Source organism: Equus quagga, chromosome 18, assembly GCF_021613505.1.
Source record: "Equus quagga isolate Etosha38 chromosome 18, UCLA_HA_Equagga_1.0, whole genome shotgun sequence".
In the NCBI taxonomy this organism is placed as follows: Eukaryota; Metazoa; Chordata; class Mammalia; order Perissodactyla; family Equidae; genus Equus; species Equus quagga.
Window position 1 is genome coordinate 40,708,094 of NC_060284.1, and position 141,631 is coordinate 40,849,724.

Below are 141,631 nucleotides of genomic sequence, written 5' to 3' on the forward strand. Positions count from 1 at the left end.
GTTGTGGCAGGTAGGCCTCCTCCCTGGCTGGCGCTGCCCACTGAATGTTGCTTAAGCCGATTTGGAGTGGGATAGTGGGTAACTAAACTCTAGACTGACCTAGAGGGCGAAAGGAACATGCCTTGTCCTTTCTAGCCACCAGGTGGCAATAGCACATGAGTCTGCTGCTCGTTTTGCCTCTAATGACCCACCCAGGCCACAGGGAAGTGTGTACCTAAGCGTGCAGACCTTCCAGGGCTTCCATCAGAGCGGATGGTCACCAGCAGGCCCTGCTCCCTAGATACCAGTGCAGGACACAGCTGGGAAACACACCTGAGGCTGTATTGCCTCTGCCAAGTTTCTCCAGGGCCAAATATGCAGTGTCTGTCTCCACACCCCCTCCCCACTCAATTCTTGGAATCCCAGAGGCTGCAGGAGTTTCTGCAGGAGGCTCAGGAAAAGGTGAAAGTCTAGGCAACTGTCACCGTGATATAGATGAAGGTGTTAAATGAACCTTAAGATCAGCCATAAAAAGAAGAAAGCAGTGGAGGGCCCCTGGCCCCGGGAACTGGGGAAGGGCATTTCAGTGCCTAAGGAGGGTTCTTATGGCCATTATAGGTGTGGGGGCGGGGACACCAGCGGCCACTCCACTCCCTTTGCCTAGTTGTCTGCTGACTTCCTTAAGTTATGGCCTGACCTCCAAGGAGGGAATTTCTCTCAAAACTCATAAGGAATTGAGTTGGTTCTGGTTGCAAGAGTTAAATGAGTCTTTGTCATTCATTCAATACCCACCACCTTGCACTCAAATATTTTTTTCAATAAATGAATGAAATTCTCTGCCACATACAAGTCACAACACTAGGCACTGAGAGGTTTATAAACCCTCGTGCCAGCTCTCAAATCTAGGAGAGGAGATATGAGAACACCAATGTGTTCTCTAAGGCTGTAAGGTAGAAGGTGATGGGGCATTCTGGCATCTTCTCCCTGAGGCAGTGAAGCCGAGTACCAGGCCACCCACCAAAGGGCCCCCTCATCCCAAAAGTGCAGCAGACAAGAAGTTGAGGAGTTCCCAGGAGGTTCCATTTTCTTGCCAGGAAAGGACACCCAAGTTTAGGATATAAGTAATAATTTATAATAATAATAATCCTGGCTTGACAGCCTCACATACCATAAATTAAGCTATACTTAACTTGATCTGGACCTTCTAATAACGCATGACTCCTGGACAAGGGCAGCCTGTGCCCAGTAATGCCGACAAGGGGGGTAATCACAACCTGATGAGCTGGGATCTCAAGGCCCCAGGGGCCATTCAGGCCCCTGCCTGGGCAGCCCATCCCATCCTGGCTCCCTCATTGGAATTACACGGGAGTTTACTCCAAATTTGTTAGAAATTAGAGCAGGATCTACTTTCACACATACAGAAAATATAAAAATACATTCATTTTATTTTAGAAAAATGCAGACTGTTGGGGTAAGCTTACCATAAACTGGCCTGTTAGGAGTCACAGAATTCACAGGAAACAAGTTCTGGAGACCAGGTGCCTGCCTCTCGGTCTCTCCAAACAGGCCCGAGTCCAGTAGGGGACGTGACACAGGATGAGCCCTCCTCAGAGAGCAGGGAGGTTAGCTACAGAGGCCATTCACATGTAAATGTCCAGTGAAGCAGTGCCTGGGAAGAAGATCAAACTCCCTGGGGCTGAACACAGGAGTGGGTGTGGATGAGGACCAACCACTCTCCTGCATTTCTCATTTTTGGTTTGTTCATTTCACTACTGGGAGGCGACCTCTTTTCCCTCCTCTTCTTTCAACTCAGAGAGTTCGATTCTCCTCCAGCTCAACCCTAATCTACCCCATCTCCCACGGTCTCTACTCCTGGGCACCAGCCCTGATGGCATCTCTTCCTCCTGCCTCTGGGCCAGAATCTGCTGGAGTCAGGGCCTGCCTCCAACCGGACGGCTGGGAGGCCGAGAAGAGGCGAGTCCAGGCAGTGACTGTAGTGTTTTGCTACTGAATTCTTGCTGCTTGTCCTGCTCTCTTTACCTAAAGAGACGGAAGAAGGAACTGCCTGAAATTGCGCTTCTCCCTCACCCAGCTGAGTTCGAGTTCCTCAGGGTAGAAAGAAACAGGCCTCCCCACCCCTCCAGACTCCCCTCCTCACCCGCATCTTGCCACACAGAGTTCAGGGCTGATGTGCATAACGGCTCAGAAGCCCAGATGGCAGGGGAGAGACAGCATCTCAACCAGTCTTACCTGGTGGGTCCTGGGACTGCAGCTTTCCTGGGAGGCTGCAGATTGCTGCGAGGGGCACCAGTGACGGGAAGATTTGGTCGCTGGGAAATAGGAACTTGATGAGGGTTAACAAAGGAAATGAGTTAGCAGAAAGTACAAATGACCTTCTCAAAAAGAAACACTGGAAGAAGGCACAGTGAGTTTGTTATTAGTGCCTTTCCTCCCACCCAAAGTAAAAAACAGAAAGTATTTGAAATGCAAGGCTCAAACTCTTTGCCCAAGCCCACATCCTCTCCTACACTCAGTCCCCCCATCTCCCACAGGGCTGTAATGGAGATGGAGAAAGTTGTCACTGTTACCAGCTCTGGGAGGGTGCGGACAAGCTGGGCGACAGGAGGTCTTCTTCCTCCTGATTTCTTACTTATGTCCATTCTCCGTCACCTCTCTGCCCTGCATCCTCACCTCTCTGCCCTGCAGCACTTGGTCTTGGAAGTCCTTTCCGAGTTGACTGAGAATCTGGAGGTAGGGCACCTTTGCTGGGTGGTACACTCCGGCTGGCGAGTGGCATTCGGCTGGCAGGCCTGGGGATGGCAGAGGGAACAGGCAGCCGACTGGAAGGTTTAACAGCTGCTCCCTGTGGCCGAGACAGGCGCTGAGAGTTGCTGGTAGAAGGCTGTGGGGCCAAGGCTGGTCTGACAGGGGTAGGTGGGCCTGGTGGAGAGGAGTACAGGAATTTTAGGGTAAGCTCCACATCCTCCCTACTCCCATTCACCCACAGCCTTGCTGCCCAGCTTCTCACTTGCTATCGCTCTCCCACTGGGCCCAGCTTTTCCCCGGACTGGAGGAGTTGATCGGGCAAGAGGAGAAGATGCTGGGCTTTTGGCTGTGGGGAACAGATTGCAAGTAGGCGACTCCTGAAACACAAAGAGAGGAAAAACGGACTAGAATGGAAAAAGAATCTGTTCTGCTGGCTGATTAAGGGATCGAGGTGGAGAGCTGCCTAAATCCCAGCAAGGAAGGGCAGAAGTTAGCTGCCAACATCATCGCCACCACCAGTACCATTTATTGACAGCTTATTTTAGGCATTCTAGAGCTGTGCACAGACGCCGCAGTTAAGTGGTTTGCTTGTGGTGTCTCATTTAATTCCAGCAATTCTATGAGGTAGAATTTACCATCTCCATTTTACCCACGAGGAAAACACTCTATGTCTGTACCAAGTCATGCACTGTGTCAGGGGTCACACATCCAACCCAGACCCTCTCAACTCACCTTCTTCACACTGGAGGGCCTCTTTCCAGATGCTGCCCGAAGAGCCCTGACTGACCCCTTCCTGTCACTGCTCCGGAGTCGAGGTGTCAGGCTGCTTGGGGAAGGGGTGCTCCGAGCCAAAGAGCTCACAGTGGGCAGGAGGTCTCGGACAGGACTGTCCTTCAGCACAAAGGTCTCCCGCCGAGGGCTGGGCTTCACCCTGCGAGGCCCAGGGCCCTCGCCCGTGATCTCCCGCTCCTGCAAGGCACACTGCTCCAGCTGAGCTGCCAGCCGGTTGGCTTCATCCAGGATCTCCTCCAGCTTCTCTGGGCTGAGGGGGCCTAAGCTGAGCCTCAGACCCTGGGGGGCGGGGGCCACTGCATTTGGGTCACTTCGGTGGGAGAGGCCTCGTCGGAGGGGTTTCTCCGGAGTCATCAACACTGCTATGTCTTCCTCTTCACGACTGAGAAAGCAAACCAGGCCCCATACCCACACATTAGAGAGCAGGAGGCTGTGCAAGGGAGAGTGGGAAAACCCCCACATCAGAGCCAGGGACACAACCCCAAACCCTGATGCCCATGCTGGCTGTGAGAGCCGGCCTCTAGCTGATGAGATGCCTGGTTCTATGAGACCGAACAGGCCTGCAGCATTTACTGACATTGGAAATTATGCCAGGAGGAAGAGGCAAATCCACTTACCCTTCTCCCTAACACCCTGGAATCTCACTTCAGCTTATCCCTTCTCGCTCCCCCAGTAGTGTCACAGAGACCCAAGTCAACCCCAGTCAACCCCAGCAGCCCCTGTGCACCCAACCTTGCTAAATTACCAACCCAGGCCCCAGAGGCCAGTAATTCAGCAGTAAGGGGTTAGAGACAAAGCGGCCTTGCTGGAGGACAGTAGGTGGGATAAAGAGGCTGGTACCTGTCAGATGGTGACAGCCCTCCCAAGTCCAAGGTCTCATCCACTATAAACTTCACATCTGTAGAGGAGGAAAGAATGAATGCCAGCCTCGGCTCTCTAACACGGCTCTAAACCTCAGGGCCTCATCATTCCGCCCTCCAGGGTTTCCTTACCTTCCTCCAAATCTCCCATGTTCCAGCCAGCAGGAGCAAGAGGTAGCTTAGACCTGAGCGGGAGAGAAAACACACCTCTCCTCAGGTCTCCATCCTGCCCAAGGCTCCCAGCTAGACTCAGGGTGCAAGCCAGGGGTTTAGGGTCATGCTGGAGGTAAAGCAAGCGTCCCAGGAGTAGCCCGTGCCCCTATAACTACCCGTTAGCTCCGGGGGAGGTGGGGGGAGCCCCTCCTGCACCCCCATCGTCCTCCGCAGACTGCCCTCCCGGCTCTCTGCGACCCGGCCTCTCCTCACTGGGGGCGTTCTGCGCGCCCCACCTTCCTCCCGCCACCATCCTCCGGGTTCTTCCTCCACGCAATCCACCTTTCCACTCCCCAAGGCACCACACTCACAGACCACCCCCTCCGGCCCACCCTCAGTTTTCACTTTTGGCGCGGCCTCACCTCCCGCGAAAGGTGCTTTCCTTCCACAGCCTAGTCCCGGGAATCAGCTCCTGGGGGCGGGGCTCCTTTCGAATCTCTCAGGCCCCACCCACTCCTACCACAGACGCTCAGCGATTGGCGGATCCAGCAACCCCCTCCTTGGGGGCGGGGCGGAGGCGGGCAGCCGGCCGGAAGTCTGCAGGTGGGGGCCGCGTGGAGAGCGGTTCCAAGAAAGACTATCCGGAAGGCCGCAGCCCCGGGGCCGCGAGCGCGCGCGCCCGGGAGACCTGCCTTCGTCCGGGACGGGAGCCGAGCGAAGCCGGGCCTGGGAGGGGCGGGGCCTCCAGGCGGTGGGCCAGGGAACGGGCCAATGAGCGTGGGTTTCGCGCCCTGCCATCCCGTCTTTCCGCCCCCTCCTGCTTCTCCCGGGTTTGCGGGCCTCCAGCCGCCCTGGGGACTGGCTTGGGGGTACCTAACCCTCCTTGCGGCCGTCGGCTCCAAAACTAACCCTCTGCCTGAAGAAGTTTGTTTCCTTGGGCTCCCTGCATATGCAAGCGCCGCATTTGCCACAGTTGCCCAGTTGTGATTTTACCAACTTACGGAAGCACCAAAACATTTATGTTTTCAGTATATCGAGATTCTCTAAGAAGTACGTCTTCCGTCAGCTCTTTAAGGAAGAACATTTGGAACGTGAGGCACCAAGGTGTAAAGAAAACAACGGACTCTTCACACAGGGAGATCTGGGTTCAAATTGAAACCGCGACTCCTCCGTTTGCAGGCTAGGCGGACTGGAGGATCGTTGACCTCTCGGCGCCTCTAGTTGACCCCTCGCTCATCTATGAAGCGAGGATCGTGCCCGGCACAGTTACAAGGTTAGGAGGCTACGTATGAACAAGAGGTTTTGCACCATGTGTGTTAGGGGCTTTTCAGGGGCTGTTTGTAACTTGCTACCTCTAAACCAAAAGCTATGCTTGTAGAACGCGTAAGCCTACTTATTAGGGATTTCTCTCTTTGTTGTTTCCAAGTGTTGCCAGTGAATAGGCTGGGCCATCAGTTAACAGAAATGTTCTAAAAATGTTAAAAGGCCCTAAAAGCATGGCGGAAGAGCTTCTTGTAAACGAAGAGCCTGAGCTTTAGTCTCTAGAGTTTATGACCATTATTTTGGCCTCTTAGAGGCTTTTTCATTTACTTCCCAGTGTTTTGCTGTGAAGTGGAGGTGGTGAGGTTTGCAGGAGTGAGATGTTATTGTAATGCCACAGGAAGCAAAGGAGTCTTGGAATTTGGTGGGGTGATAGGGAAAGGATGGGAGACCCAGAACTTGTGAGTTTATGTGAGGAAGAGCAGAGAGAAGAGAATTTCCTCTTTTTCCGTGGGCTTGCTGGTTAAAGTGGAATTTTAGTTGCTTATAGGATTCAGGTTCCATGCAGCGGGGAAACCACCCTGGTAGCTTCCCTGTCTCCAGGCAGCTAGCGGGCAAAGGGAGATCAGAGGGAAAAAAGCTGCTCGTTAACTGCATTCCTTCTTCCCCAGGAGCAGCAGGAGGAGGGAAACTATGCATTTACTTCTTCACCCTCCTTCAAGGGAGTAGGGGAGGCAGTTTTAGCCAATTGAAAGCTAGTTTCCCCTAAGGAAACTCATCTCCCATTTTCCAATACCAAATTATGATTTTGAAAGCTGTTGCAGTAGCAGAAAAAAGGCAATGAAACTGCTTTCTCCTCCATCAAAATGACAACAAGGCCAGAAAATGTAGACTTCAGGCATAAGAATTCTTCACTCAGCATAAAGCCACGAATTGGGGAAATATTTTTCCCCCTCAGCTCAACCCCAAAATGGTACATGTGAACAGGTGGTTAAGATTTTGGATAAATAATGACTAAGTGAATTAATGAAGAAATTACTCCCCCTCCCAGGCACATGGTAGGCCTTAGTTCAGAAGGTACTCCATAGTGATGAATGCATAAATGAAAAAATTAAGGATTCCAGTGCACTTCTCCTTGAATGCAGAAAGATTAACTGTGACTTGAGGTCTTGTTCAGTCTGAAGATGATTTTACTCCTTCACCATGAAGGTTGAGAATATATGAACTTTAAGGGATGGCCCTTGAATACTTCAATAAACAGCAGAGGCATGGGGCTGTGGGCTGAGGCCCGAGGTCTAACTGATCCTTAGGGCATCATAGTCCTAAGGGAGTATTTCATTCCTTCCTGACCTAGGTCTTGCTTCAGCTGGAGGGAGGGCTCCTGGCCAGTGTGTACATGACCAGCTGGCTCTGGACTCTGCCCACCTCCAACATTCTCATCAGGCGTTCCACAAGTGCGTTAGACCCTACAAATGATTTGTGTGACTATTTTCTCAGTTTTCCCAAGGATGGTACATAACTAGTAACATTCTAGATGCATGGGAAGAAGTGCATTTATGACATACAATGGATGCCTTGGGACACTGGGGTTTAATTCCCTTAGAACACCAGTTGAGAAAGGCTGGAATAGATGCTTTGCCTCAACTGAAAATAGACCTTTGGTCTGAACACTCTTCTCAGCCAAAACACATCCCCTTCCTCCTCCAAACCTTGCCTAATACTCACTGCCTCCTACAAATCTTTTCTTTCTGAGACTCCTGATTCCAGCTCAGACCCACTGCAGTAAGGGTCACTGGGTAAAAGAGATGAGAGGAAATAGAGGAGGCTTGAAGTCAAACAGACTAGTTCAAATCCTAGCTCTGCTACTTACCAGCTGCATGACCTGGAGCAATTTATAAGCTTCAACTTCCTCATTTGTAAAATGAAGATTGAAAGAGATAAAGTCTGAGGGTCTGTGCCTGATGCATAGAAGGCTGTTTCAGATATCTATTACAGTGTAACAAACCACCCCAATATTTAGTGGCTTGAAACAGCAGCAACCACTCATGTGCTCATGCAGGGCTATGCAAGGATAACCTGTCTCCACTTTACAAGGAGTAGATTGGGTTTGACTAGGGCTGGAGGGTCCAAGATGGCCACACACATCTAGGGTCATGGTGCTGGCTGTCAGCTGGGATGCTTGGTTGTGCTCCATGTGGCCTCTCATAATTCTACTGAATTCTTTACATGGGAGCTGACTTCCAAAAGCAAAAGTAGAAACTACTTAAAACTCTTAAAGTCTAGGCCCAGAACTGGCACAGCATCACCTCCACTACATTCTTTTGGTTAAAGCAGGTCCCATGGTCAGCCCAGATTCAAGGAGAGGAGAAACAGAGTCTCAATCTTGATGGGAAGAACACCATGCCCATACTAGGATGGGAGGAATTGTTTCTATCTTGTGCAGATTCTGTTACAGAATATCTCCAATATCGTATTTGTTATAAGAATGAAAACATATAAGCAAGGGCACCTGACCTTTGTTGTGTCCCCAGGGCTTAATGAGACTCTGCTCCAATTTCTTCAGTATCTCCCAGCCCTCAAGTCTTAGTACTCTGTCTTTAATTAGCTATGTTCATATTTATGTGTCCTGCTGTCTGCATCTCTATGATAGATGTGCATCCTGTTTTCCAGCTTATACTGGAAAGAGCACAGAGGAAGAGAGCAAGTGATCTTCAACATCTTTTAGCACCTAGTCCTGTACAGAGTTGAAGTCGGCTCTGTCGGAGACTGTCTAGAGAAAAGGACAGTGTTAGAAACCTCTGTGGAAGAGAATGTGGATATGGGAAGAGAAAGAGGAGTCTGAGGGTCCACAGACTTCATACAGTCTGGCTAAAGGTTCCGACTTTCTAAATGGTTTTCCCAGGTAGAAGGGCTCAAACAGATGGACACTTATGCACTGAGGATGCACACATTTATTTAGATTAGTCCAAACCAGACACTGGACTGGAGCTCCTCAAGAACACAATCTCAGCACAATCAGGCTTCCTAGAAGCACAGAAAAGAGAAGGTCTGTTGTGGCCATAACAGCAAACAGCCAGAGCACATCCAGGACGCTGAGGCAATCCCTCTTTATGGTCCCTGGATCCTGTGCTATGAATTCTCTACTTACTCTGCTTCATTGCTGGGCACTGGCTGGGAGAGAGGTAGGAGGGCAACTAACACTAACAAGGCCAACACCAACACAACACGACATTAACATTAACACAGAGGGAACGGAAGGATGGCGAGAGAGCTGGCTTTGAGGGCCAGCTGGCAGACAGAGCTCTCCTGAGAAGTCTATGCTTTTAATGCATCCCGTAGGGTTTTCATTTGCTGTATATCAATGATAGGCTTAAATAATGGCTTCTGGAATGGAATTCATTCTCAATTTTCATCAGCTGGGAGCTCCAGGGCAGAGGAGACATTGGGAACCAGTTCTCCTTAATTCTCTCCTGAGCTTCTTTTTCACCTCACTCACCAGTTTGTACACAACATTTCTGCTGTGAATGATTTAGAATATGAAGGAACTGTCAAATTCTAAATGATGAACTGAGTTGCCCTTTGCCAATGATGTGCTGCTTGGGACCACATAGCAACATGTTCAATTATTATTGACATGCAATGATGATGGTGGTTTTCTTCTCTTGGAAGGGAAAGAATCCATAAACTTCAAAGTGAAAAACAAGCAAACTAATTTGTTTCTCACCATGCTTATGATGCTGAGGTAGAAACACTTAATTGACAGGAGCAGCTTCCTCTCTCCTCTTCCATGCTGCCGCCATGAGGTAAAGGTAACCTCATCCATCCTCCACTCCTGATTGTTCCCTTGACACCTTTTCTTCTAGCACCTGCCCACCTCCCTCCCACAGAATCCCCTTGCAATTAGGTAGATGCTGTCACTCTTCTTCAGAGGACCATTAGGTTTAATTCCTATCATCACCTTGAGGAGTACAGATAGAAGATGCGACAAAAGTAGACATCATCTGTGGTAAATTCCCTCCACAGGGAAGGTCGTACTAGCTTACTAAGAAAAGTGGTCACCAGCGAGTGCATGGTTGAAAGACTCAGGGATGCATAGCTATCTCAGACTCAACAACACTAGCCCCAAACATGAAATATCTCACTCAGACCCCTGTCCCTCTCTCCTTACCTTCCTCAGAGTTGCCATGTCCTCTTAGGGAGCTTCAATGAGGAGCTGCAAGAATTCAGACATTTCTCAATGTTAACATCTTGGAAATCTCTGGGAAACCTTCTTTCGGAGCATTGGGAAGGGATATACTCCTCAGGTTTTTCGAGAGTCCATGGTGCTAATTAGGAGTCCATGCACAGGGAAGAGCAGGACATGGAAAGGCCCATTCACTCCTGATTCATGCTACACACACTTAGACAGTGCCCACTGTGTGTCAGAAACGGGGCTCAACCCTGGGGAGACAAAGGCAAATGAGACTGTCCCTGCCCTCACAGTGCCCATAATCTAATGAGGAAACCGATCAGGAAATAGACAATTATAAAACAATATGCTAAATGCAACGATGGAGCTCTGAACAAGGTGACAGGAATGGATAAATGAATGAGTACTTTATAAGAGATAGAGAGGAGGTACAATATTCCCTTTTAACAAACCAGAGGGGAAAGTCCCCCAGAGGGAATCGATTCAGAAGATTGCATATTTTAAAGAAAAACAATCTGGGTGAGGCCCAGGAGACATGGGCTCTTTCCACCATAATGCCAGCTCCTCAACCAACACTGGAAATCTTGGGTAAACCAGTCACCTCCCTGTGCCTCAGGTTTCTCCTTTGCAAAATGGAAATAGCGATTCTTCCGTATTACAGAATTGATGGAGAGAAATGAAATAGTGGATCATCAAAGCAGCTCCTCAAGTACATCCCGATGATGACAGTGATGAGGGGACCTGAAGGGTGAAGCAAACCAGGCCCTTCCCCGTGGAGGCTGGGTCTCTGCAACGACTTTTCCAGCTGGGGAGAGAGGAGATGCTTGCACCCTAAGGCACGAGCGCTGCCCTTACCTTTCACGTCCACCCGACAGTCCACAGACGCCTCCCCCAGGGGGTTAACCGCCTTGCAGGTGTAGATGCCCCCGTCAAAGGGACCAGGCTTGCGAATTTCTAGGGAGCAGATTCCCAGGTGAGTGAGGGCTCTGTACTTGGGGTTGCCCTGGATGTCAATCTTGTTCTTCAGCCAGATGATCTTTGGCTGGAAGATAAAGATGAGGGGGCAGCAGGAGGTGTAAGAGCAATTGTTCTTTTGGGGCTCCGTCTCTGGGACTCTTTGCCTACAAGGCTGAGGGACACACCATCCGGAAGAGCGGGGGAATAGGGTGCTTAATGAACGGGTGGTACAGGGATGTAGAAAAGATAACAGCCTTCTGGATAGCTCCTCATCCCTTACATTTGGGAAGACATTCCCCTTCCAGGACCCTCAAGAGCCTCCCACCCTCCTTCTTTTGGTTGGAAAGAGCACCTCAAACCTCGCCTTGTTCATCAAGAGTTCCTGACGAGAAGAAAGGTGATGACTTCTGTTCTGTGCTGCTCCCTCCGTGGATCATAAGCACCTAGTGTCAGGATCTCCTCTTTTTTGTATATACACTGTTGAATCATTTATGTTCTATTCCCACTGTTGCCTTAGGAGTCGCTCCTGTCCCCTCTGGTTAGAAAGTAGTTTCTAGAGTGGGCTTATTGTTATTTTCTTTCTGAGATGTTATCCCCGGATGGTCTGGCCCAGGGCTGATACACAGAAGGCACTTGGTAAAGGTTGTTGGTGGTATTTTATGCCATGTGTGGCATACAGTGACTAGACTGTGAATAGACAGAAATCCTTGCTCAGGTTTGTGGCCAAAAGCTCAACTCTAGGCAGCTCACATGTGCATGGCCCCGATCAGAGGAGGCGTGAGGGTGAGTCAGGAGAATCCAACAGGACTCTACCACCCCTGCCAGAGAGACAACTTTGAAGCTCATCCCCAGTTGCCAGCAGGTCAGAAAGTGACATCTTCAGATGAACAAACACTAAAAGGAAAGCTGGGAACATTATCCACATCAGCCTGTCTTGGACTCCAAGTGCCCTGACGGCTCCTCCATAACCTACTGTGGAGGAGGCAGATGACGGTGACGTGAACAAATGTTTTGGTTAGAATGCTCTTCAGTGTAGCTAAGGTTGGCGTGGGAGCAGGAAGCAGCACAGCACAGCCACCCCATAGAACTCCCCACTCACCTTGGGAGAGGCGCGGACACAGCAGAAGAGCTGGGTGTCATAGCCAGTGACTGTAGTGCAGTCTGCCAGAGGCTGGGTGAACTTTGGGGCTTCAGAGAAATCTCGCTGGGCAAACCCCTCTGTCTTGTAAACAGTAGCTGAGGGGACCAAGAAGGGCAATGCTGTAGAGCCTGGGATCCCCATCCCTCTGCAACTCTTTATCCTTAACTCTTCCCAGCTCAGGGTCTCTGTACCTTACCTGCTTTCTGGATGTGGGCAAGGTCGGCAGTGATGGGGGCTGTCTCACTGAGTCCACACTGGTTCTCAGCAAAGACTCGAAATGTGTAGGAGTTGCCGACAATGAGGTTGGAGACAGTGCAGCTGGTGCGATGATAACGTTCCAGTACTGTGAACCATAGCTTTCGGGTCCCAAGAAGATGCCATGAAAGAGACACCTGTTTTGTGAACTCACTCCTCCTCAGTCCACCACATGGAGCTACCAGAGCCCTATTCCAGAATGTGCTAGTCCTCCCTCCCTCCCTCCCTCCCAGCCAGGCCTCACCCCAGATTTTGTGTCAGCCTTCTGCACCGTGTATCCCAGGAGTGCCACATTGCCTGTGTCTTGGGGAGGTGTCCACTCCAGGATAGCGTTGGAGCCCCAAACATCCACCAACTTGACACTCTGAGGAGGGCCTGGCCTCTCTGAAAGGGCCAAGCATGGCAGTGGGCATGTACAACTCACATGCATGGAAATCACTTCAGAAGTGCCCCTTCCCCTGCTCTGCTTAGTTACCCCTGCCTTCACCCCAGACTGTGTCCCACACTCAGGGTGAAGGAGTCACCTCAGCTTCCCCAGCTCTCTGCGATGGCTCCTCTTCAGCCTGGAGAGGGAGACTCTGAGGACCACCCCATCTCCCACTCCCCTCACCATACCAATCACCAGGATGTCAATGGTGGCGGTGGCCTCCAGCTCGCCCAGCTGCACACTGAGCTGGTAGCGACCGGAGTCTGCACGTTGGGCTTCTCGGATGAAGAGGATGGAGTCCCGCTCCCCATTCCGCACACTCACACGACTGGCGTCCAAGGCACAGCCATCACATGTCCACGTGGCTCGAGGTTTGGGTTTGCCCTGAGAAATGGGGATAAGGCTGTGAGTATCCTCAAGAGGCCTCTTAACCCTCCCTACTGCGGTAGAGGTCAGATCCACCACAGGTCCACACGGTGACTTGACTCGCAGCTGCAAATTCCTTGAGTTAGAGGTTGGTGAACTCTCCCAGGGGACTTCCGTCTTTCAGCAACAGCCTTAGGATCATGGGAAAGGGGGATGGCTTTGAGTCTCTTGCCCTCTGAAAGTCTAGGTCATGGACACCCAGGGCAGCTGGGACTAATAATAGCTGCCCAAACTCCCAAGGGCCCTCCAAAGTGAGAGCTCACAGATCTCTCCTGACTGAAGGGCGTGGCTTAGCCTCACCGCATCACATGGGCATGCCTGACCCGAGCAGACCCAAACCCACCCTCAGGAGTGCAGATGGAAGGGTCATTTGGCCCCAGACTCCTAGTGACACAGCCCCCTCCATTCAAGGCCAGGACGACTGCCCCACTGCTACCAGGACTCTTGGTATCTGTTTCCAAATCAAAACCCTGGCCTGGTCGCAGTAGTGGACCCAGCGTGGGGCTGGCATGATCACCTGAAACGGGATTAGTAGGTTCACGGTGTCTCCAACCTTGCGGATGTAGGTCTGCCTCAGGGCCCGAGGTAGCCAGATCTTGGGGTGCTCTGAGTGATGGAGGGAGAGAACAGGGAGTGGTGAGTCTCCTGTGGTAGGAAGAGTAGAGCTCAGGGGAGTCCTGCGTCCAGCTGTGCTCCGTGGGCAGGTGATCCAGGCATCGCTCAGTAAATCAAGTCCTCTCCTAGGGAATGGGAAGATTGCCCGCATCATCTTGCTGGGACTTAGGGATGAGCAATTGGCTGAAGGATGCTCTAGGGCGTGTTAAAACTCTTGGCAGAAAGAGCCCTGGAGTGCGAGCCTCATGCTTACTTCTTTTAATTTATACCTCAACTACTGACTTTCATCATTGAGGTTTCTTTTTTTCTGTTGGTACACAGACCAGTCCAATCTGTGTGATTTGTCTTTCCATCCCTTTTCTATATTTGTCCTTAACAACACTCCTTTTATCAAGGCCACTTTCAATGCTAGTCCTGACCTCCAAGTGTCAGCCCTGCTCTCCAGTTTGGTGCCAGGCTCGAGGAGAAAGCTTTCCATTCTGCAGGCAGAGTCAACACCCTGGACCCATTAGGCCAGCACTGACGTCATTGCAGAGGGAGCTGGCCTCTGGGTTCCTTCCTCCGCATGGCAGCCCTGCTTGGGCGCCTGCATAGCGTTCTTCCAGCTTGTGGAGGATCACTTTGTACAAACAGAATGTGGGAAAGATTAGGTCCACTGCTCACTTCCCCTTGATCTCCCGGGCTTGTTCCAGTGAGAAGAGAGATTAGATTATGTTTATTGGGTTCCAGGATGAAGACAGGGATGCGCAGGAAAGTGCTGAGTGTAAGGTTTGGAGAATGACCATGTGTAATTCTCTCCTCTCTGGGATGCCTCTGGCTGCCTTGGCTGAGAAAGTGCAAACATTCCACCTGGGTTCTCTTGGGGCCTGGCTGAGACCAACACAGTTTTCTGGCCTTCTTGGGGCTCCTGTCTCCTCCTTTCTCAGACAGAGACAGTCCCCTGCTGCTGTTGACTTAAGTGGAGTGTGACAGCACCTCAGTTCCCACCAGCTGCCTGGTCTCCCCACTACAATTCATTCCTAGCAGTTGGAAAAACTCCACCCCAGTACACAACTGAGCAAACAGCACAACTGCTCAATAGTGGATTCCAAACATTTTGATAACATACATTTCCCCGTAAATACATTCCTGAGCCTTCACCCCAACGTATGTATGTTACTTATAAATTGAACTGTTTAAACATGTACATTACACAATGCGAGATTTTGAATGGTGAAATTTAAAATAAAATAAATGGAGGTTCTACTATGTTCTGCCTACACCTGAATCTGTAGACCGCTGTTTAGAGACCAGGAACTTCGCTCCCATAGTCGGCCCCCACTACGATCTTGAGGTCACTTGGCCTTTGTAAATGATTATACCACAAGTATGCAACGTGCGCTATCCACTTGATCTGGTTTCCTTTTCCGCTGTGTGGCTTATGTTGTCACCTGGGTTGTGCTGTCTTAGACCACACCTTGCCCCTGACAAAGCAGGAACTGAGTGATCCGAGGCCTCGGGTGCTCTGAGCGCCCATCCTGCTCAGGGCCAGTCCACCTCAGCAAGAACACGACAGCGACAGGCCCCAGGCAGCTAAATGACCCTGCTCCAGTTGCCCTCTGTTCGACTTTGGCAGTTTGGGAGGGGGCGGGGCGTGAAGAACAGAAGAAGTGTTTGTGTGATGTGTTCCTCTCCTGTGGCCATCTTGGCAAGCGACCAAGGAGTTGAGAACAGGCGGATATGACTTAAGGGTTTTCTGAGAAAAAAGGCGGTGATTGAAAAGGAGGGTTAAAACCTCATCTTGTTGGGCTTGGTTCCCCACTGTTGGGTGGGGAAATAACCCTTCACACTTGCTGGGGAGAGGGCTGGAGAGAAGCCGACTCTGCTCTTCCTTGCTCTGCCTATAGAATGTATGACTTACGAAGGACCTTGATGAGCACCCAGAACAGGGAGAAGACGAGAAGGAAAGGGCTCAGACAGAGAAAACAGGTTTGCCGAAGATTGAGGGCTGGTTGTGAAGTTGTGCTGGCGCCAGGACTCCGGCCTCCCTGTCCAGGAACATATGTCTGAAGGACCATTCTCTGAGTGTGGCGTATCGGTCCACTTACCTGGGACTGGGCACCATAGTCGGGGCTCTGACAGCGATCTCCCCTCTGGAGGGAGGAGGCAAAGAAGGGGAGGCAGAAGGACACATTCAAGGGTTGAAAAGGTTGAAGTGAGCAAAGGAGCCCAGGCCGTCATACCTGGAAGCTGTGCCAAGTGAGCCCTGCTCTGCTTAGACCTCAGGTAGGAAATGGGCTTCTGTAGATAGGTGCCTGTGATGCTTATATTTGTTCCCACTTAGTGTTTCTTTTGTTTCTCAGAGAAACACCTTGGAAAACTGTTAGCATGGTTTCACCTGAACTGAAGATAAAAATTAAAGAAATAGGTTTATGTGGAACATAAGCTAAGATGGGTGAATTAGAAGGAGAATGGGATCCAGCCGGGACCCCAGTGTGGGCAGAGAGACAGAGAAGAAAGGCCAAAGCTAGGATGGTGGTCTCTCCCTCCCTGGAGGGCTTCTGTGCCCGTTCTTCACTTATAAGTGAGATTCCCTGACAAGACAATGAATCGATAGGGGACAGACTTAAGTTACTAGAATGTTCTGACTCTGAGGGTTAGTAGGCGAGGATTCTGCTCTCAGCAGGCTCTGAGGCCCCAGAGGGAGGGCAGAGGATGGGTCTGAGGCTAAAGCAGCTGACAGTGTGGGAGGTGACAGAAGATGACAGAAGAGTGTTTGACAGCTCCAGGTGTCTGGGCAGCAGCAAGCTCTTTCCCAGCTCAACCCAGGCCTTCTTTTCAGCCCCGGCAAATACGAGCAATCTGACCCTTTGGGAAGAATGTTAATAGGTGGGCTCATTTGGGGCATCTCTTTTCACACTTCCACAGTCAAGTAAGGTGTTAATTGTACTGACCTTGGGGAAACATGGCTTTCCCTGATGCCCAAGGTCGTTCTCCTCCTCAGGAGGGTTGTGAACCAAAGACTGGAGCCCTGAAGCAGAGCCCAGGGTTTCTAAGCCCAGGTTGACGACAGCCACAGTTCGGTTTCCTCCCTTTGTAGAGTCTTGGGGAAAAGGCATTTTGAAAAGTCCTTTGAGAGCCGTTGGCTTCTGAGCTGCGTTGCTCTCAGCCCTGTATTTCTCTCAGACAGAATGCTGTCAAATTCTTTCTAAAAATTAGTAGAGAGGGAGATTACTTAAAGTCCAAAGATCTCGACTCCTCTTGATTAAAAAATGCCTTCTAATTCTACCTTAATTTTCTTCTGCTGAAGCTCATGCCCATTTTCTTATTCTGTGCTCGCAGGAAGTAACTGTTCATATCCTCTCCTTATTTCCTTTCAGGTGGTTAAAGACTCTCCTCCAGTAGCTCCCTGAGGCCTGTGTAGTGTGGAGTGAGGTTATTAATTATGGCTCGGAGAGTGAAGGAACAAGACAGATGCATTGAAGAGTGGAGGGGTGTGTGTGTGTGAGTGTATGTGTGAGTGTGTAATGTATGTGTGTGTGAGAATATGTGTGCCTGTGTGTGAGGGGTGTGTGTGCACATGCCTGCATGAGTGAATGGTTACCAAAAGAGGGCGAATGCACAAGGCCAGCTATGGCTTTGAGACACAGCCAGAGATTTCCAGGGATCCAAAAAGTACCAGCATTTCTTAGAGAAACGTTAGCAGATGCCTAGGATGTGGCCTTGGCCTTACCAGAAATCTGTCTGGAGGAGTGTGGTGGGAAAGGAGTGTGGTAACTGCAGAAGCACTTTGTGAAGGAAAAGAGTGTCACCTCCCTAAAGACCATGAAACTGAGGTCAGAAAGAATAAAAGGACATGGAAATAGGCCACGCTTCTCTGAGGAGATTGTCACACCCCCTGCCCCAACCCGTGATAGTCTTCCCCTCGTGCTGCTGGCTTTAGCCCCGAGCTCACTGTCGCTCTCTCAACACTTCTCCATGCACGATTCCTGCTGATTTCAACACCTCTCCTTCTGACTCCTGTCTGCCCACCCCTCCTCTGGTGGCTCTGTCCTCCCGGCAGCCCCTGGTGCCTTTGGTCATTCTGTAGGCCGATAACTACAACTCCTCTATAATCTGAATTTCTATCATCCCACTCTCTCATCACCACATGTATGACAGAGATGGCTAATAGCCCACCAAAACTGACATGATCGCTTCCATAGTGTAGTTCCCTCTGAGAAGGGGCTCACCGCCTTGCTGTGTGGCTATGAGACCAGTTCTTGCCAGTGAAATGTGAGTGGACACAATGAGAATCACTTCTGAGCCAAGGTTTTTAACAAGTGAGTTCTTGATTTCCCCTTCTGCTAGCCAAATGCAGATGATCACGGGGCCCTAAAGCATGGCAGAGCCACAAGATGGAAGAGGCCTGGGTCCCTGAACCATTGCTTGGAGAACTATCTGCCGAGGAGGAACACTTCTTTTTCGTTGTTTCGCTAGTAGGAAATAAACATCTGCTGTTTTTGAGACTTAAATTCTGAGGCCTATTTGTCTCATCAACTAGCATACCATAATGAATAGTCTCTACCCCTCAGCTCACTCCCTCTAATGCTCCAATACCAGCAATCCTTCAGCACCTCTGAGACCTCTGCTCCATTGTCCTACCACCTTTCACTCTCCATCACCCTCTCATGTTATCACTTCATCGTTATACTCACGCCCTTGCATACCCACTCAAATCCCTTAATCCGCTTTCACTTCATGACATCCTTCTAGCAATACCCAACCCCAGTTAAATATTTTCCATCCACTCAGTGTCTGCATCTGCACAGCCAAACATGACTGGGGCAAAATAGAAAACTATGCTGACTTTAAGCCAATGGTCACTATCAGTGACCACTAACTCCAAAGGGACCCTGGCAATTCCACCAGACTTCCCTAGTTCACTCAATCTCCTGTTCTCCTGGGTGACTATTGCACCCCTTCCTCCTCTCAAACTTCCATATCTTCTCCCTCGTCCTCATTCTCAGCTGATGATCTTGCTAGTGTCTAAGGCCTGCCTAGAGCCTGTTCTTAACTCAGCAGCCAGAAAAAAACCTTAAAACCTACACCTGATCATGTCAGTTCTCACTCACAACCCTGCACTGGCTGCCCATCTGTTTGAGTTGAACCGGTCTTCACAATGCTCCTGCTACTGCTCTGACCGCAAGCCCACCATTCTCTCCCTCACTCTGCTACGGCTACAGCGGCCTCAGTTCATAAGGCACACTCCTGCCTCAGAGCCTTTGCACCTACTGTTCTCTCTGCGTGAAAAACATTCCCCCCAAATATCTGCATGCATTGTTCTCTCATCTCCTTTAAGTTGCTGCTCAAATATCACCTTATTAATGAGACCTTCACTGAATAGTCTTTTTAAAACAGCAAGCACGCTTCCCACCTCCAGCACTTTCTATCTTCCTCCACTTTTTTTTGGCATAGCATTATCACTATCTGATATATTATCTATTTTATCTGTATATTTATTTACTGTCTCTCCTTATACTAGAGAGCAATCTCCACAAGGGAAATTATTTTTGCCTATTTTGTTCATTTCTGTAACAGTGCCTGGCACATAATAGGCACAAAATAAACATTTATAGAAGGAAGAGAGAAGAGAGGAAGGGAGGAAGGGATGAAAGGAGAGAAGAAGAGTGGGAGGAAGGAAGAAAGGTCACTTCCAGGCATGGAATTCAACTTCGCGAGCCTGGAAGACACGGAACAGTTTGGATTGAAAGAGGATGCACAGGAAGTTGGAGTTATTATGCTGGAATCAGCAGACGGGCCCTCCCTCTGGGTCTCAGGGTCATTCCAGGTCAGCGATGCAGCCTGTCCCCAGCCCCTCGACGCTGCGGAAGCTCTCCTCCCACCCCTGCCCAGTGTGGCCTCCAGGACACAGTGCCTCCATGTAGTGCTGAGGGAGACAGAGAATTGTTTCCCAGTGGCGGCCACCTCCTTCTGCTCATTTAGCCCAGTAGCTGGCTTTTTTGACTAAAAGCTCAATGTTGACCTGTTTCAGTTTATTTCGATGTCACCAATTAATTCTGCTTCTGAGGCCTGCTCTATTTCGCATGTTCTCGCATGCTTGCCACAGGGCCCCTTGCTCCACATAAGAAAGAGGAGGAGTTAAGAGGAAGAAGAAGTCCTTGGAGCTCACAGGGAATGTAGGGGCCGTCTAGTCCAGGTCCATGCCACTCTGACGGACTCTGGATGGACTTCAGGGGTTCTGGGAACTCCCCGAACTTTTTTGAGAAATTTGCTGGGGCAAGAGTCCACAGCTTTCGTCAGATTTTCCTAGGGGTCCATATTCATCAAAAGATTAAGAATCTTGATTTAGTTCAACCTCTCAGTTTACAGATGAGAAAACGGAAGCCCAGAGAGGTGGATTGACTTGCCCAGGGTCACGGGACAGAGCTAGGATTTGAATTAATGTCTTCTTTTTCCAAGCAGATAACAGACGCAAACACACTTTGCAAAGTGTCACAAGGAATCCTTACTGCCAGTGATCTCTGGGATGCCACTGGATTGAGCCACTGGGTGCTGGTGGCCCTGAGGTCCAGAGCTGCTGCTCACGAGGACAGGGCTCTTCAGGCTGCACCTGTGGGACCTGGCTGCCCACAGCATCCCCTCTGCAGCCAGGGGGCAGAGTGTGGGTGAGATGAGCACCCAACCCAGCATTTTATGGAGACCAGGAGAGTCGGGGGGTCAGCTCTCCTTCTCCCTCTGCCTGTGACTTGCTCCCTGGGCCTTTTCGGGGAGAAGCTGGCCCAACTTAATATGTTCACAACTTCTGCTCCCCTTACCTCTTTTTCAATGGGACGAACTCCCCCGGTTCTCTGCCTTTGACATTCAAACAGCTTCTGAAAACCCAGCGTCTCCCTCAGGATGGTAAGAGGCAGGGAACTTGCCCTGCACGGCCCTATCTGCAGGCAGAACCCTTAGTCTTCACCCAGGACCTGCAAACATTTGATTATCTGTTCACATCTTGGTTGGGCCTCTTCCAAGGCACTTTGGATTATCTCAACAATCCTTTCAACTACCCTGCTAGGTAGATACTATTAATCACCATTTTACAGAGAGAACATTGGAACTGAGCAGTTGACTGGCTTGTCCGAGGTCACAGAGCTGCTGGAGGCAGCACTGGGAACCGAATCTAGGTGGTGTCTTCTCCTTCTCCCTCTCCCCGCCCTGGGATTCCATGGGTTTCCCATTTGTGGTCTTCGCGCCCTCTGCTCTTCAGACCTCAAGGGGCTGAAAGCGGAGACTTTGTGCAGTAACTGTCTTAAACAGTTAATGCAGCCCCCATGGTTGCTTCTGCCGTGACTACGTAGGAGCAGGGAACGGCCGCTCCTGCCTTCCTCCTCTGGTCGGTCGAGCTGGCCGCAGCGGGAGACCCCCCCAGAGCTGTGAGTGCAGAGGCCTCAGCCAGGGTCAGCTGGGGGTGGGCAGCAGCGCTGCTGGCCAGGAAACCTGGGCCTGGAAGGGGCACCCAGCACCTCCTGGCTCAAAAATGCCTCTTTCCTGAGAGGCTCACAGAGGAGAAGCCAAATGCTTCTCCCAGAGGGCTCTGCTTCTGTGGGCGCCCTGGGGGTGTTGGGGTAGGTCCTGGTCCCGTGGCACTGCCGCCAGAGAGGCAGTGTCATGGGCTGTTCACCCCTTAGCCTCCCAGTTGCTATAAGCTTTTCGTTTCCCTCTTCTACCCAGACGGCCACCATCTCACCCCTCATTCCCTTCCTGACTGGCATTAATATAGCAAGTCTTCCTAGTCCCTGTCACAATATTTTTTAAAGGTAAAGTGCCACAAACACCACTCACTGGAAAGTGCCACAAAAACCCAGCAGAGACACTTGAGCAGCAGGTAAGAATCCATCAAGGAAGGAGGTGGGGGCTCCAGTGAATGCTTCTCTGTCCTAAGTACCAGTCCCTAAGTACCATGAGGCCGTTTAGCTCTGCAAAAACCTAGGGAGGTGGTCAGGGTGGTAGGAACATCCTCCCCAACTCCCGCCACCCGGCCTCTCCACCCTCCCCAACCCCCTGGAGTCACCTTCTATAGTGGACGGGAGCTGGGGAATGGGGCTGCCGGCCCCCTGTTGAGGTGAAGCCTGGGGTCGTTCAGCATCAGCTGGCCTGGCTTCTTTCACCTTCAGTGAGGATCCCGAGGCCACCTCCGGAGATGTGGCTGTCTCCATGCTGGGCCACCCTGAGGCTGGGCTCCAGCGGAAGATTTCCACTGTTGGTGGTGAGGGAGGTGCTGAGCACCTGCTCTCTGGCCTGGCTTCCCAGGGTCCCAGCCACAGGGTTATGTAACTGGGCTGGCCTTTCCCCACCCAGCTACTCCCAGCAGAAGGGTGAAGCAGGGGCTAGGGGAAGAGAGAGGGATCAGACAGCAGCCCAGAATAACCCCAGGAGGAAGGCAGAGGTGGCCTTGTTATCTTGGGAGAGAGAGACGACACCCCTCACACAGCACTAGGGAGGGAGGGGAGAGCTGAAGCCTCAAACAGCAGGCCCCCACCCCCATGCACAGACCATCCAAACGGGACTTCTGGCTTCTATCGGAGGATTGGGTGACATCTTGGCTTATGACCTCCAGCTCATCCAACAGGGGGTTCAGGTTCAAAGAAAGGGGCCCCAGGATTAGCTGATTCACAGGCACCCCTTTAACTGCCCTTTCTCTTTCTGCTCCGACATTCAGTGCGTTGTAAAGTCTTGTCCACTGGACCTTTATAGGGTCTGTCCCCACCCCCTCCGCCTCCCCACTAGTTGCCGTGGAAGGTGGAGTCTGTACGCTGGAGCCAGCTAGCCGGGCTCACCTTTCATCACCGACTAGCTGTGTGACTTGCCACACATCACAATCGCTCTTAGGTCTGTTTCCTCATCTGTAAAATGGAGATGATAATAACCAGAGGGTTGTTGTGGGGCTTAAAAGAGGTAATCTGTGTAAAGTGCTTAGCAGAGTGTAGCTGACTAAGTGCTTGATAAACGGAAGCTATTTTTAGGTCAGGCCAGCATTTGCCCCTTTGAAAGCTCCCTTGCCTCTGAGATAAAGGACAAATAAAGTGAGAGGAGCAGTGGTGGAGGAAGGAGAGCCAGGGGCATACCGTCACGGGACTTGAGTGTGCCTTTTGGCTATACTGCTAACTTATTAGCTAGGTGACCCTGGGCAGACCACCTACTCTGAACCTCAGGCCCCTGGTCTAGGAAACAAGGGATGATAACGCCATGATTGTGCTGAGGATAAAATGATACACACACAGGAAAGTGGCCAGCCCATTGCAGGTGCTAGTTACCTACTAAAGCTCCTGTATGATTTCCGGGCCATTCTACATGTGCTGCACACTCCATCCAAATGATCTGGTTTCCTACCACACTCCCACTTTCTTATCTCCAGAAGCCAGCATTCTTTCTGTATATATTTTTATATAGACTTTATTTTTCAGAGCAGTTTTATGTTCACAGCAAACCTGAGTGGAAAGCACAGAATTCCCATATGTCCTCCTCCCCCAAACCTTTATTTTTTTACTAAAAAAAAAATGAATGTGATTGAATGAACAGGTTCTTCACTCATGTTTCCCCTTTAGCCCTCAATTTGGGAGCAGAGTCAAAAAGATCCTGAGAGCCCATGTTAGGATCTCAGGGTGTGGGACAGAAGTCTGGAACTCCTCTTTGTAACTTGTATAGGGGCTGAGGGCCAGGAAAACCTGTAGACACACTTCAGGCCCAGGAACTTGTTTATCAGGAACTGGGACGACTGAAGAGGGTGAGCGTGGAGCTTGACCTCTGGGGCTGGTTGGTAAAAGGCTGCACTTGGCCACATAGGACTAGGGCGAAGGCCTTTCTGACCTATTTCTCTTGCCTGACCCAGTCAAGGCCCTTGTTAAGTATGGACAGTCCCCAAACCAGGGGACTCCAAACATCCCTTTTTACACCCGTCTTTACCCATGCCTTGGGGAGAGGATTGGCCAAGCTTTCAGTGTTAGCCCTTGGGTGCAACTGCGGTGTGAAAGAATCACATTAAAAATGCAGACTCCTAAGGTCTGTCCACTAGAAAGTCTAATTTAATGGGTCAACAGTGGGCTCCTCGAGAGCAAGTCTTTGCCTTCTCATCTTCAGATCATGATGCCAGAGCCAAGTATTCAACGGAAATATCACCCCAGGATGGCAGGCCGAGAAGCCAGCCTTCAAGTCTCGGGTAAAGGCTCAAGGGAGGCAGGCAGGAACCTTTCCTAAAAGAAATAGTTTGGAAGAGAGGACGGCTGTAACTCTTTGAAGGCCCTTAAATGAAATGGATCAGAAAGACTGTAAGAGCAGCAAGAGAAATATAAGAGGGGCAGATGGAAAGACACCAAAGTTAAACTCAGTGTTGTCGTGTGTCAAACGTGCTACATGGAACATATAATTCAGAAGTGATGGTATGCTGTGTGTCTAGAAGGACGAGTGTAGCAACTGAAACCTGGGAGGGTGTGTGGGGTGGGTCAGCTGGACTTTCTAGGGGTAAGAACAAGAAAGCTGGCCTTACAAATACCCATGGGAGGTAGATCTTTATGGCAAAGAAACTAGAAAAAAGTGAGTTGTTTTCCCCATAAATTATCTAATACCTTTCATGCTATGAAGGCACAGCCCTGGGTCTTTAATTGGCTTATTCTCCGGTTTCTAGAGTTTTATTTTTGAAGCTAGAAAACTGGGAAAGCTATCATATTAACAAACTGTAGCTTAGTCATTTCAGCAGGTCAGGTAACAAAGTCCAGTCTGTTTTATTTCTGACTCAAATATTGCAAATATACAGAAAATTACCAGTACAAAGTTAAACACATCCAGATTTATTTACACAATGCTAAAGAAATTTGAGTTTTATTTCCATTTTGTGGAATTCTATTTCGGGGTCTGGCTTTGTTGTGTAATTGACATGGGTCACTGAATCTTGATTATCCCACCTCACATGCAATTTTCTGTCCCAAAGGAACATAAAACTTGTTTTCTTAGCGCACATGCAGTAATGATCTTAATACTGCTTTACACTTTAGTAGGAAGGCAGCTGTCCCACAGCTTGGGGAGGGGAGGCAGAGAAGGTATAGAACAGGGAGGGACCACATGCTCAGAAAGGGAACAAGAGACAAGAGAGGTTTGAACAAGAGGCACATGGGGACCCTGAGCATTTCTGTGCACGAGGATAAGGAGGGTACAACCAAACCCTCCTCCCTAGACGTCCAAACACAAGAGGTGGGCAGAATCATTAGGGAACATTCTAGTCACCCGATTACCAACTGAGGGCATGCGGAGGAAGAGAACTGCATTAAACATTTGGGACAGATCAATAAATCATTAACATGTACACTATACAGTTTATACATGTATATATGTACACACATATATATAAAGGTACAGATTAGTTTATGTTACTCTATATAAACAAGGATGCTTAAGAATGTACTGGTGTGAAAAATGCATACAGTAGGAAGTTGTTGAAGACAATTTCAAATTAATGTTCTGATTCTTGTTGTTATAACGCAATGTAACCAAGAAATCAACACGTTCCTGCTATTTCAGTGATCCTCCCTAGGGCAAGACCTGGGCTCTGCTAAGCAGGACGGTGCTCTGAAAGCTGCCCGAGCTGGGCAAACCAATGGCAGATGGAAGAGAAAGTCTGGCACCTGCTGAGTGCCAGGGCTGAAAGTCTGTCCTCCCTATCACTCCATCTTGCGGCAAATCTCAAACTTTGGTTTTATTCAAAGGACACTCAAGTCCATATTTATTTTCCTGCTCAAGAGAAGGTAGTGGCAAAGGTGAAAAGCAGAATCTCTTCCCATTTTAGCAGTTCTCAGTGTCCAGGCTTCACGTGGGGCGAGGGGGCTGTACTGATAACGAGCAGGACGAGCTCTGCATACAGGGACACGAGTCTTTAGAGCTCTCCTAAAACGGGAGAGAGAGTCTCTCCACCTGGATGGTTTGCCTGGAAAATAGAGAAATGACTGAAGCCAGGACAGCCCTGCCACCTGGGGTGAGTGTGGACAGACAGCCCTGCACTCCTCTCTGTATCCTGGTATCGTGACGAAGGCCACCGGAGGGAGAACCAGCTATAGTTTATAGAGCCAGCACAGGTGCCAGAGGTGGCCAGGCACTACCAATCTGTCAGGGACGAAAGCCAGGTTGGGCATGTTGAGGCCCAGAGGCAAATCTACGAGTGAGAGAGATATACACTAGGAAGCCTGTTCGGAGGGAGATGGCAAACTCTAAGTTTCAGTTATAGCTAATAAATGGAGTCTCCCGATCCCAGACTAGAATGGCCACAACCCTCCAAACACTTGTGTTCTTCTAAGCGGCATTCCCATTCAATCACCAGCCAAGGTGTATGCATCTCTGTTCTCTGGTCTCACTGAAAACCAAACGCCCTCTTAGGTCTAAGACACCTGTCCACAGAGCAGGAAGGATGGTGAGTTCCCCACCTGGACGTATGAGCTCAGACCACTGTAGATGGTCTGATGTGTCCAACCTATGTTACAACACTGAGGTCTACTGCTGAAACCTCCAGAACTAATCTCTTCTATTCCTATCAAGGTTGGGAGTTTACACAATGATATGCTATGCGTTACTTTCAAAGATAATGCTCCTAACCTATTATTGGTAGGACAAATTAGAAACCCTTTTTCCTTAGAAGCTATCGTGGATTTAGGCTGTTTTACTCTCTGGGTGAGGGCACAGAATTGCGAGTGAGCAGGCTGACACAGAAAGCTACCGAGCCAACAAAGGGAATGAGCCAGGCTTGTTAGCAGTGCTCCAAACAACTGAGCTGGCCGGCCAGCCAGCGATGGGACAACAAGGGGAATGGGGAAGGGTGACTCGTCCACGGGGACTCCACCCCTGCACTCTCGAACAATGACCCTCAACCAGGTGAGGGGCAGGTTCTAAACACATATTCAAAATTACCATTACTTTTGTTTTCAGCCATGAAAAACAGGAGAACAAAATTTTCTGTTCACCCAGGTGGCACAACGGTGCTAAATTCTGCTCTGAAAGAAATGCCACTGATTCCTGTTGTAAAGGACAGCACATCATCTACAAGAAACAACCCCGTTCCAGCTTTTCAGCACTCGCACGCATGGGACGTTTGCATTCTGAAGGCAGCCAACCAGCACTGCTCGTCACACACAGGGACCTGGGACATTTTACGCAAGTTTTGTACCTCAGTTCCATCTCCTAAAAAAAGGGGATTAAAATCTCTGCCTCTTTTCTTTTTTAATCTTATAAGAGTGTTGGGAGGTTCAAATGACATAATGCAGGTGAAAGCGCCGTGGAAACTGCCAAGTCCTACAGAAATCCCAGTATCATTATAAGCAAAGAGCCCCAATCTTATATGGTTACAGAAAAATATTAGCTTTCTTACATCTTAAAACTATTCAGAGAATCACCGTCTATTGGCACGTCTACTCCGGCGGGGACACGCTGGGACAATCAGGTGTGGGGCGTAAGCAGGTCTTTTCTGGGCATCAAACTAACAATGGGCAGGAGGGGAGGGTGTCTGGGACAAAGGCTGACACTTTATCATTTCTGAGGTGGTTTACCTTTAGAATGTTTTTTAATTTAAAAATCATGAATGAGCTTTTCCTAAAAGACTAGTGTTCTCTGGCTCTAACAAACATTAATTCTCTTCACAAAAACCACCCTAACGTTATTTTCTAACGGAAGTTCCTGACTCATCTAATTTTACGGCAGTTTCAAAGTCTCTAAAATTCTCCTGTTCCTCCCCGCCGTCCCCTCTGCTGCTCATCCTCTTGGGGGAGGAGGGAACGCAGCCATCTGCTCACACATTCTGACAAAAGTTAATTTGGCACATTTACTTTCCACTGACTTTCTAGCCATAAAATGAACTAGCAGCAAAATGGCAGTCACCAAAGGACGTCCCAATCACAATCGTTGGGAGAACTGTGACCAGCACAGCAGGCGGGCTAAGACTCAAACATACTCTACAGTATTCCCGTCTAGTGCATATTCAAGCTGTGTTAAAACTAATCACTGCAGCTTTCCATTACTATATGGCCACCCAAAAATCCACCTCACTACATTCTATACTTTATTTAATTCGAAAAAATGTCAAATGGAAAACTTCCTTAAACTATGAACTTAATGTATCAAATGTAAACAAATCATCTATACTGGAAGTGTGTCTTCAGATGGTTCGGCCAAAAGTTTCATGCCAACAAATTACTTAGTAAAACTGGGAAAAAGTGGTAAAAGGGAGAGCCTGGTAATAAAATCCTGATTTTTTTTTTTTTTAGAAAAGCCTATAAATTTGAAAACATGTCTAGTCCTGGCTCCACATACAACAGTAACCTAAGAGGATGCAAACGAGCAGCGCTTCTAATGATTCACCAACAAGTCAACCCAACAAGTAGGAGGAGACATGGAAGCCTGGGATGTTCAGTCCTCAGGGGCTGCATCGTGCCCACCACCACCAGCTAGAGAGAAGAGGTCACTCGACCTGGGCAGACATCCAGGGCAGGCCTGAACCCGGTCCTCAAGCAAGTCCACTGGCACACACACAAAGCATGGCTTGAAAGATCTTGCAAGAGGCAAGAATTTCTCCTTTAATAGGTGGTAAATCTAGTCAATTCTCTGCTGCTCCCTTCTTCCTGCCCCAAGTTAAAAATATTGCTCTTTAAGTTTTCCTGATTTAGTGTCTTGGAAGCACATGATGAAGTTAGTTGCCAAAGGGCAATTAACAAGGGTATTGCCTAATTAAACAGGGGACAAGAAAAATCACTGTGGTCTATAGTCCCTAGGAAAAAAAACAAAAAGTGAGGATCTGTGAGGAGCTGGTGTGCAATGTCCTTGGAGCAGGGCTGTCCCCAGAAGGAAGGCTGCCCAGGCTGTGCCAGTCATCGCAGCCTCTGTATTCATCTCTGCAGCTGCTCCGTGTCACCAGCAGAGGCCAGGGACAGCACCAAGTATGTTGTGAGAGTTGATGCTGGAGTCGGCAGGTGCCCTGGGGCAGGCGCCATGCAAAACATGCAAGAGTGGGGTTAGTGAAATGTTCCCTTCAATTTCCATTTCATTTCCCTTAAAAAACAAAACCAAAAGAGCCCATACTTTGCAAAAGAACTGCACTTGAAATAAAAAGTTAAAGAATTTAAATTTTTCCCCTCTTCTCAGAGCCAACTGTTAGAGTGTTTAGGGCTCCCTGCCCCCTGTGCTTCTTTAGTATAGGTCCTTTTGGCTTTGATGGAAGCAGCAGAAACAGAGATGGGTCCCTCGCAATGGGAAATTTATTTCCCCAAGTTGGAGCCACAGGGAGTGTAGGAGGTACTGCGGTTCCGTCATCCATGCTCAGTCCCAGCTCCGCAGAGGAGCTACTCCAGGAGGTCCTGAAAAGAAGACAGAGCCCGTGTTATTTAGAGACTAAAAAGTTGCTATTTCGAAAGCAGTTACCTAGTTTCTGGGCCGGCCACGTCTTACAGTCATTAAATTGCTGCTTCCCGTTTATACCCTCCTTTGCCTGAATCGTATCTTGATCGTGAATAGGAAAAGAATCACTCTTTTTTTGTACTTCTGGGCCACCCCTCAAGAAGAGACAGTCTCACCTCATCTGAGTCATCATGATAACCACTTTTATTAGTGTGGGGGGCTGTATCCAAAGCATCCACTCCATCCACACCGTTGGCCTCTGCGTGCTGCTGTAGCACTGAGTATCGATGCACCAGGAACCTGGGGATGGACACCTCCGTTAGCCCTCGAGTGTGAGCAGGGGTGCATTTCTTACAGGACTGAGGATTTTCCGAGTTTTATATGCTCACAGAGTGAGTCACGCATATAGGAAGCACAGCCCACAGCTGGCATATGGAAAACATAAGACCTGAGAAGATCTGGGCCTGATGTTTCAGGAACATCGCTTCAACGAGCTAGTTTTTGCCAAGGGCAGACTCAACCACATGCCCTTAGCTGACTTTCTGGGTTAAATTCAGTACCTTTGACTGGCCTCCATGTCCTTACCTTCCCCCACAGACGTATTTCTTCACAATGAGCACTCCTGCTACGACTGTGACCAGCATCAATCCCACAGTGGCCAGGATAATTGGAACAGAATTTGACTTGGAATTCTTGATAAATTAAAACAAAAACAAAAAATTGTGGGCATGCATATTCCAAGACTGAATTCAAAGAGGTTGCTCATTCCCCTCATTTCTCTGTGAATGCTGTGCAGTCGCCAGGGACTTGATGATACTTTTCTAACCCCTCAAGACAAACCATCTCGATGTGACCAGGAGAATACCACAGCTGGCAGAGGCTAACCAGAACTTTAACTGCCCTGAAGCCATCAGAATGCTGCAATCTCAGGGGCTTCGATGTCAAAGGTACACTGGAAGTCTTGGCAACTCCCCAGATCAAATGGTCATTGTGACTGTCCCCACTACCACTGTTATAAGCTCTGGAGCAGGAAAGGGAGACTATGCTAATAGTGGGCTGAACGAATCAAGAACAGGGCCATTACCTGGGAAGAAGCTGTGCCAATGCTGTATCAGGCAGGCCATCATATGACACCAAGATTTATTCTTTTAACTTAATTTTTGGCATGTTTTTATAAATAAGCTTTTTCATATCACCCTCTGAGTGTGACCTACCTACCTCAGGGTGGGAGATGGGGAGTGTGTGTTTTCAGTGTATCCAAGGGATGGCGGAGCTGGGTTCTGGGACAAGTTGTGTCCCCGTGAGTGGGAGTCCTGTGCAGTTACACACACAAACACTCCAAGGACAGCCACCAGGAGCACAGGGTGGGGTGCAAAGAAGGAGGAACCTGTCCCTCGACAAGTACACACACCCACACATTCTTCTCCCACTGCCTTTTTTTTTTAAGATTTTTATTTTTCCCTTTTTCTCCCCAAAGCCCCCATGGTACATAGTTGCATATTTTAGTTGTGGGTCCTTCTGGTTGTGCTCTGTGGGACACCGCCTCAACGTGGCCTGATCAGCAGTGCCATGTCCGCGCCCAGGATCCAAACCAGCGAAACCCTGGGCTGCTGAAGCAGAGCACGTGAACTTAACCACTCGGCCATAAGGCTGGCCCCTCCCACTGCCTTCTTAATCCCATCCCCTGTCAGGCCCTCACCCCTTAGAAGGTTAGAGAGGAGAGAACTGCAGACTGTCCACCTCTCAGTCTACAGATTAGGAAGCGGGGGCCCACTGTTTACTGCCCCCAGTCCCACTGCCAGTCCAGGGCTTCTTTGTCGAGAGGTTTCTTCCTCACCAAATCCCAGCCAGAGTTCAGTTCCACACCTGTAATCAGCCCCATAACTCACTTCCAAATAAAAACCAGCCCATTATCCCCACAGCTCAGTCTTTCATTCTGAATACACTTGGCATGACGGCACAGAGACGCACCCTACCTATGGCCCAGTGCTCCTCTCTTCCACAGGTGCAAAACTCCAGCCCTTTACAGCCAAACTTCTTGAGTCTTTTTCTTAAATGACTCCAAGCCTCAGAAATTTCCTCAACTCTATGCTTCTAAGACTTGGAAGGACTTTATGGAATACCGTTTTTTCCCCAAGAAAAAAGTTTTCAGTAGATGAGCTTATCACTGGGTTACGTGACCATCCTAACAGTTTCCTGTGCAAAGGGAAGTCGACAGAAGTAGTGTGGCCACTTTGTATTCAGCAATAAAACTCCTGATGTTGTAACTTTGACTATTCCTGGCAGAACATGAAACCCCACTTGTAACTAAACCAGATCTACTTTAACATACCTGCTTTTCTTTCTTTTTTTTTTTTTAAAGATTTTATTTTTTCCTTTTTCTCCCCAAAGCCCCCCGGTACATAGTTGTATATTCTTAGTTGTGGATCCTTCTAGTTGTGGCATGTGGGATGCCGCCTCAGCATGGCTCGATGAGCAGTGCCATGTCTGTGCCCAGGATTCGAACCGACGAAACACCGGGCTGCCTGCAGCAGAAGGCTCGAACTTAGCCACTCGGCCATGGGGCCAGCCCCCATACCTGCTTTTCTGGACTCAAAAAGTTGCTTGTGCATTTCTTTTTCAAGTCTTTTACTTCTCGAACTGGATTCACTCCACCTTGGCATTTATCTCCTGGAATTTTCCGGTACCTGAAAGGCAGAGAAAATTTGTTAACAGAACACAAGGATGTACTCTCGGATTCCTGTCTATTTCCTGAAAATAAGATTTGAAAAGCTGCAGAAAAGCTTCTTGTCCTTATATTATCTTTCAGGCCTTGGGAAGATCCACAGGGATGTTTTGGCGATATTTTATGTAGTTTTGGCCTTGAACAGACAAAGCATCTCTGGCCTTGCTGCAAGACATGCCCGCTTTCCACCTTAAGAGACTGCGAGCAAGAACTGTGACCTGGGAAAAACGTTAAATGTGGTACAAAAATGGGATAGTGGCTATTTCAACTTAAAATAATTAAAATTAATTCAGTTCCTCAGTTGCACTAGTGTCAATAGCCCCACAAGGCTAGCAGCTACTGTATCAGACACAGATCACAGAACATTTCCATCATCACAGAAAGTTCTATTGGACAGTGTTTTTTTAGAGCATTCTGAAATATTGCTCAGATCTCTGTGTGGAGACAAGCAGCTTTTCACTCTGAACAGTGGCAACTCCTTTGTCAGGGTAAGGGAGAAAAACCATCTCACCCGTTGGTTGTCAGGTGCTCTTTTCTTCCATACAGACAAAACTCCAGGTCGTGGCCCTTCAGTTCTGGCTGTTCCACACAGTTGGAGTCATTTTCTGGACGGAAGTAGCCAAAATCACTGCAAGAGTCAGCCAATAAAGTACCTTTCAAAGTTGTTGAAAGACAGTAAGCAACTAGCAAGCATGTGGGGCAGTGGGTGGTTACTAGTCCAGTCTTGGGTTGCCAGAGAGCAGCTCAGGAAGGCCTGTGCTATCTAGAAAGAAGGTCCATTTAGGAAAACAGACATGGAAAGGGATTAACTAGGGGAAAACAGCTTATGGATTAAGCCTGGTGGCCTTAGTAGCTAGGGGCCCCAAGGCTGGGAGCCCTGCACAGACAGCTCAGGCTCAGGGACAGGAATGGCTGCAGCCTGCCATGGAGTGAGGACTCTTGCAACTAAGACACAGAGAAATAGTGGCAGCGGCAACAGATCTAAACTCACGGACACCCAGCAATTCTTCCATTAACCTCCAAATAACTCATTCTTATGTTGTACCCCATGGAGGTGTACCACGGGGTGTATGTAAAACCTTTCCTGCCTCCCCCATTTCTGACCCTCTCAGCTTCTTAGATGGTCCCTGCCTCCATTCTATCCCATCTCTCCACAGTGCCAGCCATCTGCTCTCCTTTCTCTGTTTTCCCCAAAGAAATAACATGCTGCCACCTCTCCAAGGCTGACCCCCGACATGAGCATCCTTGGCCCCATTCTGACTACCGCCCTGCGACCTTGCTCCATTGACAGCATGGGAGGGACCATCAGTCCCAGTTACCTGGTGGCTTCTCCTTAGCCTGCACCTAACCGTCTCCTCCATCCTCCTCTCCCTTACTGGCCAAATTTCTTAAAAGTGTGTTTTTTACTTGTTCTATTTTACACATTTACTTTTTATTTTGTGCATTTTGGCTTCACCTCCCTATGCAACCCTGAAAATGAATGTCTGAGGCTCCCGAGGGCTCACTAGTTACCCAGCCCAGGGGAGTCCTCCCTGTTCTCATTCACCTTGACCTTTGACACACCATCGTGCTCCTACCCACCTTGGCCCTGCAAGGCTGCACTCGTCTGTTTCTCTGGTCACTGCTTGCTCTTCTTTCTTCCTAACCCATAAATGCAGATGTTTTCCAAGGTCCTACAATTCAGTCTCACTTTGTATCTGCTCTCCTTTTGTAAGCTTAGCTATGTGTGGTTGCAACTAAAACTTCCAGGTTTCACCTCTCTTGAACTTTAATCCTACATTTCCAAATATCCGCTGAACATCACCACGTAAATTTGCTGACAGAACCTCAGATAAATATAACATTCAAAACCCATCAGTTCTCCTTCGTGCCAGCCTCTCCTATCATTTCCTTATGTTTGTCTGTGACGTGAATTTCCTTCCCATCATCTAGGTTGAAAATTTAGCCTGAGCACCCCCACCTGGACCCCACTTACTTCTTTATTGTGACTACTGTGACTTCCCCTCATGGCCTATCTTCCAGCCCGCCCTTCCCCATCACGCCGTTGGGTGTCTATGCTCACACCCATCCGCTGGCTTTAATGACCTGCTTCTTCCCAGATGTGCACAGTCAAGTCCTACAGCTCTCAGGGCTCAGCTTGAGTGCCACCTCCTCAACAAAGCCTTCCTGGACCCACCTCCTTGCAGCGCTCAATGGAACAGTCTCTCCTTTCTCTAAACCCTCAGCCACTTACCACCTCGTTTCACAACATAACTGTGTGCATCTTACCAGGAGAATCTATAAAGACTTCCACTACCACTTTGCACTGCCCTGTGCACAGCAAGTCTTCAAGGAATATTTGGGGAATATATAGATCCTGCTTGTACTTTAATATGTTTCTGACAAATATTTAGGGGAGAGGGTAGGAAGAGCAAAAGATGAAGACACTACCCCTCCAATAGCAGGGGGAAACTTCTGGTAAAATTTTAGGTATTCAGTCCAAAATCTCAGGGGAAGCACCCTCCCCGCTCACAAAGTACACATTTCTCAAGCACATGTGGTACCGTGTGCGGGCTCTGGAGCTGAACCACGGGTCCACATCCAGCTCTACCTCTTCCTGGCTGAGTGACCACGAGCACATTAGTCACAACTTCTCTGTACTTTCATTTCTCCCTTTGTGAATGGAAATGGCAACAGTACCTATCTCACAGGGCTGCTGTGGTTAAGTGTAAATTGCTTAGGACAGTGCCTAGTACAGAGTAAGTGCTGAGTAAACATCAGGTGCTGTCATTACTACTACACGATTACGAAATAGAATATGACCTCAAGGAGTCTAGAGTTTAACGGGGGAACCAAACCCACACGCAACAATTAAAACACTGGAAATGCTATAATAGGGGTACTGTGGGAGCCTAGATGACGGAAAACCGGGGAAGGCTTTAAAGAGGTGACATCTGAGCTCAGTATTAAAGGCCAAGTAGGAAGTCACCAGGTGTGGGGTCAAAGAGGGAATGTGGAAAGCCGTTCTAGGCAGAGGAAGCAGCATGAGCAATGGCATGGAGCTCTGAAGCAGCACAGCATGTCTGGAAAACAGGAGCAGCTCAGGGAATGAAGAGCCTCGCCTGTGTGCAGCGAAGGATGGGAGAGAGCCCTGTGGAGTTCCACAGTATCAACCAGCCCGAGCCCTCCGGTAGCACCCAAATGATCTGAGGGAAATTTTCCCTGTGGAATCAGCAGGGAGAACCCTGGCCATTCCACACACAGACATGAGCCACACAGGAGGAACCACACTGGGCCAGACTTGGGGTTCACTCATTGCAGTCTTCTCTGCCACCTGCAGTTTGAGAGAATATGGCGAGGGAGGACATGACTGCCTGCCTTCTTTTCCAAATTCTTTAGGATCCATTTTTTCCTCCTGTCAGTACCTTTTGTAGGTGACGAGTTCCAGAAGATCCTACCTGTGGTGTGAATCAGTTCCTCTTATTTGCCCTCAGTTACCTCGCTTAGGCTACCAAGGGACTCTGTGTACTTGTATAATCAACTAATCCCACGCCAGCCAGCAACTAACCCTTAAGCCTGGATTCTAGGGAGTCCACGTTGATGGCCTCTAAACCTTGATGGGACAGATGGACCATAAACACACTAACGTCACTCCGTATCTCAGGACAGAACCATACCCTCTCTGCCTTCAGTTTTGCAGACAACTCAAAACCTAGTGCACCACCTGCTGAACTCAGGCCGTCAGGCTCTTCACTAAAGTCCAATTTCCTCTTAGCTCCTGCACCCCTTTTCTTGATGTTTTTGTCCTATCATCTTTCTCTATTTTTTAATCGTCTTCCTCCTTATATGCCCCTCTCCTTCCCACAATCGCCAAGTCAGGATTTCTGGGGGCTGTTGCTGGTTCTGCCCAAAAACTGACTGTCTGATATGATAATATTACCTGTTCAATTATTAACAACTTGGCTTCCCTTTCTCTGTGCTTCAATTTTGTTAATAAGAAGCAGCAGTTCTCCACTCTTGGAGAAGAAAAGGATTTAAATATTTTTAGTCCTATAAGACAACTGTCTTTCCCCTCGTCCAGCAGGGGAGGGGCTGACGGGGATGTGAGGGATGCTGATACCAGAGGAAGTCCTCCAGGGAGCAGGCACAGACGGAGGGCTGCTTGGTCACTACGTAGTCCCGACCGTTCTGACAGACGGATGACTTGCGCAGCCGGAGATACTGTTCTTTATAGCCTAGAATGCAGCCATTTCCATAATCTCCAGGGTCTGTGGAGTGAGCCAGCCATATGGTATAGTCCTTCTCTTCACCTAAAGGAAAGACAGGCTGTTCAGGAAACTGCACAGCACAGAACCCACGCACATGCGGCAGCTGCCAGGCTATAGGAAGAACAAGGAGAGGGAAAGCGGGGATGTCTGACTCAACCTTTTGCCTCATTTTAGAATTTCGAACACAAGTTACCCTAGTTGGAGCCCACCGGTAACTGGCATTCCCTCATGCCAAAGGAGGATTCTTTGCATCTCACCACTCATCTGAGTACTAGGAAAATCCTTATTTGTTTCAAAGTGGGAAACTGGATAGAGGACCTCTAGGGTTCCTTCCAATCTGAGAGGCTGCCATCTACGTGTCTTGTACACCTGTGTCCTCAGCAGGAGCTGGCCGAGGTAAGAAATCAGATGTTTTCCTTTAGGACACGATACCAATCAGTCAAACACATGGGTTCAATTTCACTATGAGTTAGTTTGCTTCAAATAGAAGGGAAAACATTCTCTTTCTAGACTTTTCACTCTAGTCGACTGGCTCTCAAATGAAGACTGGTGATGACAGTCAACCTGGCTTAGTATATTCTATCACCCGCTCCTGGAAAAATGACTCATGGCCTAAAGACTGTGGATTAGGGTTTCATCCTTCAGGATATGGAGAGCAGCACAGAGCTTGTTAAACAGCAGGTGCTTAAACCTTTTAATGACGTTAGACGTTAGGGATAACTGCAGAGCTGCCTGCCGAGGGGAAAACTCGTAAGCTGGATCCTTTACAGCCTATTCAATGAATTGAGATAATAATGACTCTCCAGTATCAAATCATATTTAAACATCTTGTAAAAAAGTAAGGTCCAAACCGAGTGCTTTGGCTTCTTCCAGGAGTCACTGAATTAACATTCTAAGGAAATGATCCATCATAGAGTGTAACAGAAGTCACGATTGAAGCTCAGCCAAAGCATCTTAAAACCTTAGGTTTTTTGTCATATTACGCCAACAAGTAACTACAGGTCACAGGGTGGTCACTTTTTCTCCAGTTTTTTCTTTTCTTCTCAATATTTTCAGTACAATGTCAACATCTTCGGTACTCGGGCCTGGGTTTGCTTGTGATTCTTTAGGAACACCTTGCAACCAACATTTTAACTCCTTTTCTGAAGCCATTTTCTGGGTCTTTAACACGGCTTCTAGTCTGAAGCCACAGAAGGCTGAAATGGCCAGTGTGGGCTTCACGCCTGCCCAGCAGCTCTTCCAGAGCCTCACCTGTGACTGACATTCAAGCCAAAACTCTTGTCATGAAAACTTCCTCACTTCAACATTTTGTAAGTGACACAATCAGATGCTCTTTGCAACACACTTTCCTCTTTACAGTTCTGCTGTAATCAAGGGTGAAAAACCCTGAAATGTTATGAAATAATTTTAGACTACCACAGGCATGCATTATCCTCACAATCAGAAAAAGTCTCATAGGATGTAACTTAGCTCTAACAGTGCAAAGCTATACTGTCCTACGTGACAGCCTTCGCCACCTGTGACGGTCTGAACTGAGATTTACCATACGGGTAAGCGTAAAATAGACGCTGGATTCTGAAGACTTAGAAGAAAAAAAAAATAAAATATTTCATTAATGATTTTTTAATATAGCTTACATGCTGTAATGATAATTTTTGTATATATGGAGATAATTATTAAAATTAAGTTCACCTCTTTCATAATGTAGCTGATAGAATAATTTAAATTACATATGTGGCCCTCATTTTCTTTCTCTTGGACAGAGATAGTCCAAAGAGGGAAGCTGTTTTTCTGAAAGCATCCCATTGCCTGATTACCCACATGGAACATCCTTCAATCCTTCAAATGTATTTTCTTACTCCAGTGAAACGAAATTAAACTGAATTGGTTATTTAGGAAAATAGGCTTACAAGTTTCTGGTAGAAAAGGTCAAAGGAGACACTCACAGCTCCTTTCAAGGATATCTTTAAAATCAATGGTGTAGGAGACCCACTGGCGAGTCAGGAAAGATTCCGTGAAACCCCAAATGCTGATGTTCATGGACCTGGCGCCAGGCTCTGAAGCTAGGCCAGTAAAGTAGATGGGCTCCCTGGTGAACATGTAGGTTTGCCAGCACTGACCTTCATCTGTGGAAAACCTGAAACCAAATTAGACAAAGATCGTGACAGAGGATCAACATTTACAGGAATATCAGGAAACCACTCTGGCTGTTGGATCCCAAACCAGAGAAAGACCCTCATATATTTAGGTGATGGCTTACTAACATTAATTTTTAATGTTAACAGGGTAGGGAAAGGGGATTCATTCAGAGAGTAAGGAAGAAAATCCCTTTATAAAAATTCTTTCAAAGGAAAGGTAGGGTAGTGACCTACCATCTAAATAAAAGAACAGAAATTATTTTATAAGAACTTGTATGTCATTTCCCATCCAGGGTGCTTACATGCTTCCATAACATTCTTGTGGAGAGAAAGAATATTTTTAAAAAGTGACAAAAAGTGTTAGGTAGAGGGAGTCAGAGGAAAAAGCAAAGCCATTTATCTGAATTTCTCTAACTGCAATCCCTTCAAGAACCTTCCCCAAAGTTCTGCAGAATGCACAAACATGAATCAGGTTCAGTAACTTCCCCCAACAAACCGAAGAACAACCCCCAGCTGCCCTCTCTGCAGACACTGGGTGGAGCTGAGCTCATGCATACTTAATCACATTGATAGGATGGCTGCTGTGCTCAATGGCCACGATGATGCCTCCGGAATCCAGGATGGTGTAATAGTGGGGTCCTTCCAGCATCCTCGCCCAGGAGTAACCCCCATCATCTGAGATGTACACATCTGGGATCATCACTGAGATGGCATCCCCCACGCTCCCTGCAACACAATCCACCACCTCGTCAGTACAAATCAGCACAAATGAAACGGAGAGGATTTACTGCCAGGAGAATAGTTTTGAATGAACTTGTTCTGATTATTTCCCATCATGCTTTTATTTTTTTAAAAGATTGGCACCTGAGCTAACATCTGTTGCCAATCTTCTTCTTCTTCTTCTTTTTTCCTTCTTCTTCTTCCCCAAAGCCCCCCAGTACACAGCTGTGTATTTTTAGTTGTGGGTTCTTCTGGTTGTGCTATGTGGGATGCCGCGTCAGCATGGCCTGATGAGCAGCCATGTCCGTGCCCAGGATCTGAACCGGAAAAACCCTGGGCCGCCGAAGCAGAGCACATGAACTTAACCACTCGGCCGCGGGCACAGACCCCCATCATGCTTCTTGAAAAAGGAAAAAAAACGCCACTGAAAATTTGGGAAAGGGAGAAGGCATGTTGCTCTCTCTGATGGGAGTCTATGAAAAACTCACAGTACCATTATCATGCAAGAAATTCTACAAAGGATGGTAAAAGCCACATACGGTGGTTTTCTTATAGGTTCAAGGATATAAGTGAGTTTTCGTGTGCTAAGCTACTTCTTCCTGTGGAGGGGAGTGGAGGGTGCTTACCGTGGGCGATGACTATGCCGATGGCATTAGGCTCTGAGAGGGGGGCCATTGGAACATTTAGTTTCTGGGAGATGCTGTAGGAAGCGTGAATATGAAGGCTGCACTGTGAAAAGAAACCAAAGCTTAGATTAAAACCAAAGGTGTAATATTTCACTCATGTCACAGAGCCTTCTAATAAAGCTTTGAACTTAACCCAGACCTTAGTGGGATAACCCTTTTTTTTAAATTATGGAAAATAAACACACCACAAAATTTACCAACTTAATCATTTTTAAGTGTACAGTTCTGTAATGTTAATTACATTCACACTGTTGTGTAACCATCACCACCGTCCATCTCCAGAACTTTTTCATCATGCAAAACGGAAACTCTATACCCATTAAACAATAGCTCCCCATTCCACCCTCCCCCTAGACTCTGGCAACCACCACTCTACTTTCTGTCTCTGAGTTAGACTACTCTGGGTAACTCATATAAGTGGAACCACACAGTATTTGTCCTTTTGTGTCTTGCTTACTTCACTTCACATGATGTCCTTAATTAAGGTTCATCCACATTGTAGCATGCATCAGAATTTCCTCCCTTTTTAAGGCTGAATATTATTCCATTGTATGTATATACCATGCTTTGCCTATGCATTCATCTGTCGATGGACACTTAGCTTGCTTCCACCTTTTGGCTACTGTGAATGCTCCTGCTATGAACGTGGTGTGCAACTATCTCTTTGAGACCTCGCTTTCAATTCTTTTGCCTATATACACAGAAGTGGAATTGCTGGATCACACGGTAGTTCTATGTTTAATTTTTTTTGAGGAACCACCATCTGTTTTCCACAAAGGCTACACCATTTTTCATTCCCACCAACAGTGCAAAAGGGTTCCAATTTCTCCACAGCCTCACCAACACTTCTTATTTCGGGTTTTCTTTTTTTATAGTAGCCCTCCTAACGGGTGTCAGGTGATCTCTTGCTGTGGTTTTGATCTGCATTTCTCTAATTAGTGATGTCAAGCATCTTTTTATATGCTTATCGGCCATCTGTATATTTTCTTTAGAGAGATGTCTTCAAGTCCTTTGCCCATTTTTAATTTGGGTTATTTGTTTTTTTGTTGTTGAGTTATAGGCTCAGTGGGATAGTCTTGATTCTAAAATGCATTAGTATATTTGGAAGCAAATTATGCAATTACTTTCTCATATGTAATCTGTCAGTTTATTTTATTCCTGTACTACATCAAAGCCTCTGATCAATATTTAAAGAATGATCCCACACAAATAAACTTGATGAATGCCTGACATATTTCAGATACTATAAAAGAGGTGGTGGTGATTCAAAATAAGATTCAGTCTTGTCTTTAAGAAATATTTCCCAGAAACTAGTTAAGGTATAAATCAGACTGAAAGTTAGTTCTTTAAAAGAGGGTGAAATGTTAATTTTATGTCATGTATATTTTACCACAATAAAGAAAGAGGTTCAAGCAAACTATTAGTGAAACAAAGAGGAAAGATTAGCTCTAACTGAAGATGGCACTGAGGATGGCTAGGATTTCCACTGATCCTAATGAATGAGGCGTGGGGAGACAGGCTCCACTTCCTCAGGAACACCCCAGGAAGACCACGTGCAGGCCACAGGGGCAGAGCACTCAGGGAGCAGCAAGGGTTACGACAAGCAGTGTGTCCGTGATAGAATGGGGAACAACAATGTAAAGGCAGAAGAGAGCCCGAAAGGGGAGGAGAGGCCCTTCGTTCACCAGGTCAGAGGCACAGGCCAGTCACAGGCAAAGGGGGAGCAGGAAGAGTGTTGAGGAGGGACAGACAGGGGAGTGCGAAAGTGGGCACAAAGTCAGTAAGGAGGCCACCGTACCTGCCCAGGCTTGAGGTGAGGAGGGCAGGGGCAGGGCAAGGCCAGGGCAGAGGGCTGGGGGAGGGGGCAGGAGGGAGAGAGACTCAACAGCACTTATGAGCCGAGAGGAGGGAGACAGCACATTGGGGGTGGCGTAGGTGCACTTGATCTCACACTGTCTGAGGTTCTTAGAACAAAAAGCCCAGCCTAGAACAGCAGAGTGCAGATCCTGAGGAGAGCAAGGGAACTACCAGCACTATCAGTTTTTGAAGAAAACTCCCAGTGTTCCCCTAAGCCCCTCTCAAATTCTATAAGTGTCAGACACAAAGCTTGTTTTGCTTTTCTTTTTTTCTTGCCTGTCAACACCTGTCACTCCTGGAAGCTGGGGTCTCCTGGAGCAGCACCTGTGTTTCCAGCTCTCAGTCTCTCTTCAGAGGGGTTGGCTCACGCTTGCATGGGCACCGCCGGGTCACCACCCACACCCACCTGCCGTGCGGAGCACAGGCAGGGGGGAAGAGAAGGCCGAGTTCCCCTCCTCTTGATTCTGGCCAGCACGGCTCTGCATGGCTCAAGAACAGCTGGACGATGGCTTTTTGCAGAATTCCTAAAGTCTCAAAGCTGCCAGGCTGACTCCCAACTCACCACCGGCCCCTCTATCCATTCTGCTTTCATTCAGCAGTTTGATAAAACACACATTGTTAGCCTTCAGTTTTGTTTTTCTTTAAAAGACAAATAATTCACAGTATTTTGGTCTTTTTTAGTAGTTTCTATTTCCTACATTCTAAGTTAATTTCATTACTCTCGTTTCCAAACTTTCCACCTTTAGCTGTGGACCCTAATCAAGTACAAAAGTTCTTTATTCAAAGGCCTGGCACTGACAAGAGAACAGAATGGCTGCTTCGCTCCAAATACATATGACAACTGGCGTAAAACCAACCTCCTTCTTGTTTTTGGCTGTAGCATCGCATTCACTGTTTTCAGGCTTCCTCAGGTGCTTCCACCTTCCTCCTTGGTCAAAAGTGATCATAGTCTGGACAGAATTATCTGAATGGGACAAGAGTGATATTCAGCCTGATACATTGGAAGCACCCTATTAAATTCAGTTTATCATTGCACAACCCTCTCCTAACTGAGCTTACTTAACACCATTAGAACCCTGGAGTCCCACAAGCTTCTAACATCCAACAAAACGGCTTCGTGGGGTGAGTAACTGAGCAGCACTCCAAATATGATATTGGAGGAAGGCCTCCCACCTGAACAGGACCCAACTGATTCCAGAAATCATCTGACACTTTTGGAAAAACACACCTTTTATCTCCTTGCCAACACAGACAGGCTGACGTCCATTCTCTTCCCCTGCTTCCTGGCCTTGGAAGCAAAGTCTACCCTGGGAAGGCCTCCTAATCCTCACTGAGACAAGGCCATGGTACCGGGCTTGTTTCAGGGAATCTCAAGATTTGAATGTCTCTGCATTAGTCAATTAATAACTCCTAATTTTTGTCCTTCCACTACTCCAGATCCTATCCCTCTTATATATTTTCTTTTTTTTCTCATGTCTCTTCCCCATTCTCTGTTTTCAACGATACAAACTGTTGCAGGTTTAAATTCAGAAATAACACACTTTGAATTTTCCAAGGAAAATCTAGAAAGCAAATGATGGAAAATTCGTTTATTTAATAAATATTTACTGCATGCCCACTATGTGAAAACTGTTGTAAGCTTCTGGAAATATATGAGTGAACAAAACAGAAAAAAACTTTGTGAAGTACACATTCTACCAGGGTGAGACAGACAAACGCCAGACATTGTAAATAGGTAAATTATACAGTAGGTTAGAAAATAAGTGCTGTGGAAAAAACTTGCATGGTTACAGGGAAACTGAGTGTGTGTGTGTGAGCTAGGGAGGGCAGAGTGAAATTTAAAATATGGCAGTCAGGGCAGGACTCATTCAGAAAGCAACATATGAGCAAAGATGGAAAGGAGGAAGGTGTCAGCCTGGCAGATATCTGGGGAAACAGAGAGAACAGTCAGTGCAAATCTCCAAACCATGAGTGTGTGCACCTGGCGCGTTTATGGGCTGGCAGAGGGCTGAGTGACGAGAGCGGAGGAGAGAAGCGTTGGAGGCGAGGTTAGGGAGGAAAGAGGGGGCCAAGAGCACTTAGGACCTCGTAGACTGCAAGGTCTCTACAAAATAAAAACACACGTTCCCCAGCTCCTACCAAAAAATAAATACATAAACAAAACCTTAAGAGTCTTTGTACTTCAGAGTGACGCGTTTATCTGTGTAACTGGGCCTTAGCAAAGGTGAGCTCTGCAGAACCACTGAGAGGAACACAAGAGGAACCCTCTCCACAAGGAGGAAAGAGGAAGGGGTTCAAACCCAGCTCCTTCCTGTAGGCCTGAACCTCCCAATAGAGAAGACTTCTTCTATAAACAACACAGCACCCAAAAAATCTTTCTTTCTACCTGCTGTTGCTTTGTTCTTTCTTAGTTTTATTTGCCGTAACTTATTTAAAATAGAGAGCCAGAATTCACATGGGTTGGCCTGTTGGCCAGGAAAGCAGCATTACTGAGTGGGCAGGACCATCAGTCTCCCCAAAGGCCTCAACTCCCAGTATGTTCAGCTGAAGAACAGCTGTGCCAAGACTCACCTTCAGAGAGCACACTTGTTATATAGACCCCGCGGAGGGAGGTCACATTGGTAAAGTCCGTCTCACCACCCGTGGTGGTGTAGAGATGTCGGTCCAAGGACTTGGAATATACAATGCCTCGATCGTCTGAGGTAAAGACTGTGCCAAATCCGGTATCTGAAATAGGCAAACAAACAAAAACAGTAAGTTTTGGGGGGGAACAGAGAGAAAACAACAGTCTAACCATGCACATGACTGACTGATGGCACACATTAGCCAACTGTCTCTCTTTGTGATGTAGACACAGACCTGAGGTTTGATACTCAAGCTCTTTGTGTCCATCTTTAATTCTAATACCCAGCTTAGTGTTTGGAATATGGCAGATGCTGAGTTTGTTAAATGAATTAATCTGAAGCTACAGAAAAGCTCTTCCCTGACACATTTTGGTGGCAGAGACACTGTATTTAGATTCATATCATACGCATCTCTAAACCTTTATACACCAGAACAATGCTTCTCAAACTATCTGTGGTGAAAAATCAATGTTTATATTTCCATTATGTCACAAACCAATGCTTTTGTAAAATATAATAAAAATTAATCACTAGAAAAATAAAATACAAAAGACAAAACATAATCTTCAACTTTTCAATTAGATTTAATACAGATAAAATTACTTTGCCAAATGTCTGTAAGAGTTTCTAAACATCTGCTCTTGCTTTCTGTATTCATTTGGTAACAAATAGCTTGCAAATCAGTACCAGTCTTCAGACCATTTTTTGAGCAGCATTGCTCTAGAACACTTGAACATACACATAAACCATATTAGAATGTCAAAACAAGTGCCTTTTAAACAGAGGCTACATATTATTGCTAAGACAGAGTACGCAGTGGGACACTAATAAATTCCTAGGATAAGAGGAAAAATTGACATTTAAGAAGGAAAGCTACTCAAAGTAGGGCTTGAAGCTTGCATCTCCATGCTTAAATCTCTATGCTTAAATCTCAAGGGTGGGCCACTAAAAAGCTCTTACCTCCAGGCTCATCTACATGCATGAACACCATGTCATCATTGGCTGCTAGAATAGAATAGAATTGTTCCTGCCCCACAGAGGGGAGCTGGGCCATGCTCCATGTGTCCCCTTGATCTGTTGACACATGAATCCTTCTTGTTGTATCCTGGAACAAATGCCAATATTTACCTTTTTAATTTTCTGTCAAGATGCCATGTGCAGGGACACGAATAGGAACATTATTATTAATAATTATAAGTATCATTATCCCTTTCCTCACTGGGTACAACTGTGGTAAATGAAAAGTCCCAGTACCAATTACCAAAGCAATTTCTAACCTCTAGCAAAGTTCCAGGCAATGGAACAATCCCTTCTATTTTAAGGAAGGCTATCTTGACTTCCTCTTTGGTTTCTTCATTCTGGTATGGCCCTATAAGATATCATCCTCCCAACCTCTGACATTTCAATTTCCTTCAAGAGAGCTAAGGGTTTGATGGGACCATCATTAGTTTGGCTTTATAACCATTTGCATATGCTTGCTCAGATAATTCTTAAAATGATGACTGCTGCATAAAAGTTTGGTCCCTTTGAGATAGTCCTGGGATAATCCAAAGAATCAGATAATTAAGGGTCTAGAAAATGGAGATGATATCTGGCTTGAGAGATTACAGGGGAAGTCAGGATGGGACCCGCCTCCTCTTTAAGGAAGTCTCTCAGAACAGCCATAAGGAAGGGAACCTGCAGAGGCTGGGAAGAGGCCAAGGAGAGTCAGAAATTAATATAAGGAAGGTGATCAGGGAGTATTTAGCTGTTAAAAGGAGTCTGTTAAGCAGGCAATTAACACCTACTCTCTGATAAATAGTTTAAAACAGCTACTAGACACATTTAGCCAGGGCATAAGAATTAGTCTCAGAGCCTCCTTACATTAAATACTCTTTAAAGTTCAGTGACAAGTACATTTAACTTATTTTTCTAATTCATATCTAGATGTTTCCTTCCAATCTTACTCTGTTATAGGCAGAAACTGGAGTTCAAAAGTACACACTAGAATTTAAATTTTGTAGATGGTAGCAGCACAGTGTAGGAGGCGACAAAACAGAGGCTACCTCTGGATTAGACAGCCTGACTCCCGCCAGGGTTCCACCCCTGCATGACCCTTGGCATGTTACTCAATTTCCTCAAATAAAAACTGAGATAACAGTATTAGCTCACAGGGTTGTTGGGAGGATTATTACAAAATTGCTGAGGGAGTTATCTATAGTTACTGTGTCTACTTCCCCATCTCCAATTCTCTCTGAACTCACTCTAATCAATCTTTAACCGCAGTACTCCAAAGAAACTGCTTTTGTCAAGGTCACTAACTCCTTGGATAATTCTCAGAACTCAGCCAACTCAACTGAGATCAACTGAGTTTAAAATAGCTGATTACTTCCTCCTTCTTGCAACACTTTTTTCACTTGGCTTTCGTGACATCACACTGTCCTACTCCCCCTACCTCACTGGTCTCCCCTTCTCAGTCTTCTTTGCTGGGTTCTCCACCTCTTCCGAACCTTTAGGCATTGGGGTGCTTCAGAGCGTCCTCAGTCCTCCCACCTCTTCTCTACCTACTCATTCTTCCAGAAGATATCATCTAGTCACATGGCTTTAAAGACCAAGTAATTTTGGGAGATTCATACACCCAAATGCTTACTTGACATTTCCACTTAGATATCTGTCTAATAGGCACCTCATACCCAAAACTGAATTCTTGATTTTCCTTCCACGAACCTGCTTCTCCTGGTGCCTTTGCCATCTTAGTAAACGGCACCTCCATTCGCCCAGTTGCTCAGGCCAAAGACTCTAAAGCTATCCTTGGTTCCTCTCATTCTCTCACAACCCACATCTAATCCATCAGCCATTCCTGTTGGCAATATGTTCAAAAATCTACCCACAATCTTACCACTTCTCCCCTCATCCACTGCTAACAGCCTCGTCCAACCCACCATCTCTCTCACCACTCCAACAGCCTCCCAGCTGCTCTTGCTGCTTCCACTCCTACCCCGTCAGGCTATTCTGCACACAACTATTCTGTCAAAAGAGAAGCCAAATTATGTCATTCCCCTGTCACAACCCTTTCACAGCTTCCCAACACACCAAGAACAAAAGCCAAAGACTTAATCATGAGCTACAAAGGTGCTGTGTGACCTGGCCACTTGCTCCCTGTCTTCAGTGCTTCTCTGTGCTCCAGCCATGCTGCCCTTCTCACTTTTTTTCAATATTTCAAGCACGCTCCAGTCTGAGGGTCTCTGCACTTACCACTTCCTCAGCCGAGATGTCCAGACAGCTATGCTCTCCCTTAAGTCAGGTCCCAGAGAGCCTAGCCAAACCACCACATCTAAAACAGCTCTGCTCCAATTCCCGTCACTTTCCATTTCCTTACTCTGCTTTATATTTCTTCATAGCTTTAATCGCTACCTAATGTTACATCATATGTCTTAGTTTAGGATCTATCTCACTACTTCAATATAGGCTCTGAGAGCAGGACATTCATCTGTTTTGTTCACTGCTATATTCCTGGGACCAAGAATAGTTGTACCTAGTATAACTAGGTACTCAATTAACGTTATCTATCACTATTATTACTATTATTGGATAATGAGCAAGTGGATTGCTTTTTTCAGTTATCCACATCTGAGTAAAGCCCAAACACTGGGTCTACATATCCCAAAACAGATACCAGAATTCATGTGGTGACAACAGGCCAAAGGGCAGAGGAGTCAACCAACCTCTATAAAAGAGGCATCCTCAAATCTTACAGTGACACTAAATCTTGCAAAAAGGCAGGAAACTCTGCCAGTACAAGTAGTAAAAGGGATCTATGTGAGGCATATTTACAGAAATATCACAACCCAAAGAAAAGAGGTAAACACTCACCTTATCAGCCATCACAGAGGCAAAAAGGAAACGTCCCCCAAGGCCAAACGAGTAGATTTTCACACCAATGGTTTTGAAGCTTTTCCCAAAGTCTGAAGTTCTCCATAATTCCAGGGCCCCAAGGTCAGCTTCTTAAACAAGACAAAATATTAATTAAAATTTCCCTGACCAGAGAGCCTCTAGTTCAGAACAACTGTTTTAGAATTGTTCTTAATTTTATAGCTAAATTAGGATTTTTAATCCTATGCACATCAATCAAGTGACAGTATAAATGTGATATGGCATTAGACATAGGAAATTCACATCTAGGTTTTATTTTATCCATGTGAGGTTTTACACTGGACAGAAAGAGTTTACATATGTGAAACATAAACAAGTACCTGGACAAAGAAAACAGTTCAGTGTTTACCAGGGGAGTGGGGTGGCAGGGCACAGGGAGTGAAGGGGAGCACTTATTGGTGACAGTCAAGAAATAATGTACAACTGAAATCTCACATTGATTTTAACTATTATGAACTCAATAAAAAAAAGTAAAATGTAAGGTATACTAGAATAAAATGTACTAACAATCTCAAGAATTATTACTGAATGACTTAACTCACAAGTCCATTTTTAATAAAACAACTTCATATTTCAAAAAAAAAAAGAAAGAAAGAATTTACTTAATTCCAATACAGTGTTGCATAAAAATATCAAAGCCATAAGCATCCTGCTTTACTTTCTTTAGGACATCGTTGAAATTATCTTATTCTATTTTAAGCTGTCTTGTTTGAGTTTTGGTTTTCTTGTTGATCACCCAACATCCCCACTTGAACTGAAGACACTTGGGTGTCTTGTTCTCTCCACCCTCAGAACAGGGTTTTGCATACTATAGCCGGTGCTCAAGTGAATGAACGAATAAATGAAATGCATTTGCTGAATGAATAAACGAAAGATTTTGCTCTCTGCTTCGAGAGTGTCACTGACTGGGAAGTCAACGGCTTCCACCAACACAAACACAGTCCACGCACTTTTGCAGAAATCACTATTCACTTCAATTTGTTACTGCTTGTAGCCTAATATTTATTTTATGTAAATACATTGCTAAAATTAAATATACTGTCTCCATGTACAGCCAGCATTTTTATTTGTTCTAGGCACAATATAATAATTTGGTTGTACTTTCAAGATATGAAAAATCATTAACCACTATCTTTAGCTACTGAAATTACTGGAGAATGGAAGGATCTTTGACGTTTCTACCTCTTAGAAGCCAGAATATTCTACTATGAGTGGACAGCAGGACACTCTTTTCTGGGACTAAGACATACTTACTGCAGGAGCCGTTCACATGGGTGGTAAAGAAGATGGTGTTCTCTGATCCCCTACAATGAGGCAAAGACAGGGAGAAGATGTGGTTCAAGACTGCTAATGGATTGTGCCAAGCGTAGTGACAAAGCCCCCAGCAAGTCTGACAAGCCTCCACAGGCACTGGCTGAAACAGCCTTCTCGGATGCTATGCCTCTGCCTCTCTCACAGCCTCGCCAGGCAAGGCAGCCCCCCGCCTGGCCCCAGGCATTTTCCACAGTCCACGACTGCTTTATGCGAATGCTTCTGGCCGGTCAAACTGATCTCCTTACACTCTCCAAATCTGCCTCTTGCTTTTGCTCATACTGTTTCCTTCTTAAAATGCTTTTCCCTTATGTAAGCAAATCTTACCCTCCCAATCTTCAGGCTCCAGCTTAAAATCTGGCTCTTCCCTGAAGCTTCCCTGTCACCCCAACTGGAAAGCTTCTCTGCTGCAAACTTGTAGAGCAGTGGTTCTCAACTAGGGGTGATTCTGCTCCCCAAGGGACATGTGTTACTAGCATCTAGTGGATGGAGGCCAGGGATGCTGCTAAACACACTACAATGCACAGGGCAGCTCCACAACAAAGAATTATCTGATCCAAATGTCCTTGGTGCCGACGAGGTTGAGAAAGCCTGTTCTGGAGCAGTGCGCCACCCGGCCTCAGCCAGCTGGCACTCCCCCATCTCCTGTTTAGTTATTCTGACTGCACAATGTATGCCTTATCCCTCCTACTACACGACTGGCTCCTTCAGGGCAGGTACTAAGTTTCACATTTCCCCTCAGAACCTAGTTCAGGGCTGTGCAGAAGCTAAATAATTTAGTTCTTTCATTTGAATAGACAACTAGTTCAGAGGTTGAATTATTTAACTTGTAACTTGGAAAGGGAGTTGGCAGGGAACTAGATTCAGACCTGAGAGCACTTAGACACTAGCACCAGCAAAGGTGCTGCGTCTGAACAGGTTCTTTCAGAACTTTACGTTGTAAATTCCTAGAAATCAAAGATCTAAAAGGTGAGTAAACAGTTATCAGTCACACATTTATCTTATATTTAGACACTAAACAAAGAAATGAGTTACAAAAGGTAAAAAAACTTGTATAGGACACAAGATAAAATACTATTTTAAAATAATTTTTTAGCTTTAAAGATGGGTTTTTTGTTTGTTTCTTTTTACTCTAGTGAAGGAAAATTGACAAAATTGTACGGTATTTGAAATGTACATCGTGGTGACCTGATACACGTGTGTAAAGATGAATTTTAATAATCAAAATTACTGCAGTCTTATTTGAACACAGCTTACATAGTTTAGGTCCATCAGGAGTGAAATAACTTGTTAACTTACTTTAAAAATTCCTTCCTTCCTGAAGGGACCATATAAGGTACAAACACAATTCACTAAAATACATAAAATGACAGCAGATGTGGCATGTGTACACAGTGGTGCTGTGAAAACCTCATTTAACCAGCATTGTCTGGAAAAGGCCCACTTTATTTAAGCAACATTTCTTTATATTTTAGCTAATCTTGGTTGACATGTTCAGCACTGTCTACATTACACGTTTCCCTGACTCCCTAAGCAGAGGACTTTGAATATTAATCTCTTCCTTGGGATTAGAGGTCATCATCGTGAACATGAACTGTGCGGACCCATAACCCGGCACGCCCATCAGAAGCTGCTGAGGCATGTGTGCTCCCTCTATCTAGCGCCAGACCACTTCATCCTCCCAAGTTCTCTCACTTTTCGCCTGTTCTTGTAGTTCTCCTGCCTGCACGCAGCCCTCGGGCAGCGGGCTCTCATGCTGGCATCTGCTTGTTGTTAGCACTCACATACCCCACCTCTGGCAGCAATCTACTACAAACTGGGAAACTAGATTAACAAACTGGCTGAAATTAGTCAACGAGAAAGAAGAAAGAGGTTCTAAACAAGGGTCTGAACCGAATCAGAATTCTGGAGGTATGAAGGCTCTTAATTCAATTCTTGCTTAACCATCCCACAAATTCCCCAGACAAATCTCCTTTCACAGAAGGAAAAAAGTGAAGCAGAGAGAGGTTAAGCCACTGACGAGCAGCAAAGCCAGGTCAGAACCAAGATGACTTGACTCCTAAGTAAGAGCCGCCTCCACTACGTCATCTGTAAGCAGGTACCTGGCGGGGGTCCCACCGAGAGCAGTGAATGAGTTTGGCGCACGGACAGTGTGAGCTCTTTGGGCTTTCTTCCTGATTCCTCACTATATTCCACAACACTTAAATGGACGTCTATATGAAGGAGTGTAAATCTGGGCAAAGGGAAGTACGTAAGTCCCCAGATCAAAGCTGTATTTCATGCTGTTCCAATTGTTCTGACCATTTATGGAGAATAGACCTTTTGCAGACAGCAGCTACTCAGTCATGTGCCTTGTTTTATACTTTACATTCTAACATTCAGTGAGACTAAGTCTTCTTTCCCAGGTCAAGGTCTGTGTCATACCCCTGTCTCGTATCCTTTACGGTACCCTGAAGAGTACTTGGCCCAGAGCAAGTGCTCAATATTTATTCATGTGACTTCTGGCAGCACTGTCAGGAAAGGTGGAGGGCTCTGCACAGATGGAGTCTTCTGTTACTCACCATTTGGCCAAACACACTGCTTTGTGGATTTCTTCCCATTTTCCCCCAAAATTCTTGGACACCCACAGGCCATTCTGAAAGATTATAAATGACTTATCAGAATTCCAGCTTTATCCTGTGCAGCTGCTTGTATGACCTTTAATAATTCATATCTAACCATTCAGAACAGTAAAAACACACACTCAAGTTCCATTCAAGCTGCCTGAGCTCTACAGACACACACACACTTATGGGGGCCCCTTTGGGGTTTTGGAAGTTCAGAATAACAAATGCTTATAAAGTGCCTACTATGTGCCAGGCACTGTACCAAACGTTGCACTAGGGATAAGAGGACAAATAAGACACTCTCTGCTTAAGCTCACAGTGTAACAAGTGGTACAGAAAAGAAGAAAGTTTGATACCATGTGGTGAGTGTTATGGAAACAGGGTCTCTAGGGTAAGAGTAGGGAGGGGAGGGACACTGCATCAGAGATGGCTTGTGAGGAAGACAGCTGAACCGAGTCTTAAATGATGAGCAGTGTAAGCAAAAGAAGGCAAATGGGGGGGCTGAGATGTTATTGCACAAAGATAGACTAAGGCAGAGAGGTGACAGATCACTGCAGTGGGTGCAGGGAGCTAAAAGCCTTTAGAGGTCGATGGAGCATTCAAAGGTGAAGAGAGGGGTAGCAAATGGTAAGGAGAAAGGTGAGGACCAGCTCATGAGAGCCCTCCTTCTACGCCATGCTGAGGAATCTGGTCTTTATCTTATATGAGGTACTCCAAGAAGGAAGGTGCTCTAAGCAGGGAAATGATTGGTCAGTTCTACTTTTTCAGGTGGAATACTTGGATGACAATGGAAAGATGAATTTCAGAGGGCCCAAACTAGAAGCAGGAAGAGGAGTGACTAATCAACACATTAGTTCATTAAGACTGACTGAGGCCCTAAACCACGGCTGCGGGGAAGAGGCTCAGGAGGAATTCAGACGCTGGACTCAGCAGGACTGGATGACTCATCCTGTAAGGCCGGATGGAGTGTGTGTGTGTGTGTCGAAGTCGATCATTCCAGGATTCTGGTTAAGGGATAAGATGCACTGTGGAATCTTCAGCTAGTATAAGGATTAAGAAAAGAAGAGCATGTCTGAGGAAGAGAAAGGAAGAAGTCAGTCTCAGAACGAGTTTGTGGGACATCTAGCTAGAGAAATCCAGGGGGCAGCAAAAGAGGAATATGAAGCCCTAGGAGGAAGCCGGGGCCAGAGGGAAGGATCTGAGAATCTCACACATCATAAGCCGTAGTTAAAACGGTAAGAGTGGAGTGGAAGAGATTGCTCAGAGGGAAGTAAGCTGCAGGGATTTAAGGGTAGGTTGGAAGGAGTTTAAGAAAGAGACCAAGAAGGAATGGTTAGAAGGTAGGAAAGAATCACAGGGAATGTGACAGAAGCCAAGCAAGCAGAGTTTTTAAAAGAAGAGATTGGTCAATACTTTCAAAAACAGAAGAGACTTAATAAGATAAAGACTGACAATGTCAGTTACATTGGCAACACGAGCCTTCTGGGCTCAGATTCAGTGGCAGCGTGACAGAGATGTCCTGGTACAGGGGAAATTAAATGGGGCTGATCTAGGCAGAATTCACCTTCAGTGCTCCCACTCTCACCCACCATCTCCTTTCTTTAACTTTTCCTCCTCTGGTAATGTTCACTTCCCAGCATTTCTAACTCGCCTAATTCCACTTAGAAAGACAGGAAAGAGTCTAATGTCACCACTTTGACACTAGTGCAAATTGGTCCATCTTCTCCACTTGGAGTATTTGGACTTCAAACTTACCCTTAATTGGAAGAAATTTCAAGCATAGAAGCACTTTGTGCCTAGCTCTTCCTGAGGATAGTCTGTTTAAGATACTTAGTAATGAAGATGAGGTGGTCAAAGAATCCATGGTTTTCTCCATTCCTGTGGGGTCTCTTTGCTCCCTTGAAGGGCCTTCAGCTCAAGCTGCTGGAGGTCAACTTCCAGGAATTATTGTTCTAAGATCTGAAGCTTACCCAGCAGGCTAGTCTCCTTCCTGTAGCCTCTTTTGGCTAAGCTGAACTCTGACCTCCTTGATCCCTCCTGCCTTATCTCTGCTCAAAGATCTGCCCACAGAAGGCCCAGGACCTAGACTTCTCTTCCAGTGCCCTTCATCCTCTCTTTGCCCAGCCTGACTTGTTCACATTTGATGATCCTGTTTCTGTCACCAGAACAGCTCTCAAATTATACTGTGCAGCGGGCTTAGCTGGGGAGCTTGTTAAAAATACCAGCCACCTCACAACCAAAAATCATTCCCTTATTATATCTGAATCAGGAATTGCATCTTAAATCAGCCTCCCAGGGGTTTCTATCTGATGTTGCTGGTCAGTAGACCACACTCTAACAAATAAGATGAGAGAGAGCCATATAAACACAAAGTATAATTATAATTATCACAGTCTAGCAACTCAGCCATTTCGGCCCTTAACATCCATGATAAAGGAGACTGGTTCTGCAGGAAAGGAAGGCCAAACATGCTCCTCAGGGAACTTTCAGATGTCAGTTGCAAGGCTTGGGAGGGACACTGGTTTCCGGGGAAAATATAGGAATGTGGTAGGGGGCGCCAGGATTGAAGACTCTGGCTATTCAATACATGAGTGTCAAAGACAGAAATCAAGATGCTTTATATACTGAGGAACTAAGAAAAAAGAAACAATTAGAAAGACGTGGTTTGGCCATAGGAAAGGAACAATCACAACATGAGGAGCCTGACAATCTGTGCTGTCCCTTGCAGCACAAGGATGACTACAGTAAACTGTTTTCTAATCTATTATTAAAAAAACTGTATTAACAACTAGACATTATACTCTTCTGGAATAGATAGTCCATGAAAATTGTGCACTTTACCAAATAGGAAAAAAGTGCAAAAAATACATACTTTATGTTGTAAGAAGTCACTAGACAGCAGTCCAATACTAAAGCCTATAGGGTCCTTTTCAGACAGTATATTTTGAGACTATAACAATGCAAAAGGCAAGACAAGCTCCTCCACTAGACTTACGTCAGTGCTGAGGGCGAGAAGATGATCCGAGTTCTGAGGGCTGTACATCATCTGAGTGAGGGGGTGGAAAGGGAGATTGGTCTGAACAAAGTTCTTTGCAAAATCTGAGGATCTGAAGATTCTTCCTCCATGGCTTCCTCCAGACACCTCTGCTGTTAAAATCACCTGATCAGGAAGAGGAAAGCTCAGATTCAGGGTAAATACTATAAAAGCACAGGAAGTTCTTGTACATTTTCACCAGACATTAGTTAAGAAAATTTTCGTTCCAAAAATAAAAGGAATTATGACAATAGATTAGTTGGTGTACTCCAATCTCAAGCATTAGTCTTATTGAAAAATACTATCCTGAATTGGGCTAGTGCATCATACCTATGAATTTGAGCCTGGTCAGTTTGAGATTAGCCAGTTTCCCAAAAGACTAAAATGTTGTCTTAAGGAGTATACATTGTAATGCTAAACAGCTGCCATGTAATTATGAAGTGTTTTGGTGCATCTTGGACAGGGATCAAAAAAGAACCTGAGTGCTGAATTCCATTCTTTTGCGATCAGTACTAAATTATGTTTAATTTTAAAACAAAGTAACAGTAAACTAAAGATATTGCTGTGTATCACTGGACCATTCTAATATTAATATCTGACAGCTCTGCATGTGGTATCAAGCTTAGCTCTCTAAATGCATGAATAAGTCTCACCTTTCCAGAGTTCTCAGGACCAATGGCCATGCCAAATTCAGTCCGAATGAAGGTGTTATTGATGAGATTTGTAATATCCTTAAAGTTCTTTCCATAGTCCTCACTGAGAGGAAGAAAAACAAGACAAATTTAGAATGCACTGGTCATGGACATTGCTGGGGTCCTGACCGCTTCCCGTCCCCCTTTCCAGGGACTCTGTGGAGGCACTCACTCTGCCCGAACAGTCACCTGCCTGTGGGGAGCTGCTTCCATCCCTCGCTCCAGCGGTGGGCCTGATTAGTCTCAAGGAAGTTCTACCCCCTCACCCGGCGATGGGGTCAGGAATCAGGGAGTGATGCAGGTTGAGCCAATAAGGCAAAAGGGGGAAATCCAGGGTCTTTTAGGAAATACGTTTCCTCACACTTAAGACAGCCACCTGACGAAATAGTCTGTCTTCCTTTAGACCAGTGGTCTCAACCAGGGCATGTTTGTCCCCCACTCCGCACCATCCCACCTCCTTGCCGCAAACACTTGGTAATGTCTGGAGACATTTTTGATCATCACAATTCAGAGCTGAGGTGCTACTGGCATCTAGTGGGTAGAGGCCATGGATGCTGCTAAACATCCTACAATGCACAGGACAGTTCACAACAACCAAGAATTATCTGGCCCCAAACGACAATAATGCCAAGGTTGAGAACCCCAATGTTGTAGTATGTGAATGCAAAGCAAAAAATTGCTATGGGGGGCCGGCCGGGTGGCGCAGTAGTTAAGTGTGCATGTTCTGCTTTGGTGGCGTGGGGTTCGCCAGTTCGTATCCCGGGTGCGGACATGGCACCACGTGGCACGCCATGCTGTGGCAGGTGTCCCACATATAAAGTAGAGGAAGATGGGCACGGATGTTAGCTCAGGGCCAGTCTTCCTCAGCAAAAAAGAGGAGGATTGGCAGATGTTAGCTCAGCGTTAATCTTCCTCGAAAAAAAAATCGCTATAGGCATTTTGACGCAATGAGAGTACAACTTGAAGATGAAGCCAATATAAGTGGAGAGCACTGCTGAGGTAATTCTGGAATTTCAGAGAGGCAGAGCCCACGACACTGGACTGAACCAACACTGAAGCCCGTCCTTCCTCTGTATTTAGTTATGAGCCATTAATTCCCTTATTATTTAAGCTAGCTTGACTTGGGATCTCTGCTAAATGTAGCCAAAGGCCTCCTAACTAATCTAGTAATGCACCGTACCAGTGATAAAACTGTAAGTTCAGTAGCAAGAGTCCTGAAGTTCCCTCCCCCACCGCCCCTGCCTCCCCAGAGGTTGTCACCCGTAGGCACAAGTCTCCAACGCACGCAGCACACAAAACAAACCAGGAAAAACAAACTTAATCTCAGGTCTTGGGTTCTCAAAGCTTTTCCCGAAAGTTCATTCCAACACTATCTTTGAGACGTATTTGAATCCACGTTTAGATTTAGAAAAATAAAAGCAAAAAAATCAGTAGCTGTCTAACTCTGACAGGTTTAATACCATGTACAGTTCTCTTAAAACATGATACAGAATGCTAAATCTTAACATTCATTAAATTTGAATGTTCATCAGTGAAGACCACTGTGTATTGCAAATTAGTTGCCCAGTGATCAATGCAATGAGCAGTGGTCTTCGCTGGTAGAATATATGACTTAAAAGATGGTACAAATTTTGGCAGCAGCCTCAACAGATAAAGAATCACGGATCCATAGAACATGAGAGACGCAAGGGACTGCAGAGAACATCTTGTCCAATTCTCTCATTTCACAGACGAGAAGGTACAAGGGAGGCAATTTATCAAAAGTCAACCAGTTAATTAAGGGCAAAATTCAAACTATAATCCAGTTCTCTTAACTCTCAGCCCCAAATTAGAGACAATTTTTAATTATTTCTGAGGAGTTTTTCTCTTACAACCTGCAGTCTTCCTCCCTCTTGCCAGGGCTTGTGGCCTGGCAGCAGAGATGAGCTAAGAGGAAGCTGAGAGAGACTGGAGGGAAGCATCTTGGGGTGTCTGCACAGGTCCCCGACAGTATGCTAAAGCAAACTACACGTGGCTTTAGCTTTTCTCAATCACCTTACCATCTCTTAGCACACACACAGAGAAAATTCCTAGATAAATAAAACAGGGATTAGGCACTACCCAACAGATGCCTATACTACCCTCTTTTGGCTGTGGAGTACAAGAAGAGCTCTTGTCTTCCCAACAGCAGACCAAGAGAGGTGCGTAAACAACTCCTAGCTCCACACTGCAACACATCACCAACCGCTCAGACAACCTTCCACAGGGGTTTGCAGCAGCTTGATTACCACCAGCTTACAAACCTCCCCTCCTTCATGATATCCCCCTGGAACCTCCACAGCCCTGTTGGCAAGCCTTCTTGCTTTTTAAGAACTAGGCACAACAAACACGTTCCTGCTCTTCAGAAAAAGAAAGAAACAGCAAAACAAAAAATCATCTGCTACAACACTCTGGTACTTTAGCCAGTTACACAACTGGAACACAAAGGACTAGTATCAACCTGCTGGGACTTACGCAGGGGTCTGTCAAGGCCATGTTGGATCCAGGATATACGTTAACATAACACTTCATTTAAAAGTAACTTTATTTTCTATCAGCATATATATCAGCATACAACATATCCCATGGAGAGGAAATCAATGAAACACCTTGAAAAATGTCTACTTTTCAAATTCCATATGATAATTAACAGTTATGAATAGCAGTCACGCCAGTTAACAAAACCCTGTGAAACCATCTGCTTTAGATACAAGTCTTTTTTAATAACAATTCTACACATGAATCCTAATATCTGCTCTTTCTGGTTCCCAAAAGTAAATGATCACTTTTGCATGTACGTGTGGTGTAAACATGTATAAGAATACGCACGTGTTTATAACTCAAGAAAATAGTACTAGAATACAAATAGTTTTGGAACAAAGCCTAATACCCCCAAAGAACTAGAAAAATCTAGACATTATTAAAATAAACGAAAAAAAAAAAGAAGTAGGGGCTGGCCCTGTGGCCAAGTGGTTGAGTTCACACGCTCTGCTTTGGCGGCCCAGGCTTTCGCCAGTTCAGATCCTGGGCATGGACATGGCACTGCTCATCAAGCCATGCTGAGGTGGTGTCCCACACAGCACAACCAGAGGCACTCACAACTAGAATATACAACTACGTACTGGGAGACTTTTGGGAAAAGAAGGAAAAAAAAACACTGGCAACAGATGTTAGCTCAGGGCCAATCTTACAAAAAAAAAAAAAAAAAAAAGAAGTAATCATCACATGGACTTCTGGCAAGAGAGAGTACCAAAACTCCTAGCTAAGATGACGCACTCAAAGTGTTTCTTCCAGAAGACTCAGACGTTGACACTCAACCCAAATGTCAATAACCAAGAATTACAGCCTTGTTTTTGAGCACTTTTCATTAACAACATATACGGACTTGTGACATCAGGCATTTGAGCTGCAGACATTCATGAGAAGTAAGAGTAAAGCGTCCTACACTATCTCAGAGAATCTTACACTTTACTTCTCTCAACAATTAAACAAGCTCAGATATCCTTGTTTGAGTTGCTTTTGGGCCTAATCATTTCTCTATTCCTTTAGTTCATTTTTGCCATGATTAAGTCACTATAAATAGCAACATAAAAGCAACAAGGATGACAACAAATTCTTAAAAAAATAATTATAATTTTGTAGTTTTCTCTAATTGAGAAAGCTTATACAGTCGATCCTCATTATTCATGAGTAATTTGCCTTCTCAGTAAAATTTATTTGTAACCCCAAATCAATATTCGGGCACCTTTGGAGTCATTTGCAGACATGCACAGGGTGGTGAAAAATCCGAGTCACCCAGTGCACACGTTCCCCAGCTGAGGTCCAACAAGAGGACGCTCTGCCTTCTCACTTCAGCTCTTATACTGTAAATAAGAATCTTCTTCATGGTCTATTTAGTACCATGCATTTTACATTTTTGTGCTTTTTGTTGGTGCTTTCGCTACTTCAAATAGCCCCCAAGGATAGTGCTGAGGTGCTGTTTAGAGTTCCTGGGCACAAGAAGGCTTGGATGGGCTTTATGGAGAGAATACTTGAGTTAGATAAGCTTCTTTCGGGCATGAGTTGGTTGTGAGCTCAATGTTAATGAATCAACAATATACATATTAAATAAGGTATCTCTAAACAGAAACACACATAAAACAAGGTTACGTATTGCACAATTGATGAAAATGAATGTTGTGACCAGAGGTTTGCAGAAACCTAACTCCGTATTTCCCCGAGGAGCAAGGGTTCTGTATTCACTCTGTACCCATGGAGACTTTGTAGAACATAACTATTGTGAATAATGAGGATTGACTGGGTTGAGATTTCTAGTTAAAAGATCCATAGGGAGAATGTAGCTTATTAAAATGTGCCAAAAGAACCACAGACATGAAATCATCACCAGGTAAAATTGGCAGAATTTGAATTTACATTAAACTAAACTCCCAATAATTCAGTCTCTTTTTTCACCCCAACTGTCTAATGCTACCTTACGTGTTTTGTTTTTTTTTTTTTGAGGGGAAAGAGTTGCCCTGAGCTAACATCTGTTGCCAATCTTCCTCTCTTTTTCATTTTTTTCCCCCTCCCCAAAGCTCCAATACATAGTTGTATATTCTAACTGTAAGTCTTTCTAGTTCTCCTGTGTGAGCCACTGCCACAGGATGGCTACCCACACACAAGTGGTGTGGTTCTGAGCCCGGGAACCAAACCCGGGTGGCTAAAGTGGAGAGCACTGACCTTTAACCACTAGGCCATCAAGGCTGGCTCTCTGTGTTTTTATTTTAATATTTTATTGTGTTCAATCCTTATTGGGAAAGGATGCATGCTTTCTGTGGAAATTTTTAAAATACAAGTGGGAAAATAAAGACGGTAAGACGACGCAAATAAAATCACAGAATTTTTTATCAGAAGGAAGATGAGTTCGTATCTGGGGTCCTTATTTTGCTTTGATTGACAAGATAACTCTAAGAATAGGTATTTTCATGGGAATATTTCCTAAGTGATTAAAACCACCTAGTTACATGATTTTTATATGCCCCAAGTTTGTACAAGTGAAGTTGTAGTAAAATGCCACCGTCATACATTTTAATAGACTTTTTCTTTAAGAAAAAAAAAAGCAGAGAAATACATTTTATAAATGGAACTTATGCTAACCTTGTAACTAAAATATGCAATCACTGTTAGTAACCTACTGCAGTGCAAACTGAACCGAGCACGTCATTAAAAAGGCCGTCACACAAGGCGCCTTGGAGAAGCTGGTCTACTGTATTCGCTTTCACATCTCTTGTACGCCTTTAAGTTGCTCTTTACTTAACCTCAAGTAACATCCTGGAAAACTTACACTGACTATGGAATAAATTTTAACATGAAATTTCTTAGAGATTCCCTTATTAATTTCCCAAATTTGAACAACTCTCAATAAGAAATAAAAATCACAAATAAAACAGCCCAGCAGTTTTGTGGTAATCGGGTACAGAATTCTGGTGCAGAATAACGCTCACGTGTGCTTCACTATGTGGATCTTACAATGGAAAGTTAGACTCAAGAGGCCATAAAACAAAAAGGTGCAAAACATTGTTTAGTTGCCAAAAATCAAATCACCATCTAAACTATAGCTAGTTTATTTCCTTTTTAACTTCATATTTGCAAGTGAGAGGTAAATACACTTTACAATCTATTATGTGAATTCTCCTTAACAGAGAATAAAAATTTATACTATTCCAACATGATGTCTTTAAATGGGAGATAATAATATATTATTCAATTTTACCTAATCATTAATGCCTAAGGACTTTATTATCTCCCAAATCTTTCAACGATTCTTTTTCACAACCTAAAGTATACTCCCCATAACTCAGCACAGGGAACAGCGACAGCTTCCTTCTATTCCGGTGGGGCTCCATGCCGCACTCTCAGAGAGGGGCACGTGATCAGCTGCCTTTTATTGAATCCCAAGTAAACCTTTGACCTCATAAGATTTAGCAGAGAAAGTTAATCCAATAAATAATAATCATTAAAGCTGTGAAAAACAGCAGAGTCTTCAGAGTGGATTCAAGAAGCTTTTATTTTATTTCTCAGTTGGGTGACCTCAGCATATTCAGGACTCATTTTGATCAAACTGCTCCCTCCCTTTCCCATTTCTAAAGCAACATGTGCCTCTTGGCTGGGGGTTCAACAACATGAGTCATTCAGACTAGGCCAGCCCAGATGGAGAGGTAACAAGGCATATTTACAGTTTCCACCTAAACTCTGGAAGAGTTTTCACTTCACAGCACGGTGGAAATAATTAATATTCAAAATGACCTTGGTAAAAAGAAAAAAACCCCTGCCATGCAACATGAAGAGAAAGAACTGTAGTAACATGATACTATACCAGAAACAAATAGGACTGCTCTCTAGTTAAGTGTATGTTATGGGCTTCTCACAAGACCAAACAAACACAGGATGAAAAAGGTCTGAATCAGACTGTGGTAGGTATTTACATGGTAACATAGTGATACTGTTTCTGGTTTGCTTTTGGTTGTCTTAAAGTAAGCATAATACCGAAAAGCAAAAGATGGGGGAAAAAGCCGTGAAAACATATTTCACTGCCCTTAAGTATGACTCGGGGACCTGTCAGGTCCATTTCCAGTCATTGGACTAAAGAACAATGTAGAGAATAAAGAGTGAGTTCAGAAGGCAAGCAAAAAAGTAATCGAGGCAATAGGTATAGAAGATAATTCAACCTGGAGAAGGAGGAGTTTAGTAAAGAGCCTTCAAAATACGTAGTGATCAATCAGAGAGGAGGTTTTCATTTGCTAGTAAAAAATGAGCCGAAAATTAGCATCCTCCATGACAGATATATGCGTGATATTTATCACAGCAGCATTAGTCAAAGTGAAAAAATCAGCTACAATCTAAGTGTCTAAGAGAGTACTGATTAAGCAAATTCTGTCAATCTAACAAAAATGATGAAGGTTACTAGCAGAGGGGATATGAAAAATATTGTGGTATGAGTACTGACCAATCAGAAAGGGTATAGGTCATAACGCCGGGTGTTAGTAATGCCTGCATGCTGCCAGGGGTGGGGGTGTGTGTGCATTTGTAGAAGCCATGCAGGCATCTGGGGGCAGGCAATCACTTATTACCAACTGGCACAGAAGGCTCTCACTTCTTTTGAACAACGCGTACAGCAGTGCCAGCACATGCTGGCTACATGCCAGCCCTGGCTGTTGGCATGGCAGCAGTTAACAGCACCAAGTGCTTACTCCACGCCAGGCACCACAAAGCATAATTCCTAACAGCTCTAGGGTGGCCATTCTTGTCATCTTTCTTCTACAGACGACAAAAAAGACTCAGGGAGGTTAAATGACTTGGCTAAGTTCATTCTGCTTGCAAATGACAGTGCTGAGATTGAACCCCACGCCTATGCGCCGACAAAACCTAGCAACTTTATGCTGCACCATGTTGCTTCCTAAGACTATGTGGCTGTAGGATGTAATTTACAGGGGAAAATCAAGATAATAAATTGTAAATAAATTAAGATTACACTTGACGTTAGAGTGAATTTTTTCTTGCCTTCAAAATTTCCAAATGTTTTATGATATGGTTGTATTGCTTTTATAATGAAAGATAAACCGGTAAGAAAAACTGTATCATAAGGAAAGTTTGTATGACAGCAAGATTTCTTAAACACTGGAAAGAGTTACTGAAGTTACATATCTTTTATGCATTTTTTTCCCTCCAAAACAAGATACTTTTCATCTGTCTGAACTGGTTCAACTACTGTTCTAATTGAATAAACAAAATCACCTATAAATTATAGCCCTTTCTAGCACTAGGATTCTATAGGACATTGTCAACCTTTATCAAATAAATAGGAAGATATTACCAGTCTAAAAATTATAGAGAGGTCAAGGCATTGATTCACTCAGTTAATATGCACTGCCTGCCTGCTGTGACTCAGTTGTTAGGCAAGTTGTGAGAGAACCCCAAGTTAGTCAAGAACCTTGCTTCATGGAGCTTACAGCAATTTCAAGATGGCAATTTCCTCTTGGCCTATTTTTGAGCCTGCATCACTGTGTTGAAGGGCAGAGAGCGCTGGCTGCCGGCTCAAGAGCAGCAGCAGTCAAGGATCCCACCTGCTGGGGAAGCGACCCTGGGCCGATCTATCTCAGAGCTTCAATGTGGGTTCACTCCCGTTGAGGAGACAATCAGCAATTTCTGGAAGTTAGTTGGTCTTGAATCTTACGGTTAAGGAAAAGAACCTACTATTTAACCAAACTGTACCTTTGAGAAGACAACTCTAAAACTTTGTGAATGTCACAGTATAGGTTATGGTTCAGAACATACGCCGTCACTGTCATTACCAATGCGAACACTACAAGGCACTTTGGTAGGTCCGACCTGAGAACCTCCTCCTGATCAACGGACCATCTGTTTGGGGCTCAAAATGCTACATAAATAATATTTATGTGGAAGGTATAGTGAGGATTGTTACTTCAGGAATATAAAACCATTTTGTGCTCATCACAAATAGAAAGATGGTTAAACTCCATACTACCTTCCTACAAATAAATATCCATTTAAAATAACAAACACACCACTACAGACTCTTCCTTCATCCTCCCTTGTCATTTTGCCCCTCAGTCGGGTCATCCTAATCGTCTTGGAAGTAGATTTATTTTCATACCTCTTCAGGTTGCTAAGTACATAGTAAAAAGTATGCTAAGTGAGACAGTCTGGTGAAAATTTAAGATGGCTAGAAGATCTTTTAAATCAACTGTTAGACTCCATCAAGTCTAGAAAAGGGGGGAACTTACATTCACAACATGTTACTCAGTCAAATATCCCAGCCATGTGTTATGCATCTCACCTTCGATATAGCTTGGACTGTCCAAAAGCCAGTGGTATATGGAAGGTAGTCAACACTAGAATGATCTGGAGAGAGACAAAAGCATGCAGTCAATAAGAGAGATGGTCCAATTACATGCTTGCACACACTGGGATTAAATCAATATCTGAAAGATTGCCAATAGCCCTGTTTTGTAGTAGCCTATATTGTAATATATCTGAAAACTCAGAAGGACCAAGTTGCTAGGGCTTACAGTGATTCAAAATCTCAGCTCATTTTGTTGAGATGGTCCCATTGCCTACACTTGCAGCAATGAGGCGGAGCTACTCAACAGCACATTACAGTAAAGGACAGATTGAACTATTTTGTATCCTTATTATTGTAAGATATTCTCAGGCAAGAATCATCTCTCCTTCTGCCTACAGAGGCCAGAATAGTGTGGATGTTCTAATAGAAGTCACTTTGTCCTTTTCTTCTTCTCTCTGCTGTTAGTTCTTCATAAAATTAATCTTTTAAATAATTACTTTTCTAGAGCAAAATATGCAGGAGGAAAAGATTCTGATAGATTAGTACAAGAGGCTAGGGAGTCTCAAGTAGCTATATAACAGGAAATCTTGGAGATACCAACTATCTCAGATAAATGGATGAATCATGGAAATTAGGACACAACTAAAATTTGAGAAGAAACTGAAACACGCCTAAAGAAATTTTACCAGAAGTTTAAAAATTTATTAAAATAAGAAATTTACAACTTTCTCTTTAGCATCAAAATTATATTTCTTTCGGCTCCTGATATAGCCATCATGTGCCACAAGGCTATGATACATACATTACTGGAACACCAGAGGGCATGAGCTGTGGCTCCTCCCCTGTTTCAGGCAGGACAACAGAGCCAGGAAACACCAGGCCCCGATTCAAGACCTGAGGCCAATGCATCCTCAGTGCCCTCCTCCAGGGGGATTGGCTACGTACGAAGAGGGATAAGGAACTGACTGACTCGCCTTTCATTCCCCCAATCCTGGTAGTACCTCCTTTGTGGTAGGGGAAGGGACAACAGATGGAGTTGAACAACCATGAGCCCATGGGCGCCACAGTCCTTTGACATCAACTGTGAGAAAGGACACAGGAACAATACAGTTTGGAGGAAAAATGCCAAGATGTGTAATGTGCAGTTTTCCGCTTCTACACAGGGGTTTTCTCAAGTATTGTGAGGCTCCCTTCTCATCACATAGCACTCTCTTTCCTCTTTCTTCTTGCTCATCTTGATGCCAAGCAGCAACCAAGGACTAAAAGGATGTCTATCTTGCTATTATGGAAGAAGGTGGTCACAAGATGTTCCCAGCTCTAAAGCAAAACTAAACTGACCACAGCTTCCTCAGAGTCTGTCCTGCAAGCGTGCATCTTCTGGGATTGAGGTTGGAGACAATTTCAGAAAGTAATAACATTCTGTGCTTAAACCCCCCAAATCTAACCTCATCTTCTTGCTAGGCTGAATTAAAGACTCAAAATACTACTTACCCCAGTGCTATCTCCAACCCAAGACAAAGATACTGAGCCACTGAGATCATCGAACACATGCTACAAGGGAAAAAAAAATGCATTTAGAAATGACATCTCTGCATCTTTGACTTCCTTAAATAATTCAGAACACTATACTTTCAAAGTAATTACGTTCATAATTATAAGGGGATAGGGATTCCCAAAACAAAATTTGGGAGAGACAGGATTTAAATACTTAACCTGAATTACTTGGAAACTTTAATTCTCTCTCATACAAAGTGAGCCAAGCAGATGAGTTTTCTTCAGTGGACCAGATGGGGAGCTAGGATAATCTACTTGCTTTCTCCTACAGAACTAAATATAAAGATATAGAAAGTATTCTGAGGGTGCTTTAAAACAAGAGATCACAGCCCACATTGACAGACAGAACTGTAACCCAATCTGCATAATTTAAATTTTTCTAGGCAGCCTTTACAGTATAGCTGAATGAGTTAATAGCTGGATTCCTTTTGCTTTTAGACTAACTCACTCAAAATGACAAGGGATAGAAAGAAGAGCAAATGCCCTTGTTTCACTTTTTTATTTAATAATAATAATAATAGAACAACCTTAATAGAGTTGTGGTGAAAGTGAGGACACAAAAAAGTGAAAGCTGATCCAAAACATGGTAAATGTGTTGAAACGTAGTTATAATAATCATTGTTGGTGCTTTTGGCTTTTGGGTTTTGGTTTTCAAATACCTTCTTTCTTTACTTATAAAATAATATATACCCATTATAGAAAATGCAGGCAATAATAGGGAGCTATAATAAAGAAAACATAAATCATTCAGAATCCTAACACAGAGATAGTCAAGGTTAACACACATATAATCTTCTAGTCTCAGATAATTCCAAAAAGGCAATACTGGCACTTGGTAAAAATTTCCAACCATACAGAAATGTATATAGTAGAAAGTGAAGATCCTTCCTCTTTCCCTGCCACACACCCCACGACCCCAAGCCCCACTCCCCAGAGGAGTTAAAGAGCTTGGTATATATTCCTACTAAATGTTGATGATTACGCTTTTCTCTTCTGAAGACTTATATCTCATTCAGGTTTTTTAATCTTAAACATGCCTGGCCTTCCCGGATGTGAGCAGCTCCTTAAAAGCAGAGGTTATACTTCTTCGTATTCCCTGTGCCTACCACAATACTTGCACACTCAATAAGCATTTTGAAAATGATTATACATCTTTCCCAAACCACAAACTCAATCTCAAAATAGAACATGTCTATAAATGGTGGGAAGCCAGCCGCTTGGTCACTCAAGCCACCAATCGCAGAAGCAGTCTGAAGAAACAGAACTGTTTTGCTTATCTTCTGATTTTCTTTGGTGGTCCTCCTGAATGGGCCTCCAAACTCACCTATGCTATTTCCCCTCTGGACTGTGAGCACCTTTGAGGTCACAGAATCTCTTGTACAATCTGTGTAAATAGTACAATCAGTGCCTCACAGAGGGCTTGCTCAGTAAATGCTGGTTAACTCTCAAACGCCCAGGCAGAGCTTCCCACAGCGTCTACAGGACAGAAAGGCTATTCATTTATGTAAGCTGGCCAAGCATCTGAGAAAAAGTAGGGCTGCTAGAGACATCCGGAACCAGAAGCTTAAAAATGGACACAGCAGTGTGTCTTTTAAGACATTGCATACAGAGCAAGACAGCATGTTCTCTAGGGTGAGGATATAGTGTCTCAGATTACATCAATGAGCTCCTTGAACAGCAGCAGGAGTATCCAGAGCTGCCACAAGCACCAGATAGACTGCATGGGCTTGCAGTCATCTAAACATAGGCTATCATTCCAAGGAAGGCTCTGGTCACAACAACTTTTATCCCTAGGATAAAAGAAAAATCCCACCATTGGAGTTCTGGCTGTTTTGATCAGGCCATAATATAGTTAGTCTTGAGCCAATCAGGACCAGCAACTTTCATTTTTCAGGCAACACTCTACACACCTGATCCTGTTGGTGCACACTGGCATTACTCATATCTTCCTATTGCCCAACCACAGGAGGAAGACGAGTATTAGATGTCACTAGCGACACTCAGCTCCACCTAAACAACTCAAAGGATAGTTGACCTCATTCATCATCCAAAGAGTTCCTTTGGAAATGTGGGCCAGATTTATTAACTATAACTGTGGTCTTCTGCTACCCTTAACTCTCCCTCTCTTCCCTTCCCAGTAACCAATCAAATTTTACTTTTAAAAATATATGAACTCATTGAAAAAACATCCACATACAGTGAATGCAACTAATTTCTTATATTTCAGTCTTTAACATTCTTATACTGGTGAAAATAAGAGAAAAAAATGAAATCAGATCTAACAACAGACAATAGCTCACATGGAAAGAAAAGGTCACATGGAAAGGAGACAAATTCAGGACAGCTGGGGGATCAAGAGCCCAGATACTATCTGACCCTTCAACGGGAGAAGGGTTACAGATGTTCAGGAAAGGGTGGCCACCTGCTCATGGTTAGAAGACAGAATTCACTTGTGTCAGTGGAAGGCCATTAATCCTAATGCTTAATCATTTATTATATTTAACAATGTACATGTCACTCTACATTGTGGTGGCATCTTAGATATTTCAAAATATGTATTACTTTTAGGTATGGCATCAAGAACCTTGTCTGCCTCCCTCACTAACCTGAAGCCCATCTGGTAGAGGGACTAAGTCTACTTATTTTAGCTACTAAATATATAGCATAGCACATGGAAGGCACTGACTTAAGAACTATTCGTGAAGCTCTGAAAAGGAAGATGACGAAGTGAAAAGAGAAGGCCACTTAATTTCTTCATGACAGAAATGAGGATGAAATGTAAAAATCCTGCTCTAAAAGGACTTTTGCTTCTGGTACAAGATGGAGTAACAGGGATCAGATTTACTTTACCACCTGAAACAACCAGAAAAACAGAATATATAAAACTATAGCTTTCAAGACAGTGGACTTCAGACAATGAAGGATAATAATCCCCAAGACACAAGACACAAACAAGGACCTACATTTGCCCACACTTACTGTCTGGAGAGAATATCCAGGCCACAGCGCAGGGAAGGGGAACCCAGGCAGAGCCCAGAGGTCTCCCCTCAGTTGAAAAGACGAGCTGGTAGCTGGGGAGGCCCAAGAGGCTGGAGTTCACAGGGTAGAGTACTGGAGGGGAGAGAGCTGCACAGCAAGAGAACTCTGGAGGTCTACTGATGGAGGCGCCCCAGCCACCCTGCCAAGTGTCAGCTGAGAAATAAACAGCTCATGCCTGTAAGGAGACTACCTGAGGGCAGGCAAGGATCCACCTGAGAGAACTGAAGGAAACATCTGGGCCTCAAATAGGACCAGACATAAGTCCTGCTCCCAACAACCACAGCAGAAAACCTCCTTTTCACAAGGAATTGGACAGGGTGCTCAGAAATTTTTACCTCGGTAATGAAGAAAAATTAACCCTAGACTAAATGCTGTCTCGGTCTTGCCTAAAAAACTTCAAAGCAAAACCAAAAAGGATCAAACTATTGCCAAGTAACCTAACAATGTCCCAGAACAAAGTTCAAGAATATCTATAGGAATGTAAAAATATTTAGCACTCAAGCAGATAAAATTCACAATGTTCGACAGTCAATCAAAAATAACCAGGCACGCAAAGAAGCAAGAACACAGGACCCACAAGGAAAAGAAAATCCAAACTGACCCAGAAATAACACAGATAATAAAATTAATGGACAAGAACATTAAAAGTTATGATTATACTCCATATGTTCAATAAGTTAGAGAACAGACTGAGTATGTTAAATAAAGCCATAGAAGATAAAACAGACTCAGACTCCTAGAGATGGTAATGACAATGTCTGGGATGAAAATTACATTGAGCAGGATTAACAGGAGATTAGACATTCCAGCAGAGAAGATTAATAAATTTGAAGACATATCAATGGAAACTATCCAAAGCGAAATATGGGGAAAAAGACAGAAAAAATGAACAAAGCATCATTGAGCTATAGAACTTCAAGTAACCTAATACATAATGTAATAAGAGCCTCTGGAAAATGTGAGGGTGGGGGATGGGGATAGGAAAAAAAATGGAAAAAAATAATAGCCCAAAATTTCCCAAATTTAATGAAAAGTATACACCCAGAAATCCAAGAAGCTCACAAACCCTAAGCTCAAGAAACATAATGAAAACTACACCAAGACACAGCATATTCAAATTGTTTAAAACCAGTCATAGATAAAAATCTTAAAAGCATCCAGAAGAAAAAATGATATTACATACAGAGGAACAAAGAATCATAGTAGACTTCTCAGAAACAATGCAAGCCAGTGGATCAACACTGTTAAAGAACTGGGAAAAAACTGTAAAGACAGAATTCTACACCCAGTGAAAATATCCTTTTAAAATGCAGGTTTTAACACAGAAAGGTTCTGTTCTTCTGAACGTGTCCATTGCTCCTCAGCACTGTATAGCGGGGGTTTCTTCTCGACAGCCACAGGAGAGGGACTACACCAGCACAAAGGATCTGAAAGACAGGGGCTGGCCCAGTGGTGTAGCAGTTAAGTTTGCGTGCTCTGCTTCAGTGGCCCGGGGTTTGTGAGTTCAGATCCCAGGTGTGGACCTGCACACTGCTCATCAAGCCATGCTGTGGTGGTGTCCCACTCAAGAAACAGAGGAAGACTGGCCCAGATGTGAGCTCAGCAACAATCTTCCTCAAGCAAAAAGAGTAGAATTGGCAACAGATGTTAGCTCAGGGTTAATCTTCCTCACACACACAAAAAATCTGAAAGACAGCTGAAAGCCCATCTTTCCGTGGAAAACCAACAATCCTATCATCACAGCTTACATGATCTCTTCCTAGATAATATTCTTACAGCACCGGCGGACATTGCTTATAACTATTTATATTTGGCTCCGTCTCAAATTATACTAGGAATTCTTAGATGGCAGACACTATGATCTGGTATTACGCATCAGGCCTAGCACAAGGTCTTACATATATTAAGTGCTCCACAAACATCTCTATAAAAGTCTATTCACAAACCCCTGCTACCAACATTATTGATCTGTGTGTGATCTTCCTTCTACCATGGGTGCCACCATTTCGATAAATAATGGCTGAATAGTGTCTCTTCCTATGCCCTTACTGCCAGGGAAAACATTGTTAAACACTAGCATGTATTCTTGGCTGTTCATACATATAATAGTGACCTTACTCCTCCCCTTCCCACTGCAGTTATCATAAACTCTATATAGTCAAAAATTGGTAAAGATGCCCTGAACACATCAAAGTGTTTAGAGGCACTGCCCAGGGGTAGACTATACAGAAGAGACAGTCAAACATTTGAGTATGAAGTAACAAAGATCTGCATACTGAGATTTAAACAGGGCTTACAGACGTAGGAGCAGGCAGAAGCAACAGCCAGACAGCGGTAGAAAATAGTTGTGCAGGTAGAACAAACATGAAGATATATGAAGTATTTTGAAAAATTTCAAAGGACAACACAAATAAAATATATTAATAACACCAACTAGTAAAGTGCTGAGTATACAAGTGACGCTATTAAGTACTTGTTAAATAAGAATTGCAAGATCAGGATAAACAAAGTTAAGGTGGGAATAGAAGGAAAATAAAAATAGAGAAGAGGAAATATGTGTGAGAAGAAAAGTACTTCTGCTTGAAACATCCGAAGAAAGCTGAGATGAAACGACTGGGTCACTTACTCAAACAGGCATGGTTCCCAATGGTATATACAGCTGAACATAATCAACCAATAAGTTATGGTTCAATTGTTCTAATCAAGGTAAAGTAAGATGAACAAAAGAAATACGAGCAGAGGACAAAGCTTTGTGGCTAGAAGGAACTGAAAGGCAGAATAATCCCTTTTAGAAGAGAAAACCCCAAACCTCCAACACAATATTACGAATGAATATCCTACAATATTAAAATACTGACCATATAAAAACACTTAGGAGCCAAGGAGTCCAGCCAACAGAAGGCAGAGTGAATGTCTACCTCCAGTGCCGTGACAAAGAAGATGTTCTGTGTTAGCTGTATATGTGACAATTGAAATGGAGACAGCTGGGGAGAGCTGAAGCATGTTTTATTTCTGGTAAACAATAGCTGTGTCGCTCCAACACAGTCTGCCTACGAGGTAGACCGTTCAGCACAAAGGGAACATGATCCGGCCACCACTTACTTCTAAGCAGTCAGCCAAACGTATGATCTAGAAGCAGGTCAGAATTAAGGGAAACCATGCAAATATGCCGTTTGTGTGATTAGCAATCCAAAAGCCAGCATGCAGAGGGGCTACAGAGTAAACACAGTAATTCAGATTACTTAATCATACCCTAGGGTAGGCAGCTCAGAAACCAAAAAGTTTAAGACTAGCTATGCAAAATGTCAGCTTGATTCTCTCAAGAGCAGATGAGCTTGAAACGTGTCATTTCTAGAGAGAGACTTATTAATCCCCTAACAGAGTTACTGGCACAAGAATGGACAGGACACACGAAGGGAACAAAACAAAGTCCAAGACTGGACGAAGTTTCTTTTATTGTACAATAAAGTCAGCATTTCAAGTTAGTGGTAAAAGAGTGTTGGAAAAACTAGCTATCTGGAAAAAATTAACAGCTGAATTCCTAATTCCCTTCTTACTCCCACACCCAAATAAATTCTACATTTTTTTAAATATAAAAAGTTATATCATAATACTACTAGAAGTATGAGTGAACATTTTTATAATCTTAGAATGAGAACACCATTACAAAAAATGATACAAAAACCAGAACCCATAATATAGGGATTACTTTGACTACACAAAAAAATTCTAATGGCAAAATATCAAAGAGAAAGTTGAAAAGAAACTGGAAAAAATTATTTGCAACATGACAAAGGGTTAATATAGTTTTCAAATCAATAAGAAAAAGGCAAAGATCTCAAAAGAAAATAGGCAAGGACACAAGCAATTCACAAAAGGACATAGAAATGGCGAATAACATGAAAAGCTATCCAATCTCACCAGCACTCAAAGGAAAATCAAAGAAAAGTGATGTGATGACATTTTCCACCTTTGGAAAAGCCTGACAAATGTATCCAGTGAGGGGTGGAGACCAGAACACCTGTGTGCACTGCTGGGGGGAGAGTGTAAACTGCTACAACTTTTCTGAAGAGCTATTTGGTGAGGTAAGTCAGAACTGGAAACGTCCATACCATGTGACCCAGTAAGCTCACTCTGAGGAATTTATCGTAAGGGGATAATTACACAGCTTTTAAAAATTTTTTTATTGAGGTCACACTGGTTTACAACATTATATAAATTTCAGGTGCACGACATTACATTTCAACTTCTGTATAGGCTACACTATGTTCACCACCAAAAGTCTAGCTGCCGTCCGTCACCATACATGTGTGTCCCTTTACCCCTTTTGCCCTCCCCTCACCGCAACACATCTTTACAAAAGATGTTATACATCTGGATGTTTGTTGCAGCTAACAACTACTGAGCACTTCCTACAGGCCGGCTACTGGGCTAAGCATTTTAACACATGATCATTTCATCCACATAACAGCCCCAGCAGGTAGTACTCTATCTGTATGCTCTAAATGAAGACCTGAAGCTTTGTCAAATAAGTTCTTTTACACAATAAAACAATACACCAGGTGATACTGAAAATGTTTCAGGTACTTACTGACATTGATAGATATTCATAGTATGTTGAGGAAAAAGGTTACAGAATAGCATGTAAAATCGTGTATTTATGGTTAAAAAGATATCTGGAAGGATTTCTTCAAAATATTAACCACAACTGTCTCTAAGTGGTAGAATTTATGGGGATGATTTCTTCTTCATAGTTTTTCTGGGTTGACTGAATTACTCCCCATCCCACCTCCAATCAGCAGGAATCATTTCTTAAAATAAAACTACATAATATTATTATTTTTTTAAAAAAAGGATACATGAAAGGGTGGTATAAAAAGTACACACAGACCATGTCAGTTTATTCTATTACACCGGCTAACGGATGTAAGAGAAGGTCACAGGATAGGTCAGAGAGCCCCTGCCACCCTGAGCCACACCAACACAGGAGGTCTCGGTTTAGGGGAGACTTTCTAACGCAACATCCTACCATCATTATTCACTGGGTCACTAAACTTTTCAGAGCCACATTCAGTCTTTTGTCCATCACCTGTTGAACAGTGATTTCTGTTGTCCCCAATGGCACTGACAGCCACTTGCTGTCCCCAGGAGGGGAGCTCTAGGGAGTAGGGAGTCACTGGTTGGCATTTATAACCAAATTGGTTTTCAGGGACTCATTACGTTAGAAAGCAGGGGACAGCTTGTACTACCTTCCCTGAAATACATTTACCTTGACAGCTCATGATACAAGACTCACCCACACATTTATTGCCTACCATTTTAAAGCCAGAGGTCCACCAAATTTAGAGACCAGGAATTAACACAAATGTCCACTTCTGTGGTTATGGGGCTAATCCTTGGTTCCATCTGGAAAAAGAGAAAGGCCACAAAACACAACACTTTTCATGGAAATAACTTTGTCTTCACTTGTAATTAAACCAGAAACCTAATTAAATTACTGTTACCACAGCTTGGAGAACTTAAGTTGGTCCCGAGACTCACTGTAGATTGGAAAAAAACTCAGTAATGAGAAACTTCTGCCTATCTTTAGTTACACACCTGATCAAAAGTAAAACACTGACAGAACTAACACTGGCACATGGGAGCATGGGTCAGTTTCACCCGGCGGGCCCCAGTTTAAAAGCCACTTGCAGATGACCCAACCATCTGCCATCTGGAACAACCTCTCTGGCAAGTAAACAAGGGAATGAATTCAATGATGGCATCCTTCACGCACATTCCTTCTTTCGCCAAGTACATCCACGTGCCCACCATGTGCCGGCCCCTATTCAGGGCACTGGGGAAAGAGCGGTGATAACACACGTTCTGTGCTTGTGGGGTATCCTCTATGAACACGCTTCTTCCAGAAGCCTGAAAACTAAGGCTAAACATGCTAGACGTTTAATCTACAGAAGACAGCCTGTCACAGCAAAAATAAAACTACAAAAGGGGGTTAAAGCCTAGTCCAGTAACTAATAGGTTGGGAAAGTAGGCACAAATCATTTTCTCTCCTGGGAATCCATTTCCTCAAGAGTAAAACTGAATTATGCTCCTTCACTCACTGGAATAACAAGAATCAAATGAAATAACATACAAAGGCAAGGCACTGGTGATCCCATAAAAGCTGGGATTTCAGATTTAGGCTTCCAAACCCTACTAGGGAACACAGGGACAGACAGGGCACAGTGACATGCAGGAGAGGTCTGAAACACAGCCTGGGTGATGCTCTCGCAGGCAGGAGGAAATCGTAACAGAACACAGTTCTGCTAAATAAGGCACTGTAGGATCACAAAACATGAGCCAAAAATAAGATCACAAATGTTCTAGTTCTCGGGGAGACTATTCTTAGAAATGAAAAAGCTAAACATAAAACATCATACAGGTTTTCAAACCTATTCAATTATTCAGGATTTTATGCGAGGCAGGATGATATAGACGAGAGCACCGGGCTAAGACTCAGTCAAACTGAATTTTACTTCCAGCTCTGCCAAAAGCCATGTTTTGAGCAGCACAACCAAACTTCACCACCAAGGCGAGGGGGCTGGAATGACAACATTTCTAGTCCCTATAAGCTATAAAATTCTATGACTCATCTATAATTTAACCACTCAGTTTGCTTTTCCACTGCTCTGTCTTCATTAAAAAGAAAAAAATCAGCTCCCTGCTCTAAAGTCGAGTATTAAAAGGAGAGGGCAACAGCAACCTTCACAAGTAAAAGCCTCAACAACCTGGACACTCGCAGAAAGGGAGCAAGGGAGACCCCTGATGCCACTATCCAGGAAGTAAAAATCTATGCATTTGACCTAAGAGAAACTCGCAGACCATCACTCTAAATCAATTTGCTAAACTTGTTAGAATTGCCTAAAATTAGTAATCTGCTTTCTTGGTTTACAGAAGCAGCTAATAAAATCTGGGTGTAGTGTACCTAGAGACAGGGACAGCAGCAAGAAGGAAGAGGACATTGTAACGAGACTGCCGTTTCTGCAGGAAAAAAAGTAAACTTCAATAGCAGACAATGGCACTAAGCTTACAAATCTGGGCCAACCGAAGTGGGAGAAGACAGCCCCACATATCTCTAGAGGTCCTGAGGGCATTAATGTCATACCACATTAAAATAACATCAATCCTAGCATAGCATAATTTAACCTCTTCTTAATGATCCAGGCTCATACTGTTGACTAAGGCAGAGAAATATTTTTAGAAAGAGTCCCATTAAAATGAAACAAAAACTTCTGGCACTTACAAGCTTAGTTTTTGAAAAATTTCACCTTCATGGGATAATTCATTTCCAATCATGCCTAATAAATGAGCTAAATTTCAAAACTGTTAGCATTTAATTTTTACATCTTAGTCTCATTTCAAAGAAAAGCAAGTGATGAAGGGACATGCCCCAGTTGCCAGCTGCCTGAGCCATACGGCTGGCTGCTCACCACTGGGCATGGGGACTGACCCCTCACTCCCTCTGCTGCAACCACACTGGCCCTCTTCCAGATCTTGGGCACACTAAGCGCTTTCTAGCCCCAGGCCTTTGAACATGCTGTTCTCTCTGCCCAGCATACCCCTACTGGAGAAATTCTACTCATCTTCAAGTATCAGTTTAAATAATTTCAGCAAGTCCTTCCAATGTCTCTGACTAAAAGGACCTCTGCCAATTATTCTCCTATGGCTATTTTTTCTTCTTGGCACTTATCAGATTTATAATTATGTATTTGTTTAATGTCCATTTTTCTCTGCTGGTCATAAAGGCAGAGTTCTTGTCTGTTGTGTTCCACATCAGTTCCCAGGACCCAGTACAATGCTGAACATGTGGTAGGTGCTCAACAAGTACTTGTTGAATTAAAGAATGACAATAACAGTACTGAATCTTTGCTGAGCACTTATGATATATAAGGCACCACTGCTACTCTACAGATGAAGAAGCAGGCTCAGAGGGGTTAAGTAATTTGCCCGAAGTCACATAGCTTATAAGTGGCAGGGCAAAAATTCAAATTCATGTCTGTCTGACTCCAGATGACATAATTAACGACTACTCTTTCTCCAGCACTGTGAGAGACAAAGGTGGTGAAGGACTCATAGTACAAGTGTGGCCCCTACCTTCAAGGAGTTTACAACCTGTGGCATAAAAATCTAATAAATGAAAGTAAATATAAGACAGAATACTATAGTTAAGGGCTGGATTACATGGCATAGTTAAATGCTGTAGGAGAGAACAGAAAAAAACAACCAGAGCTAGCTAGAAGGGCATTCAGAGAGGAGGAATGCCATGAGAACAAAAACAGAGAAGAGAGCACATGGCGAGCTAAGGGGACTGGTGAGAAGGTTGCCTTAAGTGGAACAAAGGGTGAACAGAGGGCAGGAAGTGGTGAACTATTAGCTTAAAGAGATATATACACAATAAAAAATAATTCTGCTAACATTCTAGCCCTCTATGCTTCCAAGCAAAGCTCTTGAGAAGTACCTATCACGTCTTATTAATATTTCTTAAAACTTCAGAAAGGTCAGTAGAGTGCAAAGCTAACAGCGGCTGCTCAGTGAATGAATGAGGGTGGAATAGGCCAGGCGCAATTTCAGAGCTGTCAACTTAAAACCACACTCACTAACTCTAATAAACTAAAGCTTAATGCAGGAGAAGAGAGATGAAAGTGTAAGCAGTCTTACTTTTTGTAACTGTAAGTTCTTTAACTATTAAGTAAATAACTATACATACTCAAAACTACTACAACCAGCTGACCAAGCATCTGATGGCAGTGGGATCATTAATTTCTCCTCCACCTCCTACAGCTTCCAGAAAGACGCTTTGGACAGATGATCTCTCCCTCATCTTAACCCCCTTTTCTTAACCCCAAGGACATAAGTGGTACATATTTCTTAATCCGTATTTGGTTCCTGTGAGTATCCATAATAATTCTCTAGGAATATTACAGCCATAGAAAAAAAAATTTAAGCACATACACAAATATTTGGGCATCTAACTGGTAATGCATCAGAAGCTTCGTGGAGAGAATCATTATCGGAGACTCTCAATAAAGGACAAATATACACTAAATCCCACACTGTCTCATTTAATCTTCACAATGACCCTAAGAAGCTGGTAATAGTACACCCATTTTATAGATGAAAAACCTAAGGCGCACGGAGATTAATCTGTCCATGATCACCACTGAAGTCTGAGTCCTAGTCTGACCTGAGATCGTGTTCCCTCCTAACCACTGCCTCAAAGAACTATCAATCATATTAACAAGTTAAAATTATGATGTAATTGTGAAGGTTAAAAAAAGAACACATACGCTTCTCTCATTTCTGCCAATCTTGACTCACTCTCATTCCTGCCACCCCCGCCCAAGCCTGTCACCCAGCCCTGCCAAGTGATAAAACCAAATACATTTATGCCTCATCTGTCTCTTTTTATGCACATGTTCCTCAGGAGTTGGTATTTATCAGGATCATTTGGCTGACAATTGAGCCCCACAGATGCAATAACAGATCAACAGGCTTATTAAGAAATGACATAAATCATACATATATGGTACTTTATAAGGTCTTTAAAACATTTTCTCTTCAAAGCCTCACGGTAATGTCGCATTTTATATGATGGAGAACAGAGGCTCAGAATGGCTAGTTGAGCTCTGTTGAGGGTGCTATGACCGTGAGGAGCAGAGAAGAATTCACAACTATGACTTCCACCCGGGGTCTATAATCTCGCCTTATCCCTAGAGCACATGCAGTGGTTCAAAACATCTCTGTGAAACACCTCCAAATGTAGCACCACACCGGGACATCTGTGTTCTACTCCCGGCCCTTGGCCCGTAGGCAAGTCATTTAGCCTCATCAGTAAAAGCAAGAGATCTGACCAGCTAATCAGCCTAACAATCTATGATTCAAACCGTTAAGCATCTTATCAGCAGGAGTTCAACCTTATCCTTGTTCACAACTGTTCAGAAAAGAGAAATCTGTTCATGGGCTTCATCGCCTCACAGCTCCGGGGTTTCTCAGGCCTTGGCTCACATTTTCCTTCAGTGAGGTCCAGGAGTCCCTGAGTGCTCCTTCAAGTATAAAAGACGGTCTGCCTTGTCCTCTATTCTGCTCTCCTGTTGGACATACTCTTCCAAGACCACAGTAATGGTCAACCTCTAAAAGCAGAACTCTTCTTGGCTCCCCATCTCCACTTCTGGTTTCTTCAGCTCTAGCCTCATGTTTAGCACTATCTGTTAAAACAGTTTCTCCACTAAGTCCTAACACCAAACTCCCCACCCATAGTAGCCCTCTCTTTCCATCCCTCTCAAAGAGTTCTCTCTTTCGACTTCTCCATATGTTTTCCTAGTAACCTTAGTCATATCCCTCATCAATTACTTCCCGACAGAAATTTCCCATTGACCTTTCCCTGAGCATGTCTTGGATCTCCTTGCCTCCGTGCATTTACAGATCTCCCTAGGAATTACCTCTGCACCTTGATTCTCTCTTCATCCATGAGGCCTTCCCAAGTGGTCATATCGTCTTCAAAAATTCTTCCAAATTCTCAGCAAGCCATCTCTGAACAACCAAATCCTTAAGGTGGCACCAATACAGATATCTTTAAGGTTTAATTTTGCTTATCCACAGGCCTGGACTCCACTATATGTAGCTCAGTAAGTGTTTAAATGAATGACATCTATACGATGCTTACATTTAACAAAACATTTTGATAAAACTTCTCATTTGACTTGCCAAATAATCCTAAAGCTGCTTCTCTAGTTTAAAAAAACCACCATAAAGGTCAGAGAAGTTAAGTGCTTGTCCATGATCACACAGCTATGGAGCAGCAGAGCCAGGACTCAAATCTGGGCAGATATCTCTTTTGAATTGTGCATACAACATATCTATGACTTAAATCCCTTTGACAACTAGCAGGTACCAGACACACATTTGGTCTGAACTATGTTGTCTGGGAAGTACTAAAGTTAATTAACATGTTCCTTCCCAGTTCAATTTCCCTTGGTCCTTCAGGGTGATCCTACTGATGAAGCAGACTTGCAAACTGGCTCAAGTACAATAGTAGAACTTAGTTTTTTAGAACATATAGAAAGAAAAGAACAAAACTCTCAACAACAGCAAATATAAGAGAAAGAGTACTCATAACTCCCAGAAGGAAAAAACATACATTTTCTTCCGATGAAAATAAATCTAGCCAATTAATCACACATAAGTTTCTAACTAGCACAGGGCTGAGTATACCCATGGTAAGCTGACCTTCTATTTTCAAACACACAGGCAGCCAGGACAAAAAAAAAAAAAAAGCCCCAGTTTTGGCAGAGTACTGTAGGGAAGGAAAAAAACAAATTTACTGCTATATAGCTACTGGGTTTGCTTGTGGACTATCCAGGCTAGCAGCTCTGATTAGCATTAGATTTTTCAGCTGATAAGGAATGATAAAGTATTACTCAAAAAATAAAACAGTCAAATGTCTTTCATAATTATATAAAAAAAATACTCCCGCTATCTTTAAGAACACTCGTATTTCACTGAAGCAAGCTCTGGAGGTGGTAACAAATCACCCCCAGATGTGAAATCCAGGCTACGTTCAAGTTCAACTGGGAAGCAGAACTGCCGCAATTTGCTTCTAAATTCGGAATCAACCAATAAATATCTGTGATTACAACCTCTGGCCTCCTCTCTTCCACATGAATCACAGAATTTTTTTTAGACGTTTTAAATCTAGTCCAAAACTTCTCATGTTGTAGATGAGAAACTGAGGGCCAGATACCGAAATGCCAAACACAAAATAAATGACATTCACAGAAAACTTTCTCAGCAAAACACCACAGGCTCTGAATGGAAGATTTTGTTTTTACTGTGGTTTCCTGAGACTGGGCTTGAGAGTAGAGAAGGAAAAATAGCCTCAATCTTTTTTTAAAAAAAAATCCTACATGTCCAGCATTCACCTAACAACTTCTAAAAGTATGAAGTGTCGTATGAAGATTCATTCAATCCAGCTAGGTCAAAGCCACATATAATCAACTCAACTTTGATCCCAGTCACCATTACAACAACAAAAACCTGCCTAGGACTGACTGAAAGTGTCCAGCTTGTTCCTCAAACCCCATTACTCCTCAAACCCACCTACGTACAGATAAGCGAAGCCACACAGATGGTGGGAAGAACAAGTTTTCACCAAGTTTTTAAAAAGAGTAGAAGATGTGATAGAAACAACTGGTTACAAAGGGATAGAAAGGAAATTGAAAATTTTTTAGAAATTTACAAATGCAGTATCTATTTTGTAATATTTTTGGAGCCCTTGCCACACAGCCCTTTGCTAGAAAAGCTGTATTTTTAATTACATGGTTTTGTCTCCTTTAATATTAGCTTCTAATCATATAAAACATCTGAGCATCATTTCTCCAGTCTCAAAACACAGTTCAGGGGCTGGCCCAGTGACACAGTGGTTAAGTTCGTGCCCTCCACCTGGGTGGCCTGGGGTTTGCTGGTTCAGATGGCAGGTGCGAACCTATGCATCAGTTATCAAGCCATGCTGTGCCGGGGGTCCCACATATAAAATAGAGGAAGATGGGCACGGATGATAGCTCAGGGCAAATCTCCCTCAGGAAAAAGAGGGGGATTGGTGGTGGACCTTAGCTCAGGGCTAATCTTCCTCAAAAAAAAGTTCATTTTCTGTGAAGACAGAGCTTGAGGGGTAGGAGTGGATAGGAAGGGAGGGAGAAGAGGAAATGTCACTCTTCTGCTCTGACCACTACAACTTGGCATTAAGCATTGCCCTTCGTGCAAGGATCACACAAGGGTAATAGGCCAACTAGGATAAAGTTAGGGAGCACAGTCCCTATAGTCAACCACGGAGAAGCCAACGCTTGTTGGCAAGAGCTGACTGAAAATCAGCAGAGTGCAGAGAAAGCCTCTATGAACCTGACATGAAAGATCCAATCAAAACAGGAGGATGGAGAGCCTATTATTATTGTTCTCATTACAAAAAGAAAACAGTCATTAGAAATTGACCTTCTTCAATTTCTTCATTATGACCTGCATAAGCCTTCTTCCAATTATTTCCACAGACAGGAGATTCAGATTTCTAATTAAAAATCACTATGCACAGAGCCAACTTTGAGTCAGCAGAGAACTTCCCTAATTATTACACTGCGTTCTCTTTGAGCCATTTGTCTTACCTGGCTAGCTCTCTACTCTCACCTCAACAACAAACAACAAACCTCAGACGAAGACTAACGTTTCCTCAGATAAATATACTTCAGCAAATCTCCTGATACTTCTAACTAAAAATCCCCAATGCGTTAGTCATTTTAACATCCCCTAGGGTTAAAAGTCTGATTAGTATACTGCATGGGAGTGGAATCCTCAGGAGGATTTCGCTCATTCTGCTCAACCAAGACCAAAAAGGAGATACTACAGAACTCCTGTTCCTTGACCACAAAATGAATGGATGAAACCCAAGAGAAGATTAACTAGAGGTGAGGGTGGGAGTGCTGGGGAAGGCAGTATGAAGAGAGGCTGAGTAGTGGAATAAAGGAGGCAGTTAGAAAGTTCCCAGCAGTTAAGAGCACTGATCTTCAGATTTCCGGGTGTTACAAAGATCCACAACAAGAGGCTGAGAGCGGCAGCTCCCTGAAGCCTCCAACAGGCACATTCAGTCCTGTCAGCCTGGACTCAGCCCTGCCAGCACCAGGAAACAAACACACACATTCTTCTCAGAGCTGACACCGCACACAACACGCCTTCTCCACAAGGCCTGTTTATTTAAGAAACCAGATGCTTTGATGTCGGGATACAAGTTGGGAAGTTATGTGTAAAGAAGTAGTTAATGACAGGAGCAGAGGGAGGACAGAGAATGAGCAACAGTTCCCGGCTTTATTAATCATAAGATTAAAAAGTTTTAAGGAAGTTGTCAAATGGTCTGAACACAGGAATGAGAAGTAAGGAAATTATGTCAGCCACCACCGTAACTCTGGCCAAGGCATTTCATCTGTTTCTTCAAGACAGAGTTTCATGCCTAACCTCAAAGGGGTACTTATAGGAGGAATGTTTTGAAGCAATCCAACTTAGCAACCAACATTAATAAAATCTCCTAGGCTTGCTCAATTTCTCTCCTGTACACAGGTTACACATGTCATGAACACTCCAAGCACTTCAAGGAAAGAATCAGTTAAAAGTGTGGCATGAAAACAGTTTTGGGTTAAAGGCAAAAGGAAGGTTATTTATTGAGTCTAAGGAAAGAACATTTATAAATACACACACACACTTGTTGGATTTCATGAGTGAAGAAGCCTGAAGCGTTATAGGTCATTAGGGCACAGGTCTCCTGAAACCAGAAGAATATAAAACTACTATCATGTTTTAGTTCTACTTCCTTCTTAAGAAGATTAGTTAAATGCCAACATAGTCTCGCAAGCCAAATAAGCCACAGAAATAGGTCTAGGAGATTTGCTAAAACCTTCTGAGGCTTTTCATCCTCTTTCCTCTGTATCTTGGTACCCCCAGCATCTAGCACGTATTTGGACATTTGGAAGGCAATCACATACACTGACTACATGAATTAATGTCACCTGACAAGAACAGCAAGTTCTATAACAAATAAGAAGAGAACCAAGAACTGTTGATTCTTCTTGGGAATTGAATCCTGTCATTTTATGAAAAACTACTCTAAATGGCACCTTCCCAGCTGTACAAAAGTGTACGATATCTCTGATAAAAAGTTCTTCTGTCATGGTGATACGTTTATCTCACACTGCTTATAAAGGGTCCAAAAATACTAGATCTCTTCAACACGATTTAGGATGCTTTGTCATGACTTCTAAAAATATAGAACTGAAAAGCTGAACAGACCATTACATAACAATTCTTGGTTAAGGAGGTAGACCTCAACTGCTTTATTCAACCATTTCCAAGGTGAAGAAGATTATTAACAGTGCCTCCACTTTTACCACATGTACACGTTACTTTTTTTAATTTAAAATGATGGGATCTCTGAAGAAGAGACCAAGGATGATTAACAAATGCAAAAATAGCTACTCAAAATTAGATCACTGGAGGAAGGTTGAAAAAAAAATCATTGGAAACAGTAGCTAAATAAAATGAAAAAAATAGAGGGAAGTTTCTCTATATATGGATGTCAAAGAATGAGTGGGTTCAGGTCTGCTCTCAAGTAGATTTGGCCTAAGGGTCCCCTGAGCCAGTTTTTTCAACGTCTTGCTTTAGAAATCAATATACTACAAATGAGATATCAATTAAACTGGGGAAGACTCTTGAGGAAAGGAATAAATGCACAAGTAGCCACAGGTCCTAAAGGTAGGTCAACCAGCAAGAGAAAAACCTAAAATACGGAGTACAAATGCTGTGTCCAGCTGGCTCAAGGAAGGAAGTGGTCCTGTTATAAATTAAGCATCAGTGTTGTAAAGCCTTTCTCAATTCCCCACTGTGAGATGGAAGTCTACACGATTATTGTTTTTCTCGTCAAACAGGAAAACTTCCCAGTACTCATTCCACCCTATCGGCGCCCAGCCTGTCCCACCCGTCAGCACTAGCTTGGTCACCTTTATGCAGCTGCTGCTTGGAACCCATTAAGTGAGGTTATCCCTGATTGCTTGTGCCTTGACTCCAATTGCCCTGGGTCCCCAGCTCTGAGAATTCCGCACAGATAACAAGGACAGTCCAGGTAGAGGGAGAAAGATAGTTTAAGGGGAGACTGAGGTTGGGGTGATATGGAATGCACAAGGACAAATGCAGTTGGTCACTTATCTCTGTCCCCATGTGCAACTCTCTATGAAAAAGGAAAGGATATAACGGAGAAAATACACTAAATTGAAAATACATCATGCAAACGTGGGTAGCAACAATTAAATCGTTTTAGAAAAACACGAGGAATGAAGATGCCCACGTTGCACTGAAGCAAGGAGCCAGGACACGCCTAACAATAGGCTTGGTCAATCCAGCAGTGTGCAAAGGTTGAACCGCTTGTTCCCAGGGAGAGAAGTGCCACGATTTTTAAAGTCTTTGACTAGGACCCAGCTCAGAGCAGAGTATCTGCAATGTGTTACTTAACGGTTAGAAACCTTGTCACAACAGAATGTAAACATCCTGGTCAGAGTCCGATGCCACCATAGAAGGTCAAATTGAAGGCGTAAAAGAGATCACACACACTGCCATCCCTTTTCCAAGCTTGTTCCGTTAACTATTAAAATACACGCAGTAACCTAACCACTGCTTTGGGATTCTGAACACCCGCCTACCCGTCCTGAAAGCACAGACCCAGAGAGGACACACCTTTGCTTCTGCGCAGCCCAACTTCTGCAAGCACTTAAGAGGTAATTATTCCTCCAGCTTCCTGGTGGCTTCCAGCGTTATTGGATCCTGACTCTTTATACACACAGAAAACAACGACGCTCGAGAGATTTTGACAACTTACAAAAACGAATGCCATCAAAGTCGAAGACTGCCTCCCCTATGACGAAACACAGCCGCTCGGGCCGCGGCGCCCGGGGGCCGCTCCCCGGGCCGGACTCCGCCCGCCGCAGTTTCGGGGCCGCGGCCCGGGGGGCGCGGGCGCTGCAGGGCCGGGGGCTCGTCGGCGGAGCCGCGAGGCGCGCGGCCAGAGGAGGAGGGGCCGGCGGCGGCACCTCGCGGTCCGGGCGGCGCCCGGGCCCGGCGCCCGCTCACCTGGTGCGTGTTGTTGGCCAGCCTGGCGACGAAGTCCCGGACCCGGCCGCAGTCGTCGTCCTCGTCGAGCGCGCTGCGCCGCCAACGGCCGCCGCGGGGAAACTGGCCCCCGGGCGCGGCCGCGCGCAGCCCCCAGCTCACCCCGACGGGGCCGGACCAGCGCGACAGCGGCGCAGCGGGCGGTGGCGGCGCGTCCAGCCGGTCCTGGCCGAGCGTTGCCCGCGGCAGCAGCTGGAGGAGGAGGAAGAGGCCGAGGCCGTGGGGCCAGCGCGAGAGGCCGTCCGCAGCTTTCCGGGGCCGCTCCATCGCCGCCGAATGCCGACGCCGCCGACACCTGCCGCCCGGCGCGCCCGCCCACCCCCGCCGGCGCCGCGCCACACCCCCGAGCCCGAGCCCGGCGCTCCTTGGATACGCGCAGCCGGGCCTCTCCGCTCCCATAGGCTGGCCGCCTGTCCTTCTTCCCCGGGCCACTCCTCATTGGCTCGCGTCGCCTCCGGCTTCGGGGGTCCTGGATTCGGATGCCAAGATGCGGGACTGATTGGCTGGAACGTGGCAGAGACGGCTGAGGTCATCCCTTCCTCGCCTGGCGTCGCCAGGGCCGGGCTTCCAGAGTTAGCATTGGAGCTTTCCGCTTCTTCTAGTGAAGCCCCCTGCTCCGCGGCGCCCCGACCTCTTGCTGCTCCCTCCGGCATCCTCAAGTTGGGGTTGGGTTAGTCCCCCTCCTCTCCCCGAGAGACACTTCTAAAATTATTGGGGTTGCGGCAGCGCCTGGAAATCTCAGGGAATCCCTGAGCCTGCTCAGCTGGAAAAGGGGGCTTCGTCATGAACCGGCGCTTCAGGTTTTTAACCCCCGCGCACTGGAGCGCCCAGTGTCTGCTGAAGCCGCCGCCTTGCTGCCAAAAAGGTGAATGCGAATTGTGTGGGCTACATCCTATGGAGCCAGATAGACATCAGGCCGTCCGTGACTCAGGCAAGCTTGAAGAAAAGTCTCTCCATCACGGACGGCCTCGCTCACCTTCTTCTACAGGGAGTTAGGCCAAAGTTGGAATTGCTTATTGGTTTTCCTGGAGTTAGAAAGTAGCTTAGATATGAGGGTCAGGTAAAAGGGGGCGAGAGAATTGCCCAGTGCCTCCTTTAGACGTGATCGTTTCATAGATGAGTATTTATCTTTACCAAAGTGCCTAAACCCTGCAGTGAGTGCACTGCACATTTTGGGTTTTGGTATATGATGTCCCCTAGATTAGCACCCCGCCTCCAGTAAATAAAACTAAACCCCTACGCTGTGCTGTTCCCTTTATCGCAGAAAGTGCGCGCACAGAACTTCTAGAACATGCAGCGCAGGTAAAACCAGTTCTGGATCTTAACCCTATTGACTCCCTCCCTTCAGAAGGCTACAAGTTGTCCAGTAGAAAAGGTAGCAAACAGAAGATACAAAGAATACAAAACGTTACATCCAAATAAAGCAAGCAACTAGAAATTACTTTTAACTATAAACTAGAGGTAAACCCAAATAAGAATATATTCATTGTAGAGCAAAATGGTGCAGTGCACCCAACCCAATGTTTACATTAAAATCCTTCTAATTGGGTTACTCTGAAAACAAAGATTTACAAATTTATGTTTTTCCAGAACAACCATAGTAAGACGTGAGAAGTGAAAAATACTTTTGAACGGCATCTGAGCAGGATGGTAAAATCACTAGAATAGCCTTCCAAGTTATCAGCTACTGAAATGACAAGATAAAGCTCGATGAAAACTGGTGAACAGTTTGCTCCTTTCCATTAACTACCATGTGTCAGATTATTTTTTAATCTATGCCAACCAAGGAGTAGATCACAAGACAGTCAGTTCCAGTAGCATGTGATTAGCTGGGGGGAGAACAGGGGCTATACAGGAATATTTCTTTGTTCGGGTGACACAAAGATGAATGGTCTATTGTCTTACTGTCTGAAAGGAAAAAAGTCAACTCAACAGTGCCATCTCCTGGAGAAATTCCTAAATACACGTTTTAACTATTAAATTGTTGCAATTATCTGTACTTTCATTTTTTAATATATTGCTTTTAGTTCTCATTATACGCTTACAGAATATATATTTCCTTCCTCAAACTGTATCAGCTGCTGAGTACCTTGGTACCATGGTACTTGGCATAAGGCACTGAGAAAATGTTTGAATAAAATGTTTTTAGTTTTTCTCTAATGACACAGGCACTAAATACAAAAGTTGCACTGTCAGTGTGCTTACTGACACATAAGATCTTACCTTACTTGCAAGACTAAAGTATGTAAATTTATCTTATTACTAAAAACCATACTTTTCTCCAAGATAAATTTTATACCAGAAAGATGAATAGAAAGCAGTTACATTCACAAAGCCATTGCTTTTCCTAGTAAGATCATTTGATTCTATTTAAGTTAGACACAAGAAGAAACCTTGCAGAGTTTTAAGATTCTACAGAGAACCAAAGTTCTCTTTCAAGAATGCTCTAATTCTATTCTTTCAAGAATTCTAAAATTAGAATTATAGAGGGTATGAAATTTACTGTTTCACCAGTTGTAGTCTAAGGTACAAATACACTGCCCAGGCAGTGGGAGGGAAAACAGTGTAAGCTGAAGCTAAGAGCTATTCCTCAGTATTTTTCCCCCTACATAATGCACATAAGACACTACTCCACCTCTCCCCAAAGCAGCATGTTTTTCCATTTCTGCATTAACCAACACTGAGTTAAAGGGAATATTGTTTATGGTCTAATTCCCCCCACTAGAAGCTTCATGGGAGCAGACCCTATCTAGTACTTTTACAGCTCTATCCCCAATGCCTAATACATTACTTGGCATATAGTAGGTAGGCACTCAATAAATTTAAATTTGAATAAATAGTTGAGATAGGATTTGATAAAAGATGAACATGAAACTAATCCCATGATCACCATGCTATATTTAATAAGAGGGTTAAAATCACTAGAACAGTCTCCAAAACACTGGTGACAACAGACTCTAGTTCCCTACTTTCCTGACGTGTACGTCTAGGGCAAAATTCTTTTCTTCCAAATGTTTCCTGTCATTGCAGTTTCCAAATATATAGAAGCACAATTTGTTTTTTGCTGGGAACACAGTATGAATTTAATATGAATTCGGCCTACTCAAATAATCAGAATTTATTTTGACATCGAAGAGTACAACTCCCTCCAAGCGTTAATGGGGATAAGACACAATCAATTCTGCATTATCCACATATGGATTAGCCATGTTGTGGATAATGCAAGTACATTCTCAATGAGATTTCCCTATTACTCAGTAAGTCTCTAGGCTTCAAGGGACCTGGCATTGCAAAATTATGAGTTGATGATCTAAAACCAGAAAATCTGAGTTCAAGTCCCAACAGCTTAATTTTCTGTGTCCATGGTCACACAGCCTTAGATTCTTCATCTGTTAAGTATAACAATATCTACTTCATATGGCCATTTTTGAGGCTCCAAAAGATTGATAATCTCAATCAGTTATATGATGGTAGCTCTAATATAGTACATTCCAAGGTCTAACATAAACTATTTCTGAATATACCATTCTCTTACTGATTTGTAATTGATCGCCAGCGAGGCTAAGATCATGAATTCTTTTATAGTCCTTAACTTCATAAAAAAAGAAAATCTCTTTCCAAATTGTCTACTTACAACACAAGAACTGATACAACATTGTAGCTGGCTTATTCTAACCCATCAGTGTTTTGGGGAGGACCTCAAAACATGTTCTTTTAATTGTCAGTCAGTAGCCTCTCCTTTGTATAAGGAAAGCAGCAAAAATACCTATTTACTCAAGAGAAACTATAGGACTGAAATGGGTTTATAGTGGCATTAATATCTTATGAACCACTGGGAGGAGCTGGGCTAGCTTGAGTTCATTTGCCAACACGAAGGGATTCATGAACAGCTGATTCTGTTGCAGAGAGCTACTACAACAATTTAGAATAGAAACTCTGACAGGACAGGGATATTCATACCAATATCCTTTTTGCCCCCTAACATAAGCATTTCAAACAAAAGACTGCATTAGAATAGTCCATTAACAAATATTTTAAAATTTTCTTTATTTCAGAACTGCCTTTATGTACAGACATCATAAAAAAATGCACATACACTGGAGATTTTCCAACGAACAGGAGCTGGAAAGAAACGTTAAGGGCAATCAGGAGAACTGAAATTGTCCCAGAGAAGTTCTGAGGATCACGCTTTCTTAAATGTCCTTGATAACCTCTTCAAGTTCTTCCTTTGTGAACATGTGGAAATTCTGGCCAGGCTGCACTGTGGCTAGCTGGAAAGAAAACAGAGAAGGGTTAATGAGCTGGGCTGGTCACCCTGCTGAAAGTCCCAGCATGGTCACAGGCTGTGTTGGTGATGCAGCTGTTCACTAGGAACTAAGGGATCTGCTGTCCCAGGGATATCCGTCCCAGCAGCAGGGTCCTAAAATAGCTCTCTGACTCCAAAATAAAAATTCTTATTGACCAAATTTTCTATTTTAAGGTTAACCCACCACATAATAGTTAACCAATGCCTGGTATCACTGTCACTTCTTAAAGTTACTTCAACAAGAATCACAAAAGCAGCAGCAAACCACATGGGGTCAGTACTTTTTTCTGTTAAAGATTCCTTTTGGAAAAACATATTTACACACTTGCAAGTTGAGCTTGTGGTGACCTTGGGTTACTTGGCCACTCTGTGCCTCAATTTCCATTGGTGCCTAGATCATTATAAAAAGCATCAAATAACTGTTAACTATTAGTATTAGGTATTATTTTCTCTAAAATTGTCCCTATCACAACTTAACAACAAAAAGGTTTGTTTTGTTTTTTAAAAGGACAGGCCATGAAAAGATTCCATTAACATCGACAATAGGAAATCAGCTCTTTTTCTCCCCCTGATAAAAACGGCTGCCCTTTATTTGGCACTAGTAATGCCCTGAGCAGCACCAGGGTCTTCACTTGTTTTATTTACCAGGGAAATGCTCACGTGCACCACCTCCTAGGACCGTGCATGATCGTTCTAGTGATGGTGCTGCCTGAATTGGAGTCCACAATAACCACACGTCCCGGTTTTTGTCTCTGTTCAGGCTGATGTAGGGGTGGCCTAGATCCCCCCGCTGCTGTCACATGCTATCACTTGGCTCTCCACTCATGGGTTGCTCTGCTATCAAATCAGTGGCGAAGTTTTCATTCACCTCTTTCTGATGCCCTACAAACCGAATCCTCTTGTCGTCTCCATCATCATAAACCTGGCCAGTGTGCGTAACCTTCTCCCCAGTCGGTGAGGTCCACACCCTGAAGTGCCTGGCACCCCGGGTGGGCTCGGCGCCGCCCCTCTGCTCCAGCCCAGCAGCCGAGGAAGGTCACGCCGCTGCTACCTTGAAAATCAGTTTTGACTGAAGATATTAGTAATAACTAGCAGCCCAGATCAAATTTAACTAAAACTGCCACATTTTCCATCATCTGCTGACAACACAGTCCAACATTTTTGAGCAATATTGAGGAATAGGTGCCACTTCACATTTGCCTAAAAAGCTTTTGTGTTTAATCTGTTTTAAATGTAATGATACTGTAATGATATTTTCTTTTTTTAAAACTTTTAAACATACTAGGGCATTTTTTGACTAATATTCATCACTGGTATTTAATATAATTTGAAAACTGCCAGAATTGGCATAATCCAGTTATATGATGGTTATTATTCTCTGCTTCATCTACAGGGAAAATTTATAAAAAGACTACTGCACATCTTAAAACACCTGAATATGTTTTGGCAACAGACTAAAAAAGGTTCTCTCAAAGCCTGCGGTCTCCACTGGATTCATCCATCTAATTACATGAGATGTCAGAAGAGTCCCAAATACATTTGCAAAATATGTTAAACAGTCTACTCATGTCCATATAGCCCATGAGTTCTATTCCAAGGAAATTAAAATGTATAAATGTTATTACTGCTTCTCTTAAGGACATGAGGACAAAAAAACATAAAGTCAGTAAGAGTGAGGGCCTACAGAATTTTTTGTCAAGTCACTCACAGCTCACAGGCTGGTGCTCCAAACCATTACAGGGGATTAAAAAACAGAAACTAGGCAAACTCTGAATAGAACAGTCGTATGAAACCAGGCTGCAAATCATTACTCATAGGACTTGAACCAAGTACTGCCTTCAGGGAGGTACTTATCATTAGATGAGTAAAAAGAACCCCTTCCATTTACATGATGATAAATTTATTTACATGAATATGAAAGATATTTTTCTATTTCTCTCACTTTACTTTCAAAAACCTGTGAGGCAGGTAAAACAGGTATTGTTTTTCATTCATTCGATCAATAATTACTAAGCATCTGTGTACTAGTTACAATTGCACTAGGCACTAAGGATCCAAAGATAAAGAAGTCTCTTATTTACAGGGTGCTAAATGCCAAATGATTTCAATGTCAAGTAAGTGCTATAAGAAAGCTAAGCATATGTAGGGTAGAAGCACAAAGCAGCGATCTAGGGAAAGTTCAGGAAGGCTTCAAGCAAACTTTGAGTTGTCTTAAAGCATAAAGGGTCAGTTGAGGAACAAAAGGGCAGACTGAATGTGCAAATGCATAAAGGCATGAAACAAGATGATGTATCTGCAAAACTGAATGTAATTCTGAATGGCTAGGGCAGAGGTTGCATATGGGATGAGATAAAATGGAGAGAAAGTAGGAGGTCAGAGCTCACAGAGAGAAAGTATATTGAAGTGGTTAAAAGTACAGGACACAAACTTAGATCCGAGTTCAAATCTTGACTTCACCATTTACCAATTCTGTTATTTTGGGCAAGATCCTATCCTCTCAAAGCCTCAGTTTCGGGGCCAGCCTGGTGGCACAGTGGTTAAGTTCCCGCACTCTGCTTCAGCAGCCTGGGGTTCACTGGTTCAGATCCCACGCACGGATCTGCACCACTCATCAAGCCATGCTGAGGTGGTATCCCACATACAAAATGAAGGAAGACTAGCACAGTTGTTAGCTCAGGGCCAATCTTCCTCACCAAAAAAAAAAAAAGGGAAATACCTATCTCATAGGGTTGTTGTGAGGATTAAGATAAATAAATGCATGTAAAATGCTTAGCAAGGTGCCTAACAGATTAAATACATGATTTGAGAAGTAGTGAATTATTGTGCCATGAAAAGAAGTTTGGAATTTATCTAGTGGACAGTAGGAGTCAGATTTTTTTAAGTGGAGAACAATCAAAATTAGATATGCAATTCAGAAAATCCACCTGAGTAGCACAATGGGGAGAAAATGGAATGAAATGGAGGAGGGCAAGGCTAGAAGCAGGAAGACTAGTTAGGAAACCTCTGAAGACATACAAGGCAGGAGAAAAATGAGAAAGGCGGCACTGGAAGTAGGGATGGAGAGGGGGCACTGATATGAGACTTATTTATACGGGGGCAAAGACACAGTTCAGTGAAGGGAAAGGGAAGTCAAAGTCTTCTAGATTTCTGCTGTGAATGACAGGCACACTGGTGGTATCATCCAGAGGCATTAGAAATATGGGAAGAGGAAATGGTTTTCAGGAAAGATAATGAGTTTAGTTTTAGAATTGTCAGAAATTGAGGTGTCTGCTTCAGAAAGGTCAAATAAAAGGTCTAAAAAGTGACCTTTTTAGTGTCTAAAATCTGACAAACAGGAATTATCTTAGCAAGGAGCAGTCTCAGGGAAATAATAAGAACAGAAACAAATGGTAGTGACAGAGGAATAAGTGAGAAGTGAGGCAGTGAAGACAACGCATACATAGAATCCGTTTGGAAGAGACCTAGCAATAACGGTTAAAAAATAGGCCTGGGATGGAACAGCATGCAGCAATAAAATGTTAACAGACTACTGACACACAAAACATGGATGAATCTCAAAATCATTATGCTGAGTGAAAGAAGTTAGACACAAAAGAGTACGCATTGTATGATCCACTGATATGAAATTCTAGAACACGCAAAATGAATCTATAGTGACAAAAAGCAGATCAGTGGGAAGAAGTGACTAAAAAGAGGTCTGAGGGAACTGTTAGGGATGATGGGGATGTTCTAAATCTTGATTGTGGTGGCAGATACAGGGGTTATACGTTTGTCAAAATTCTGTGAACTGTATACTTAAAATAGGTGCATTTTACAGCATTTACATTATACCTCGACAAAGTTGATTTTTTTAAAAAAGCAGCATAGTAGGTAGAAGGAAGGGTTAACAAAAGTGGGTTTTAAAGATGCAATTTGGAAATTTTTACTTTTTGAGGGGAAGCAGCTGTAGAGAAGGAGAGGCTGGTGATCCAAGGGACAACCGATGGAGCAGGGACCTAAAGATGCAGTGGCTAGAGCAGTGGCTCCCAAATGCCTGACCTTAGACTGACCATCAGAATCACCCAAGGAGATTTCAAAATCACAGATTTCTGGGCCTCATTTCCAAAGACTGATGGACAGCCAGGAAACCATGAGTCAGAGCACTGGTGGAGTAAACAGTCTTGGACAAGTGGAAGTGCCCCTTTTTAATGTGAAGAAAAAAGTCAGGGATTAATACAGTGAATGAGAGAGCATGGATGAGACATACCTTATGCTCTTTTCAAAGCAACATTGTAGTTGCATTGACATTGACCTAAAAACTACTTTTGCAGTTTCAGTTGAACCAAGCAGGCCTTAGAACCTTTACTGTGAAATCAACAGAACTACATGTGAATTACTCCAGGGTGGCAGGAAGAGAGTCTTAGCAGAAATGCCAAGATCCTATCTCATTCAGTACCAAAGAAAACAAAGTACCAGAAAGGAACTGGAAAAAGCCCTCCCAACGGTCAAGATGGGAGTACCACTGCATTTGTTGTACCTCATCTCAGAGACTGGCAAGAAGGGGAAGTATTTTCGAACCTTTGCTAAGAAGGTGAAAAAACAACATATTTATGAAGTAAGTTTTTCCATTTGCATTCCAAATCCCCTTTCTCCCCATTATTGCTCAAAAAGCAAGCTAACCCACCCCCCCATCCCCTAGCCCGCCCCGGCCCCATCCTCTCTCCAACTTTTTTTTTGAGGAAGATTAGCCCTGAGCTAACTACTGCCAATCCTCTTTCTGCTGAGGAAGACCGGCCCTGAGCTAACATCCATGCCCATCTTCCTCTACTTTATACGTGGGATGCCTACTACAGCATGGCTTTTGCCAAGCGGTGTCATGTGCACACCCGGGATCCGAACTGGTGAAACCCAGGCCGCTGAGAAGCAGAACGTGAGAACTTAACCACTGCGCCACCAGGCAGGCCCCACCAACTCTTCTCAGACCTTCCCCCCTTTAGGCCAGCTTCTTGATCTGTCGTCCAATTTTGCCCCTTTCACAGCAGCCTATGGGACCTGGCTCTATTGGTGAGACATTTACCAATAACACTCTCCATTCTTGTGCCCTTTACGAGTCAATCCTTCACCAGAGATTAACCCAAACATACATTTTCCTAACTATGCTGAGTACAGCTGACAAATATCCTTGTAGGTGCTGATTGGTTTAACTATTGATTTGTGATTATAGCCTCAGTTGCCTTTTAAAAAAAATTTAATTGAAATATAATATACATACATACTATGCCTCCAAGGGTAAAACTATCCCGACTTTTTACAATTTGTTTTGTGATTCTGGCCTCTGCTAGTATTTTAATGTGGCCCAGCAATCCTGTCACTCACTCGTGTCATTTCCCTATCCATAATGACTTCTCCAAATATTTCCCATTCTCCTGAATTTCACTGTTGCATTCACCTACCCTCAGCACATGATCTAACAATCACTGGGGAAATAAAGGACCTTTCTCCCAATGCACCTCCAAACCTACCTTACGTTTACTCATCATTAACTCCTTTTCTCCTATCTACTCTTAGCATCCTATATAAGGGCACAGAGGATCTGGTCCATGCCACTCCAGTGTCATCTCTTGCCATCTCCCTATCTTACCTACATCTCACACCCTGGCATTCAAACAAAACCCTCAAAGTTCCCTTTTATGCATTATATTATTTTACATCTTTAAGCCTTTGCACATGGCTGTTCTCTCTTCCTGGAATACTCTTCTCTTCCTTTCTCCAGACGTCATCTCTTCCAGTAAGCTTTCCTAATGCCCCAGTATAAGTTACATGTTTTTATGATAATCCATTCTTATTGGTATTATAGAAGTATCACCCCAAGCTGTTACTATCTGCATGTCTTCTACACTACTTGAATGGGAATAGGATTTTCTGTGTCTATATCCCTGGCGTCTGGCATATAATAGGTATTCAATATAATGCTGAATAAATTCTATCTACTTTTTGAAACCAACTCCTTCATTTGTACCATGTCTTCCCTCTTCTAGAACTTTTCTATCACTATCTAACCTCTGCTTCTATTTCTTTTAATGTTTCTTTATCCACTAGTTTCTTCTGAGTCTATAACAATATTTTCAAGTCTTTCACCATCCTTAAAAAGACAAAAATCCTTTTCTTTAAATGCTGCCTTCTGCTGACACTAATCAGTTCTTGAGAAAGCAGCACACTCTTGTTTTGTCCACTTCATCACCTCCCTTTCACTCTTTAACTCATCGAATTCTAGCTTCTGCCATTACCACTTAACTAAAGTTGTTTATTCAAAGGATATCATAACTTAAGAACTGGTCATACAAAAATGTGGTTATCTCAATCTATTCAATCTTCAGCAATGGGAGCTAGGATATCTGAATAAAAAGCAATAAAACAGAAAATACCTCTATGTTAGTTGCATTCAGCTTCTCCTCCATTACTTGTTTGAGGATGATGAGTGAAGACTTGATGGCTTCTTTCAGTGTCATAGACTTGAAACAAAGGGGGTAAGAAGAGTAGCCATTAATTGTACATAATCCCTCCTTCCTTCAAAGTTTCCCCTTTAGCTCCCTGAGGAAATGATTTAGCAAATATTAAAAAATCAAACATCTTAATAAGTACAGCATATTACAAGTATCTCCAGAATTCAAGTAAATGGTAAATAAGTAGAATATATTTCTTCAGGAAAAAAAAATCTTATTTTGAACCAGAACAAAGTCACCAACTTTCACATGGTAAGTGATCTTTGAAGAAGTGAAAAGGGCTCCACTTCTCTACTTATCTTCTTTTAATTTAGAAGCAAAATAATATTGTGATATTATCCTATGAATGGTGATATCCCATGAATAATTCCCAAATGATTTAAGAAGGTAGCCCAATGGTTTAGAAAATTTATTCTTTTTTTCCCATTGTGTACCTAATTTCCCCCACACATAAAATAAATACTATTAGGGGCTGATGTGAGCAGGCCTCCCTGAATGAACCACTTGAATGGTAAGTATGGCAGCCTTCAACCACAACAATGAGTTACCCAACACCAAGTCTTCCTATCCCACAAATATAAAAAAGGCCAAATGCCCTCCTGCTTCAAGAGCCAGACTAGGAAGCATATTCTGTTAAGTCAATCTGTGAGGATAAAGGATAAACAAATTGTGGTACATCTATACCATGGTATACCACTCAGCAATAAAAAGGAACTATTGATATGTACAAAAACAGGAATGGCTCTCAAAAGCATAATGTTGAACAAAAAAAGGCAGGTGAAAAAATACAAACTTATGATTCCATTTATAAAAAGTATAAGAACAAGGCCTGGCCCCATGGCCAAGTGGTTAAATTTCTGCATGCTCTGCTTTGGCAGCCTAGGGGTTCGCAGGTTTGGATCCTGAGCACAGATCTGCTCTACTCACCAGCTGTGAGTGGTGGCATGCTGTGGCAGTGACCCACATACAAAAAAATAGAGGAGGATTGGTGCAGATGTTAGCTCAGGGCTAATATTCCTCAAGCAAAAAATGAGGAAAACTGGCAATGGATGTTAGCTCAAGGAGAATCTTCCTCAGAAAAAAAAAAAAAAAAGCACAAGAACAGACAAAACTAATCCATAATGGTGAACATGGTTGTGAGGGAGGAAGAGAGATTGGAGAGAAGACAAGCATTTCTAGGGGGGTGATGGAAATGTTCTATATCTTTTTTTAGATGTGTAGTTACAACGGTGTATACAATTGTCAAAACTCATAGAACTGAACTTTTAAGGTCTGTACATTTTATTGTATGTAAGTTATATCTTGATTTTAAAAATAATAAAATAAAAGTTGTGAGAATGCTTAATTACCTTGTGGTAAACTTCTTGCAAGGAGCTCTGGGCACCCTCTGAAGCAGAGCCAATTGCTCGAGCATCACACTGTACAAAGGTTCCAGATGGGTCCATATGAAACCTGCAACCCCCCCAAAAGAGGATTAAAATGCTTAAGTGGTGGCATTTTATGTAACAAATATCTCACTAAAAAATATAAATGCTTAGCCCAGCCAGGAAACTCCACTGAAATACTGAGGCACAAATCCAAAAGATGTTCTATACTGGAGAAACCAGATCTTCTAAAGCGTTTAAGAAAACTAAGTATAGTATAGTATATATAAATAGGGCACTTGTGTATGCCTATCTAAATAATATTTGAGGATAGGGATCAAACCAACATTCCAAAGCAAAGCTCTAAAACACATACCGACTATAGTAACAAAGTTACTTCTAATTCTTTCCAGAATTAGCACTAGTTCCAATAAGGGACTACTTCATAGAGTCCCCAAATTTGTCTTCGTATAAACAGCAGAGAATCAAGAACTTTAGAGTTAGAAGCCCTTCGTTTTTCTACAACTCTACAATAATTTTCTCAGTCGATTTAAACTATGAGTCCTCATCCCAAATTAAAAGAACTTTCCCAAGGAAGCAGGAAAAATGGTTCTTACAGCTGGGGTCCTTTCTCATCAACGCCTCCAAATAACAGTGCTACTCCAAAAGGACGAGACTGGAACCAGAAAACAAGAGGTATGAAGATAAATGGCTATGAAGTAGGGGGCGAGAGGGGCTGGGAAAGGCATGTTCAGAGGACAAATGTTCTAAGTCTCACAGAACAGCAAGACCACACTCACCATGGCACCTGGATCTGCATCTTCTTCTCCAAACTGCAGAGCCAGATTGGACACAGCCTGGGTTACACTCTCCACTGTCATTGTCTCATTATAGGTGAACCAATGGTTCTAGAAGAAGAGCAAAGCAAGGTCTACCTTTCAAATAAGAAGGGCATTAAAGCAGCCCACCATCTCCCTACACACAGCCCTTTGAACTGCGGTTAGAAACTGAAGGGTCAAGCTCCAGTGTGTACTCCTTAACACTAAACTCGAACGCTTGGGACTACATGAGAGGAAGAGAAACAGCTCTGGAAATAAACTTATCAAAAGGACTCTCAGCAATGATGGACAAGAGGATTACTCCCTTGAAAAACAGAGTTAACCTCTCAAAGCACCAAGTTTAGTCTTTTCACAAAGTGAATGCTAATAGCTGAATATCACCTTCCCTCAAAGACCCCATATTATCATTCTGCTGGTGTTTAACATGACTTATTCTTACATAAGTACTGATAGCAAACTTGCAAATAAGTGTAAAAAAATTTTTACCAATCAGATATTTTTTCTTATTAGTCTACTCTCCAGGCAGCAGGTGCTTGGTTAAAAAAAAATCAATATTCTCAACCAGTATTTGTCACCGGGTACATACCATTACTCACCGCAGGAGAGCTGTTATTTGCAAGCCTAGCAGCAAAGGCAGTTGAGGGGAAGTGGGAGGGCGGCGAGGGGCTGGAGGGGAGGTGGGGAGGGGCAGGTGTCCTTTAGCTATGTCTACCTCCTGCTACGGTGCTCTCACAGAAAGTCAATTAGGGAAAAGAATGCAGTACGATGCTCACTTTATATAAGGCAAATCAAAAATAAGCAAGAGACTGTTAGCACTATTTACCAGGGCTTCCTTAAAGCTGCAACAGTTGGATGGGTAGAATCTAAGCCTCAGAAAGTTTTAACTAGGGATTCTAACCGAAATCACTCCCAAGAGCTACATCTGATATTAACACAGAGGCCTGCTATACAGCCCAGGCAGCTGTATCATCACTAAACAAGGAACCCAAGCATCATGGTAAAAAGAAGAGATGATGCTAATTTTACCTGTGTCTCCACTCTGGCTTTATCAATTAAAGTCTTAGCATCAGCAATTAGCCCACTCATGGCACAACCTGCAATGTAAAAGCAACAGTGACCCAGTGGCCAAATCCTTGTATAACTCTTTCATCTACTCAGGAAATACCGAAATATTGGAGTGGAACCATGGCAGCCATTCAGCAATCCCATAGCAATATACCCAAGAGATTAGATGGGAAATTTTATCTGAACTGAACACAGGTATAATTACATTACAAACAAATAAAAAACCATCCACAATGACACAGAACTCCAGCTATTAAGATAGAAGACAGAGAAGAACCGCCAATCAAACATGAATTTCCACATACGACATCCTTAGGCATCCCTTTAGCCCTTTTTGTAGACCATGATGCACTTTCACACTAAGCAAACACTAACACCCCAACAGGAGAAATGAGGAAAAAATAACCATTTCACCATGAGCTATGGTGGAAGAACCTAGAATAAAATCAAAAGCCTTTTTACCTCTCTGATCAAACACAAACCAATTAGTTATATTAGAGAAAGTTTGCTTGATGGTCCAAGATGCCAAGGTTATGGCTATTACTTTATATGCCATGACTCAAACCTGAATCTCAAGCCTAGGTCTTGCTCCTACGAAGCAAAATGTCTCCCTTAATATATCTACTTGGATATAACACAGACTCCAATCAAGTTACTTCCCTTCCAGACTCCCTCTTCCTCCTTGATCCTCACAACCAATCGGATTCCAAATTCTATCAAACTTTATCTGATTACTCTGTCTGGCATTAGTCCTTACCTCTCCATTCTCTGGCCACTGCCTTGGTTAAAGCTCTCATCATCTCTTTACTTGGATTAAAAAAAACTTTCTTACCTGGTCTCCCCACCTCCAGTCTCAGCCCCCTTCACTCTACCTTTAACACTGTCATCAGAAAGTTCTTTCTAAAATCCCAATCTGATCATATTACCTCAATGCTTAAAACCTTCCCCATCAATGCAAAAGACTAAGGTCAAGTTCTTTAGCATGGTAAAAAGGACTTCCACTGTCTGATCCCACACTCGTTTCTTGCCACAGTCCACCTCCCAGTCATACCAAACTGCTCATGCATTTTATATTTTATATTTGATACCACCAAGGCTTTGCTCGTTTCTATTTTCTCTGACTAGAATTCTCTCCTCTGCTGCATCCAGACACTTGTTCACTTGGTAAACACTTCCTTATCTTTTAGAATTCAACTTGGCTCAAGCATCATCTTTATGGAATTCTTTTCTGAAAGTCCCACTACCACTGGCCCCAGGCAAAACTAATTATTTCCTCCTTTGTACTCCTACTGAGCATATTCTACAGCCTTCTCAATACCTACATCACTTAATTGTATTTACTTATTTACATGTCCACTTCCACGATTAGACTGTATGCTCCTGGAAGACAAGGACTATGTCTCATTCTTCTCTGTATCCCAGGTGACTAGCACAATGTCTGCACATAGTAGGTTCTCAATTTGTTGAATGGAGTGACACTGACCTATCTCCAAGAGACAGGTGACTTAGGATAAAATACACACAGTGTTCTATTTAGTATTTTAAGAAATACTAAATCTCAGCTTCTGTATCTATAGAAGAGATAATGTCAAGCAACCAGAGTCATCATGGCATTTGGTTCTGATGCCTTCAAGCAATTAATTTTATTACCAATGTTTCATTAATTGATGACTAGATAGGTTAAAAAAATTGGGACAGCCAACTAAAATGCCATGCTACAAATAAGTAGAACTACTAACCCTGTAATGCTACAATGATTCCAGAAGCTAAGGCAGGGGAATTATAACAATGACCAATAAAATGCTGGTGTTGGGGGGAGATAGGCAGTAAAAAGATAAATCTGAAAACAGAGGAAGAGGACTGATCTGGTCAAAGTCTATTCTTTTTCTTTCTTTTTTTTGTGGGGGGTGAAGATTGTCCCTGAGCTAACTTCTGTGCCAATCTACTCCATTTTGTATGTGGATGCCACCACAGCATGGCTTGATGAGTGGTGTGTAGGTCTGCACCCAGAATCTGAACCCATGAACCCCAGGCCACCGAAGCAGAGAACCCAACCGCTACACTACCAGGCAGGCCCTTATTATTCTTATACTCTCTTAACTGTAATTCACTCTAAAGATCTTTAAGAGTTCCTCTTTTCTTAGTGGACACCTCTAGCTTCCCACACAATCCTCTGCGTCACCAGGAACCTCTGCTTCTGGTGGCCTCCTACCAGGGCGAATGTTATGCATCAAGGAAGACCCAGCCATCACAGGGAGCTGGCCTATGATTCAACCTTTACATATGCCACCAACCATCACATTTGCCAAGTCTAAATTTAAGGGAGAAAGGGACTTCTGGGAGTAGGTGAGTCCTACAACTACTTCCTACTCCTACGTTATGCACACTGGCCTACTGCCTGGAAAACGACAGCTAACAGGGATAAGACGACATTCATCTAATGAACCTCCCTTGGAACATCAAAGAAGACTAATTAACCCAGGCCAGATCCAACAGAACAGCTTTTCCCTACTCCTTACCTATGTGAGCATCAATCTCTACAATTTTCTCAATGCTGCTGGGCTCCATGAGTGGGGAGGTAATTCTCTTCTCCACAGCTAGGCACACACCCTCTGATGTCTGGATCCCAATGGCTGTAGAACCAAGCTGAAGAGAAACATGTAATGGTTACCATGTACAGGTCAAAGAACAGTCTCACACACTCACCAGGAATCTCTCTCTATATCTTCACAAGATAGAAGCTTCAATCAGCCATATCTAGTATGCAGAGAGAATAAGGAACACCCTGATAAGTGATCTACTGTTCCTGTCAATGGCAAGAGCACTGATTTCTAGAATTTTGTGCTTATAAAAGGGATGTTCAATAAGGTCTTGAAAACATCTGGAAAATGATCAACTCTAATGCCAACATTTTGGAGAGGGGCAGATTCTAAAGTTCTAAATACAGTAGGCTAGAAAGTAGTGAAACTCTAATGTTTTTTCTGGACCTGGTACCTCTGCTATCTTGATCTGTCCCCAAAGGGAATATTCCTCAAGTCTACATGACCTCTAGAAAAGTAATTTACTTAAAAAAAAAAAAAAAGGAAAGAAAGAAAAATAAACACCACCACCAACAAAAAATATTGACTTCATTTTTCAAGGTCACTAGCAGTCCACAGTATAGCTCAATTTCATCTCTCCATCTCCATGCCACCATCCCAGTCATCCACCCCTCTATGTCTCAGTTTCCTTATCTGCAAATTGGGGATGATAATAATAATAACAAAACCTACATCAAGAAGCATAAATGCACTAATACATAAAATGCTTAAAATGATACCTAGCACATAGTAAATGAGAACTAAATGTTATTCTTATTATATAGCTAGATTACTTCAATAGCCTCCTACTTAGTCTCCCCATCTTTAATCTCTCTCTTCCAATGTGTCTTTCACGTTATGGCCTGACTGATCAAAATCCCTCAGGTATAGCCTAACCCATTTTCTCAGGCCATCTTATTCCCTACCCTTGCACCTCTGCTCATGCTGTCTCCCCTGGAATACATTCTTCTCGCTGCTTATCCAAATCCCACCCATTATTCATAAAGCCTTTCATTACTATATGTGTTCCCTCCTCTGAACTACCATTATAGTTAGCTAGTTAGTTCTACAAAACAATGACTGCCAGCGGGAGCATCAGACTCTTGGAGCCCCTTATTACAAAAGATTCCAAAGAATTCCATGAATCGTCATGTGTAACACGCTTAATATGTCTGCAGGCTGAATGATCATGTCTCAGACACATATGTATTATTTTTCAATTTTTGACTTTATTAAGTGTTACTAAATGTATATACTAGTTTTTCATTGTATATTTTCTTAATCAATGGATACATGAATAACTACAGGAGATGAACTGTCAAAGAATTTTATGTAAAAAAACGAGTACTCATACTTCTAAGTAAAGGTGTAGACTAAACATATACATTAGCCCTACTTCTTTCCCAAGCCTAGTAATATGAGATTAAGGGGTTTAAGGGGCAAGGGGACATACATACACTAGGACAAAAAGAATGGGCAAAGACACACCAATAAAATTTCGAAGAAAGAAGACGGGTTTATGATAATTTACTTGGCAGACCTGAGAAATCCAAATCTTAAACCAGTAGTAAAGAAAGTCAAGAAACAACCTGATTTATATCATAGGATGCCAAAAAGGAAATGGTCGCAACAAAGACCTCAGGAAATAGCAACAGAAGAGGCTAAAAACTGCAAGATTAGTTCAATGTCTCCTTTAGAAACAGATTTCCAGATCCCCTCCCCTAGGCTGTAAAGCTCACTAACAGCCCCCACCCACACTCCTGCAGAAGACTCGGTGAAGGTAAAACAGAATCTTTGGATTGTGGACACCAAGCACAGTCAAAGGCAGGAGTACTAAAGTGAAAACAGGAGGATTAACTAAAAATTGACAAACTTAATGTTAAGAATCCCAGCCTTCTTTCCTCACTCAGTTCTCAGAAGCCAGCAGCCAGAAACACCCTCCAGGCATGAAATGAGAAGAGGTAGCTGTCTCTAGAGCAGTGGTGTCAAACTTTTTAAACAAAATCTACATTAAGATACATATTTTGGGCTGACCCGGTGGTATACTCATTAAGTTTGTGCGCTTCACTTCGGCAGCCTGGGGTCCACAGGTTCAGATCCTGGGTGTAGACCTACACCCTGCTCATTAAGCCAGGGTGTGGCAGTATCCCACATACAAAATAGAGGAAGATTGGCACAGATGTTAGCTCAACAACAATCTTCCTTAAGCAAAAAGAGGAAGATTGGAAATAGATGTTAGCTAGGGGGCCAATCTTCCTCACCAAAAAAAAACCCAAAAAAACAAAAACAAAACACAAAGAAAAATAAAGGAATAGATTTTATATCATAATCAAAACATACAAATAAATAAAAATAACAGAAATAAAGTTTCATTGAAAAAAAAGCAAACCTGCATCAATACTATGGGCAAGGCATTCTGATTATCTACTGTTCTACTCCACTTAAAAAAGAAATGCTCCCAAGCCAGCCCTGATGGCTTAGTAGTTAAAGTTTGGCACACTCTGCTTCAGCAGCCTGGGTTCAGTTCCTGGGTGTGGAACCACACCACTCATCTGTCAGTAGTCATGCTGTGGCAGTGGCTCACACAGAAGAACTAGGAGGACCTACAACTAGAATATACAACTGGGGCTTTAGGGAGGGAAAGAGGGAAAGAGAGAAAGAGAGAAAGAGAGAGAGAGAGAGAGAGAGAGCGCGCGCAAGAGCGAGCAGACGCGCGTGTGAGAAAAAGAGGAAGACTGGCAACAGTTGTTAGCTCAGGGTGAATCTCCCCCTCTCCCCCTGCAAAAAAGAAAGAAATGTTCCCATAATCCACTAAAATTGATTTCAATGCCCACTAATAGGACAAGAATTGCAGTTTGAAAAACATAGTTCTAAAGAATCTAGTTTCAGAAAGAAAAAATCTAAAGAAAAAAATTTTTTAAATCCTTGAAGAAAAAGAAGATATTTCATCCATACAACAAGAACAGGATACCAGTACGAGAAAGGAAAAAAACAGAATAGCTTGGAAATAAAAAATACTTTCTTATGAAACTACTGGAGAATGAGTTCTACCAAACTGAAGGAATACATCAAAAAAGAAAATGACATGGGATCTAACACAAGAGGGAGTTAAAGGGAATCCCTAGGATAATATTGACAGAAGATCTTAAGTGTACAACTGTGCAGTAGGCCCCAGAGGACAACTAGTCCAGACTGGAGCAGGACAGAGGGCTCAAAGACTTCTTAAAGAATCTTTAATAGGATATTTAATGTGCCTGGATGTTTTGAGATGATATACATAACCTGGAGAGACTCTGGGGATGCATTATTGACATGTACATACTAAATTAAGCAGTTTTTTTTTTTTTTAAAAATTGGCACCTGAGCTAACAACCGTTGCCAATCTTCTTTTTTTTTTTCCTGTTTTTTCTCCCCAAATCCCCCCAGTACATAGTTGCATATTTTTCACTCGTGGGTCCTTCTAGTTGTAGCATGTGGGACGCCGCCTCAGCATGGCCTGATGAGTGGTGCCATGTCTGTGCCCAGGATCCGAACCAGTGAAACCCTGGGCTGCCAAAGTGGAGTGTGTGAACTTAACCACTCGGCCATGGGGTCAGCCTCGCAAATTTTTTTTAAAAAGAGGGTTATTAACTCCCAGGAAAATAATAACAGAATATGGCTCAGTTGTGAATGGCATTTACACAGTTATACTAACATAAATGTTGACTAATGATCTAACAAAATTATGAAATATATGAGATAAATTGAGAGAGTGGCCCTACCCCCACCCCAGTAGGCAATATTGCGTGTGTGTTGTGTGTGTCTGTCATTGGGGGCAGAAATCTTCATCCTCCAAAATGAGAAATCTGTGGATAAGACCTAAACAAAAACATTATGTTTGTGTTGCTAAAGACAAAGGGGGCAGGCCTCAGGGATTGCTGTTTTCGTTACAAGGTCTATAAAACTATTTTACCTTATGACTCTAAAAACACATGCAAGTATGCCTTAAAAATAAAATAAAAAACAGAAACTATAGCTAGAGAATTTAATTTGGCACTTAGTTGTTCTCTAATTGTGTTATGTATAGCGTGCTGATCCTGAATCTCCAACTGAACAGAACAGGAATACATACCTACTTTTCAAAATTTATCTAGCAGTACTGTTCTCACCTGGGAGCCATTTTACCCCATAGGGGACATTTGGCAAAGTCTGGAGACATTTTTGGTTGTCACAACTGGAAGAGTGAGTGCTACTGGCATGAAATGGGGAGAGGCTAGAGAGGCTGCTAAACATTTCACAATGCACAGGACAGTCCCCCACAACAAAGAGTTATCCGGTCCAAAATGTCAATAGTTCCTAGATACTATAATTACTTTGTGGAGGAAATTCTCTCATAACATGAAAATAAATTCTCAGCCCATTCAATTTGGCCTCCAACTTAAAAAACTTCCTAAGCTTCCACTCCAAAAAAGGGTCAATATTTTTGAGACCGGCTTTTGAAAAATTTATCAAAATCAGGATAATTTTCTTTTGTACACTTGCATTTACCCCCAGATATTTCAATATAACAATTCTGCCTAAACTCCACTCCCCTGCTCCTTGGTGGGACTAGGGAGAGGGAGAAGGAAAGAGAGGGAACATCTGAAGTGACTCCATGTAGTATCTCTTTAATATAGATCACTAGCAGAGCAGCCAATGTCCGGATGCTCAGTATAATACAATAATTTTGACACTGTCACAGATTTTCACTCCTTCTCCCAAGAAACCTACTCTAAAGGCATTTTCCCCCCACCTCTGCTGTCTATAACTCACCCATGCAATCTGCACAGTACCTCCAAGTGATAATTTCTACTTGTCAGCCATTTTAAGTCATTTCTCCAGCTCCTTTCATACTGCTAAATCCTTATAGTTATCAAATTGCTTTCTCACTGGCTACTCATAAGTTACCAACACAACAACCAGGTTGTTTAAATGCCAAAGAGCCGGAATTTTCAGAGAGATTAAGTCACACCCATTAAGAACCACATCACTATATCCCAGCCCAACCTACGGCTACAGAGATCAGATACCATCTCATTATTTCCAAGCAATCTGGAAATTACTACTGGTAAGGGGCTTTAAAGGAGAACCCAAAAAACTGAGGATTACTCTTGGTTTGCACATCTGAGAACTGTTGTCTAAGCTAAGGCTCAAAATAAGTGCCACAGCTTGGAATTGTGGTAGTCCTGTGCTTCTTAATAAGATATGGTTTCAATATAGGGCAAAGCTGATCAGAAATAGAAATAGGCACTTGTAGCTGACCCATCATCTTCTCTCCCCCTATCTATCACAAAGCTTCCACCTTTACTTCTATGTCTTCAACTATTCAGAATCTCTTTTGCCCTTTTCCAGATTCTCATACAACTACTTTCCCCAATACACTCTTTCTAGAAGAGGTAACTTACAGGGAAACACAAAAGCTTTCTTCAATTATGTGAGGAATTGTCTTATGGAAGAGGTTTAAATATCCTGTGTGGCTCAAGGGCAAAACCAGGGCCAACTGAAGGAAACTTTAGGAAACCAGATTTTGATTCAATATAAGGATAAATTTCTAAACCATTACGAACTGTTTTCAAACAGAATGAGGTATCTGATGAGAAAATTCTGTCACTAGAACTATACAAATAGAGGCTGTTTGAGGACATAGAAGTGACTGAAGCACAGAGTGACGGGCCAGACTAGACACGTGATTCTCAAACCCTGCTAGACATTAGACTCACTGGGAGAGTCCTTAAAAATTCTGATGCCTGGACCTTATCCTAGACAACCTAAACCAGAATTTACATTATCCATAATCCAACAAACATAGATCCCACATGATAACTAACTCTAAGCTTAGATAACTTACTTTCTAACTACTAACTTTTCAGTACTGGTTTGAACTATTCGATTTTGTTACTAGACTACAGGACACGTCTCTTATTCAATCCTGAAAGTGTCTAGTACAAATTCACAACTTTACCAACAAGAATACAGGTGATTAGTTAAATGATTTGTTCAAAATATTTCCCAGGTGCTAACTCTGAACTTCTATACCCCTCTCTTCATAGCCAAGAAGATTATAAACACAAACATGTCCCCTCAACCCCACTGAAAAGAAGCTACTTGCATAATTATGACGCAGCTATCTGTTCAAAAAGTTTTAAAATAGATGTTAGGAATGGGATTGAACTTGTTATTAACATGGTTAACAGTGATTGGTTGAAGGTAGATAAAGAACATTTTCTAAAGGAATAGCTAAAACACATTTACTCCAAATGTTCTGCAAGCAAAGCATTAAGTTGCTATGAAATTTGAAAAACTATGCCTCTTGATACTATACCTTGATAGCCTCAATGGCATATTCCACTTGAAATAATCTTCCTTCAGGAGAAAAAGTATTCACACCCCTATAATTTAGAAAAAAAAAAGGTGGTATATTTGTCAGAAAAAATAAATGTAGAGACACTAAACTCAAGTTCCTTGACATCTAGCTCAGATGGCTACAAGATTTGCGTGTTGTCATTATTCTCCTTTACCCACAACAATCTGTTGCTATTTTTTTATACATTAACAGCTTTTCAAGGGAATGGAACCTATGTATAGAACACTTCTGCCTTACTCTCAGAAAGTCTTCAAACTGACCAAATGAGCACAGGTGACTTTCTGCCTCAATCCCAAATCAATGTGGAATTCTTTTGGTAAATTCATGTCCCCAAACTATCAGGCAATTCCCAAGAAAATGTACATTTATCTTTATCCTCTTCTCATTATGCACATTTGATGTTAATATCTTACTTTTTACTAAAAGTCAATCACAAGTACATTTCTCTATTTGTATGAATTAGTATTGTTATCTTAATACACTGAGATCTGTGCAATCCCTAAAGCCTAACCTGCTTCATTCACTCAATATATAATTAAACCAATTACATGCCAGACTACTTTTCTCTCTAAAACACTTCCCTACCTCTCCTTGCTCCAATCTGATGGAAATTCCTATGGAGAAGAGGCATCAATCATGGACTTAGCTATCAAAGCTTTCAGCACACAATGGACACTTTAAATATACTTGAACAAATGAATGAAAATAGTTACAATCCTTGGTTTACAGAGTCTGAATTTTACAACACGTAACATGATATACAGTACAGTTTTCAAATTCATCAAAAAATTTTTTCAAAAGAAATTTTCTATGTATCTCTCAAATATAAAACAGATAGTAAAACAAGTTGACATTTACTGCATATCTACTATATGTCTGGCACTGTTATAAACCTTTAAATGAGTTAACTCACTTAATCCTCAAAACAATTCTATGAAGTAGTATTCTAAGGTAGATAGTATTTTACAGATGAGGAAGTTGAAGCACAAAGAGGTTAAGAAATTTGCCCAAAGTCACTCAGCATGTTAGAGGCAGAACTGGAATAAGAATTTAGGCAATCTGACTACCAAGACTAAGCTTTCCACTATTCCACTATACTGCCTCTGGGAATTGTTCTGGTTAAGTCAAGGGTCAAAGGAGAATCCCGCCATCCCAGGCTCCCATCTGAGGTAAAATCCCTGAGGTCATATAAAAGGAAGTTTAGGATTCGAAAGAAGTTTTTAAAAATCACTGACAGAAAAGTCTGAGCATAGAAGACCTGGGATAAAGTCCTAGTTCTGCCACTTACTAGCTTTAATTCCCTCAAATAAAACAAAGAAACAAACAAAAAAATCCTATTCTGCCTCTATGACAAGACAATTAATACTGAATTGCATAGAGTATGGAAGACCTTTGTAAATATATTATTTTCACCCTAATTAAGGAACTTCACCCTAGTGAGGTATCACTACATCCTCCCTAATATGTGCTCTGCTCTTGGCCCTCTTCTCAAACTCTACTGTTTCCTTGGGTTATTTCATTTATGCCAAGCACCAGCTACTTCCAAATTTCTATTACCAATTAGACCAAGTCCCTGATTAATAAAAGCCTCCTGAGCATTCCCTCTTGGATATCCCATTAGCACCGATCACTCAACATTTTCCAATCTGAAATACCTCTTTAAATCCAGCCACCCTTGAAAAATCAGCTCCATCTCCTGCCATTCCAAAGTCATTTTTTATATTAAGACATCTCTAATCTTCCAGTTCCCTAAGCTAGAAAGCTCTGAATGATCCAATTCATTCCTCCCCATCTTCTCCCATATTAACCATATGCCAAGTCATATCAATTCATAGCAATTCCTCCTCCACAGTAACTCAACACTCTCTTCCTTCCATTCTCAATGCCCTCATTACCTTTCACCTAACTATTGTAATAGCCTTCTAACAGGCATTGACTTGCTCTTTCCTCTAATCCAGTCACTTAATCTCTATAAAACACAATTAGGATTATGTAACTTCTTAAAACAAAAATTAATGGCACACAGTTGCCTACAGAATAAGACCCAAACTCCTTAATCTCATATTAAAAACCATCTAATACCTAGTGCTATCATGTCTTAGCCCGTATCTCCGGTTATTCCCATACATGTATCATATGTGCCAGACTGGAATTTTCCCAAATATGCACTGTGCTTTCCCACTGCCCTTCGTTTGTTCATCTTATATTTTCTGCCTCAAAACTATTGACACTCACTGTCCATATTTATTAAAACCTTTCTCAAGACTCAGTTTAAGCATCAGCTCCTTTGTGAAGTTTTCCATGATCCCTTAATATTGAACGCAATCTCTCATCAAAACTCCCATTGTATTGATTTGAATTTCTTTAATGACACGAATACATTTCTGACTCATACTATAGCTACTTTTGTAAACAGTTCTTTAAAAGACAGTCTCTCAGGGGCCAGCTCCGTGGCCGAGTGGTTAAGTTCGCGCGCTCCGCTGCGGTGGCCCAGGGTTGGGATCCTGGGCGCGGACATGACACCGCTTGTCAGGCTACGTTGAGGCGGCGTCCCACATCCCACAACTAGAAGGACCTGCAACTAAGATATACAACTGTGTACGGGGCGGGGGTTGGGGAGATAAAGCAGGAAAAAAAAAAAAAAGATTGACAACAGTTGTTAGCCCAGGTGCCAATCTTTAAAAAGAAAAAAAAAATAAAATAAAAGACAGTCTCTCATATGAAAGCAAGGATCTTGATTTTATTCAATGCTGTATGACCAGCAACTAGCAGTGTCTTGTACACAGCAAGCATTCAAGTACATCAGTTAAGTGAATAAAAAAGGCCTATATTTTAGGCGTTCTTGGGAAGACAGAAAAATAACAGAAAGCAGTCAAGAAAGATGTGAAATAAATGGTCACAAAATCTTAATAAAGGCTTTCTGATAAGGATACAATTTCCATCATACACATCCTAACTCAAAATTATATCACCCAAAGATCATTTTCTTCAGTGCTCTGGAAGCTAAATATTGATTAACAAAGTCATTTTATAGAACAGTAGGAAAAGATGTCAGTTTTAAAACTTCACGTACATCTTTTATGAGTCAGTAAAAGGCTAAAAAAAGTGGTAGTTCCAGGTGACAAAACTTTTGACAGAATCAACGTATACCTGACAAGAAATGCAGCTTCTCAAACCACTTAGTACAAAGAAAATATCTGCCTTTCCTGGCTTTAAAAAACCTAAAAGCTATGTGAAAACTTAATTGATCAAAACGGAAACTGAAAGTAAAATTGTCTACAGCATGAATAGGTGCAATTTAATATTACTTAACATTTCCTAGGCCTGAAAGATTTGTTTTTCAAACGATCTCACAACCTTGATTTCGCAAACAGATTTGGCCTTCAAAAGACACCCAAATTAACTTAAACTCTTCAAAAAGTCAGAAGCCTAGGTGTAGTGGAATCAGCGTATTGAGAAAACTCTTGAAAACCACTCTAAATTCCAGTTCCTATAACATCAGATTCCAGACATTATATCTGGGCATGGCTGAGACTGCCTTCGCGCTGCTGCAGAAACCATTCATCCCAGCACGCCCTACCACAGCTCAGTCAAAGGAAAGCCTGCTCTATTCCCACCACTAAGAAATGAAAAACGAGGTTATTCGCCTAGAAGGAAAGGGGAGCTGAAACTACCAAACCCATTAAATAATCTCTAGTTGCTTTTTCTTCCAGGCACACGTCTACGTTTTTTTAAAAGGTAGTCCTACTCAGCACGAAAAGATGAACGGGGAAGCGGGTGACCCCTCGCCTTCCCCGGGTTAAAGGTCAGAGTCCCGGCTCCTCAGCCTTAGTTCCCAAGCACAAAGCGGAGGTTTTCGCTTCCGCACCGAGCGAGGACCCAGCAGTGACTCAGCGGTAGCACAAGCGCGGCCGCTGGGCGCAAGTCTAGCTTGGGGAATCACAGCTGGCGGCTGGGGAAGGCAGGGCATCCCCAGGCCGGGCCACACTCAGGTTCCCGGGGCGCCCCGTGACACGGCAGAACCCAGGCCGAGGCCCGGCCCCGGGCCTGCCCACCCACAACCCCGAACCCATGTCCCCCCGCCGCACGGACCTGTCGTACTCAGACCGGGTGAGGAACATGGCGAGAGCAGGAGAAGGCGGCAGCGGCTCCGCGGGGCTTCTCAGGGCCAACACGAGCGTAGCAGCACCCAACTCACCCACACCGCCACAGAACCGGAGCCCTGTTCCCAACTGCGCCTGCGCCCGTGACCCCTTCAGCCCGCCCTCCTGTGCCTGCCTCCTATTGGTTGGTCGCGTTCCGGCCGAGATGATTGGGCTAACGCGCTTCCCCGCCAGGTCTCGGTTGGTCCAGGGAGGGCGGGACAGGGCTCGTCCTTCCGCTTTAAACGGTGGGTGGTTGCTAGGAGCGCTCCCAACTGAAGCCGGGTGGGCAGAGTTCTCCTTTTGGGGAAGGTGTAAACCCGCAGCAAGACTGGCAACTGAGAGAACTTGTACCGAGAGGTGAGCTGTCTGAACTCGGATTTGACAGGTCCCTCGCCGCGTCCCGTAATCCACTCCAGAGCACGTTGGCTCTTTTCTCCACGCTCTCCATCCGCCTAGCTTATTGGCGATTTCCCGCTCTTCCGGCTCCGGTGACGTCTCCTTCGAGGTGCCGCGCAGAGCCCTCCAGGACTCGACTCCGATGGAGACGGGGCGCGCTGCCCTGGGTCTGAGCGGGCGCCGTGGGCGAGTGCATTCGCTTCAGCGCACCCCTCCCGTGGCTTGTTGGTTGAGGGAAGTTGGTGGGTTCTAGTCTGTAGGAAAGTCCTCAAGTATCCGCCTGGTCAAGGTAATTTTACCGGCATTTCCTTCCTTCCTGCTCCCCACCGCCCGCCTCCAACACAGGTTTCAGACCTGGTGACCCAGAGCTCTGGATCTGGGTTTCACATGGTTCACTGCTTTTTCTGTTACTCTTGGAGAGTTAGCTAACGGCGCCGCCTTTTTTATGCTTCTTGCTTCTCTTCCCTAAGGGTAGGAGAGCAACTTCACGACTTCATAGACTATAAATGAGTTATTTGTTCAAGAAAGATAGCCAGCTAAGAAGTCATTTAATGAGCAGTATATCAGTGAAAGGGACATGCCAGGTTTCCATTTCCAGTTAAACCACAGTCAAATCCTAACCTTTCTAGTCCTGTATCGCTCCAGTAGAATTCATATTTGTCCCTAGATTAGATTTGTAAATGACCAAGACATTTCAGTGGTGGCGGAAAGATAGAAATATGCTTTTGGGGCATCGATATCTGTTTTTCCCATCATTTATTTCCTGCCTTCATGAATTCAATAGGAGTTTCGTTTTGTGGTCTTTAGCCAATCAGATGTCTGACACCAATAAAAGTGAGGAAAGTTCCAAGTAGCACTTCTCAGGGATCTGTTAGATTTCTGAGAAAAGAAGGATGTCCTTTAGGTTTCTGGTCACCTCATGTGGCCTTTCTATAAGAAATGTTAGTTAAATTCACTATGCTTGCTCTTTCAAAGTTCTTTTGAAATTAATGTATAGTAACGATCCTTAAACCTACGTAGGTGTTGCCTATATACCTATATAGGTATTTGAGCTTAAGAATGTTTCCTAAAAACCTGGGGATGCAGAGCGCTCTGCAGCCTCTACTAATAGCAGATATGGTAGTGGATGTCTCAAAATTACTTGTATGTGGAATCTCCTATGGGTAAATGTGTTTGTTTGTACCCTGTGTATCGTAAATAAAGGGGAGCCACAGGTAGCTGATTGTAGGTGAGAAAGGAAAGCTTGTTTTCTCCCAAGAAAGTGGATCGTTATGACATAAAAATCCAGCACCCAGTATAGTTTCTTGCCCATAATCAATTCAGTTCAATAAATAAGTTTCAATAGAAGTTGAACTAGATGTCCCTCTGAGAAAAATAATAAAGGAGCCATAGCTGACAGAAAGGAAAGAATGTAGTAAAACGTAAGAGAATGACTTAGATTCAGAAACTGAGAAGCGTATATAAACATCTTAAAGAGCTAGGCACGTGAGTCCTGGAGCAAAGTAACTTGTGGCAGAATAGTCAGAGTGGACTGGAGACACTACCCAAACAAAGAAACCAGTGAGAACTGATCCCAAAACTGAATTTTTTTATATACCCGTAATAGTCTAACTTGTAAATATTTCTGACTACGTAAACTAGAAATTACTACTTAAAAAAAAGATACTTGAAAGTGTGTATAACTCTCCTGATAATGTCTAAAGAGAGATACAGAAGAAAAGGGTTAGGAATTGTTCCCAAGACTATAACCATGAAAGAGATCACATCGAACTTTGGATGGTGGCAGCAAAAGCAGGGAACTGGCATCTGGGCAGCTACTGTGATGCTATAGACACTCCCTGAGAAAAGTAATCTTGAAAGCCTTGTGGTATCTCTTTGAAAGAATAAAATGAGAGATTAGCTATTTAAAAGTAAAGTAATTGAGGCTAAACAGAATGTGGTATATACATACGATAGATATTATTCAGCCTTAGAAAGGAATGAAATTCTGACACATGCTACAAGCTTGAAGACATTATGCTAAGGAAATAAGCCAGATACAAAAGGACACATATTATATGATTGTCTTTATGTGAAGTGCCTAGAATAGTCAAATTCATAGAGACAGAAAGTAGAACAGTGGTTACCTAGGACAGGCAAAGAGGGTGTTGGGGAATTGTTGTTCAATGGGTACAGGATTTCAGTATGGGATGATGAGAAAGTTCTGGAGATGGACTGTAATGATAGTTGCACAATAGTGTGAATATATTTAATGCCACTGAACTGTACACTTAAAAAGGTTAAAATGGTAAATTTTATGTTACATGTACTTTACCACAATAAAAATAAATTTTTTTAAAAGGAAAGTAATCAATGGGGCCGGCCTGGTGGTGCAGTGGTTAAGTGCGCTTGTTCCGCTTCGGTGGCCCGGAGTTCGCTGGTTGGGATCCCAGGTGCAGACATGGCACCACTTGGCAAGCCATGCTGTGGCAGGCATCCCACACAGAAAGTAGAGGAAGATGGGCATGGATGTTAGCTCAGGGCCAGTCTTCCTCAGCAAAAAGGGGAGGATTGGCGGCAGATGTTAGCTCAGGGCTAATCTTCCTCACAAAAAAGAAAAAGAGAGAAAAGGAAAGTAATCGAAATGTGAGTTCTTTGAGGGCCAGTATATGTGTCACTTGGAGAATTAGAGTAAGTAGAAAATTCAGCATTTCAAATTGCCACTCTTAAAATTTAATTTAAAACTAATATTTCTTTTTCTTTTATTTCCTTTGTGGGCTTTTGTGTGTGTGTGTGTGTGTGTGTTTTTGGTAAAATAGAAGTTTGTTGGTCACAACTTTTTTAGGTGAAATACAGATGAAAAGGAGTGTTTCTTCCTGGAGAAATGCGCATCATTTGCACATTAGTGAAAGCTTTGCATTCACCCGAGGGCTGAGAGCTCATAGATATTTTGGTACTTTTTTTGCACGTTTTTGCAAAGAAAGGAAAGCGATCCCATAATTGAAAGCTGCCATAATTATTTTGGAGATGAAACACAGATGTCTAAACTATATTACAATAAAGCATGATACTTTTCCATCTATAGATTAGAAGCCTTGCCATTTCACTGGAATTAAATGAAATAGTTTGGTAAAGTTAACAGCCCAATGTTGAAAATACTGAGATTTGTTAGCAAATGTCATATATGGTCACTTTGTGTCAGACATTCCTGGGCGAATGGCAGAAAATATGTGGAGAATTTCGTGATTTCAAATCAATCTAATCTAGGTCCCTTTGCTCTTCCTAAATACTGTGTCACCCAAATCCATCTGTTCACATTTATCTCTAGCAGCTATAATTTGTTATTTACTTAAAAAGACACTTTAGATTTGGCTGCTTCACCTTGTATGTGATTTTTTTTACTTTAATCATTTTGTAAGAATAAGTAATGATTTTTAGCAAGGATACTGGGAGGTTTAACTAGCTTTGATTCCTGCAGACCCCTCAAGGAATAATGATTTGCCAGTTCTGGCAATGACTGAGCATGGCAGAAGTACGAATGCAGCTTCCTTGTGGCTATATTTGGGGCTCCTCTAATGGACAGCGTTGGCTTGAGGACTCCCATCAGACTTGCTGAAACTTTCTTAGACCTGCTGCAGTCTGAGATGCTACCTACACAATCCTTTCTTTTCCCTCTCCTTATGTCAGACCTGTATCAGTTTGCAGACTCTCCCAAAGTGTCCTACTCCCTTCCCTTTTGTCTTTCACAGACATTTCCCCTAATAAATCTCTTCTTATTATGGGCTGCATTGCACCCTCCCCAAAATTCATATGTTGAGGCCTTAAACCCTCAATACCTCAGGATGTATTTGGAGATAGGTCCTTTAAAGAGGCGATTAAGTTAAAATGAAGCTTTTTTAACTTATTTAAAATGAAGGGTGAACGCCAATCCAATCTGACTGGTGTCCCCATAGGAAGAGGAAATGTGGACACATAAAGAGACACCAGGGGCGTGCCCACACAGAGGAAAGGCCATGTGAGGACACAGCAAGAAGGTGGCCATCTGCAAGCCGAGAAGAGAGGCCTCAGAAGAACCCAAACCTGGCGACACCTTAATCTTAGATCTCTAGCCTTCAGAACTGTGAGAAATAAATTTCTGTTGTTTAAGCCATCCAGTCTGGCATTTTGTTATGGCAGCCTGAGCTGACTAAGATGGAGTTTATGGTAAGCCCCAGTGGGAAAATCACAGTGCAGTCCCTGGGACCCTGGAGCAAAGCCATGCCATCTGCAGCAGAGAAATACACATTTTAAGACCTGGCTACTAGTGTGATCCTGGGCCTTGGAGGAGACAGAACACTTAACCATAGGACATCAAGTATTCACATGTCCAGAACTACCTGTTATGGACTAGGTTCTGTTGGTTCAGATGGACCCAGCAGCATCTATTATAAAATGAAAATGGTACATCTGGGATGGAGCTCAAGCACAGCTGTGGCACTTGTAAGTGCCAGGACCAGGTATTCCAGAGCCCCATGTCACCCACCACAGCTGCACCAACACCATGACCACTGAATGAGGAGGGCTAAAGCCTGAGCTTGGTTTATGGATGAGTTAGCTTAGTATGTGAGTGCAAGCCAGAATTAGATGGTGGCTGCCTTATAGTCACATTCTTGAGAGACTTTGAAAAACGGCAGAGAGGGAAAATCTCAATGAGTAGAGTTGCAATCATTGTCCCTGGTCATCTGCTTTGTGTATAAGGAGAAGCAGACTGAAGTAAGAATATGTATAGATTCTTGGGTAGATATCAATGGCCTGGCCCTTTGGTAGGGAGCCTGGAAGGAAAAGGACTGGAAGATCAAAGACAAGGAGTTCTGGGGTAGAGTCATGTAGATGGATGTACAGGAGTGGGCATGATGTGAAGATTTTTGTATCACATCTTGCATCCACCAGGGAAGAGGCACTAAACAATCAACTAGACAAAATGACTCATTCAGTTGTCATTACCAGCTAATAATTAGCCACCTTGGAACCAGCATGATGGGCACCGTTGTGGGTTGTCTTTTATCCCCCCAAATTTCATATGTTGAAGTCTTAACCCCAATACTTCAAAATGTAACCTTATTTGGAAATAGGGTTGTTGCAGGTATAATTAGTTAAGATGACATCATACTGGAGTAGGGTGCCCTAATTCAAAATGACTGGTGTCCTTTTAAGCAGACAGCCATGTGAATACAGAGATACATAGAGAGAATGCCATGTGAAGATAAAAATATGGTAATGCAGCAGAAGCCAAGGAATGCCAAAGATTACCAGTAAACCACCAGAAGTTAGGGGAGGTGCATGGAATAGATTTTCCTTACAGCCCTCCGAAGGAACCAATCTTGATCTTGATCTCAGACTTCTAGCCTGCAGAACTGTGAGACAATAAATTTCTGTTGTTTAAATTGCTGAATTTGTGGCTCTTTGTTATGACATCCCTAAGAAACTAACACAGGCACGTAAATGGAGTGGCCACAGTGGCAGAGGTGAAGGCTATGTATGGGCCCAAAGAGCGTGGACTACAACTTTCCAAGGCTGGTCTAGCTACTGATGCCTAAATGTCCAAACTGTCAGCGACAGAGACCAATGCTGAGTCCCCCAAATGGCACTATTACTCAAAGAGACCAACTGGTACTTGGTGACAAGTTGACTACATTGGGTCCCTTCCATCTTGGAGGGGCCAGTGGTTCCTTCTCAGAGTAATAGATAGCTATTCTGCATATGGGTTTTTCCTTTCCACCCACAGATCTTTAGCCAGCATTACCATGTTGGGGCTTATGGAATGCCTGATCCACAGGCAAAGAATCCTGCATAATAGAGCATTTGGCTGGGGTAACTGCTTCATGGTAAAAGAACTGTGGGAGTGTAGTGGACCCATGACCATGGGATGTACTGGTCATACCACACCATCCAGAAAAAGCTGGCCTCATAGAGAGCTAGAATAACTTTCTAAAGGCACAAGTGAAGTGTCACTGAAAGGCAACAATCTGAAAAAATTTGGTTCTATCATTCAGGATGTGTTATACACATTAAATCAGAGGAGTTTATGACCCCAATAGGAAAAATACATGGGTCCACTAGCCAAGGAATGGATTCAGGAATAGTCCCACTTACCTTCACTACCAATGACCCACTAGAGGATTTTGTGCTGCTGACACACACAAATCTGGGATCTATAGGGCTGGAGGTACTGGTTCCAAAAGGGGTTGCACTCCTGTTAAGGGACACAGCAAGAGTCCCATTGAACTACAAGCTATGACTGTTGCTGGGGCACTTTGGACTCATTTTTCAGAGACCAGCAGACAAAAAGAGGAGTCACCATCATGACAAGGATAATTGACCCTGATCGGTAGGAGAAGGTAGCACTGCTTTTTAGAGAATCCATGTGGTCCACTTGGGCATCTCTTGATACTTCCTTGCACCGTTTTAACTGTGAATACGTGCATCAACTCTGGCCTGAAAAGGTATGGTTACCAGGAACTCAGACCCTTCAGGAATAAAGGTTTGGCTCACACCACCACATAAGCCACCAAGACCTGCTAAGGTGATAACCGAGGGTGAGGGGAATTTAGAGTGAAGAGTGGAAAAGGGAGAGAATGAGTATCAATTGTAGCTTCCAGGCCAACTGCTGTAGTTCATCCTACTAACCTTCCTTTTCTAAGTTTCCCTGCAGGAAGAGAGGCCCATGGGAACCAGGGAAGAGCTTCTCCCCAACCTTGCATGAAGAAGTAGATCTGTGGGGCAAAGGAGTAGACTGTGGTGGTTCTGAAAATGGGCCACTAGATCTCCTGCTAGGCAGAGCATAGTTAATTGATGGCCCCAGCTACTGACCTGGATCCACCAATGTGTTCACAACTGAGGTGACACTTCTTACAACCTATTCCTCACTAATGACTGAGCATAGTGGGGCAATAATGCAGGCTCATTCCTTTGAGACGTGGAACTCCTCTAATGGGCCACTTTGGCTAGAGAACTGCCCATAGGATTCAGAGCTCAGAGGGAAATTTAGAGAAGGGCACAGCAAGCTTATGCAAAGAAAGTAAGACAAAGGAATAAGGGTAAAACCAGAAATCAATGAAATAGAAAGTAGATATACAAGAAAGAAAACTGACAAACCCAAAACTTATTAATCTTCAAAAAGTCTAAAAAAATTAATCAGCTCCTAGCAAGAGTAATCAAGGAAGAGTATAAGAAAACACATTACCAATATCAGCAATAAAAAAGGGGACATCACTACAAGTCCTATAGACATTAAAAATATGAGGATAGTATAAATAATTTTATACCAATAAATTTGACAACTCAGATGAAATGAAAAATTTTATTAAAAAACAAAACTTACCAATACTGAAACAATAATAAATAGAAAAATCTATATTTTATATTTTAAAGGAGTTGAATTCATAATTTAAAACCTTTCCACAAAGAAAGCTCCAGATGGCTTCACTGGTAAGTTCTTTCCAACATGTATATTTCTTTTAGAAAGGCACAAAAGGCATGTTTACACTTTCTAATGCTTGTATATTACATACTCTATTTGTGGATTAACTTCCCCCTCCTCCATGCATCATTCATTTAGCACCTCTTATGCATTATGTTAAGAGTTGTAGATAAAAAGATGAATAAAGTTTTTGGCAGAGGGACCTTTCAGGTTGGTGGGAGAAGCAGACATATAGTGTAAATGTAGTGAAATAAGTGCTAATAAAGATTTGTATAAAGTTCTATGAGAGAGGGGTATGAATCTAGGGAAGGGAAGGATTTCCAGTCATGAGAGATGAAACAGTGTGCCATGTACTATGGGCATAAGAATAACTGGAAAATAGAGGACATTCCTTGTTAGTCTTCCTTACTGCGTCTTCTCCCCTTATTCTCTTAAATTTTTTGATACCTCAGGGTTCTGTCCTTGGCTTCTGTTTTTCACTCTCCCCAAACAATTTCACCCACTCCCACATTTGTCCCTTTCATATATAAGTTAATCACTTCAAAATCTGTGTCTCCAGCCTCCATCTTTCTCTTCAGCTCCAGGCCTAAATAGTCACATGTCTAGAGTGCTCACTGACTCAAGGACTTTGCCTCCACACCTATTCCCCTCTCTCTCCTGCATCATCAATCTTCCCTGCCTTCTTGAAAAAAACCCTCCCTTAATGGCGTATGTCTCTCCAGCTATTACACTGCTTCTCTATTCACCTTTATATAACGAAACTTCTCTCTTTCTTTCTTTGTACTGCATCTTAACTTTATAACACATAAGACCTGTTATAAGGCTTTTACCCCCATTACTGTTCTGAGACTTCTTTTATCCGGGTCACCAATGACCTTCAGGTTGCCAAATCCAATTCTCAACTTACTCGACCTAACAGCAGCATTTGACCAGTTGATCATTTCCTCTTTCTTGAAAGACTTTTACTTGGCTTCTACCCTCTGCTGATTTCCTCCTCACTTCATTGGCCACCCCTTCTCAGTTGTTTTGTTGTATCTTCTTTCTCTTTTCAACCTTTAGGTATTGGAATATTCTAGTGTTCCATCCTTGGACTTCTACTCAGTTTTTGCTTGCACTCATCTTAGAAAATCTTAACCAATTCTCTCATCTTTTTTTTTTTTTTTTTGAGGACAATTAACCCTGAGCTAACATCTGCTGCCAATCTTCCTCTTTTTGCTGAGGAAGACCAGCCCTGAGCTATCATTCGTGCCCATCTTCCTCTACTTCATACGTGGGATGCCTGCCACAGCATGGCTTGCCAAGCGGTGGATAGGTCCACACCTGGGATCCAAACCGGCAAACCCCAGGCCGCTGAAGCAGAACATACGAACTTAACCGCTGCACCACTGGCCTGGCCCCCTCATTTCTTTCGTCTTAAATGTCATCTGTATGATAATGATTCCAAAAATGTAAATCTACAGCTCAACCTCTTCCCTGAACTCCAGACTCGTATCTCCACTAGCTTCTCTCCTTGGATATCCAACAATATTCCAAACTAAACATGTCTAAAATCAAACTCTTGAGTCCCTGCTATAAAACCTAATTCCCTTCAGTCTTGTCCATCTCAGTAAATGGCTTTATGAAGCACCCTTTTGCTCAGGCCAGAAATGTTGGCATCATTGTTGACTCCTCTCTTTTTCGACTACCCTTATTCAATCCATCAGCACAATCAGGGCACAGAAGCTGGCAGAGTGAGGCCAAAGCTGTGGTAACCTGGCATGGAATAGAAGTGGGAACTAAGAGTTCAAGTGAGAGGTGATGAGGGATTGCACTACTGCAGAGGCGGAGGGGACAAAGAGGAGGAGGTCGAGGAAACACGTCTACCATAGCTGGAGACTGAGTTCATTCACATGGCCAGTGATCCAATCAATCATGCCTGCATGAGGAAATCTCAAAATCTCTGGAGGAGTTCCTGTTTGGGGAGCAGAGGTGTGATGGGAAGGGGCATGTCCTGCTCCACAGGGAGAAGGCACAGAAGCTCTGTGTTCAAGACCTTCCCAAACCTCACCCTTCATTTGTCTGGCCCTTTTTTGTGTCCTTTAAATAAAACTGTGATTGCAAGTGTAGCACTTTCCTGAGTTCTGTGAGTCACTCTTGTGCATTATTGTACCTGAGGGGGTTGTGGGAACCCCTGAAGTTTCACCAGTTGGTCAGAAGTGTGGAGGCCCCCCCAAAGTGTGGCTGGCATCTTAAGTAAGGTCAGTCTTGCTAAGGACTGTGCCCTTAAACCTGTGGAGTCTGACACTAACTCTAGCTTGTTAGCATCAGAATTGTGTTGCAGTTAGGATTGGTGTCAGAATAACAGGTAACAGAGACTCCTACTCAAACTGACTTTCAAAAGTAAAAGGAGGGGCCAGCCTGGTTGCGTAGTGGTTAAGTTCCCACACTCGACTTCCAAGGCCCAGGGTTCACGGGTTTGGAACCCAGGCGTGGACCTAGCACTGCTCGTCAAGCCACACTGTGGTGGCATCCCACATGAAATGGAGGAAGATTGACACAGATGTTAGCTCAGGGACAATCTCCCTCATACACACACAAAAAAGTAAGGAGAATTTATTGGTGCACGTTACCAAAGAGTCCACAAGTACCTGGCTTTAGGCACAGCTTGATCCAACATCTCAAATAATGTCACCAGGACCTGGTTTTTCTCTTTCAGTTTTTCTTGAGACTGACTTCATTCCCAGCAAACTCTCCCTTCCTGGTGCAGGATAGCTGCCAGTACTGCCAGTTGTTCCTGAGGCTATGTGTTTGTGGATATATATCCAATTGAGGGAGAAAGAGGGAAAGAGAGAGAGAGAGAGAGAGAAAAGAAAGATATTCTTATTCACTCAAATAGACGTCCAAGAATTGAATATAATTGGCCTGAATTGGGTCATATGCTCATCCTTGAATGAATTACCATAACCAGGAGTATTGCCATAAGTCAATCAGAGCCTACCTCTCAAACCAGAGGTAGGATTTATCTTACCCAAACCATTTGGTGGTGCATGACTTGCCTTAAGCAAAATCTGGGTACTGTTGTCAGAAAAATGGGAAAATGAATACTGTGGAAGCAATCAGTAATGGAACAGTGTTCAGTTGATATTTATTGAATTGACTCTTCATTTTGAAAATTAGCTGCATTCTGGAAAGCAGTCCCAGATTCCTTTAGTTCTTAAATTCTACACTTCAGAGGGGCTCTATCTGTACTCCAGGTGGCTTAAGTATGCTGTGCGATTCTCTTTGCAGCCTAATGATTTGCTGGTGCAATTCCAAAAGACAGTAATACAGCTTGTCTGGTTATGGTACAACTCATCTTCTCCAGAGATTGTTTACGTGACAACTTAATTATTCAGAGAATAAAACCTTAAGAAATGACCACACTTAAAGAGCTGACAGAGGAAGATGATTCTGCAAAAGGATGTCTCTATGCCTTCAGCTCTTAAAAACCACTTGGAAATACCAAAACAGATGTCACAAAGTTTATATACCAAAGTTGCTGGACTGATTTTATGGGAAACATTCTTAGATCCTCACTTAGAGCCAATTTGCATGATTCTGGATGCACTTCTAACAGGATTGGTTATCTGATGTAGTGAACCTCTACTGTTTTTGCTTGTTCACAAATATTTTTTCTTCTTTAGGTAAAAGCATCCTGATTTTCCTTTGGGGAAAGTAGTTCTCTCTAGCTTTCAGTTTTGTGGTTTTAGTAAGACTGATACTACCCACAAGGTCCAAGAATGGGTCCATGACCAAGATTTGGCCAGTCCCTTGGCTGCAGTGATTGATTCTGAAATGGGAATGTGGCCCAATCTGGGCCATTGAGAGCTCTACCCAGAACTTTGCCTGCAACTTGTAGAGGGTTGCTAGGTTGTTTAGATGTAAGGCCAAACTGATGTGGGCTATCCTGGGGGAGAATCCAGCTGGAAAATGAAACCAATATAGAGAAAAGCAGAGCAGAGAGATGGAGAGACAGGGGTAGAGAGAGAAGCAGGTCAGATGTTATCATTTGGGCCCCTGGAACCAGTCATGACTAAAACTCTTGGATTTTTCAGTTACAGAAGGCAATAAATCACCTTTTTTTTCTCAAGCCTGTTTGAGTTGGGTTTCTGCACTAAAAGAATCTTCATTAATTCATCTGTTTTTCTGGTCAAGCAAATTAGAAGCAACAATAGAAGAGGATTTTTGCTTGGAGGCATGTGAATTAGCAGCAGTTTCACTGATTTTTTTTTTAGATTTTTTTTATTTTTTCCTTTTTCTCCCCACAGCCCCCCGGTACATAGTTGTATATTCTTCGTTGTGGGTCCTTCTAGTTGTGGCATGTGGGACGCTGCCTCAGCATGGTTTGATGAGCAGTGCCACGTCCGCGCCCAGGATTCGAACCAACGAAACACTGGGCCGCCTGCAGCGGAGCGCGCGAACTTAACCACTCGGCCACGGGGCCAGCCCCTCACTGATTTTTTTTTAATGTCATAAATTCTGAACACTTAATGAAATAAAATCCAGTGTTTTGGTACTTGGTGCTGACACCAAAGGAAAACTACAAAATCAATCTCTCTCTCTCTCTCTCTCTTTCTAATTAAAGAAGAAAGAAAGAAAGATGAGAAACCGTTTGGGACCCTAATCATGACATCATATCTTACATTACAATGTCTTACAGTACAGGACAATGTTTCACAGTCCTGATGACATTCCCTATTTTTATAACTGGTCTCAATGGTTTTTCATACTTAAAACCATGTTTGATTCCTCTCTTAGTGAGTAGTTACAATACTAGAGCAAAATTATATTGTCAATGGTTCTCTTTTAATTTCCTCCAAAGGCAAAATACTGGATTTTATTTTCTTACATGTTCAGAATCTATGAAGTTTTAAAAAAATTAATGTAACTAAATATTATTTAACAAATTTAAAAACAAACAAAAATTATAAACACATTACAAATGTCTGGCAAAATTCTGGCCACTACTGGCTTGGCTGCTTTCTGTAACTTCACTGCTCCTCCACCCTACCCCTACATATACACACTAGCACATACATCACCTCTGATGTAGCTGGTCTGGAAGAGCTTCAAGACTTTCCTGCCCGGTTTAGCTCTCCATGGAGTTTTCAGGACTACTGCCTCTGATTGAAAATGATGTCTCTTCTATGAGCCCAAGAGAGACGGCCCTAACTGGGTCTGACTCTTCTCCATCCCCTATGAGGAGATTTCCTACTTCACAGGCTCCTCTTACCTAGTCCTTGCTCAAGATTTTTGCTGAGAGAATGTAGTGGAAGATGAAGGAGTTTGGAAGAGGTAGGGAGTTGCTGGAACTGGGTGATAAAGAGAAAATGGGAGGGCTTATGGTGATAGTGATAAGGAAGGGGTTTGGGGAGGAGAAGGAAGGAGGGTTTGAAAAGAGAGATGTGAAGAGTAAATGAAGCTGCTGACCAATGTCTGAAATAATGATATTACACCAACAAAAATACCTGAATTTTTGTGCTTAAAAATAGCACAGTATACCAGAACACTGGCATATAGGAAACAGTAATGCAATCATGACTGCCTCTTCCCTGACCTTCAGTCAAAGTAGCCTCTAAATCTTGTTAATTCAATTTCAGAGACATGCCACTCCACCTACAGATTCTGCTTTGTGAAATATTCTTGGCACAACCCTTGGAAGGCTCTGGTTCTGTTTTAAGAAGGAAGGCCATGTACTTACATCACTATACACACTGCTGCCAGGTTAATATTCCTGAAGCACAGCTCTAATCAGGTAGTCACTAATATTTATTGACTATTTGCTATGTGCCAGGTGCCGGGCTCTACATACATTATCTTATTTAACCTTCACAACAGCCCTTTGTAGTCAATACTATCATTAACCCCATTCTGCAGATAAGAAAATAGAAGCTTAGGGAAATTAAATCTCTTGAAAAGGGAACACAGCTACTAAATAGCAGAACTTGGTTTGGAACTCAGATCTGTCTGATTTCAGACTTGGGTCATTAACCACTATTCTGTATACTTCTTCTGCTCAAAAATCTAACAGTGACTAGTCAATGAAGTCTAAAGGCTTATCACTCAGGGCTTTACCCACAACTGCCATTCCAGTTTTATTTTCTATAACTCCCCTACATACATCCAATTTTCAAGGCAAATAGAAGTTTTCACTGATCACCAATATCCCTGAGTAGTTCACATTTCCATGCCTCTGCTTATGTAAGAATGCTCTGTATCCCTAGTTCCAGAAAAATAAAAATAAAAACATTATATCATTGTTTCACACAATAATTGTCATGATTTTTATTTTTCATTACAATAACAGCCATTGATTTTTACTCTCATATATATATTTTCCCTTAAAATATTTTATTCTGAAGGATGTATCAAGATTAAGTGGGGGTTTTTGATGTATTAGGCCTTTAAAAATTGTTTATAAATCCAAATCTAACAGAATTAGGATTCCAGATAGTAGAAGTCATTTTACCAAAAGTCCAAGATGTATTTAGTGTCTCCCAAGATTTGTAAAACAAGCAAACAAACAAACAAACTATTAGTACAGAAATTTGGCAAGTGGTCAATCTTCTTTTGTAGGGTGCCTCTACTCCTAACAGGCAGAATTTTCAAAAGATGAAATATCTGCTATGGAATAATTTCATGGATTAAAAAATGCTGAGAGGGTGATGTTATCTTGAAGGTACAGTTGGTTTGGCTACAATATGGCTTCAGCTTTTTAAAAAGCAGTAGCTCTCTAGAAAATGTGAGAGAAGGGAACATTTTCCAAATCATTTTAGGAGGCTATCATTTCCTTGATAACAAAACCAAACAAAGACAGTCCAAAAAAGAAAACTACAGACCAATAGCCCTTGTGAATAGAGATGCAAAAATCCTCAACAGATATTAGAAAATTAAATTCAGAAAAACATATACATATAAATTACAGAATATATATAAAGAATAACACATCATGACCAAAAATTCAAGCTGGTTCAATATTCAAAAATCAATCAATAGACCCACAAAAATATAGTCAGTTGATCTTTGACAAAGGAGAAAAGACAACTCAATGGAGAAAAGACGAGCTATTCAACAAATGGTTCTGGAACAACTGGACATCCACATGGCAAAAAAACGAATTTAGACACATATCTTACACCCTTCATAAAAATTAACTCAAAATAAATTATAGACCAAAATGTAAAATGCAAAACTATAACACTCTCAGAAGATAACATGAGAGAAAATCTTGATGACCTTGGGTTTGGCAATGACTTTTTAGATACCACACCAAAGGCACAACCTATGAAAGAAAAAATTGATAGGTTGGACTTCACTAAAATTTAAAATTCTGCTATGTAAAAAGCACTGTCAAGAGAATAAGACAAAACAAAGACTAGGAGAAAATATTTGTGAAACATAAATCCAATAAGGAACTATTATCCAAAATGCACCAAGAACATTTAAAAATAAGAAAATGAACAACCCAATTGAAAAATGGGGAAATGATTTGAACAGACACTCATCAAAGAAGATATACATATGGCAAATAAGCATATGAAAAGACGTTCAACATTGTATGTCATTAAGGAATTGCAAATTCAAACAACAATGAGATACCACTACCTACCTACTAGAATAGCTAAAATCTAAAACACTGCCAATACCAAATGTTAGCTAGGATGTGGAGCAACAGGAGTTCTCATTCATTGCTGGTGGGAATGCAAAATGGTACAACCACTTTGGAAGCCAGTTTGGCAGTTTCTTATAAAACTAAACATGCTCTTGGAGTGACATCAGCAACACAGCAGCATGAGCAGTTTTCTTTGTCTCTCCCTCTTCGAACTACAACTAAATGGACACTCATTGATCAGTGGAGGATATTAACACAACACCTCAGACTTCCTGAGAGACTTGTGCTCCTATACATTGGAAGGTGGATGGACTACCCCACAGGAGGAGGTGGAGATAGGTGAGAACTTTCTGGCCCCAGACAGCCCAGTACCTGTGAGCAACTCTTTCCCAGCTGAAGTGCTCATAGCACCACTGCAGCCCTGAGGGTGGGCGTGCACCTTGGTGTGACTGTGGAAACAGGTGACTGCAGCCCTGAGCCCCCTGTGATTGCTCTTTGGACCAATGGGAAAATCCACAGTCTCACTGCAGCCCCAGGGAGTGACTCGGGCTCAGACCAGGTGGGGAGGCCCTGCCTACTAAGCACAAAGGCTGGTTCAACCTAGGAACAGACACAGACAGTATGGCTGCGTGAGAAAACTGCTGGCTGCCTTAAATGCCCATAGCTCTGCTGCAGCGTCGAGAGGGCAAGTGAGATCCAGCAGGACCATGGGAGTGAGAGGTGACAATCCAGAGCCCCATCATTATTGCTCCTTTGTCCAGTGGGAAAATCTATGGTCCCACAGTGGCCCGAGGGAGAGACTCTGCTCAGCCCTAGTGGAGAGGCCTGGGTCACCAAGCACAGAGGCTGATGTGACCTAGGAGCAGACGCAGTGCAGCTGCGAGTCTGGGTGAACAAACTGCTGGCTACCTTAAACTCCCATACCTCTGTTGTGGCTCTAAAGGGGCAAGTGAGGTCCAGCGGGACCACAGGAGCAGGAGGGGGCAACCCTGAGCCCTACTGTGATCACGACTAGGTCCAGTGGGAAAATCCATAGTCCCACCATAGCCCCAGGGAGTGACTCAGGCTCCACCCCAGTGGGGAGGCCCTGCCCACCAGGCTCAAAGGCTGGTGTGACCTAGGAACAGATGGCAGCATATCTTCAGCCTGAGTGAAAGTGCTCCCAGCTACCACAGTAGCCCAGCAGGCCCAAAGGGGCAGTACAACTGACAGGACTGTGGAAGCAGGCGACAGCAACTCTGAGTCCCTGTGTGATCATGCTCTTGACCAGTGAGAAGAATCTACAATCCCACCACAGTCCCAGGGAGTGACACAGGCTCAGACTCAGTGGGGAGGCCCCAATCAACAAGCACAATAGCTGGTACAACATAGGACCAGACAGCAGTGGAGCTGCAAGTTTGGGTGAACAAGCTCCCAGCTGCCTTGAAAGCCCATAACACTGCTGCAGTCCCTAAGGGGGGAGCATGTCTATGTGCGTCTGTGGGAGCAGATGGCAGCAACCCAGAGCCCCCATGTGATTGTTCCCACAGTGCATGGGAGACCCCACAGGGCCACTGCAATCCCAAGGAGTGGCCCAGGCTAGGCCAGGAACAGCTGATGGGGATCCTAGTGGGAGCAGATTATACAGCTCCTGACCCCTCCCCCCAATGGCAGAAAGTGGAAGGAATAACCAAATTCTATCTCTATGTGGAGGCACAAATCCACAGCATCACGCAGTATGAAAAAATATGTTAAATCTCCAGAACAGAAGAAAATGACAAGTACCCAGAAAACAATCCTGAAGACACAGAAATCTATAACCTAAATGACAAAAAATTCAAAATAGCTATCATTAAAAAACCCAACTAGTTAAAAGAGAATACAGATAGATAACTCAATGAGCTGAGGAGCTATGTCGCAAAAGAGCTTGAAACTATGAAGAAGAACCAATCAGAAATGTTAGAGACGAAAAACACAATGGAGGAGATAAAGAAAAATCTGGACTCCTTGAACCGTAGGGCTGATAATACCAAGGACAGAATTAGCAGTCTGGAGGATAGGAGTACAGAAATGCTTCAGAGAGAGGAGGAAAGAGAACTAAGACTAAAAAGAAATGAAGAAACTCTCCAAGAAATATTTGACTCAATTAGGAAATGCAACAAAAGGATTATAGGTATCCCAGAGAGAGAAGAGAAGGATAATGGAATAGAAAGCTTGTTCAAAGAAATAATAGCTGAGAATTTCCAAAATCTGAAGAGGGAGCTGGAAATCCATGTGACAGAAGCCAATAGATCTCCAAACTGTATCAATGTAAAAAGACCAACTCCAAGGCATATAGTAGTAAAGCTGGCAAAAGTCAATAACAAAAAAAATATATATATATTAAGGGCAGCAAGGCAGAAGAAAATAACCTACAAAAGAACTCCTATCAGGTTGTCAACAGATTTCTTAGCAGATGGCTTATAAGCTAGGAGAGAGTGGAATGATATATTCAAAATTCTGAAAGACAAAAACTTTCAGCCAAGAATACTCTATCCAGCAAAAATATCCTTCAAATATGATGGAGAAATAAAAATTTTCTCAAACAAAAGTTGAGGGAGTTCATTGTCACAAGATGCCCTCTATGAGAAATCCTCAGGAAGGCCCTCATACCTGGAGAAAAAAAAAGGAAAGGGTTTACAAAACCCTGAGCAGGGAGATAAGTAGATAGACAAAATCAGAAAATTGTAGCTCTCTATCAGAACAGGTTAGCAAATGTTTAATTATAACATTAAAGATAAAGAGAAGGAAAACACCAAGAATAAATATAATCTTGTCATTTTAACCACAAACTAACAACACAAGAAGAAAAAGGATGTGATGATAACAACTTAGAAGGAAAAGAGGAAAGGGATGGAACTGACTTAGTTTAAAGAAATAAGAGGCTATGAGAAAATGGACCATCTCATCTATGAGATGTTTTATACAAACCACATGGTAATCACTAAACAATTAGAACAGAAACACAAATTACAAATAAGGAGAAAACTAAGAAAACCAGCATAGAAAACTACCTAACTGAATGGGTAGTCTGAAATACACAGGACAAGAAACAAAAGAAATGCAGGAGAACTGGAAAACAAGTGATAAAATGGCAGCAGTAGACCCTCACACTTCAACAATCACTCTAAATGTAAATGGATGGAGTTCTCCAGTCAAAAGACACAGAGTGGCAGGATGGATTAAAAACCAAGACCCAATGATATACTGCCACCAGGAGACACACCTCAGTCCCAAAGACAAACACAGACTCAGAGTGAAGGGTGGAAGGTGATACTCCAAGCTAATAGTGAACAAAAGAAAGCAGGTGTCGCCATACTTATATCAGACAAAGTAGACTTCAAGACAAAACAGGTAAAGAGAGACAAAGAGGGGCAGTATATAATGATAAACGGGGCACTCCACCAAGAAGACATAACACTTATAAATATATATGCACCCAACACAGGGACACCAAAGTACATAAAGTAACGATTAATAAAACTAAAAAGAGATATCAACAACAATACAATAATAGTAGGGGACCTCAACACCCCACTTACACCAATGGATAAATCATCCAGACAGAAAGTCAACAAGGAAATTGTAGAATTAAATGAAAATCTAGACCAGATGGTCTTAATAGATATATACAGAACACTCCATCCAAAAACAGCAGGTCATGTATTCTTCTCAGGTGTGCATGCAACATTCTCAAGGATAGACCATATGTTGGGAAACAAAGCAAACCTCAGTAAATTTAAGAGGATTGAAATAATATCAAGCATCTTTTCTGACAATAATGCTATGAAACTAGAAATCAATTATAAGAAAAAAGCTGGGAAAGGGGCAAAGAGGTGGAAATTAAACAACATGTTACTGAACGATCGATGGATCATTGGAGAAATCAAAGAAGAAATCAAATACTATCTGGAGACAAATGAAAATGAAAACACACGATACCAACTTGTTTGGGATGCAGCAAAAGCAGTCCTAAGAGGGAAATTCATTGCAATACAGGTTCACCTCAACAAACAAAAAAAAATCTCAAATAAGCAATCTCAAACTACACCTAACAGAATTAGAAAAAGAAGAACAAACAAAGCCCAAAGTCAGTAAAAGGAGGGAAATAATAAAAAGTAGAGCAGAAATAAATAAAATTGAAACAAAAAAGACAGTAGAAAGGATCAATGAAACAAAGAGGTAGTTCTTCGAGAAAATAAACAAAATTGACAAATCTTTAGCCAGGCTCACTAAGAAAAAAAGAGAGAAGACAAATAAATAAAATTAGAAATGAAAGAGGAGAAATTACAATGGATACCACAGAAATACAAAAGATTATAAGAGAATACTATGAAAAACTATACGCCAACAAATTGGACAACCTAGTAGAAATGGATAAATTCTCAGACTCGTAAAACCTCCCAAAACTGAATCAAGAAGAAATAGAGAATTTGAATAGACCAATCGCAAGTAAAGAGATTGAAACAGTAATCAAAAACCTCACCCAAAATAAAAGTCCAGGATGAGACGGCTTTTCTGGAGAATTCTACCAAACATTCAGAGAAGATTTAATACCTATCCTTCTCAAACTATTCCAGAAAATTGGGGAAGATGGAACAGTTCCTAACACATTCTATGAGGCCAACATCACCCTGATACCACAGCCAGACAAGGATAAGAAAAAGAAGGAAAATTGCAGGCCAATATCGCTGATGAACATAGGTGCAAAAATCCTCAACAAAATATTGGCAAACTGAATATAGCAATACATTAAAAAGATCACACACCATGATCAAGTGGGATTTATACCAGGGACACAGGGATGGTTCAACATCCGCAAGTCAATCAATGTGATACACCACATTAACAAAATGAGGAACAAAAGCCACGTGATCATCTCAACAGATATACAGAAAGCATTCAACAAGATCCAACATCCATTTATGATAAAAATGCTCAATAAAATGGGTATAGAATGAAAGTACCTCAACATAATAAAGTCCATATATGACAAACCCACAGCCAATATCATACTCCATGCAGAAAAACTGAAAGCCATCCCTCTGAGAACAGGAACAAGACAAGGGTACCTACTCTCACCACTCCTATTCAACATAGTACTAGAGGTGTTGGCCAGAGCAATTAGGCAGGAAAAAGAAATAAAAGGAATCCAAATAGGCAAGGAAGAAGTGAAACTGTCGCTGTTTGCAGATGACATCATTTTATATATAGAAAACCCTAAAAATTCCATCAGAAAGCTACTAGAAATAATCAACAATAACAGCAAAGTTGCAGGGTACAAAATCAACTTACATAAATCAATTGCATTTATATACTCTAATAAGGAACTAACAGAAAGAAAACTCGAGAACACAATCCCATTCACAATCACAACAAAAAGAATAAAATCTCTTAGAATAAATTTAACCTAAGAAGTGAAAGACCTATACAATGAAAACTACAAGACTTTCCTGAAAGAAATTGATGACAACATAAAGAGATGGAAAGATATTCCATGCATATGGATTGGAAGAATAAACGTAGTTAAAATGTCCATACTACCCAAAACAATCTACAGATTCAGTGCAATTCCAATCAGAATCCCAATGACATTCTTCACGGAAATAGAAAAAAGAATCCTAAAATTCATATGGGGCAACAAAAGACCCTGAATTGCTAAGGCAATCCTGAGAAAAAAGAACACAGCTGGAGGTATCACAATCCCTGACTTCAAAATGTACTACAAAGCTATAGTAATCAAAACAGCATGGTACTGGTACAAAATCAGGCACACAGATCAATGGAACAGAATTGAAAGCCTAGAAATAAAACCACACATCTACGGACAGCTAATCTTCAACAAAGGAGCAGAGAACATACAATGAAGAACAGATAGTCTCTTCAACAAATGGTGTTGGAAAAACTGGACAGCCACATGCCAAAGAATGAAAGTAGACCATTTTCTTAGCCATTCACAAAAATAAACTCAAAATGGATCAGACTTGAAGGTAAGACCTGAAACCATAAGACTTCTAGAAGAAAATATAGGCAGTATGCTCTTTGACATTGGTCTTAAAAGGATCTTTTCAGACACCATGTCTTCTCGGAAAAGGGAGGCAACAGAAAGAATAAACAAGTGGGACTTCATCAGACTGAAGAGCTTCTACAAGGCAAGGGAAAACAGGATTGAAATGAAAAGACAACCCACCAACCAGGAGAAAATATTTGCAAATCGTATATCCGACAAAGGGTTAATCTCCATAAGACATAAAGAACTCACAAGACTCAACAACAAAAAATCAAACAGCCTGATCAAAAAATGGGCAGGAGATATGAAGACTCATTTCTCCAAAGAAGACATATGGATGGCAAATAGGCACATGATGAGAAGAGGCTCATCATCATTGACCATCAGGGAAACGCAAATCACAACTACTCTAAGATATCACCTTACACTCGTTAGAATGGCTATAATAACCGAGACAAAAAATAGCAAATGTTAGGGAGGTTGTGGAGAAATAGGAACCCTCATACACTGCTAGTGGGAATGCAAACTGGTGCCGTCACTATGGAAAACAGTATGGAGATTTCTCAAAAAATTAAAAATAGAAATACCATATGACCCAGCCATCTCACTACTGTTTTTCTATCCAAAGAACTTGAAATCAGCAACTCAAAGAGACTTATGCACCCCTATCTTCATTGCAGCATTTTCACAATAGCCAAGACGTGGAAGCAACCTAAGCGCCCATTGACTGATGACGGGATAAAGAATATATGGTATATATATATACAATGGAATACTACTCAGCCATAAAAAATGACAAAATAGTCCCATTCACAACAACATGGATGGACCTCGAGGGTATTATGCTAAGCGAAATAAGCCAGATAGAGAAAGACAAACTCTGTATGATTCCACTCATATGTGGAAGATAAACAAACATGGACAAAGAGAATAGATTAGTGGTTACTGAGGGAAGAGGAATGGGAGGTGGGCACAAAGGGTGAAGGGGCACACCTATAAGATGACTGACAAATAATAATGTACAACTGAAATTTCACAATGTTGTAAACTATCATAACCTCAATAAAAATAAAAAAACTAAACACACTTTACCATAAATCCAGCAATCACACTCCTTGGTATTTACCCAAATGAGTTGAAAACTTACATCCATGCAAAAACTTGTATATGGATGTTTATAGCAGCTTTATTCATAATTGCCAAACTTGGAAGCAACCAAGATGCCCTTCATCAATATGTAATGCATACATAAATTGTTACATTCAAACAACGAAATATTACTCAGCACTAAAAAGAAATGAGCTATCAAGTCATGAAAAGACATGGAAGAATCTTAAATGTATATTCTTAAGTGAAAGAAGCCATCTGAAAGGCTGCATACTGAATGGTTCCAACTATATGATACTCTGGATAAGGCAAAACTATGGAGGCAATAAGATCAGTGGTTACCAGAGGGTATGGGGGAAGGAGGGATGAATAGGTAAAACACAGGAGGTTTTTAGGGCAGTGAAATTATTCTGTATGATCCTATAAGAGTGGATACATATCAGGGCCGGCCCCATGGCCGAGTGGTTAAGTTTGTGTGCTCTCCTTTGGCAGCCCGGGGTTTTGCCGGTTCACATCCTGGGCATGGACATGGCACCGCTCACCAAGCCACGCTGAGGCAGCGTCCCACATAGCACAACTAGAAGCACTCACAACTAGAATATACAACTATGTACTGGGGGGCTTTGTGGAGAAGAATAAAAAAAAAACAAAAACAAGATTGGCAACAGTTAGCTCAGGTGCCAATCTTTAAGAAAAAAAAAAGAGAGGATACATGTCATTACACATTTATCAAAACCCACAGAATATATACTACAAAGAGTGAACCATAATGTAAACTATAGACTTTGGTTGATAATGATGTGTCAATGTGCGCTTGTTGATTGTAACAAATTTACCACACTGGTTCAGGATGTTGGTGATGGGAGAGGCTGTGTGTGGGGAGAGGGCAGGGAGGTGGGAATTCTCTGCATTTTCAGCCCAATTTTGCTATGAACCAAAAACTGCTTTAAACATAAAGACTGGTTTATATAGAGAGATATTACCTTTAAAAATTCTAAAAACTGTTATCAATCAATGTAATCTGCTGCACTAATAATCCAAAGAAGAAAAAAACCATGATCATTATCAATTGATACGGAAAAAGTATTTGACAAAATTTAACATCCATCCATGATAAAAACTCTCAGCAAACTGGGAATAGAGAGGAACTTCCTCAATCTGATAAAGGGAACCTATAAAGAACCTAGAGCTAACATCATACTAAATGGTGAAAGACTGAACATCTTCCCCTAAGATCAGGAACGAGGCAATGATGTCCACTCTCAGCACTCCACAGTCAACACTGTACTGGATGTCCTAGCCAGTGCAATGAGGCGAGGAAGATAAATAAAAAGCATATGGGTTATAAAGGAAGAAATAAAACTGTCCTTATTTGCAGACAACATAATTGTCTATGTAGAAAATCCCAAGGAATTTACAAAAACTCATAGAACTAAATTGTGAGTTTAGAAAGTTCATAGGATACAAGGTCAACAGAAAAAAATCCATCATATTTGTAGGTTCTAGCAATTATTAAATGGAAGCTTAAATTTAAAATAATGCCATTTATAATGGCTCCCAAAAAATTAAATACTCAGGTATAAACCTACCAAAACATAAACATGATTTGTATGCTTAAAACTGCAAATGCTGATGAAAGAAATCAAAGGAGACCTGAATAAATGGAGATGCATACCGTGTTCATGGATTAGAAAATGCAACACAGCAATGACGTCACTTTTGCCTAAATTTATCTATAGATTTAATGCAATTCCAATAAAAATCCCAGTAGAATTTTTTTGAAGATATAGATCCTAAAATTTATCTTGAAAGGCAAAGGAACTAGAATCGCCAAATCAATTTTGAAGAAGACCAAAGTTGAAGAAATCACACTGTCCTATTTTAAGATTTACTACTAAACTACAGTATCCAACACGGTGTGGTACTGGCAAAGGCACAGACACATGGATTAGATAGAAGGCCCAGAAATAGACTCACACAAATATGGCCAATTGATTTTTTCACAAGAGTGCAAAAGTAATTAAATGGAGAAAGAATAGTCTTTTTAAAAAAATGATGTTAAGGGGCCAGCCTGGTGGCATAGTGGTTAAGTTCATGCGCTCCTGGCAGCCAGGGTTCACAGGTTCGAATCTGGGCACAGACCTAGCACCACTAGTCAAGCCACACTGTGGCAGTGTCCTACACACAAAATAGAGGAAGAGTGGCACAGATGTTAGCTCAGGGCCAATCTTCCTCACACACACACACAAACACACACACACACAAATGATGTTAGAGCAATTGGACATCTACAGGCCACAACAAAAAGAAAGAAAGAAAGAATCTTGACCTAAATATCACACCTTCTACAAAAAGTAACTCAAAAATATCTAAATGTAAAGCATAAAACTACAAAACATTTAGAAGAAAACATTTGTGACCTAGGGTTGGGCAAAGAGTTTTTAGACACAATGCTAAAAGCATAATACATTAAAAAAAAAAAAGATAAATTAGACTTCACCAAAATGTAAAACTTGCTCTGCAAAAGACGCTGTTAAGAGAATGAAAAGGCAAACTACAGACTGGGAGAAAATATTTGCAAATCACATATCCAACAACGGAGTTGTGTTTAGAATATACAAAGATTTCTCAAAACTCAATTGTAAGAAACAAACGACCCAATTAAAAAATGGGCAAAAAACTTGAACAGACACTGCACCAAAGAAGATACATGGATGGCAAATAAGCACATTAAAATATGTTCTACATTGGGGCCGGCCCGGTGGTGCAGCAGATAAGTGCTCACTTTCTGCTTTGGCGGCCCGGGGTTTGCTGTTCGGATCCTGGGTGCAGACAGGGCACCGCTTGGCAAGCCATGCTGTGGTAGGCGTCCCACATATAAAGTAGAGGAAGATGGGCACGGATGTTAGCTCAGGGCTAATCTTCCTCAAAAAAAAAAAAAAGATATTCAACATCATTAGCCACTGGGGAAATGCAAATTAAAACCACAGTGAGATACCACTACACACCTTTTAGAATGTATATTATGTAATATACATTACACAACAATACCAACTTCTGGAGAAGATGAAAGCAACTAGAATACATTGTTGATGGGAAAGCAAAATGCTATAGCCACTCTGGAAAAGAGTTTGGTAGTGTCACACAAATTTAAACACACAATTAGATATAACCTAGAAATCCCACTTCTGGGTATTTTCCCTAGAAATAAAAACTTACGTTCACTCAAATACCTGTACAAATGGAAACAAGCCAAATGTACATTGGCAAGTGAATAAACCAACTGTGATGGATCTTATTTCATAATATGATGGAATATTATGCAACAAAAAGGGGCAAACTACTGATAAGTGCAACAATTGGATGAATCTCAAAAACGTTATGCTGAGTGAAAGAAGCCAGACACAAAAGTACAGTTCATACTATATAATTCCATTTATTTGAAATTCTAGAAAAAGCAAGACTAATTTATAATGACAGAAATCAGATCAGTGATTGCCTAGGAAATGACTGCAAAAGGGCAGGAGGGAGCTCTTTGGAGTGATGGAAATGTTTGAGATCTTTGATTGGGTGATGGTTACACGGGCATATACATTTATCAAAACTCAAATTTGAAATGTTCACATCTTATGACCTAGCTGACTCACTTTAAGGTATAGAGCGATGTTGATCAAACTGCTGGTAGATACCCATTATTAACGAATCATTAAACCAATCTAATGCATCTTCTCAGAGGGGTATTGACCCTGAAACTAATGAAGATTAAGCTTCAGGCTCCATCACTTGCATAGCTTCTTAGGCCTGGTTACCAAATTTGTATTCATAATTTTGTATTCTTTTTCTAAAAGGAGCCCCCAAATTGTATAAACTTTAGGCCCACAAAACTTGCATCTGCCTCTGGATGATCAGAATTTTTTTTTAATGAAATGGAATAGAAAATATGAGAGTGTTTTGTTTCAGCTTATATAATGGGTCATGACATAAAAATTTATTTCTTACCAGGGTTTGTGTTTAAAAAAACAAAGGAAGTTGGAAATTTTGTGCAGTGTAGCAAGCTATGCACATGTGCACCAGGAGGTATGTGCACATTCAAAGCAGCAGGGTAAAAGTAAATTTTGAATATAACCTAAATGTCCATCGATGTAAGAATAAGTAAATACAGTGTGGTATATATATGTTGTTGGATTCTATACAGCCAAAAGGAACAAACTAAAGGTACCTACATCAGGCTAGATAACTCTTATAAACACAACATTAAGTGAAAAAGCAACTTAAAGAAGGTTACCTAAAGCATAATATTTAAAGTTTAAAACAATTTGAAAGACTGTACTATGGCGAATTTCTATGTATTGTTTCTAGATATAGTTATACACAGTAAAAGTATTAAAATATGCATGAGGCTGATATAAAACAAATTCAGGATAGTATCATGGTTACTTCTGGGGAGGAAGGAGAGAGGGAGGGAATGATGTGAGGGTACACACACAGCTTCGATTTTATATGGAATTTCTATTTTGTTTTTAAAGAACGGATTTGAAACAAACAAGGAAAGGTTTAAAATTTAACAAGGTTACTTGGTGGGTGTGTGGATTTTTGCTGTATTCTGATCCTTTTCTGTGTTATATTCTATATGCATATTGTAGACATTGGTAATAAGTATTATTTCATGTTTGTGTAGTGTGGGCATTTACACACATTGCACCTCTTAATCCTCATGAAGACATTATGCTGTAAGTAGGACATAAATCATTATCCCTATTCCATAGAAAAGGAACTTAAGAATGCAGAACAATTTATTAAGAACTGGACTGGGGACTTAAGTTGTTCCTTATTTAGCCTAGGTTTGCATGGAAATCCACTGGAGAAGTTCCCTTTGAGTCCAGGCGACCTGATCCCAGGGGCTCCCTCCTACCCCAACCTTGGGAAGACTCTTGCTCACTGGGGGAATGAATTGCATTAATAAAAGCTAAATGTGTATTCAAAAAGCAGTCAATCCGAAGTACCAGAAGGGACCTCCAAGAACGATTTTGTGATGATACATATTTTTGTGGATAGTATTTACAAGCCAATTCTTAGGAAGCACAGGCCAGTTCTCTATTCCTGGCTGCCGCCCACTGGCTCACTCAGTGACCTTGCACAAATCACTTAACCTTTTACTACTTACATTTACAACCCGGTAAACTGGATGTGTAATATTCATGACTGCTCTCTCAAGCCTCCTGCGAATAGTTTTTGAAAATTAGGGACCAATTTAAGGTCAACCACAAGGCAAAAATGTCAACCCTTCCGTACAAATTACATCCTCTGAGCCTCGTATTCCTCAAAGGTTTTGATTTCTCTCTCCTTTAAAGGTGATGGCTACTTTAAAGGAGGTTGAGTTTGCACTTTTAAAACATTAGTAATTTTAAGTCAACGTACGAACGCCTTCTGTTCTTAAAAGATTAAAGCAACACTTAACTAGACAGAATAAAACATGAGCAATTTATATTCTATTGCTCCACCCCCCTTTTTTTTGTGCGTGAGTGAGGAAGATCGTCCCTGAGCTAACGTCTGTGCCAATCTTCCTCTATTTTGTTTGTGGGATGCCGCCACAGCATGGCTTGACGAGCGGTGTATATGTTGGCGCCCCACCCCGCGAACCCCAGGCCCGACAAGCGAAGCGCGCGAACTTAACCGCTACGCCACTGGCCGGCCCTGTCCGTCTGTACTGGCTCTCCAACATTTGCGAAGCAAGCAGTTTGTTAACCATCAAGGTTTAGAACCTTCTTTCAGCACTCATGATGCCTTATGAAAATGCTTTAGGTTAGGGGTATTACGGTGTAGAAGAAAAGAAAAACTGCGCAGAGCGGCTCCAAACCCCGGTGAACAGGGAAGGATAAGCTGGGAACCGGGGCGTCCCAGCGCGCCAGGCTAGTTCCCGACTG

The 141,631-nt window shown here is 43.1% G+C and overlaps 4 protein-coding genes across 11 annotated transcripts; all 4 read right to left on the reverse strand.

Annotated features, from left to right (window-relative positions):
- Nucleotides 1–1,436: 1,436 nt before the first annotated feature.
- PSRC1 (proline and serine rich coiled-coil 1) lies at nucleotides 1,437–5,085 on the reverse strand. Of its 6 annotated transcripts, none has more exons than XM_046645619.1 (8): nucleotides 4,973–5,085; nucleotides 4,530–4,582; nucleotides 4,378–4,435; nucleotides 3,478–3,919; nucleotides 2,985–3,122; nucleotides 2,671–2,789; nucleotides 2,230–2,323; nucleotides 1,844–2,019 (listed from the first exon to the last, which is right to left on the reverse strand). In XM_046645619.1, exons 2-8 carry the CDS (start codon nucleotides 4,546–4,548, stop codon nucleotides 1,984–1,986), a joined length of 906 nt encoding a protein of 301 aa, XP_046501575.1. In that variant the 5' UTR covers nucleotides 4,549–4,582; nucleotides 4,973–5,085; the 3' UTR covers nucleotides 1,844–1,983. The 6 variants fall into 6 exon arrangements, with proteins under 6 accessions (XP_046501570.1, XP_046501569.1, XP_046501575.1 ...); XM_046645617.1 differs by having other exon boundaries at nucleotides 1,884–2,019; nucleotides 2,671–2,919; nucleotides 3,008–3,122; XM_046645615.1 differs by having other exon boundaries at nucleotides 1,884–2,019; nucleotides 2,671–2,919; nucleotides 3,008–3,122; nucleotides 3,478–3,967.
- Nucleotides 5,086–8,773: 3,688 nt separating this feature from the next.
- MYBPHL (myosin binding protein H like) lies at nucleotides 8,774–22,364 on the reverse strand. Its single transcript, XM_046645670.1, has 10 exons — nucleotides 22,341–22,364; nucleotides 21,859–22,044; nucleotides 13,723–13,811; nucleotides 12,968–13,163; nucleotides 12,597–12,736; nucleotides 12,294–12,453; nucleotides 12,056–12,192; nucleotides 10,855–11,041; nucleotides 9,979–10,023; nucleotides 8,774–8,834 (listed from the first exon to the last, which is right to left on the reverse strand). Exons 2-9 carry the CDS (start codon nucleotides 22,001–22,003, stop codon nucleotides 10,013–10,015), a joined length of 1,065 nt encoding a protein of 354 aa, XP_046501626.1. The 5' UTR covers nucleotides 22,004–22,044; nucleotides 22,341–22,364; the 3' UTR covers nucleotides 8,774–8,834; nucleotides 9,979–10,012.
- A 4,891-nt stretch (nucleotides 22,365–27,255) lies between these two features.
- Nucleotides 27,256–86,274, reverse strand: SORT1 (sortilin 1). Of its 3 annotated transcripts, none has more exons than XM_046645197.1 (20): nucleotides 85,908–86,274; nucleotides 66,114–66,173; nucleotides 64,617–64,681; nucleotides 55,724–55,826; nucleotides 55,032–55,196; nucleotides 51,992–52,065; nucleotides 49,374–49,423; nucleotides 48,060–48,187; nucleotides 45,168–45,312; nucleotides 44,155–44,310; nucleotides 42,441–42,547; nucleotides 39,667–39,769; nucleotides 38,878–39,046; nucleotides 38,129–38,319; nucleotides 36,035–36,224; nucleotides 32,447–32,563; nucleotides 31,789–31,897; nucleotides 29,796–29,902; nucleotides 29,387–29,510; nucleotides 27,256–29,170 (listed from the first exon to the last, which is right to left on the reverse strand). In XM_046645197.1, the coding sequence occupies exons 1-20, from the start codon at nucleotides 86,211–86,213 to the stop codon at nucleotides 29,156–29,158; spliced, it is 2,484 nt and encodes an 827-aa protein (XP_046501153.1). In that variant the 5' UTR covers nucleotides 86,214–86,274; the 3' UTR covers nucleotides 27,256–29,155. The 3 variants fall into 3 exon arrangements, with proteins under 3 accessions (XP_046501153.1, XP_046501152.1, XP_046501154.1); XM_046645196.1 differs by having other exon boundaries at nucleotides 48,060–48,190; XM_046645198.1 differs by lacking the exon at nucleotides 85,908–86,274 and adding an exon at nucleotides 85,657–85,686 and having other exon boundaries at nucleotides 48,060–48,190.
- Nucleotides 86,275–89,976: 3,702 nt separating this feature from the next.
- PSMA5 (proteasome 20S subunit alpha 5) lies at nucleotides 89,977–113,212 on the reverse strand. The gene is made up of 9 exons (XM_046645603.1): nucleotides 113,056–113,212; nucleotides 108,922–108,988; nucleotides 102,522–102,648; nucleotides 99,964–100,031; nucleotides 98,899–99,006; nucleotides 98,716–98,774; nucleotides 98,084–98,186; nucleotides 96,657–96,743; nucleotides 89,977–90,217 (listed from the first exon to the last, which is right to left on the reverse strand). Exons 1-9 carry the CDS (start codon nucleotides 113,082–113,084, stop codon nucleotides 90,140–90,142), a joined length of 726 nt encoding a protein of 241 aa, XP_046501559.1. The 5' UTR covers nucleotides 113,085–113,212; the 3' UTR covers nucleotides 89,977–90,139.
- Nucleotides 113,213–141,631: the final 28,419 nt, after the last annotated feature.

Coding starts and splice junctions, on each gene's coding strand:
- MYBPHL (XM_046645670.1), bottom strand. CDS start 22,003: ATGGAGACAGCCACATCTCCGGAGGTGGCCTCGGGATCCTCACTGAAG. Junction 12,737..12,967: donor CATTGACATCCTGGTGATTG/GTATGGTGAGGG, acceptor TGGCCCTTTCAG/AGAGGCCAGGCCCTCCTCAG. Junction 11,042..12,055: donor GTGTCCGCGCCTCTCCCAAG/GTGAGTGGGGAG, acceptor TTTATCTTCCAG/CCAAAGATCATCTGGCTGAA.
- PSMA5 (XM_046645603.1), bottom strand. CDS start 113,084: ATGTTCCTCACCCGGTCTGAGTACGACAG. Junction 102,649..108,921: donor ATGCCATTGAGGCTATCAAG/GTATAGTATCAA, acceptor GTTTCTCTTCAG/CTTGGTTCTACAGCCATTGG. Junction 90,218..96,656: donor TGAATGCAACTAACATAGAG/GTATTTTCTGTT, acceptor TTTTCTTTCCAG/CTAGCCACAGTGCAGCCTGG.
- SORT1 (XM_046645196.1), bottom strand. CDS start 86,213: ATGGAGCGGCCCCGGAAAGCTGCGGACGGCCTCTCGCGCTGGCCCCAC. Junction 45,313..48,059: donor CCTCTGTGATGGCTGATAAG/GTGAGTGTTTAC, acceptor CATTTGTTCCAG/GATACAACAAGAAGGATTCA. Junction 38,320..38,877: donor CATCCTATCAATGTGATTAA/GTATGCATGAGC, acceptor ATTTGGTTTCAG/GTTTTCCACAGATGAAGGTC.
- PSRC1 (XM_046645613.1), bottom strand. Junction 2,920..3,477: donor GGCCCTCCAGTGTGAAGAAG/GTGAGTTGAGAG, acceptor CCTCTCCACCAG/GCCCACCTACCCCTGTCAGA. Junction 2,020..2,229: donor GCAGTCCCAGGACCCACCAG/GTAAGACTGGTT, acceptor CCGTCTCTTTAG/GTAAAGAGAGCAGGACAAGC.